Source organism: Hyperolius riggenbachi, chromosome 2 (assembly GCF_040937935.1).
Source record: "Hyperolius riggenbachi isolate aHypRig1 chromosome 2, aHypRig1.pri, whole genome shotgun sequence".
Taxonomy (NCBI): domain Eukaryota; kingdom Metazoa; phylum Chordata; class Amphibia; order Anura; family Hyperoliidae; genus Hyperolius; species Hyperolius riggenbachi.
The window spans coordinates 27,959,141-28,103,319 of NC_090647.1; positions in this window are offsets into that span (position 1 = coordinate 27,959,141).

The window sequence follows — 144,179 nt, forward strand, 5'->3', positions numbered from 1 at the left end:
CTGGGAGCCACAAAAATCAAAATTCACAACCATCAATCTCCCAGGAATGATGACAGCATGTGACAAAACCTTTATGCTAGGATTATTAAACAGCATGCCAATGCCCTCATTCCTACTCTGGCAGGCAGGGGACCAGATGGCATTGCCCCCTGCCCATTCCCCAGAGCCTGGTACCGTCTTCAATTTACACTCCTGCAGACAAAAAATATCCGCCCTAAAATTTGCAAGGTCCTGCAGGACTGCAGCCCGGCGGTATGAGGAGCCGATCCCCCTCACATTTACTGACAGCAGGGACAGGACCATCACCAAAAGACACCACGTGTTATGCACCCTACACTCAGCCATCATCACTTCTTGGATGCCCTGGGACTCTTCCTTAAGCCCACTGTAGCGGGCTCCTGCTTTCCTTCTCTATTTCTCTTCCTTTTTTGTTTCTTTGACTCCGCCATATTCCAGTCCTCTGGACCAGAATCTCCAGCAGTACTCGGCCCAGGCACCTCTGGGTTAATCCTCCTAGCTGGTTTGGTGTTTTTCCAGCTAGGGGGTACAGGAGACTGCGTCATGTCAACTTTTAACTCTCCCTCAGAAATGTCACTGACAATACGCATTTTTGACACATGGGTGTCATCACTCTCTGATTCCGTCACAGGCTCTTTTCTTTCCTGATAAGGTGGTGGATAATCGCTGTCACTCTCTTCTATCACCACCTCTTTCTCCCCTTCCACTTTCCCAGGGTCAGTTATGTCCATCTCACTCTCCTCCTCCTCATTTGCATAACCTCCTCCCACCTCCTCTGACATCATGCTGGCCGATTTCCCTCCTTTATTTGAATTTGGGGAGCCGTTTTTTTTGGAGGGAAAAGAGGGAGTCCCCTGCTGGGATCTCCCCACAGCAGTGTCAGCCTTTATCTTTTTCCCTGCGCTTTTCACAGGGCTGGAATGTGCTGGCAGAGTCTTCTGCGAAAGAGCAGAAGAAGGGGTGGAGTCAGGATTGTGCAGGGGATCAGCTGACTGTACAGCTGTTTCCCCACCTGCATTCCTCTCGTTCTCGCCGGCTGAGCCGGCTCCAGGGACTGTGGCACTACTGCTCCCAGCGGACCTGCGGCTACTAGCGTCCATGGCAGGCCGCTGGGAGTCTGTGCAGACATCAGGCACCTCTGCCTGGCTGATGAGAAGCACGGGGGAGGCTTCGGTACTGGTGGCAGGGGTCAGGGAAGCCTCAGCATGCTCTCCAGGCTCACGCTGCGGGTCCCGCTCAGCAACAGCTGAGCTGGTGACGTCACTGGCATCGGGGGAATCCCGCTCTGCTTGAGAGCCGGGCACATCTTCGGGGAGCTGCTCTGGGGGGGTTTCCTCCACAAAATCTCTCTGCACAGCTCCAGCCTGACTCTCCACAGCGGGGGGACTCGGGGCAACCTCAGTCACAGCACATAAATCAGCTTCTCCAGTCCTACTCGCTGCAGACACGGCAGCCGCAGCCTTCTTGCAGGCAGGACCGGCAACATTCTGCACATCACAGGGAAACTCTGCAGACAGAGGCACGGCGTCCTCTTCACCCCCACTCCCCACAGCATCATCATTTTCATTCACATCCTCGGCAAGTTTCCTTTTTTTTTACTCGCTGCGGCTTTTGCACCTCCTCTGCCTGCAGCATCTGGGAATCAGTCACATCATCCACAGGGGGGACAGGGGGGGTCTCTGCAGCGGTTGGGCCCGAATGACACACACTGGTGCCCTCTCCAGCTGCATCAGCAAAGGGAGGCTCAGTAACAGCCTCAGGGTCCCGGGGCTCCACATGGGGAGCCAGTGACCTCCTCCTTCCCCTGCTGTATGAACCAGCTGCAGCAGCATACGTGTAAATCCTTGTTTTGCCACGCTTTTCACAATCTTTGGCCAAGTGGCCACTTATCCCACAGAGGTCACAAACTTTCACCTTCTTACAGCTGGAGCCAGGGTGCACTGGCTCCTTGCAATGTCTGCACCGCTCCTCAGAAACACAACTTCCGGCTCCATGCCCGAACATATAGCACCTCCGGCAGTAGAGAGGCTGCCCAGGATACGTGACATAACCTCTCTCCCCAGCAATAGAGAAAACAGGGGGCGGGTGAACTACATCATGCCAGCAACCCTCCTGTCTCTTGAACTTCACAAAAAACTTCATTTTGCTTCTGTAAACACCAATATGGTTATATATTTTTTCAGCATAACTTACATCCTCAAAATATCTGAGCATAAACAGCCTGACCACATCTGGCTCCACGAATGGATTGTACATATGTACATAAATCTGTCTCGCCTTTTCGTTAAATAATGGCGTGACCGACTCCAACCAATTAACATAATCTTCCCTGCTCTCTCTATAATCTGCCAGCACTTTTAGCGCATCTTCCTCATTATGCATAGTAACATCATAGGCCCCTTGTCCTGGAAAATCTTGTATTGCGAACATCTTGCTCTTATTCAGCTTCAACCCCTCCACCAGTACCTTATCGATGAACGCCTTTGGTCCATGCTTCCTCCAATCCGTCTTTACTACAAAGCGAACTGAGTTCCGAAGTTTTGGCATGCCTCCTCCACCTCCTCCACTCGACGCAGCTGCCATCTTCCCCTCGTTTATCCAGGGCCCCCACAAGGAGGACCCTTAGAATACCTCTCGTACCAAGACCAAGTATACTGTTTCGGATTGTTTGATCCTCATCAGTGCATGGCATGGATTAATTTGGCTCTATGGAGTAGGGCTTGTAAACCGAGAGGTACAGACTAACCAGCAAGCTCATGGTGACCCAGAACTCATTGGAGTGTGTAAGGGACTACAATGGTCCTAAAAGCCCCCTTACTAAGATGTTAAGAAAAACAAAAAATTGCTTTCCTAAAACAGAAAAAATTTGCGATAATTCAGGTTGGAGTGAGCTCGAGATGTCTCCCAGAACACCACTGCTGAATTAACCCTCTCGGTTTACAAGCCCTACTCCATAGAGCCAAATTAATCCATGCCATGCACTGATGAGGATCAAACAATCCGAAACAGTCTGTATGCATGTTGGATTATTATGGCTCTGTACAATTTAAAACAAGCTGACACATCATTGCATTCCAGCGGTTCTGGAGGTGTGTTTAGCTTCTAAGGGTACAATGGTTAATTTGCATATATTCAGCAGTGTTGCTCTGGGAGACATCTCAACCTCACTCCAACCTGAATTATCGCAAATTCTTTCTGTTTTAGGAAAGCAATTTTTTGTTTTTCTTAACATCTTAGTAAGGGGGCTTTTAGGACCATTGTAGTCCCTTACACACTCCAATGAGTTCTGGGTCACCATGAGCTTGCTGGTTAGTCTGTACCTCTCGGTTTACAAGCCCTACTCCATTGGGCTCTATTCTCAAAGAGCCAAATTTTCCGCAAAATGTTACCGCTATATTCCCGCCGGCGGTAAACTCCGCATTTTTTCCACATTCACTAATATTTTCCGCATGTTTTCCTCATGCGGTAAAAAGGTCGCATGAAAAAGTGTTTAAAAAAAAAAGTTAAAGTCCACCAAGCACAGCCCTTAAGCCTCCACACTTCATTAAAGTCAATGGGATGCGGAATATATCACCTACTACTTGTAGGTGATAAAAATTCGGTAATTAACGAAGAAATGATGCGCCTGAACATCTTTGAGAATTGATCTTTTATTGCGGAAAATACCGACTTTTGCGGAAATTTTCCCGCATGAATCCCGCACTTTTATCACACTTTTTCCGCATGCGGAAAAAACATGCGGAACATTTTGAGAATCCCAACTTGCCGGTATTTTGGGTGCAAACTTCCCGCATGTACTTTACCGCATGCGGGAAGTCTTTGAGAATAGAGCCCATAGAGCCAAATTAATCCATGCCATGCACTGATGAGGATCAAACAATCCGAAACAGTCTGTATGCATGTTGGATTATTATGGCTCTGTACAATTTAAAACAAGCTGACACATCATTGCATTCCAGCGGTTCTGGAGGTGTGTTTAGCTTCTAAGGGTACAATGGTTAATTTGCATATATTCAGCAGTGGTGCTCTGGGAGACATCGCAAGCTCACTCCAACCTGAATTATCGCAAATTCTTTCTGTTTTAGGAAAGCAATTTTTTGTTTTTCTTAACATCTTAGTAAGGGGGCTTTTAGGACCATTGTAGTCCCTTACACACTCCAATGAGTTCTGGGTCACCATGAGCTAGCTGGTTAGTCTGTACCTCTCGGTTTACAAGCCCTACTCCATAGAGCCAAATTAATCCATGCCATGCACTGATGAGGAGCAAACAATCCGAATCAGGCTGTGCATCACCGCTCAGCCTTTTGACTTAGACCAAGTGTCTCTGTATTTGGTTCTAAGTCAGGAGGTTTAGTGGGGGGTCTCCTTTTGGGGGCCCCGGGAACATCAGAGGGGCGAAGATCGTCTAGCTGGTTGCTGCGATGACGGAGCCCAGGAGAACGCCACTGTGCAATTCTGTTATTATTAAGTATTTATATAGCGCCGACATATTACGCAGCGCTGTACAGTGTATATATATATATATATATTGTCTTGTTATATATTGTCTTGTCACTAACTGTCCCTCAAAGGAGCTCACAATCTAATCCCTACCATTGCCATATGTCTATATTATGTAGTGTAAGTACCGTGGTCTAGGGCCAATTTTTAGGGGGCAGCCAATTAACTTATCCGTATGTTTTTGGAATGTGGGAGGAAACCGGAGTGCCCGGAGGAAACCCACGCAGACACAGAGAGAACATACAAACTCTTTGCAGATAGTGCCCTGGCTGGGATTCGAACCAGGGTCCCAGCGCTGCAAGGCGAGAGCGCTAACCACTATGCCACCGTGCTGCCCATTCAGGTGGATAAGGAGGCGGTGAAGGAAATCGGTCTGAAGACGGTCTGTGTCGATGTGCTGCTGGATATCCTAGACCTACAGGTAACAGAGATCTATGCCATTCAGGAGTTTGTGGAATTGGGCACTTATGATCTTTCTCTTTATACCGAGGATAAATGTCTTGCACTGTGTGAAAATTGGAAGAAGCTGGTTCTGGAGGGGACTTATCCTGTGCTCCAGAAGATCCAGATCACTCTCATGTTTGACCCTGGGGTGAAGTATTTGACTGTCCATTGTTTGAACCCGTTTATGGAAGTGCACACAGTGAGGACCTTTTTGAAGCAATATTGTGAGGATATTGGTAATGCTGAGAAACTGTATAACCCTTATAAGATGTATCGGAGTAAGATCAAGTTTAAGGTGGTTTTGAAGAAAGACTCTGATGGGTACGGTGGCACTGTGCACCCTCCGGCTGCCTTTACCGTGGCAGGTGAGAGATGCACGGTGTACTACCAGGGGCAGCCGAAGTATTGCCGATATTGTTTCCTATATGGCCATTTCAGGGACCAGTGCCCCAATAAGGCAGCCTGCCGCATTTGTAGGCTGAAGGGACACATGGCCTCTGCGTGCCCGGCCCCCCGTGTGTGTGATCTCTGCGGGTCGGCCGAGCACATGGCACGAGACTGTAAGATGACCAGGGGGAGGAGCTTATTCTCCTACGCTGAGGTGGCTCGGGAGAGCCGTAATATGTTTGCTGGCTGGGGTGCTAATACCACCGGGCGCTCTGTGCTGGCTGCTGCTGCTGATGTGTTACGTGCTACTGATACTGTACCTGATACTGTACCTGATGCTGAGGAGCGGAGGGAGGCGTCCGGGACGGTGGCAGAGGAGGGCGGAGGTTCTGCCGGCTTGGCGTCTCACGTGACTGCTGCAGAGAGTGGTGGGCGTGGTCAGGAGAGCGGGGCTGCAGCGAATGGGGAGGTGTCTGTGGAGCGTGGGGAGGTGACTGGTGTGGGTGCTGAGAGTGGTGACGTCAGTGAGGTGGTCCCGCTCTCGGCGTCTCTGGATACTGTTGCCGATGTGATTGGGGAGTTGGAGGAGTTGCTGGATGATGCGGCTGTGATGGATGTGACGCTGGGTGGTGAGGAGGCGGATGTTGGGCTGCTGGATGTGGAGAGTGAGGAGGGTGATGAGTACAGTGAGGAGGATGGCCGCCAGGAGACTGGGGTGAGTGACGAGCGTGCGGCGGAGGTGACAGCGGCTGTGATTGCGGAGGTGACTGGTGTGGGAGTGGCTGGAGTGATTGTGGGAGTGGCTGGTGAGAGTCCGTGCAGCCAGGCGGATCTGTTTGCGGAAGATGGGAATGTGACGGCTGAGGAGTCCGTGGGTGATGATTCTTGTGTTCAGGCTGTGGAGCGAATGGAGGAGGAGACTCGTGGAGAGAGAGTGAGCGGAGCTGCACCGGCAGATGGTGACGTGTCTGGGGAGGAGGAGCCGGTGGGTGACGCTACTTGTGTGCAAGCCGTGCTGCGGGAGGAGGAGGAGGAGGCCCTGGCACGGAAAGTGGCTGTGCAGAGTGGGTCCGGTGTTGGGAAGACTGCGGAGGTGATTGCGGGGGTGAGTGAGGGGCAGGGGGTCACCCAGGAGCGGGGGAGACGGCGGGAGGAGGCGGGTCAGCCAGAGAGGAGGGAGGAGTCAGTATGCAAAGGTAAGGTGAGCAGTGGGATGGGCAGCGGGAAGGTGCAGAGTAGCCGAGCTGGGAGTAGTAGTTCCTCAGGAGTGGGGTGTGTGGCCAAGGTGCAGAAGAAGCAGAGTGCGGTGTTGCTGCCGAAGGTAGTAGGTTCTGGTGAGGTAAAGGAGGCACGGGGGGGAGAGGAGCCCATAGATTGGGGTGCAGAGATGGATAAAAAGGAGGAGCAGGATAAGATGGAGTGGGAGAAGCAGAAGTCAAGGATGAGGCATGGAGGGAGGGGGAGGCTGAGGAAGGAGGAGGAAAGCAGAGTAGGAGGGGGTAAGAAGCTGAAGTTGGGGGTAGGGAGTGCTCCAGAGGTGCCCCTGTCACCTAATCCGTATGTTGTACTGGAAGATTCGGATGATGAGATGGAAGTTCAGGTGGAAGATGCTGGGCAGCCGGACAGCCCTGCTCCGCAGCCCAGGAGATGCGTTGCAGCGTCTGGGAGAGAAGGAGGTGATCAGACTGTGTTATTGGAACATAGTATACCCAGTGTGCGGCTGGATAGGCAGTATTATGAGCCACTTGAGAGGGACTGTGTGATACAAACTAGAAGTTGTGTTAAAGAGATTGTGAAGGTGGTGGAAGAGACGAATAAGTTGTGGAATAGTATGTCGGATAATGTTACTTTACGCATAAAGATTGTAATAAGAGAGATGCTTGGAGAAGATACCGCTATAACAGCGAGGAGGTATGGGTTTCCATTGTGGCTTGTAAGAAGGATGCAGGTGTATTATTATAACATGTCAGATTATCATCAGGATGATATGACTGTGAGGATAATGGGGTATTATGTGTCTAAACAGGAAAGAGTGTGGGGAAAATTAATTTCTGGAGAATATTGATTTTTTATGACCTAAGAAAAAAGTTTAAAAAAATAAACGCCATATGATGATTGGACTGATTCCTCTTTTAAGGGGCATTTATGTCTCTATGGAGAGATTAAGACTAATCTGAGGTAAAAAAAAAAAAAAAAAAATCCGAAACAGTCTGTATGCATGTTGGATTATTATGGCTCTGTACAATTTAAAACAAGCTGACACATCATTGCATTCCAGCGGTTCTGGAGGTGTGTTTAGCTTCTAAGGGTACAATGGTTAATTTGCATATATTCAGCAGTGGTGCTCTGGGAGACATCTCAAGCTCACTCCAACCTGAATTATTGCAAATTCTTTCTGTTTTAGGAAAGCAATTTTTTGTTTTTCTTAACATCTTAGTAAGGGGGCTTTTAGGACCATTGTAGTCCCTTACACACTCCAATGAGAGGAGGAGGAGGAGGAGGAGGAGGAGGAGGAGGAGGAGGAGGAGGAGGAGGAGGAGGAGGAGGAGGAGGAGGAGGAGGAGGAGGAGGAGGAGGAGGAGGAGGAGGAGGAGGAGGAGGAGGAGGAGGAGGAGGAGGAGGAGGAGGAGGAGGAGGAGGAGGAGGAGGAGGAGGAGGAGGAGGAGGAGGAGGAGGAGGAGGAGGAGGAGGAGGAGGAGGAGGAGGAGGAGGAGGAGGAGGAGGAGGAGGAGGAGGAGGAGGAGGAGGAGGAGGAGGAGGAGGAGGAGGAGGAGGAGGAGGAGGAGGAGGAGGAGGAGGAGGAGGAGGAGGAGGAGGAGGAGGAGGAGGAGGAGGAGGAGGAGGAGGAGGAGGAGGAGGAGGAGGAGGAGGAGGAGGAGGAGGAGGAGGAGGAGGAGGAGGAGGAGGAGGAGGAGGAGGAGGAGGAGGAGGAGGAGGAGGAGGAGGAGGAGGAGGAGGAGGAGGAGGAGGAGGAGGAGGAGGAGGAGGAGGAGGAGGAGGACGACGACGACGACGTGATGTGACGTGTGGCAGCATACAATGTAGTAGGCCTTGGCACTTAGCGGTGGTACCACGGCTGTAATAAACACCATACAGCAGGAGGTTCCAGATAGCAGTCATGAAGCCCACATTGTGTCCAATACACAACTGGGACAGCACAGTTTTCAAACCGGACACCTCAGAATTTTTTTATTTTTTATACAACAATATATAGCTATTGTAGTGGCGTAATAGCTAGTGGTGCATAACTCTGTGGACCTTGGTGGTGGGAGCACAGACAGACAGCAGGAGGTTAAAGTAGCAGCAGCAGCAGGAGGAGAGTAACGTGTGGCAGCAGGCAATGTAGTAGGCCATGGCACCTAGCGGTGGTACCACAGCACCTAAAGAAAAACCAGGCCAAATTTTCAGGGGACTGAAGGTTGATGTTGTCACAATAATTCCCAGGCACCTCATGTCCTCCTGTCGCCGACAACAGGGGCCTGGAACATGCCTTCAATTCAGGCCAGGTTGACCTTCAGGAATGTCAGTCTGTCCCCGGACTCTGTGGACAGTCGAGAGTGCTTTTCGGTGACCACACCACCGGCCGCACTGAAGCACCTCTCGGACAGCACGCTGGAAGGGGGGCAAGACAGGACTTCCAGGGTGTACTGCGCCAGCTCACTCCAGATCTGCAAGCGCTCGACCCAGTACTCCAAGGGATCCACAGGCTCCTCGCTGGTGTCAAGCCCGCTGAGGAACCCCATGTCAGTCTGTCCCCGGACTCTGTGGACAGTCGAGAGTGCTTTTCGGTGACCACGCCACCGGCCGCACTGAAGCACCTCTCAGACAGCACGCTGGAAGGGGGGCAAGACAGGACTTCCAGGGTGTACTGCGCCAGCTCACTCCAGATCTGCAAGCGCTCGACCCAGTACTCCAAGGGATCCACAGGCTCCTCGCTGGTGTCAAGCCCGCTGAGGGACCCCATGTAGTCGGCCACCATCCGGGTCAGGCGCTGCCTGTGATTTTAAGAGGAGGATGCTGCATGCACCTCCTCTCTTGGCTGCTCTACCGTCATGTAGAGTGCCTTAGTCAATGACAGCAGGTCTCCTGGGTGCCTGATGCTGTTGCTGGTCACAGGCACCGGCTGCTGTGCTGGCTGGACAGGGACAAAGGGGGTGGAAGGCTGGGAGAAGGCTTCCTCCAATCGCCGAATAAGGATATGCTGCAACTCCCTTGTTAGCTGCTCAGGGTCTCCAGCAGGCAGGAACTGACCCACCTTCCCCTTCAGCCGTGGGTCCAGGATCATGCTGATGCAGGCGTCCTCCCGAGCACGCATCTGCTTAACCCTGGGGTCTGAGCTCAGGCACCGCGGCATGTGCACTGCCATGGGGAACAGGGTGGACTGTCCAGCAGAGACATAAGGGTCAGCGGCCGCAATGCTGTCCTCCTCCTCCTCTGGCCCCTGAGCCTCTTCCTCCTCTCTCCACCCTCGCACCACTGCAGCTGCGCTACGCTGTTCCCCCTCAGCAGTAACATCCAGGACCTGCAATTCCTCCTCTTCCTCCAACACCTCAAAATCCTGCGCAGAAATGGACTGCGCAGGCAGCTGCTGTTCCCGCTGGATCAGGGCCTCCTCTCCCACATCCAACAGATCACAAAGTGCCCTGTCCAGCAGACAAACAAAGGGCACCCATTGGCAGAGGGATGCCCATTCCTTGCTCACCAGATGGGTTCCCTGCAGGAAGGGAGCCAACACCAAGCAGACCTGCTGCACCTGCCCCCACTGTGCATTGGAAAGGAGCTGGAGTTTGGTGGTGCCGGCAAGAGTGGCCTCCAGAATGTAGCGGTTGACAGCCCTCCTCTGCTCAATCAACCACTCCAACATCGCCAGGGTGGAGTTCCAACGAGTTGGCACATCAATCACAAGCTGGTGTTGTGGCAGGCCCTCGCGCTGCTGCAGGTCGGTCAGGTTTGCTGCGCCAGTGGCTTAGCAGCGGAAACTCAGAACAATTTTCCTTGCTGCTTCCAAAAGATTGTCCTTCCCCTGGTAGGAGTGCAGGAACTTCTGCACCACCAGGTTTAAGACGTGGGCCAAGCAGGGGACGTGGGTCAAGTGTCCCCTGTTGATGGCAAACAGCAGGTTGGCCACATTTTTGGACGCCACCATCCCGACTCTGAGGCCTCTGGGGGTCAGCCACCTCTTCTCCTGCTCCCTGAGTTTGAGAAGGACATTGCCTGCCATCAGTTGGGTCTTCCCAAGGCTTCTCATCTCAAGCAACGGTTGGCAGTGGTGGGCCTTCATGCTGCTGCTGAGGCGGGGTCGCTTGGCGGCGGGAGCTGCTGCTTCTCCACTGCCTCCGCGTGGTGGCACCATATAGTGGGCGACTGGTGCTGCTGCTGCTGCTGATGCACTCGAGGATGGACCTGCTGCTTCCTCGCTGGCGCATTCCACTAGGCTGACCCAGTGGCTCGTGAAGGACAGGTAGCGGACTGTCCCGAAATGGCTGCTCCATAAATCCATGGTGACATGGATCCGCTCACTCATGGCGTGATCGAGCGTGTGGCCCACGTTCGCCATTGCAAAGCGGTGCAGTGCTGGGATCGCCATTAGTGTTGGGCGAACATCTAGATGTTCGGGTTCGGGCCGAACAGGCCGAACATGGCCGCGATGTTCGGGTGTTCGAGCCGAACTCCGAACATAATGGAAGTCAATGGGGACCCGAACTTTCGTGCTTTGTAAAGCCTCCTTACATGCTACATACCCCAAATTTACAGGGTATGTGCACCTTGGGAGTGGGTACAAGAGGAAAAAAAATTAGCAAAAAGAGCTTATAGTTTTTGAGAAAATCGATTTTAAAGTTTCAAAGGGAAAACTGTCTTTTAAATGCGGGAAATGTCTGTTTTCTTTGCACAGGTAACATGCTTTTTGTCGGCATGCAGTCATAAATGTAATACATATAAGAGGTTCCAGGAAAAGGGACCGGTAACGCTAACTCAGCAGCAGCACACGTGATGGAACAGGAGGAGGGTGGCGCAGGAGGAGAAGGCCACGCTTTGAGACACAACAACCCAGGCCTTGCATGAGGACAAAAAGCGTGCGGATAGCAATTTGCATTTTGTCGCCATGCAGTCATAAATGTAATACAGATGAGAGGTTCAATAAACAGGGACCGGAAACGCGAACCCATCACAGATGTTCATTGTTCATGTTACTTGGTTGGGGTCCGGGAGTGTTGCGTAGTCGTTTCCAATCCAGGATTGATTCATTTTAATTTGAGTCAGACGGTCTGCATTTTCTGTGGAGAGGCGGATACGCCGATCTGTGACGATGCCTCCGGCAGCACTGAAACAGCGTTCCAACATAACGCTGGCTGCCGGGCAAGCCAGCACCTCTATTGCGTACATTGCCAGTTTGTGCCAGGTGTCTAGCTTCGATACCCAATAGTTGAAGGGTGCAGATGGATTGTTCAACACAGCTATGCCATCTGACATGTAGTCCTTGACCATCTTCTCCAGGCGATCGGTGTTGGAGGTGGATCTGCACGCTTGCTGTTCTGTGTGCTGCTGCATGGGTGTCAGAAAATTTTCCCACTCCAAGGACACTGCCGATACCATTCCCTTTTGGGCACTAGCCTAGGGTCACAAAAACCTGTTTTTGTGACCCTAGGCTATGACCTCTTCGGCCTAGGGGCCCGAAACTCACCAGTCATGTTCCCCCTAAGGGTCCCTACAATGCTAGAAAATTTGGTACTGCTGAGCCATTGCCCTTTGAAAAGATGTGAGATTTTGGAAAGTGAAATAGGGAGCCAATAAAATCCTATGGGGGATTTTACCAATTTTGGAGCCCTGTAACTCTGGTTTGCAGAGATGTAGGGACCCCATCTTTGGAATCCAAGTCTAACAATATGTCTTCTACCTGCATGAGACATTTCGTGAAATTCAGACGTTGCTAACGGCCATGGCTGAGATTTATGTACGTCACCATCACTACCATTGAAATAGCCTAAATAAACAGGTTTTTGTGACCCTAGGCTATGACCTCTTTGGCCTAGGGGCCCGAAACTCACCAGTCATGTTCCCCCTAAGGGTCCCTACAATGCTAGAAAATTTGCCACTGCTGAGCAATTGCCCTTTGAAAAGATGTGAGATTTTGGAAAGTGAAATAGGGAGGCAATGAAAGCCTATGGGGGATTTTACCAATTTTGCACCCCTGTAACTCTGGTTTGCAGAGATGTAGGGACCCCATCTTTGGAATCCAAGTCTAACAATATGTCTTCTACCTGCATGAGACATTTCGTGAAATTCAGACGTTGCTAACGGCCATGGCTGAGATTTATGTACGTCAGCATCACTACCATTGAAATAGCCCAAATAAACAGGTTTTTGTGACCCTAGGCTATGACCTCTTCGGCCTAGGGGCCCGAAACTCACCAGTCATGTTCCCCCTAAGGGTCCCTACAATGCTAGAAAATTTGCCACTGCTGAGCAATTGCCCTTTGAAAAGATGTGAGATTTTGGAAAGTGAAATAGGGAGGCAATGAAAGCCTATGGGGGATTTTACCAATTTTGGAGCCCTGTAACTCTGGTTTGCAGAGATGTAGGGACCCCATCTTTGGAATCTAAGTCTAACAATATGTCTTCTACCTGCATGAGACATTTCGTGAAATTCAGACGTTGCTAACGGCCATGGCTGAGATTTATGTACGTCGTCAGCATCACTACCATTGAAATTGCCCAAATAAACAGGTTTTTGTGACCCTAGGCTATGACCTCTTTGGCCTAGGACTGCATTGAACGCGACCAGCGCATTGTGCGCATTCTGGACAACACCAATTACTGGGTTTATACCCTTCTGGATCCACGGTACAAACACAATGTTCCAAAACTGCTTGAAGAAAGAATCAGACAGGTCAAAATGGAAGAATACCAGCAGGCCCTTGTGGAGACTTTAGAGAGGAGATTGACATCCTCCCCCTCCTCTAGCCAGTTGTACGCCGACAGACTGACTTCCGCAAACCCAGGAGGACCAGGAGGGCAGCAAACAACACAAGCCGCAGCTAGTGCCCAAAAGGGAATGGTATCGGCAGTGTCCTTGGAGTGGGAAAATTTTCTGACACCCATGCAGCAGCACACAGAACAGCAAGCGTGCAGATCCACCTCCAACACCGATCGCCCGGAGAAGATGGTCAAGGACTACATGTCAGATGGCATAGCTGTGTTGAACAATCCATCTGCACCCTTCAACTATTGGGTATCGAATAGAGATGAGCGTAATGGAGTAATTACGATTTCGCGAAATTTCGCGTAATTAGTGTAATTACGTTTATGGCCGTAAGTACATAATCGTAATGAAGAAGGATTTCGCGAAATTTCGCGTAAGCGTAATTTTCGCGTAATTTTCGCATTGCAACGGGTATTACGAAATTAATGCGTATGGTCATGCTCCCGAAGCGGAAAAGTTGACGCATGTATCAATGTTAGGTAGCCGCCGACTTTAAGGGTTAATAGCAAAGCCCCCTTAAATGCTAAGAGCCTCAAATTTGGAGAATATATTAAGGAGATCAGGAGGAATAAGAGGAAACATTTTTTTTTCAAAAAGACCTTATAGTTTTTGAGAAAAACGATGTTAAAGTTTCAAAGGAAAAATGTAAACATTTAAAAACCCGCCGACTTTAACGGTTAATAGCAAAGCCTGCTTAAAGTTTAGGAACACCAAATTCCCAGGGTATATTAAGGGGATCAGTGGGAATAAGAGGAAAATTTTTTTTTTTCAAAAAGACCTTATAGTTTTTGAGAAAATCGATTTTTAAGTTTCAAGGGCAAAAATGTCTTTTAAATGCAGAAAATGTCAGTTTTTTTTGCACAGGTAACAATAGTGTATTATTTTCATAGATTCCCCCAAGTGGGAAGAGTTTTACTTACTTCGTTCTGAGTGTGGGAAATATAAAAAAAAAACGACGTGGGGTCCCCCCTCCCAGACCTCTTTAACCCCTTGTCCCCCATGCAGGCTGGGATAGCCAGAATGCGGAGCACCGGCCGCGTGGGGCTCCGCACCCTGACTATACCAGCCCGCATGGTCCATGGATTGGGGGGTCTCGGAAGGGGAGGGGCAGCCAAGCTTTCCCCTCCCCCTCCGAGCCCTTGTCCAATCCAAGGACAAGGGGCTCTTCTCCACCTCCGATGGGCGGTGGAGGTGGAGGCCGCGATTTCCTGGGGGGGAGGTTCATGGTGGAATCTGGGAGTCCCCTTTAAAAAGGGGTCCCCCAGATGCCCACCCCCCCTCCCAGGAGAAACGAGTATAGAGGTACTTGTACCCCTTACCCATTTCCTTTAAGAGTTAAAAGTAAATAAACACACAAACACATAGAAAAAGTATTTTAATTGAACAAAAAACATAACCACGAAAAAAGTCCTTTAATATTCTTAATTAACCATTAAACATTTCCCGCATTTAAAAGACAGTTTTCCCTTTGAAACTTTAAAATCGATTTTCTCAAAAACTATAAGCTCTTTTTGCTAATTTTTTTTCCCTCTTGTACCCACTCCCATGGTGCACATACCCTGTAAATTTGGGGTATGTAGCATGTAAGGAGGCTTTACAAAGCACGAAAGTTCGGGTCCCTATTGACTTCCATTATGTTCGGAGTTCGGCTCGAACACCCGAACATTGCGGCCATGTTCGGCCCGAACCCGAACATCTAGATGTTGGCCCAACACTACACGTGACCCGTTCGGCCAATCACAGTGCTAGCCGAACGTTCGGCCATGCGCTCTTAGTTCGGCCATATGGCCGAACAGTTTGGCCGAACACCATCAGGTGTTCGGCCGAACTCGAACATCACCCGAACAGGGTGATGTTCTGCAGAACCCGAACAGTGGCGAACACTGTTCGCCCAACACTAATCGCCATGTGGGAGAAGTAGTGGTGGCTGGGGATTTGCCGTACTGTCACTCCCCTCCTGCACAAAGGAGTATGGCAGGAGCGGGGAGCATATGGCCCGGGCAAGCAACCCGTTCAGCACCCGGATGCGCCTGTTGGTGGGAGGCAGAACTTTTGTGACACCGGGGAATGACTCGCTGAGCAGGGTCTGGCATCGTTTGCCTGCACGGGAGGAAGAGGAGGCCACTGTGCAGGGTGCAGATGTGGCCACTGAGGACTGGCTGCCCAGGGGGAACACTGACTTTCTGCGCTCCTGCTGCTGATGCTGGATGAGCAGGAGGGTGGGATGCTGCTGCTGATGCTGCCTAAGGCTGTGCAGTGGCTGTCTGGCTCTGACCACTGCCTGCGCCACTGTCCCTCAGCCTCATAAAGTCAGTATAGTGCTCAAAGTGCTTGGCCTGTAAGTGGGTCTGCAGGCAGGAGGTACCCAACTTGTTGAGATCGCGACCTCTACTCGGGCTGGCACTGCAACTGTGGCAAATGGCACCGGTCTTATTGTCATTGCACACAGTAAAGTACCGCCAGACTGGGGATTTTAACTTGCCCTTCATGCTTGAGGGCTGAGCAGGTTTTTTTCCTTTGGAGGGCTGGGTTTTTCCTTTTGCTTGGAGCTGGAGGTTTGGTGCGGGTGGTGTTAGCGGCTGAAGCAGCAGGCTGTGACTCCTGCCTTCCACGCCCTGTGCCACCCAACATGCTGCTGCCACCCCTCTGCACCAGCGACGCCTCCTCCTCCAATGATGAGCTGCCTTCAACCAACTGTGCTGGTGGTGGCACATAGAGACGGTCTAGCACCTCATCATCATCATCATCATCCACAAACATCTCCTCTGAGCCCCCAGCCAACAAACTCCTCCACCTCAAACTCCTCCTCCTCCTTGCATGTCTCCATGATCTCATCCTCAAACTGGGCAACCACTTCCCTCAAAACACTCGCGGTCCCTGGGGTAAAGAGCCCGATCATTGAGGGCAGGCTGGCCGCTGGGGTCGACGTGACCTCAAGTAGTGGTGGAGGGTGGCTGTTGCTGCGGACCGGAGTGCTGGTGGTGGCACTGGTCTCGCTGGCACTGGAGGTCTGGCTGGAAACAGTGGCTTGCTGCTCCGCCATCATTTCCACCACAGCCTGGGCCTGACTCTCCGCATTGGGCCGGGGACGACGACCCATGGCAAAGATGGGCGCAACACACTGCTGCTGCGCCTCTGCTCCCTCCTCCACAACTCTGCAGTCAGTGGCTGGCGGCGGACCAGTCACAGACCTGCCTGCAGTGGCTGTAGCAATGGCGCTGCCTCACCTGGTGGTGCCTCTACCTCTGCCAGTCAACGTACATTTATACAAATACAATAAGAAAAACAACAAAAAAATATATATGTGGAAAGGGCGGGAAAGGGTGTAAACTTTAATATAGAGTCTGGGTTGGTGACAATTTTTTTTTTTTTTAAATAGTAGTAGTACTATTAAGAGTAGTGTAGTAGTCTCTACAGTAGTCGATAACGAACTAGTGTGACAGACAGTGATGAGTCTGTCACACACAATCAATAGAGTCAGGCATATGCCAGTCACAAATCACAACAACAGATCCTGGCCTGTAAAGTAACTAACAGTGCACTACTGCAGCTGCAGGCGGCACTAAATCAACTGACAGACTAGCAGACAGTATCAGTACAAATTAACTAAACTAGTACACAACACAACTACTAACTATAATCCCTAGTACTTAGTGGTGTAGTCTACAGTAGTCGATAACTAGTGTGACAGAGAGTGACAGTAAAAGCTGGCTGTCACAGACAAACACAATCAATACAGTCAGGCAGAATCAGATGCTGGCCTGCCTGCTATACACAGTACTGAAGCTGCATCACTAAATCAACTCACAGACTAACAGTAAAAATTAACTAAACTAGTACACCAGTACAACTACTAGTAATAATAACTATAATCCCTAACCTACCTACAGCTAGTAGGCTAAGGCTACCTAGGCTAGCAGACCCTAGCCTGCACACAGACCTAACACTAGCCTAGCACAGTATACAGTATACACTAGCAACTGACTGAAAACTACAACAATCAAATGACTATCAATAAATCAATATAATATGGGCTTGATTCACTAACCGGCGCTAAGCCTTATCACTTAGTGGGCACAAACTACAGCGCTAACCTTATCTGAGGTTAGTGTGCCTTATCTGAGGTCAGTGTGCCTTATCTGAGTTAGTGTGCCTTATCTGAGGTTAGTGTGCCTTATCTGAGGTTAGTGTGCCTTATCTGAGTTAGTGTGCCTTATCTGAGTTAGTGTGCCTTATCTGAGGTTAGTGTGCCTTATCTGAGGTTAGTGTGCCTTATCTGAGGTTAGTGTGCCTTATCTGAACTTAGTGCCCCTTAAGTAGCTTTGTGCACACTAAAAGATGCACAAAGCTACATCGCGCACTGCACCGATCGCGCACTGCGACAAGCACATCGCACCCGCTATACTGTACATAATGCGACCTTAACCACTTGAGGACCTAGGGCTTTCTACCCCTTAAGGACCGGCCACTTTTTTTCCATTCAGACCACTGCAGCTTTCACGGTTTATTGCTCGCTCATACAACCTACCACCTAAATGAATTTTGGCTCCTTTTCTTGTCACTAATAAAGCTTTCTTTTGGTGCTATTTAATTGCTCCTGCGATTTTTACTTTTTATTATATTCAGCAAAAAAGACATGAATTTTGGCAAAAAAATGATTTTTTTAACTTTCTGTGCTGACAGTTTTCAAATAAAGTAAAATTTCTGTATACATGCAGCGCGAAAAATGTGGACAAACATGTTTTTGATAAAAAAAACCCCATTCAGCGTATATTTATTGGTTTGGGTAAAAGTTATAGCGTTTACAAACTATGGTGCAAAAAGTGAATTTTCCCATTTTCAAGCATCTATGACTTTTCTGACCCCCTGTCATGTTTCATGAGGGGCTAGAATTCCAGGATAGTATAAATACCCCCCAAATGACCCCATTTTGGAAAGAAGACATCCCAAAGTATTCACTGAGAGGCATAGTGAGTTCATAGAAGATATTATTTTTTGTCACAAGTAAGCGGAAAATGACACTTTGTGAGGAGAAAAAAAAAAAAAAAAAAAAAGTTTCCATTTCTTCTAACTTGCACCAAAAAAAAATGAAATCTGCCACAGACTCACCATACCCCTCTCTGAATACCTTGAAGGGTCTACTTTCCAAAATGGGGTCATTTGTGGGGTGTGTTTACTGTCCTGACATTTTGGGGGGTGCTAAATTGTAAGCACCCCTGTAAAGCCTAAAGGTGCTCATTGGACTTTGGACCCCTTAGCGCAGTTAGGCTGCAAAAAAGTGCCACACATGTGGTATTGCCGTACTCAGGAGAAGTAGTGTAATGTGTTTTGGGGTGTATTTTTACACATACCCATGCTGGGTGGGAGAAATATCTCTGTAAATGACAATTTGTTAATTTTTTTTACACACAATTGTCCATTTACAGAGATATTTCTCCCACTCAGCATGGGTATGTGTAAAAATACACCACAAAACACATTATACTACTTCTCCTGAGTACGGCGATACCACATGTGTGGCACTTTTTTGCACCCTAACTGCGCTAAAGGGCCCAAAGTCCAATGAGTACCTTTAGGATTTCACAGGTCATTTTGAGAAATTTCGTTTCAAGACTACTCCTCACGGTTTAGGGCCCCTAAAATGCCAGGGCAGTATAGGAACCCCACAAATGACCCCATTTTAGAAAGAAGACACCCCAAGGTATTCCGTTAGGAGTATGGCGAGTTCATAGAAGATTTTATTTTTTGTCACAAGTTAGCGGAAAATGACACTTTGTGAAAAAACACAATTAAAATCAATTTCCGCTAACTTTTGACAAAAAATAAAATCTTCTATGAACTCACCATACTCCTAACGGAATACCTTGGGGTGTCTTCTTTCTAAAATGGGGTCATTTGTGGGGTTCCTATACTGCCCTGGCATTTTAGGGGCCCTAAACCGTGAGGAGTAGTCTTGAAACGAAATTTCTCAAAATGACCTGTGAAATCCTAAAGGTACTCATTGGACTTTGGGCCCTTTAGCGCAGTTAGGGTGCAAAAAAGTGCCACACATGTGGTATCGCCATACTCGGGAGAAGTAGTACAATGTGTTTTGGGGTGTATTTTTACACATACACATGCTGGGTGGGAGAAATACCTCTGTAAATGGACAATTGTGTGTAAAAAAATCAAAAGATTGTCATTTACAGAGGTATTTCTCCCACCCAGCATGGGTATGTGTAAAAATACACCCCAAAACACATTGTACTACTTCTCCCGAGTACGGCGATACCACATGTGTGGCACTTTTTTGCACCCTAACTGCACTAAGGGGCCCAAAGTCCAATGAGTACCTTTAGGATTTCACAGGTCATTTTTGTTTCAAGACTACTCCTCACGGTTTAGGGCCCCTAAAATGCCAGGGCAGTATAGGAACCCCACTAATGACCCCATTTTAGAAAGAAGACACCCCAAGGTATTCCGTTAGGAGTATGGTGAGTTCATAGAAGTTTTTATTTTTTTGTCACAAGTTAGCGGAAATTGATTTTAATAGTTTTTTTTCACAAAGTGTCATTTTCCGCTAACTTGTGACAAAAAATAAAATATTCTATGAACTCACCATACTCCGTACGGAATACCTTTGGGTGTCTTCTTTCTAGAATGGGGTCATTTGTGGGGTTCCTATACTGCCCTGGCATTTTAGGGGCCCTAAACCGTGAGGAGTAGTCTTGAAACCAAATGTCGCAAAATGACCTGTGAAATCCTAAAGGTACTCATTGGACTTTGGGCCCCTTAGCGTACTTAGGGTGTAAAAAAGTGCCACACATGTGGTACCGCTGTACTCAGGAGAAGTAGTATAATGCGTTTTGGGGTGTATTTTTACACATACCCATGCTAAGTGGGAGAAATATCTCTGTAAATGACAATTGTTTGATTTTTTTACACACAATTGTCCATTTACATAGAAATTTCTCCCACCCAGCATGGGTATGTGTAAAAATACACCCCAAAACACATTATACTACTTTTCCTGAGTACGGCGGAACCACATGTGTGACACTTTTTTGCAGCCTAGGTGCGCTAAGGGGCCCAACGTCCTATTCACAGGTCATTTTGAAGCATTTGTTTTCTAGACTACTCCTCGCGGTTTAGGGCCCCTAAAATGCCAGGGCAGTATAGGAACCCCACAAGTGACCCCATTTTAGAAAGAAGACACCCCAAGGTATTCCGTTAGGTATATGGCGAGTTCATAGAAGATTTTATTTTTTGTCACAAGTTAGTGAAAAATGACACTTTGTGAAAAAAAAACAATAAAAATTAATTTCCGCTAACTTTTGACAAAAAATAAAATCTTCTATGAACTCGTCATACACCTAACATAATACCTTGGGGTGTCTTTTTTTTCTAAAATGGGGTCACTTGTGGGGTTCCTATACCGCCCTGGCATTTTACAGGCCCAAAACCGTGAGTAGTCTGGAAACCAAATGTCTCAAAATGACTGTTCAGGGGTATAAGCATCTGCAAATTTTGATGACAGGTGGTCTATGAGGGGGCGAATTTTGTGGAACCGGTCATAAGCAGGGTGGCCTTTTAGATGACAGGTTGTATTGGGCCTGATCTGATGGATAGGAGTGCTAGGGGGGTGACAGGAGGTGATTGATGGGTGTCTCAGGGGGTGGTTAGAGGGGAAAATAGATGCAATCCATGCACTGGGGAGGTGATCGGAAGGGGGTCTGAGGGTTTGGCCGAGTGATCAGGAGCCCACACGGGGCAAATTGGGGCCTGATCTGATGGGTAGGTGTGCTAGGGGGTGACAGGAGGTGATTGATGGGTGTCTCAAGGTGTGATTAGAGGGGGTAATAGATGCAAGCAATGCACTGGCGAGGTGATCAGGGCTGGGGTCTGAGGGCATTCTGAGGGTGTGGGCGGGTGATTGAGTGCCCTAGGGGCAGATAGGGGTCTAATCTGATAGGTAGCAGTGACAGGGGGTGATTGATGGGTAATTAGTGGGTGTTTAGGGTAGAGAATAGATGGAAACACTGCGCTTGGGTGGTGATCTGATGTCGGATCTGCGGGCGATCTATTGGTGTGGGTGGGTGATCAGTTTGCCCGCAAGGGGCAGGTTAGGGGCTGATTGATGGGTGGCAGTGACAGCGGGTGATTGATGGGTGGCAGTGACAGGGGGTGATTGATGGGTGGCAGTGACAGGGGGTGATTGATGGGTGATTGATAGGTGATTGACAGGTAATCAGTGGGTTATTACAGGGGAGAACAGATGTAAATATTGCACTGGCGAATTGATAAGGGGGGGTCTGAGGGCAATCTGAGCGTGTAGGCGGGCGATTGGGTGCCCGCAAGGGGCAGATTAGGGTCTGATCTGATAGGTAACAGTGACAGGTGGTGATAGGGAGTGATTGATGGGTGATTGATGGGTAATTAGTGGGTGTTTAGAGGAGAGAATAGATGGAAACACTGCGCTTGGGTGGTGATTTGATGTCGGATCTGCGGGCGATCTATTGGTGTGGGTGGGTGATCAGATTGCCCGCAAGGGGCAGGTTAGGGGCTGATTGATGGGTGGCAGTGACAGGGGGTGACAGGGGGTGATTGATGGGTGATAGGTGATTGGCAGGTGATTGACAGGTGATCAGTGGGTTATTACAGGGAAGGACAGATGTAATTAATGCACTGGCGAATTGATAAGGGGGGGGGGGGTCTGAGGGCAATCTGAGCGTGTGGGCGGGTGATTGGGTGCCCGCAAGGGGCAGATTAGGGTCTGATCTGATAGGTAACAGTGACAGGTGGTGATAGGGGGTGATTGATGGGTGATTGATGGGTAATTAGTGGGTGTTTAGAGAAGATAACAGATGTAAACGATACATTTGGGAGGTAATCTGTGGGCGGGTTTGCGGGCGATCTAATGGTGTGGGTGGGTGATCAGATTGCCCGCAAGGGGCAGGTTAGGGGCTGATTGATGGGTGGCAGTGACAGGGGGTGACAGGGGGTGATTGATGGGTGATAGGTGATTGGCAGGTGATTGACAGGTGATCAGTGGGTTATTACAGGGAAGGACAGATGTAATTAATGCACTGGCGAATTGATAAGGGGGGGGGGGGGTCTGAGGGCAATCTGAGCGTGTGGGCGGGTGATTGGGTGCCCGCAAGGGGCAGATTAGGGTCTGATCTGATAGGTAACAGTGACAGGTGGTGATAGGGGGTGATTGATGGGTGATTGATGGGTAATTAGTGGGTGTTTAGAGAAGATAACAGATGTAAACGATACATTTGGGAGGTAATCTGACGGCGGGTTTGCGGGCGATCTAATGGTGTGGGTGGGTGATCAAATTGCCCGCAAGGGGCAGGTTAGGGGCTGATTGATGGGTGGCAGTGACAGGGGGTGATTGATGGGTGATAGGTGATTGGCAGGTGATTGACAGGTGATCAGTGGGTTATTACAGGGAAGAACAGATGTAATTAATGCACTGGTGAATTGATAAGGGGGGGTCAGAGGGCAATCTGAGCGTGTGGGCGGGTGATTGGGTGCCCGCAAGGGGCAGATTAGGGTCTGATCTGATAGGTAAAAGTGACAGGTGGTGATAGGGGGTGATTGATGGGTGATTGATGGGTAATTAGTGGGTGTTTAGAGGAGAGAATAGATGTAAACAATGGATTTGGGAGGTGATCTGATGTCGGATCTGTGGGCGATCAATTGGTGTGGGGGGGTGATCAGATTGCCCGCAAGGGGCAGGTTAGGGGCTGATTGATGGGTGGCAGTGACAGGGGGTGATTGACGGGTGATTGACGGGTGATTGACGGGTGATTGACAGGTGATTGACAGGTGATCAGGGGGATAGATGCATACAGTAAACAGGGGGGGGGTGGTCTGGGGGGGGTCTGGGGAGAATCTGAGGGGTGGGGGTGATCAGGAGGGGGCAGGGAGCAGGGGGGGGATAAAAAAAAAAATAGCGTTGACAGATAGTGACAGGGAGTGATTGATGGGTGATTAGGGGGGTGATTGGGTGCAAACAGGGGTCTGGGGGGTGGGCAGGGGGGGGTCTGATGGGTGCTGTGGGCGATCTGGGGCAGGGGGGGGAGAAATCAGTGTGCTTGGGTGCAGACTAGGGTGGCTGCAGCCTGCCCTGGTGGTCCCTCGGACACTGGGACCACCAGGGCAGGAGGCAGCCTGTATAATACACTTTGTAAACATTACAAAGTGTATTATACACTTTGTATGCGGCGATCGCGGGGTTAACATCCCGCCGGCGCTTCCGTATAGCCGGCGGGATGTTGCGGCGAGCGAGCGGTGACAGGCGCCGGCGGAGGATCGCGTCACGGATGACGCGATCGCTCCGCCCATGCCCTTAAATGGACCGCCGCCTCTGTGGGTGAGGCCGTCCTGAAGGGCTCCACTTCCCCGCCGCCCCTGTGTAGTGGGCGGTCGGGAAGTGGTTAAGGTCGCTGTGCGCGGTGCAGTGCGCAATGTAGCTTTGTGCATCTTTTAGTGTGCACAAAGCTACTTAAGGGGCACTAAGTTCAGATAAGGCACACTAACCTCAGATAAGGCACACTAACTCAGATAAGGCACACTAACTCAGATAAGGCACACTAACCTCTGATAAGGCACTCTAACTCAGATAAGGCACACTAACCTCTGATAAGGCACACTAACCTCAAATAAGGCACACAAACCGGCTTAGCGGAGGAAAACTCTTTTTTACTCCGGCGCTAACACTTTGCGCCGGTTAGTGAATCAAGCCCTATATGTGTTTATGAAGTGAATATAAAGCAAAATGCTGTGTTAAACAGTTGAAAAGCACTTGCTCAGATGGACAGTAGCACTGGAGATGTGCAGCTGCAGGCGGCACTAAATCAACTGACAGACTAGCAGACACTACAAACTATAATCCATAGTACTTTGTACTAGTGTAGTCAACAGTAGTCAATAACTAGTGTGACAGAGAGTGACAGTAAAAGCTGGCTGTCACACACAAACAGCAGCAATCAGATGCCACCAACAGAACTTAGAAAATGGGACAAGATTCATTTGTGTGCTCAGTTGTATGGCCCTGCAGCAAGCTATTAAAGCTGCAGTGGCCTGAATTGTAAAAAATGGCCTAGTCACTAGGGGGGTGTAAGCCTGTGGTCCTCAACTGGTTAATTGATAATGATGTTGCCCTTGTATCTCCTCGATTGCTGGTCTTTGGGCTCGATTCACAAAAGGGTGCTAACTCAGTTAGCACGGCAAAGAGCTTTGGGCATGCTAACTAGGGTGCTAAGCAGTTAGCACGGCCAAAGCTTTCATTGATTGCACGCAAAGTTTAGCGCTGTGCAGTGCATGCGAAACGTCGTACCGGGTGCGACTAAAACGCTGCACTGGGTGCCCCTAACACATTGCACCGGCGCCCAAAATGTTGCACCGTGCGACATTTTGGGCGCACCCAGTGTGACGTTTTAGTCGCACCCGGTGTGACGTTTCGCACGCAGCTTGCCCTTCTCTCACTATAGCAGCCACATGAGTGAGTGTAATGGCCAACGGAGCCTGTCTTATATAAGGGGGGGAGTGGCTCCAGGAGTGAGTGTAGCCTGATTGTCTACAATTTTTAGATGTAGAGGGTCAAAGTTGACCCTAATGGTGCACTATGGGGGTGAACCGAACTTCCGGGAAAGTTCACGATCGCATGCGAATGCGAACCACCCAAAGTTCGCCTTGAACCGTTCACCAGCAAACCGTTCGGGCCATCTCTATGCACTTTAAAATATTGTACAGTGCACCAGTGAAGCCCCTGAAAAGCACAGGAAGATATAATATGCGTAATATGTTGGCGCTTTATAAATACAATAAATAATAATAATAACAAAAAGGGATTATTTTGTCTCAGAAACAATTCCACAGATGTCAAATTTATACATGTTATGAATTATTTTTACTTTTAGAGATTCCGTCCTCATGCCATACACTATGGGGTTCACAAAAACTGATGTGAGAAGGCCCATGATAGAAAGTAACACGTGGATTGTAACTGGAAGGTTTAACCCATCTAAGCGGTATCTTAGAATGACAAATAAAATAGCGGTCACAGAAAAAGAAAATGAGATCATGTGGCTCGCCAAAGTACGGATGGCTTTCAGGCGAGCCGCTCTGGGTACTCTGAGGCAGACTAGCAGTGTCTTTATGTAGCAATATACAATAATCAGAAGGATACCAACAAAGAAAACCAGTAATTGAATAAGTCCGAAAAGTTTATTGACCATGGCAGAGTTCCCACAAGCCAGTGTGACAAGGGACATGTTGTCACAATAAATACCATTGATACCGAACCCACAAAACTGGAGGTTCGCTGTCATGATCACCGGAACTAATACAAGTAGAGAGTCTAAAATCCAGATGCCTGTGATATATTTTACAGCCCTCGTATTTGTCATTATGGTGGGGTACCTCAATGGGTGGCCTACGGCCAAATACCGGTCATACGCCATGGCAGTAAAGGTGAATACCTCCACAGCAGTAAAAGTGTGAACACAGAATACTTGAGTAAGACATTCAGAAAAGGATATGGTTGAGGTCGCAGTCAGTAAGCTAATTATATATCGAGGGAAAACTGCTGTGCTTCCAAAAATCCCATTAATCATCAAGTTGCATATAAATATATACATAGGCTCATGAAGGCCCTCCTCAACCTGTATGACATAAACTATTACACAGCATAATGTCATAGTGATCACATAGAGGCTAAAAGCTAAAACAAAATAAGCATAACGGTAGCTTTCCACTTCTACGAGTCCAAGGAAAACAAAAGATGCACCAAGTTTCGTTGTATTTTCCATCTTAAAATTCACTGACGGCCATGATGGATCTTTTCTTTTAGAAATGAAGCAGCATGTTATAGAAATAAACATGCTGATTCTTTATAAAGGCAGCCTACAGCACATCATTGATACTGTAAACACAGTATGTGTGGAACAAGCTGTCCTGATGCTTTTATAAACATATTTTGTGAATTGTCCCTAAGAGGTTTAATCTCTAAAGAACTTTATCATCATCAACATTATCGTCATTAACACTTTCTGCACAGATGCAAACTTGTTCTTTATTTTTTACAAACTGCTTTGAAGGAAAATAGAAATAGAAATGATGTTAGCTTAATACTAACAATACTGCTTCTGCAACCCCTATCAACTGAAATAATAATACACAAATAGGTTGTTGGCCAATGTTTTCAGTATTTTTGTAATTATTTTTTATGCTACTTTTCATTGTAACCTATTAGCAGCTTCTAAAGGCATTATCTCGTTTGACATAAGTGCTCTGCTTTTACCCTCAGCCGACAGAACGCGTTGTGCTGTAAAGTCTTGGAATGCTTTGATGTCTCTCTGCTCACAGAGGATAGAGAAACTGAAAACAGAAGTCCTCTGTTATTGTCTCACATTGCCCCCTAGTGACAAGTGGCCATAAATACACATTACAGCAGCACTGATTAGTAGCGAGGAAATGCGACAAATAAGAAAGGGCTAAAATAAATTGGCCTGGAGCACTTGCAAGCCTCAAAATAGTCTCTGTTGCAAAAAGTTACAGGCCTTAATCCAGCCTTGGCATAAAGATGTTATATCCAACAGCTGCTCAGGTAACCACATCCATAGATGGTATCAAAAGAAGAATACAGGGAAGTCCTCAGCACTTGGTAGAAAGGTGAGTAGAGGTCACTTAAAGAGGAACTCCAGTGAAAATAATGAATAAAAAAGTGCTTAATTTTTACAATAATAATGTATAAATGATTCAGTCAGTTTTGCCCATTGTAAAATCTTTCCTCTCCCTGATTTACTGACATTTATCATATGGTGATATTTTTACTGCTGGCAGGTGATGTCACTGGAAGCAGATGCTGCTTGCATTTTTGGCAGTTGGACACAGCTGTTACTTCAAATGTTGTATTACTCCAGTTCTGTTGTATTACTCTTGTTTTTGTTGTATTACTCTTGTCTGTTGTATTGCTCTTTCTGCGCCAATCAATGTGCCAAATCCAATTCTAGGCATGGCCCCAACCGTGCTTGGCGAAATAAAACTGATTCTGATTCTGAATTCTGATTCTTATTCTATAATCCCTAAAGGGCAGAAATCAAATTGCATTTCTATATTGGAGCCATAAAGTGCTTTAAAACATCTTGGGTGTGTTTACATGGATCAGGTAGTGTAATTAGTGTACTGCTTCATACTGACAGACCAAACTCACTGTTTAACGCACCACCGGAAAAAAGCTGCAAAGGGTTGTCAGTTGACACTCCCAGCCCAGGACATAAACTGTCAGTCCTTTCGGTGGCAATGTTTGTGTAGTGATGGCTGTGCTCGTGTGCACGTTGGTGAGAATGCAGGCCATGATGATGAAAATTGAAAAATATGTTTGTTGATTTGTTTTTTTAATAATTGAAAATTGAAGTTACTTATAAAATTCTACAATTTTTTTTCCTGATACACAGTATGTTACTTTGATAACTGTGGTAATTCCAGAGCTAATACCTGCCGACGAGAGCTGACTAGATAACCTTGGGCCGATCACACGTCCCCGTGATGGCGACAACACAATTGAATGTCTGAATGCCTTATCAATGATGGTTCTCTACCATTGTTAAAGCTTACATCTATGTTTTTTAAATTACTTTTTCTGCTGTCTGGGGAGTTCCTTCAATGAGAATCTGTTATGGAAAGCAAGTCTGCCATTCAACTGTGTGATAAACTTTTCAAGGTACTTTCTCGGTACCATGGTGACTACGGATAACAGGACGAGAATCAGGGTTCGATTCCGGTCCGGAGTGGGAGCCTGAGAAACGGCTACCACCACCACACATCCAAGGAAGGCAGCAGGCACGGGATGCCAAGTCCCAACTCAGGGAGGTAGTGACGAAAAATAACATTACTGGAGGACTCTTTCGAGGCCCTGCTGTATAATGTCGAGACAAATACACTTGAAATCCTTTAACCAGAATATGTTATGGAGTGCAAGTCTGCCATTCATTCAACTGTGTGATAAACTTTCCATGGTACTTTCTCAGTACCATGGTTACCACGGGTAACGGCCGGTAATCAGGGTTCGATTCCGGTTTGGAGAGGGAGCCACAAACGCAGTGAAAGGTATGCAGGTAAAACAGTGTGCAGTCACACAGGTGCAGTGAAAGGTATGCAGTGACTGGTATAATACAGTGTGCAGTCACACAGATGCAGTGAAAGGTATGCAGTGACTGGTATAATACAGCATGCAGTCACACAGATGCAGTGAAAGGTATTCACTGACTGGTATAATACAGTGTGCAGTCACACAGATGCAGTGAAAGGTATGCAGTGACTGGTATAATACAGTGTGAAGTCACACAGATGTCGTGTAAGGTATACAGTGACTGATATAATACAGCATGCAGTCACACAGATGCAGTAAAAGGTACGCAGTGACTGGTATAATACAGTGTGCAGTCACACAGATGCAGTGAAAGGTATGCACTGACTGTTAAAATGCAGTGTGCAGTCACACAGATGCAGTGAAAGGTATGCAGTGACTGGTATAATACAGTGGGCAGTCACACAGATGCCATGAAAGGTATGCAATGACTGATATAATACAGCATGCAGTCACACAGATGCCGTGAAAGTATGCAGTGACTAGTATAATACAGCGTGCAGTCACACAGATGCAGTGAATGGTATACAGTGACTGGTATAATACAGTGTGCAGTCACACAGATGCCGTTCACTTTTGAACAGCAGGTACCAGTAGACCGTCAGAGAAAAGGGCAGAGCAAGAAAAGGGACTGCTCTGGCCTATGCCCCATGCCCCTTCATCAGTTGCAGAGCTTGTCCCCCAAGACTTACGTTACCAATCTTGAACTCAAAGATACTTGAACGCACATTAACCCTTAGGCACCATGGGCGTTAAAGGGTAAAGGTGCGGTGCTCCCCAGCATTAGTAATAGTAAAATTGCTGCGCACTCTCTGTGCATGGCAACTTTACTGCAATGTAACACATCAGGCCCTGTGGTCCTTATTCATTTCAACTTTTTTCTCGTAGGTGAAATTTTCACACCTAATCAATAAAATAATAAAATGTTTTTTAATCCACCAGCAAGGAAAAACATACTTAGAATATCAACAACAGTACTTTTTTGGTACTTTTGTAATTTCAGACACACAAAACATAAACAAAACACACACACACACTCACTCACACTGCACACACACACCACACACACACACACACTAGCACGCATGCACACACACACACATACACACTGCACATACACAAACACACACACACACACACACACACACGCACACGCACACGCATCACTTACAAATTAAAGTTGCTCAGATGGCTTTAGGAAATACATAACCCTTAAAGAGAACCCAAGGTGGGTTTTAAGAATCCTATTAGCACACAGGACTGCTCGGATACCCCTTTTCAAAATCCAGATTGGATTCGGATCCGGATACCCAGTGTAACAATTGTGGAATTCTCTCCGTGGTCAGCGCACATGACGTGCGCTGACACTGCGGAAATCCTCCACAAGCGTATAATCTGAGAGACCCCAACAAAAGGTGCAACGCACCTGTAGAGGGAAATTCCTGTCGGCAGATGGAGCTGTAGAGTGCAGAGGAACAGATCCTCTGCCCTGCCACAGATGCCAGATAGGAATTGTACGAAGGGAAACAACGCAGGGCAAGATAGCCCTTAAAGAGAGAGTAAAGCGACAGAGTGTATGTGTGTCCACCAATCTAGTCGCCACCCAGCGACGATGAACACACAACCATGAAGATCAGGTGAGAAGGCAATCGCAAGAGATGGCAATTGCTAACAGCGACACAAGACAGAATAAGCACAGAGGAGGAATGTATGTATGTCCACCAATCTCGTCGCCAACCTGCGACGGTGAACACACAACAGTGGAAACCAAGTGAGAACGCAATCGCAAAAGAAGCGATTGCGAATGACAATAAGCACAGGGACAGAATGTATGTGTGTGCACCAATTTAGTCGCCAACCCGCGACGGTGCACACACAACAGCGGAAACAAAGTAGGAGCGCAATCGCGAGAGAGGCGATTGCCAGAGGTGACACAAGACTTAAGCAAGACAGAGCACGAGAGAAGCAAAGGCACAGCAAACTACACTGAGAAGATAAGGAAAATAACAAATGCTAACTAAACGCGAACACCGCACTCATTTGCAACAGCGAACGCGTTTCCGGCGCTGTCTCCGCACGTTAAGCGCAACAGAGACAAGCATGCCACCCTAACTAACCAACGCCACACAAACACGAAACAGAGAACGCGAACGCCTGTTTAACGGTTGCCCCCCCAAGCCTACAACAAGCGTTCGTATCAGACAAGACAGAGAGAGGGAGCAGCCAGCAGCAACCGCGGCTGTGGCCTACACTCCCAGACAGACAAATGAACAGGAACAGGAATAGGTCAGATAAGATCCACCGCTCTTCCGCCAGAGCGAGTGCAATCTAGGTTCAGGGACAGGATAGGAAAGATCCACTGCTCTTTCCGCCAGAGCGAATGCGATGCGGGTTCAGGAACAGGATAGGAAAGATCCACTGCTCTTTCTGCCAGAGCGAGTGCGATCCGGGTACAGGGACAGGAATACAGATCAGAAGAATCCACAGCCGCTACCGCTAGGGGCTAGTGCGATCCAAGCAAGACAGGCAGATGAGATAGCCGGTAGCAACCGCTGCTCCAGCTATACTCCAAGAAAGCAGATCAGAAGGATCCACAGCCGCTACTGCTAGAGGCTAGTGCGATCCAAGTAAGACAGATGAAACAGAAGGGGCTACCAGTAGCAACCGCTGCTCTGGTTAGCACCCCCAGACAGTTAGGACGATTTCCTATCGACCGCCGTTGGCAACAGGACAATCACAGCAGAGAGGCAACATAGACAAAACAGATAAGCAAGCTAACTGCACTAGAGGAGCTGCCTAGTGCAGTCCCCAGAATTACTCTAAGATAACTATAACAATCCAACAGGGAAGGCTGACACTCCAGGAGTGTATTAACAAACCGTTATGACCAGCAAAGCCTTCTGGGAGCAGAAGGCTTTTATACTGCCAGCCCTCAAAGGAGACAGCTGTGCAATTTTTTTTATGTATGCAAATCCCTCAGCAAAGCAACTCTGAAAGTTGCAAGATGAAGCCAGGTCTCTTTTCCAGAGACCTGCATCTCTCAGACATAAGGAATGGTCAAACAGCTGTCTGCCTGTGCAGTCAGCTGAGCGGATCATTACACCCAGATATCCGATCCGGGTCAGATATCCAAGCTGTTTACATCTACACTGTCACTCTCGCTGCTGCTCCCCGCCTGCGTCCCTTCCCTCCTCGCTGATTGGAGGGAAGGGACGCAGGCGGGGAGCAGAGAAATAAAGGAGGTGCAGGAGCAGTGAGAGTGACAGTGTAGATAAAAACAGCTGGCTATCGACACGCTGCGAGGATAGCAGAGCACAGGGGGGGGCTGGGGGGGAAACAGTATAGCAACAGAGGCTGGTTATTATTTGCAGACCCAGCCTATGTGTGCTAATAGGATTCTTAGAACCAACCTCAGGTTCTCTTGAATGCTTGCTGAGAAAGTTGTTCAACATAGCAGAGCACCCTTGTCCTGTACTAGGGATTAGTGAAGATCGCAATCAGTTAATTTCAATTACGCAAAACTTCATGTACATTTTTGCAATTACACCCATATGTAATTGTGATTTGTAGATTCAAATGATTTTGTGTAATCATTAGTAATTTTGCACAATTTTCACCTAATCTTTGTGTAATTTGTGTCGACTTTAGCGGTGAATTGAAAAGTCCCCCATACATGCTATTGTCATCAAAAGTGCTACATATGTTAACCTCCTGGGCGATAATCTCGAGCTGAGCGCGGGGTATGTGGCGCAGGAGGATTTCTCAGGCCCCGGTGGGCCGATTTGCATAATTTTTTTTTGTTACACGCAGCTAGCACTTTGCTAGCTGCGTGTAACTTCCAATCGCCGCCGCTCGCCACCGATCCACCGCTACCCGCCGTGCCGCCAATCAGTGCCAGGCAGCGCTGAGGGGTGGATCGGGACTCCCTCTGACGTCACGGCGTCGATGACGTCGGTGACGTCATCGCGAGCGTCGCCATGGCGATGGGGGAAGCCAAGCAGGAGATCCCATTCTGAACGGAATCTCCTGCTTGCGCTGATCGTCTGAGGCGATCGGAGGGGGTGGGGGGATGCCGCTGCACAGCGGCTATCATGTAGCTAGCACTAGGCTAGCTACATGATTTGAACAAAAAAATTAAAAAAAAAGTGCTGCACCCTGTCCTAGGCGATGTCATTGTATTGCCCAAAGGGTTAAGAAGAATAGTGGGTGCAGGGCAAATTCCAACAAGACCTTGTCGTTTTTGAGAAAATTAATTAAAAATGTAAGGGAAAAATGTTTTAAACTCAGTAAAATGACAATTTTAAAATCATTTTCCTTCTGCATTTTTAAAGTGTATTTCCTCAAAAATTACAAAGGGCCTGATTCACAAAGTGGTGCTAACAGTTAGCACGCTGGTAAAAAGCCCTTTATCATGCCTAAACTCAGTTTAGGTGTGATAAGTTTAGGCATGATAAGTTTAAGCGCCAAACTTATCATGCCTAAACTGAGTTTAGGCATGATAAAGAGCTTTTTACCAGCGTGCTAACTGTTAGCACCGCTTTGTGAATCGAGCCCAAAGTCTTTTTGAAAAATTCTTTTTTTTGACTTGTACTCACTATTTTCACTATGGTGGCAATAGCATGTAGATGCACTATGGGGGTGAATCAAACTTCTGGTAAAGTTTGCGGTTTTCCGCGACCGCGAACCCCAGAAGTTCACCGCAAACCGTTCACCGGCGAACCGTTTGGGCTATCTCTACATATACTAGGGACATCTATACACCTGGCCAGTGGTGCTCATCTGAGCTAGGATATCCGAGGTACTCGGATATCCTAGCTCTTTTTTCACTATTCGAGCTCGAATACCGAGCTCGAATAGTATTAGCTATCCGGGCTATGCTATCCGAGCGCATTCGGATAGCAAGCAGATATCCGGAGATATCCTAGCTATCCGAGCTCGGATAGCGTCACCAGCTCGGATAGCGTCACGTCTGACGTCACCTCGAGTCCTCACAAGCGAATCAGAGGGCTCCCAGCCCTCTGACTGCAGCCAATCACAGAGGAGGAGCCTGGCCAAGCCCCCTCTATAAATAGCGGACGCCATCTTGCCTCACTCATCCTGCTTGCGACTTACTGACTAACTGTACTGAGAGACTGCTCCAGTGCGTTTTGTCTGTGTGCAAGTGCATTTATATTGTTCTAAACCAAGCATTTTTACACTCCAACACTTGATCTTCAACTGTATTGCTTTGTATTGTAGATAGATTGTATTTTAGGCAGTTTAGTTTGTGTGATTAGGGACTAGGGAGGGAGACTGTCACTGCTGCAGCTGCAGCTGCAGCCAGCAGCTAGACCCTGTGCCTAGGCAAGGCAGCCTGCCCTGCTCTGTGCTCTAGTCTCTAGTTACCTGTGCTCTCACCTGTCCTACTCTACTTTACTACTACTTCTGTGTTAGATAGATTTGTACTATTTTGTAGTTAGCAAGGCCCAGCTTTACTGCTATACCTGTCCTGTATCTGCTCTCTGTAATCTAGTCACACCTGTTCTATTATTTAGCTAGATTCTTCTATTGTTTAGTTAGTAGTACTGTAGTGTACTATAGTCTGTGTATAGGGACCGTCCGTCACCGTGTTACCTAGGGTCTTTGTGTGCCCAGTGCACGTCTGCGCTGTCCGCACCCTCTCGTTAGTGCTACACCCGTTCTATTTTTTTCTATTACTTCTGTTGTGTATTTGCTGACTTGTAATGTACTGTAGTCTGTGTATAGGGACACCGTCAGTCAGCGTCAGCTAGGGTCTTTGTGTGCGCAGTGCACGTCTGCGCTGTCCGCACCCTCTCGTTAGTGCTACACCCGTCCTATTGTTTCTATTACTTCTATTGTGTATTTGCTGACTTGTACTGTAGTCTATGTATAGGGACACCGTCAGTCAGCGTCAGCTAGGGTCGTGGTGTGCGCACTGCGCACTCTCTTGTTAGCGCTACACCGATCTCTGCTGTAGAGTACACCTGTCCGTCACCTCACACACCCACCACCACCAGTCCCACCCGATTAAAGTACCCCACTTGTCCCACCCGCCTTTACATACATACGTTTTTTTTTTCATTTGTATAATATTAAACATAAGAAATTGTATAAACGATTCATCCAACACCAATCCACTCCCAACCATACAAACATACATTGGAAAAATCTATATGACTCAGAGTGACTTGGGTTGAAATTTGGCAAGAAAAAGAAGCAGAACCTATCTGCACCCAGGTCAAAACTCAATGAGTCAAGAAGTATTATGAAAATATAAAAATAATTTCATTTATTGATATGCATTAAAACATGTATATAAAAAGCATACAGGTAAGGGTCTGAGTATCTGGACAGCTGAGGGAAAGACAATTAATGTTATAATATTCTAGCAATATAACTTCTTTACACATGCTGGCAGCATGTGAGTCACCATTAGTTCAACAAGTAACATTCATGGAGGCTATGGAAGAAAGGAGAATCCTTAATGGCCATGCCAGAGTGCAGAGTGGTATGCAGCTAGCTTGTAGTTCCTGTCCATAAGCAGGCAGCTGTAAATACATAAAGGTGTAGAGATGCAAAAGATGATGCTTGGCTGAATTATAGTTCCTGTCTTCAAGCAGGCAACCATAAGTATGCGGGATGCATGTAAAAAGAACAATGATGCAGCTTGATGTAATACTGGCCTGCAAAGTTCCTGTTTGCAGGCTGAACAGAATGAGCAGATAAAGCCAAATAATCAGCGCTCTAGGTTCCTGTCCAAAAGCAGGCAACCACTGTATAATAGAAAGTTCAAGCCTGATGATATCAAATGGCAAGAGAGGATATATTTGTATGCACAATCCTGAGTATAGTTGACACCGTCAGTGGCAGGCTGACCTCTTTATTCCTGTCCAGAAGCAGGCAATAATGTAGTAATGATGGTAAATTGCTCTAACAAGGAAATGACATGGCATGGCAGTATCCGCATAGTGTACCACAGCATATACCATAGAGAGTTCTCCTTGCATCATGAAGACATAGTAGCATCCATAAGATCTGTGCAATCAGCAGGGCTCAATATGAGTGAGAAATATATGCAGTCCCAATATGAGGCAAAGCAAGGCCTCAATATGCATTAGATGGTATGCTTACGTTTCCTCTCTTCAATATGAATGTCCTCCGAAGATATGTGCAAAAACGTGCAAGATGGTGAATGACTCTAGAAGGTAGCAAAGCATCCTCTCAGCTGCCCAGACCTTGTCTACCGGTTTCGCCGAATTGTTCGGCTCATCAGGACACAGACCGCCAGGTAGGTATGCCAGAGACTGTCTCCATGCGCCTTAAATGGCGTCTACGCCGAGGCCCAGCCCGCATCACTTCCGTAGACGCGGCTTCTGCGTCTCAGCGTGGTCCGTCCTCCCGGAACTGACGCCCGTGCGCATGCCCAGTGCGCTCCGCGTCGTTCCGGGCGGTAGCCTGGCAACAGGGGGGAGAAGGACAAAAGAGCCGGATAGTCTGTCCGGCTCTGCCCGTCCCCCTGCCAGGCTAAGCGCCAGACCTGAGCGCACCATGGGGCAAGTAGGGAAAAGGAGGGAAGATTAAGACAAAGGGAAATGGGGAACATACAAGGACATGCCACCAAGCTGCATCCACGTCCGGCGCAACGGACTCTTAAAGGGGACAGCTCTGTTAAAGAGATCACAGAATTTCAAAACAAACAATCACATTATACCACATATATTTAAATAGCCTCAAAGTTATAATTAACCTGAAACTATAACCGGAATATCAGAGTGAGACCTATTATCTTTAGAAAAAAAGAAACTTCTTGATTTCGAGCAATAGTTGAAAGTTACTAAAAAATGCAAATAATAATGAATAATGATGGGGAATGGCGGCACCAACAAAAAGCAGGCGCCGTCACCCCATCCAGGAAGCTGCCAGTGGCCCCTGCGCCCCCCCCAAAGAAAACATGCAGGGGGGGAAAGAAAGTCCCATCCAACCACCCCGTATCCCCCCTCACACCACATATCCACTGAATCACATACTGTTCAAATGAAATATAGCCCTCATAAAAATGGGGCATATTTTAGATTGTCATTAAGTCCTGGAGCCTGAGTGGCCTTCAGATTATAAATCCAACGACACTCACGTTGTGTTAAAATTTTGTCAAAATCGCCTCCTCTCAGGGGTGGATGTATCCTATCCACCGCACTGAAGGATATGCGATTAGTGGGGTTAAGTTCACATGCTATGACATGTCTTGCGACCGGTGAGCCTAAGTTATGGCTCTCCACATCGTTTACATGTTCATAAATGCGACGACGTAAGTTTCTGGTTGTCTTGCCTATATAGAAGGCGTCGCACCTGCACCAAAGTACATATACGACGCCCTCTGTGGCACAATTAATAAAATGTTTGATTTGGACAGTTCTGTTGACATGTCGGAAAAAATTCGATCGGCCCACTTTGATGTAAGGACACTGGTTGCAGGAACCACACCTGTAGACTCCCCAATCAGTGCAAGAGTCCCCACGTTGACTACCCTGGTAATGGCTTCTAACCAATTTGTTTGCGATAGTAGGAGCTTTCCGATAAGTCACTTTTGGTTTGTCTGTTACACACTGGCGTATCCTCACATCATCAGTTAGGACATGCCAGTGTCTCTTTAAGATTTTATAAAATTGATCTTGTTGTTTATTGTATTTAGTGATAAGAGGAACAGTATCAAGAAAACTATTTCCCCTCTTCGATTTTTTCTGGGCTATAAGAGTATCTCGGTCTGAATTGACCGCTCTCCTATATGCCCTTTTGATGCTGGATCTAGAATAGCCTCTGGTTTCAAATCTTGAGTTTAACTCTGATGCCTCCGACTTGAAATCCTCCAAGTTTGAGCAATTTCTCCTGGCTCTCAGGTATTGGCCTACAGGTATACTGCTGATGAGATGCGCAGGATGAAAGCTTCCCGCATGCAATATTGTATTGGATGCGGTCGGCTTTCGGTAGAGTTTTGTAGTGATGGTGCCATCATCCTCCACTCCTATAAGAAGATCCAGGAAAGGCAATGATGAGGCATCATAGGTGCATGTTAATTTCAAATTCAGACTGTTGGAGTTCAGTATCTGCACGAACTCCAGCAGTAATTCCTCACCTCCTGTCCACAACATAAATATGTCGTCAATGTACCTGTGCCACACATCAATGTGGCACAGGTACTCGACAATGTCATCATTAGAAAAAATGTCCGCCTCCCAGCCCCCCAGGTACAGGTTAGCGTACGACGGGGCACACGTGGTCCCCATCGCAGTCCCCTGCACCTGGAGGTAGTGGGAGGTACCGAACACAAAGTGGTTATGCGTAAGCAAAAACTCCAAAAGCTGGAGCAAGAAAAAGGAATGTTCCCTTTCCGTGCAGGGCAGGGTGTCCAGATATTTGGCCACAGTGCGTAGTCCCCCAACATGTGGGATACTGGAATACAGGGCCTCAACGTCCAGTGCAACCAGGAGGGCCCAGGCGGCGCACACACCCCATCAAGGACCCGCAGCATATGTGAGGTGTCCTGTACATAAGAGGACAAAGTTTGTACGTGTTTCTGCAAATGAGAGTCCAGATATTTGCTAATATTTTCGGTCAGAGAGCCACAGGCCGATATAATCGGTCTGCCTGGAGGGTGAACAAGAGACTTGTGCACCTTAGGCAGTGCATAAAATGTAGGTATTACTGGATCTTTCACTTTAAGAAAAGCTGCTGTTTGGGACGAAATTGTCCCTTGATATGCTGCACAGTCAATGATGGAAAACAGCGCCGCCTGGTCCCTCAGTACACTGGACGCAGAGGCCCTAGAGTACCATTCTTTGTTTCTTAAAATCCGTAAACACATTTCCTCATACTGTGTGTTATCCATGACCACGATGTTGCCCCCCTTATCGGAGGGCTTCACCGTGATCTCGGTCATTTGGGACAATTCCTGTAACGCTCTCAGCTGAGTGGCTGTAAGGTTGTCACCTCCTTTTTGAATATGTATGGAGTCCAGGTCCTTCAGTACCATTTCCACAAACACACTAACTCTGGGACTAGCAGATAAAGAAGGAAAATATCGTGATTTATTTTTAAATTTGTTTTTGTCTCTATCATAATCAAGTTGGATAGGGTCAAGTTGTTCCTCAGGGATATAGCCCTCTTCCCATAGGGCCGTAAGGTCTCGAAGGGCCCTATAGTCTTTTTTAGTGAAGTCAGACCAGTCACGGATGGCACCCCCTAGGGGTGCCTCTTCCCTTTGCATATGTTGTAATCTCAGTATTATTTTTCGGGCAAATAGATTCAAGTCCTTTGCACATTCAAATTTGTCAATATTAGTAGACAGGGAAAACCCCAAACCTAAAGATAATACATCAATTTGTTCACTGGTAAGGGGAACATGACTCAGGTTTATCACTGTGTTAGGGTGATCATCTGGATCACTAACTATTTTTTGGGGTGTAGATATTGATCCATGTTCATTTTCTTGGAGGCCTGACTGGAATGTGGAGGAGTAGTGTTCTGTCGTGTAGGTGTCTGTGATTTTAATTTTGTTTTTTTGGGGTCCCTTCCTTTTCCTTTTTCTTTTTCTATGTCTTCCGGATCTCCTAAAAAAACATCAGGACGACCGGAAGAATCCATTATTCCTGCTGAGGGCGGTGATGTCATTTCTTTTCTTTTAGTGGATCGGTTAGGGGTGTGGTTGGGATTGTGCAAAGTGCTAGGTGTCACTTGAGAAATATTTGGTAGTTCATCCTCACTAGAGGTAACGTCCGTGGGAAGATCTGAGATGTCAGAGGCATCAGTCGGTTTAAGTGGTTCTTTAGGATTAGGTGGTTTGGGGTGTGGTTTTTTTGGGAGTTTTTTAACATCCCAGTGATAGGCCTGGCCCATTTTATATGCCAGTCTATCTCTCTCCAACTTGGATTCTTTCTTATCAATGATCTCTAAATTATATTTGCGCATGTGTTTAGTCAAGACCTCATTTCTTGAACTAAAGATTGGATTATTTTCATGACCTTTTAATCTCGAGTTTAGTGCCTCAATCTGAATGTCCAAGGAATCTAAGTCCATCTGTAAGAGTTCTTTGTTATATGACAATGCTATCTGTGAGCTATTTTCAAAATTTTCCTCCCATTTTTTTCTGAATTCCCCAGTAATGTGTCGTGAATGTGGAAAGATCTGGACTCTCATATGATAAGGACTAATTTTATCGATCATATATTTGTCGATATAGTTACAGTCCCAATGTTTCCTGGATTTAGCTTCCAGAAGCCTCTGGAGTCTATTAAATCCATGTATGATCTCCTTGTCTATTAAAGGACCCGAGGATACCACTTTATGGTCCCTCTGTAATTGTGAGATAAAATTATCCCACTGGAACATTGTGAAGGTTTAGTATGTGATTCAAATATGCGTGGAAGGCGGGGAGGTGGACAGAAACCTCTCCCCACGTACACGTCAGATGAAGGATAACCCAGACCAGGGGACCACCGGCAGCCACTCCGGAGTATAATCAGAGAAAAATCTCTTTCTTTCCAACAAAAACATATATTTTATACGTGGAATATGGTGGGTGAATCGTTTGAATAGGCATAGGTCAAAAAGACCTGAAGGATAAGAAATTGTATAAACGATTCATCCAACACCAATCCACTCCCAACCATACAAACATACATTGGAAAAATCTATATGACTCAGAGTGACTTGGGTTGAAATTTGGCAAGAAAAAGAAGCAGAACCTATCTGCACCCAGGTCAAAACTCAATGAGTCAAGAAGTATTATGAAAATATAAAAATAATTTCATTTATTGATATGCATTAAAACATGTATATAAAAAGCATACAGGTAAGGGTCTGAGTATCTGGACAGCTGAGGGAAAGACAATTAATGTTATAATATTCTAGCAATATAACTTCTTTACACATGCTGGCAGCATGTGAGTCACCATTAGTTCAACAAGTAACATTCATGGAGGCTATGGAAGAAAGGAGAATCCTTAATGGCCATGCCAGAGTGCAGAGTGGTATGCAGCTAGCTTGTAGTTCCTGTCCATAAGCAGGCAGCTGTAAATACATAAAGGTGTAGAGATGCAAAAGATGATGCTTGGCTGAATTATAGTTCCTGTCTTCAAGCAGGCAACCATAAGTATGCGGGATGCATGTAAAAAGAACAATGATGCAGCTTGATGTAATACTGGCCTGCAAAGTTCCTGTTTGCAGGCTGAACAGAATGAGCAGATAAAGCCAAATAATCAGCGCTCTAGGTTCCTGTCCAAAAGCAGGCAACCACTGTATAATAGAAAGTTCAAGCCTGATGATATCAAATGGCAAGAGAGGATATATTTGTATGCACAATCCTGAGTATAGTTGACACCGTCAGTGGCAGGCTGACCTCTTTATTCCTGTCCAGAAGCAGGCAATAATGTAGTAATGATGGTAAATTGCTCTAACAAGGAAATGACATGGCATGGCAGTATCCGCATAGTGTACCACAGCATATACCATAGAGAGTTCTCCTTGCATCATGAAGACATAGTAGCATCCATAAGATCTGTGCAATCAGCAGGGCTCAATATGAGTGAGAAATATATGCAGTCCCAATATGAGGCAAAGCAAGGCCTCAATATGCATTAGATGGTATGCTTACGTTTCCTCTCTTCAATATGAATGTCCTCCGAAGATATGTGCAAAAACGTGCAAGATGGTGAATGACTCTAGAAGGTAGCAAAGCATCCTCTCAGCTGCCCAGACCTTGTCTACCGGTTTCGCCGAATTGTTCGGCTCATCAGGACACAGACCGCCAGGTAGGTATGCCAGAGACTGTCTCCATGCGCCTTAAATGGCGTCTACGCCGAGGCCCAGCCCGCATCACTTCCGTAGACGCGGCTTCTGCGTCTCAGCGTGGTCCGTCCTCCCGGAACTGACGCCCGTGCGCATGCCCAGTGCGCTCCGCGTCGTTCCGGGCGGTAGCCTGGCAACAGGGGGGAGAAGGACAAAAGAGCCGGATAGTCTGTCCGGCTCTGCCCGTCCCCCTGCCAGGCTAAGCGCCAGACCTGAGCGCACCATGGGGCAAGTAGGGAAAAGGAGGGAAGATTAAGACAAAGGGAAATGGGGAACATACAAGGACATGCCACCAAGCTGCATCCACGTCCGGCGCAACGGACTCTTAAAGGGGACAGCTCTGTTAAAGAGATCACAGAATTTCAAAACAAACAATCACATTATACCACATATATTTAAATAGCCTCAAAGTTATAATTAACCTGAAACTATAACCGGAATATCAGAGTGAGACCTATTATCTTTAGAAAAAAAGAAACTTCTTGATTTCGAGCAATAGTTGAAAGTTACTAAAAAATGCAAATAATAATGAATAATGATGGGGAATGGCGGCACCAACAAAAAGCAGGCGCCGTCACCCCATCCAGGAAGCTGCCAGTGGCCCCTGCGCCCCCCCCAAAGAAAACATGCAGGGGGGGAAAGAAAGTCCCATCCAACCACCCCGTATCCCCCCTCACACCACATATCCACTGAATCACATACTGTTCAAATGAAATATAGCCCTCATAAAAATGGGGCATATTTTAGATTGTCATTAAGTCCTGGAGCCTGAGTGGCCTTCAGATTATAAATCCAACGACACTCACGTTGTGTTAAAATTTTGTCAAAATCGCCTCCTCTCAGGGGTGGATGTATCCTATCCACCGCACTGAAGGATATGCGATTAGTGGGGTTAAGTTCACATGCTATGACATGTCTTGCGACCGGTGAGCCTAAGTTATGGCTCTCCACATCGTTTACATGTTCATAAATGCGACGACGTAAGTTTCTGGTTGTCTTGCCTATATAGAAGGCGTCGCACCTGCACCAAAGTACATATACGACGCCCTCTGTGGCACAATTAATAAAATGTTTGATTTGGACAGTTCTGTTGACATGTCGGAAAAAATTCGATCGGCCCACTTTGATGTAAGGACACTGGTTGCAGGAACCACACCTGTAGACTCCCCAATCAGTGCAAGAGTCCCCACGTTGACTACCCTGGTAATGGCTTCTAACCAATTTGTTTGCGATAGTAGGAGCTTTCCGATAAGTCACTTTTGGTTTGTCTGTTACACACTGGCGTATCCTCACATCATCAGTTAGGACATGCCAGTGTCTCTTTAAGATTTTATAAAATTGATCTTGTTGTTTATTGTATTTAGTGATAAGAGGAACAGTATCAAGAAAACTATTTCCCCTCTTCGATTTTTTCTGGGCTATAAGAGTATCTCGGTCTGAATTGACCGCTCTCCTATATGCCCTTTTGATGCTGGATCTAGAATAGCCTCTGGTTTCAAATCTTGAGTTTAACTCTGATGCCTCCGACTTGAAATCCTCCAAGTTTGAGCAATTTCTCCTGGCTCTCAGGTATTGGCCTACAGGTATACTGCTGATGAGATGCGCAGGATGAAAGCTTCCCGCATGCAATATTGTATTGGATGCGGTCGGCTTTCGGTAGAGTTTTGTAGTGATGGTGCCATCATCCTCCACTCCTATAAGAAGATCCAGGAAAGGCAATGATGAGGCATCATAGGTGCATGTTAATTTCAAATTCAGACTGTTGGAGTTCAGTATCTGCACGAACTCCAGCAGTAATTCCTCACCTCCTGTCCACAACATAAATATGTCGTCAATGTACCTGTGCCACACATCAATGTGGCACAGGTACTCGACAATGTCATCATTAGAAAAAATGTCCGCCTCCCAGCCCCCCAGGTACAGGTTAGCGTACGACGGGGCACACGTGGTCCCCATCGCAGTCCCCTGCACCTGGAGGTAGTGGGAGGTACCGAACACAAAGTGGTTATGCGTAAGCAAAAACTCCAAAAGCTGGAGCAAGAAAAAGGAATGTTCCCTTTCCGTGCAGGGCAGGGTGTCCAGATATTTGGCCACAGTGCGTAGTCCCCCAACATGTGGGATACTGGAATACAGGGCCTCAACGTCCAGTGCAACCAGGAGGGCCCAGGCGGCGCACACACCCCATCAAGGACCCGCAGCATATGTGAGGTGTCCTGTACATAAGAGGACAAAGTTTGTACGTGTTTCTGCAAATGAGAGTCCAGATATTTGCTAATATTTTCGGTCAGAGAGCCACAGGCCGATATAATCGGTCTGCCTGGAGGGTGAACAAGAGACTTGTGCACCTTAGGCAGTGCATAAAATGTAGGTATTACTGGATCTTTCACTTTAAGAAAAGCTGCTGTTTGGGACGAAATTGTCCCTTGATATGCTGCACAGTCAATGATGGAAAACAGCGCCGCCTGGTCCCTCAGTACACTGGACGCAGAGGCCCTAGAGTACCATTCTTTGTTTCTTAAAATCCGTAAACACATTTCCTCATACTGTGTGTTATCCATGACCACGATGTTGCCCCCCTTATCGGAGGGCTTCACCGTGATCTCGGTCATTTGGGACAATTCCTGTAACGCTCTCAGCTGAGTGGCTGTAAGGTTGTCACCTCCTTTTTGAATATGTATGGAGTCCAGGTCCTTCAGTACCATTTCCACAAACACACTAACTCTGGGACTAGCAGATAAAGAAGGAAAATATCGTGATTTATTTTTAAATTTGTTTTTGTCTCTATCATAATCAAGTTGGATAGGGTCAAGTTGTTCCTCAGGGATATAGCCCTCTTCCCATAGGGCCGTAAGGTCTCGAAGGGCCCTATAGTCTTTTTTAGTGAAGTCAGACCAGTCACGGATGGCACCCCCTAGGGGTGCCTCTTCCCTTTGCATATGTTGTAATCTCAGTATTATTTTTCGGGCAAATAGATTCAAGTCCTTTGCACATTCAAATTTGTCAATATTAGTAGACAGGGAAAACCCCAAACCTAAAGATAATACATCAATTTGTTCACTGGTAAGGGGAACATGACTCAGGTTTATCACTGTGTTAGGGTGATCATCTGGATCACTAACTATTTTTTGGGGTGTAGATATTGATCCATGTTCATTTTCTTGGAGGCCTGACTGGAATGTGGAGGAGTAGTGTTCTGTCGTGTAGGTGTCTGTGATTTTAATTTTGTTTTTTTGGGGTCCCTTCCTTTTCCTTTTTCTTTTTCTATGTCTTCCGGATCTCCTAAAAAAACATCAGGACGACCGGAAGAATCCATTATTCCTGCTGAGGGCGGTGATGTCATTTCTTTTCTTTTAGTGGATGGGTTAGGGGTGTGGTTGGGATTGTGCAAAGTGCTAGGTGTCACTTGAGAAATATTTGGTAGTTCATCCTCACTAGAGGTAACGTCCGTGGGAAGATCTGAGATGTCAGAGGCATCAGTCGGTTTAAGTGGTTCTTTAGGATTAGGTGGTTTGGGGTGTGGTTTTTTTGGGAGTTTTTTAACATCCCAGTGATAGGCCTGGCCCATTTTATATGCCAGTCTATCTCTCTCCAACTTGGATTCTTTCTTATCAATGATCTCTAAATTATATTTGCGCATGTGTTTAGTCAAGACCTCATTTCTTGAACTAAAGATTGGATTATTTTCATGACCTTTTAATCTCGAGTTTAGTGCCTCAATCTGAATGTCCAAGGAATCAAAGTCCATCTGTAAGAGTTCTTTGTTATATGACAATGCTATCTGTGAGCTATTTTCAAAATTTTCCTCCCATTTTTTTCTGAATTCCCCAGTAATGTGTCGTGAATGTGGAAAGATCTGGACTCTCATATGATAAGGACTAATTTTATCGATCATATATTTGTCGATATAGTTACAGTCCCAATGTTTCCTGGATTTAGCTTCCAGAAGCCTCTGGAGTCTATTAAATCCATGTATGATCTCCTTGTCTATTAAAGGACCCGAGGATACCACTTTATGGTCCCTCTGTAATTGTGAGATAAAATTATCCCACTGGAACATTGTGAAGGTTTAGTATGTGATTCAAATATGCGTGGAAGGCGGGGAGGTGGACAGAAACCTCTCCCCACGTACACGTCAGATGAAGGATAACCCAGACCAGGGGACCACCGGCAGCCACTCCGGAGTATAATCAGAGAAAAATCTCTTTCTTTCCAACAAAAACATATATTTTATACGTGGAATATGGTGGGTGAATCGTTTGAATAGGCATAGGTCAAAAAGACCTGAAGGATAAGAAATTGTATAAACGATTCATCCAACACCAATCCACTCCCAACCATACAAACATACATTGGAAAAATCTATATGACTCAGAGTGACTTGGGTTGAAATTTGGCAAGAAAAAGAAGCAGAACCTATCTGCACCCAGGTCAAAACTCAATGAGTCAAGAAGTATTATGAAAATATAAAAATAATTTCATTTATTGATATGCATTAAAACATGTATATAAAAAGCATACAGGTAAGGGTCTGAGTATCTGGACAGCTGAGGGAAAGACAATTAATGTTATAATATTCTAGCAATATAACTTCTTTACACATGCTGGCAGCATGTGAGTCACCATTAGTTCAACAAGTAACATTCATGGAGGCTATGGAAGAAAGGAGAATCCTTAATGGCCATGCCAGAGTGCAGAGTGGTATGCAGCTAGCTTGTAGTTCCTGTCCATAAGCAGGCAGCTGTAAATACATAAAGGTGTAGAGATGCAAAAGATGATGCTTGGCTGAATTATAGTTCCTGTCTTCAAGCAGGCAACCATAAGTATGCGGGATGCATGTAAAAAGAACAATGATGCAGCTTGATGTAATACTGGCCTGCAAAGTTCCTGTTTGCAGGCTGAACAGAATGAGCAGATAAAGCCAAATAATCAGCGCTCTAGGTTCCTGTCCAAAAGCAGGCAACCACTGTATAATAGAAAGTTCAAGCCTGATGATATCAAATGGCAAGAGAGGATATATTTGTATGCACAATCCTGAGTATAGTTGACACCGTCAGTGGCAGGCTGACCTCTTTATTCCTGTCCAGAAGCAGGCAATAATGTAGTAATGATGGTAAATTGCTCTAACAAGGAAATGACATGGCATGGCAGTATCCGCATAGTGTACCACAGCATATACCATAGAGAGTTCTCCTTGCATCATGAAGACATAGTAGCATCCATAAGATCTGTGCAATCAGCAGGGCTCAATATGAGTGAGAAATATATGCAGTCCCAATATGAGGCAAAGCAAGGCCTCAATATGCATTAGATGGTATGCTTACGTTTCCTCTCTTCAATATGAATGTCCTCCGAAGATATGTGCAAAAACGTGCAAGATGGTGAATGACTCTAGAAGGTAGCAAAGCATCCTCTCAGCTGCCCAGACCTTGTCTACCGGTTTCGCCGAATTGTTCGGCTCATCAGGACACAGACCGCCAGGTAGGTATGCCAGAGACTGTCTCCATGCGCCTTAAATGGCGTCTACGCCGAGGCCTAGCCCGCATCACTTCCGTAGACGCGGCTTCTGCGTCTCAGCGTGGTCCGTCCTCCCGGAACTGACGCCCGTGCGCATGCCCAGTGCGCTCCGCGTCGTTCCGGGCGGTAGCCTGGCAACAGGGGGGAGAAGGACAAAAGAGCCGGATAGTCTGTCCGGCTCTGCCCGTCCCCCTGCCAGGCTAAGCGCCAGACCTGAGCGCACCATGGGGCAAGTAGGGAAAAGGAGGGAAGATTAAGACAAAGGGAAATGGGGAACATACAAGGACATGCCACCAAGCTGCATCCACGTCCGGCGCAACGGACTCTTAAAGGGGACAGCTCTGTTAAAGAGATCACAGAATTTCAAAACAAACAATCACATTATACCACATATATTTAAATAGCCTCAAAGTTATAATTAACCTGAAACTATAACCGGAATATCAGAGTGAGACCTATTATCTTTAGAAAAAAAGAAACTTCTTGATTTCGAGCAATAGTTGAAAGTTACTAAAAAATGCAAATAATAATGAATAATGATGGGGAATGGCGGCACCAACAAAAAGCAGGCGCCGTCACCCCATCCAGGAAGCTGCCAGTGGCCCCTGCGCCCCCCCCCAAAGAAAACATGCAGGGGGGGAAAGAAAGTCCCATCCAACCACCCCGTATCCCCCCTCACACCACATATCCACTGAATCACATACTGTTCAAATGAAATATAGCCCTCATAAAAATGGGGCATATTTTAGATTGTCATTAAGTCCTGGAGCCTGAGTGGCCTTCAGATTATAAATCCAACGACACTCACGTTGTGTTAAAATTTTGTCAAAATCGCCTCCTCTCAGGGGTGGATGTATCCTATCCACCGCACTGAAGGATATGCGATTAGTGGGGTTAAGTTCACATGCTATGACATGTCTTGCGACCGGTGAGCCTAAGTTATGGCTCTCCACATCGTTTACATGTTCATAAATGCGACGACGTAAGTTTCTGGTTGTCTTGCCTATATAGAAGGCGTCGCACCTGCACCAAAGTACATATACAACGCCCTCTGTGGCACAATTAATAAAATGTTTGATTTGGACAGTTCTGTTGACATGTCGGAAAAAATTCGATCGGCCCACTTTGATGTAAGGACACTGGTTGCAGGAACCACACCTGTAGACTCCCCAATCAGTGCAAGAGTCCCCACGTTGACTACCCTGGTAATGGCTTCTAACCAATTTGTTTGCGATAGTAGGAGCTTTCCGATAAGTCACTTTTGGTTTGTCTGTTACACACTGGCGTATCCTCACATCATCAGTTAGGACATGCCAGTGTCTCTTTAAGATTTTATAAATTGATCTTGTTGTTTATTGTATTTAGTGATAAGAGGAACAGTATCAAGAAAACTATTTCCCCTCTTCGATTTTTTCTGGGCTATAAGAGTATCTCGGTCTGAATTGACCGCTCTCCTATATGCCCTTTTGATGCTGGATCTAGAATAGCCTCTGGTTTCAAATCTTGAGTTTAACTCTGATGCCTCCGACTTGAAATCCTCCAAGTTTGAGCAATTTCTCCTGGCTCTCAGGTATTGGCCTACAGGTATACTGCTGATGAGATGCGCAGGATGAAAGCTTCCCGCATGCAATATTGTATTGGATGCGGTCGGCTTTCGGTAGAGTTTTGTAGTGATGGTGCCATCATCCTCCACTCCTATAAGAAGATCCAGGAAAGGCAATGATGAGGCATCATAGGTGCATGTTAATTTCAAATTCAGACTGTTGGAGTTCAGTATCTGCACGAACTCCAGCAGTAATTCCTCACCTCCTGTCCACAACATAAATATGTCGTCAATGTACCTGTGCCACACATCAATGTGGCACAGGTACTCGACAATGTCATCATTAGAAAAAATGTCCGCCTCCCAGCCCCCCAGGTACAGGTTAGCGTACGACGGGGCACACGTGGTCCCCATCGCAGTCCCCTGCACCTGGAGGTAGTGGGAGGTACCGAACACAAAGTGGTTATGCGTAAGCAAAAACTCCAAAAGCTGGAGCAAGAAAAAGGAATGTTCCCTTTCCGTGCAGGGCAGGGTGTCCAGATATTTGGCCACAGTGCGTAGTCCCCCAACATGTGGGATACTGGAATACAGGGCCTCAACGTCCAGTGCAACCAGGAGGGCCCCAGGCGGCGCACACACCCCATCAAGGACCCGCAGCATATGTGAGGTGTCCTGTACATAAGAGGACAAAGTTTGTACGTGTTTCTGCAAATGAGAGTCCAGATATTTGCTAATATTTTCGGTCAGAGAGCCACAGGCCGATATAATCGGTCTGCCTGGAGGGTGAACAAGAGACTTGTGCACCTTAGGCAGTGCATAAAATGTAGGTATTACTGGATCTTTCACTTTAAGAAAAGCTGCTGTTTGGGACGAAATTGTCCCTTGATATGCTGCACAGTCAATGATGGAAAACAGCGCCGCCTGGTCCCTCAGTACACTGGACGCAGAGGCCCTAGAGTACCATTCTTTGTTTCTTAAAATCCGTAAACACATTTCCTCATACTGTGTGTTATCCATGACCACGATGTTGCCCCCCTTATCGGAGGGCTTCACCGTGATCTCGGTCATTTGGGACAATTCCTGTAACGCTCTCAGCTGAGTGGCTGTAAGGTTGTCACCTCCTTTTTGAATATGTATGGAGTCCAGGTCCTTCAGTACCATTTCCACAAACACACTAACTCTGGGACTAGCAGATAAAGAAGGAAAATATCGTGATTTATTTTTAAATTTGTTTTTGTCTCTATCATAATCAAGTTGGATAGGGTCAAGTTGTTCCTCAGGGATATAGCCCTCTTCCCATAGGGCCGTAAGGTCTCGAAGGGCCCTATAGTCTTTTTTAGTGAAGTCAGACCAGTCACGGATGGCACCCCCTAGGGGTGCCTCTTCCCTTTGCATATGTTGTAATCTCAGTATTATTTTTCGGGCAAATAGATTCAAGTCCTTTGCACATTCAAATTTGTCAATATTAGTAGACAGGGAAAACCCCAAACCTAAAGATAATACATCAATTTGTTCACTGGTAAGGGGAACATGACTCAGGTTTATCACTGTGTTAGGGTGATCATCTGGATCACTAACTATTTTTTGGGGTGTAGATATTGATCCATGTTCATTTTCTTGGAGGCCTGACTGGAATGTGGAGGAGTAGTGTTCTGTCGTGTAGGTGTCTGTGATTTTAATTTTGTTTTTTTGGGGTCCCTTCCTTTTCCTTTTTCTTTTTCTATGTCTTCCGGATCTCCTAAAAAAACATCAGGACGACCGGAAGAATCCATTATTCCTGCTGAGGGCGGTGATGTCATTTCTTTTCTTTTAGTGGATGGGTTAGGGGTGTGGTTGGGATTGTGCAAAGTGCTAGGTGTCACTTGAGAAATATTTGGTAGTTCATCCTCACTAGAGGTAACGTCCGTGGGAAGATCTGAGATGTCAGAGGCATCAGTCGGTTTAAGTGGTTCTTTAGGATTAGGTGGTTTGGGGTGTGGTTTTTTTGGGAGTTTTTTAACATCCCAGTGATAGGCCTGGCCCATTTTATATGCCAGTCTATCTCTCTCCAACTTGGATTCTTTCTTATCAATGATCTCTAAATTATATTTGCGCATGTGTTTAGTCAAGACCTCATTTCTTGAACTAAAGATTGGATTATTTTCATGACCTTTTAATCTCGAGTTTAGTGCCTCAATCTGAATGTCCAAGGAATCTAAGTCCATCTGTAAGAGTTCTTTGTTATATGACAATGCTATCTGTGAGCTATTTTCAAAATTTTCCTCCCATTTTTTTCTGAATTCCCCAGTAATGTGTCGTGAATGTGGAAAGATCTGGACTCTCATATGATAAGGACTAATTTTATCGATCATATATTTGTCGATATAGTTACAGTCCCAATGTTTCCTGGATTTAGCTTCCAGAAGCCTCTGGAGTCTATTAAATCCATGTATGATCTCCTTGTCTATTAAAGGACCCGAGGATACCACTTTATGGTCCCTCTGTAATTGTGAGATAAAATTATCCCACTGGAACATTGTGAAGGTTTAGTATGTGATTCAAATATGCGTGGAAGGCGGGGAGGTGGACAGAAACCTCTCCCCACGTACACGTCAGATGAAGGATAACCCAGACCAGGGGACCACCGGCAGCCACTCCGGAGTATAATCAGAGAAAAATCTCTTTCTTTCCAACAAAAACATATATTTTATACGTGGAATATGGTGGGTGAATCGTTTGAATAGGCATAGGTCAAAAAGACCTGAAGGATAAGAAATTGTATAAACGATTCATCCAACACCAATCCACTCCCAACCATACAAACATACATTGGAAAAATCTATATGACTCAGAGTGACTTGGGTTGAAATTTGGCAAGAAAAAGAAGCAGAACCTATCTGCACCCAGGTCAAAACTCAATGAGTCAAGAAGTATTATGAAAATATAAAAATAATTTCATTTATTGATATGCATTAAAACATGTATATAAAAAGCATACAGGTAAGGGTCTGAGTATCTGGACAGCTGAGGGAAAGACAATTAATGTTATAATATTCTAGCAATATAACTTCTTTACACATGCTGGCAGCATGTGAGTCACCATTAGTTCAACAAGTAACATTCATGGAGGCTATGGAAGAAAGGAGAATCCTTAATGGCCATGCCAGAGTGCAGAGTGGTATGCAGCTAGCTTGTAGTTCCTGTCCATAAGCAGGCAGCTGTAAATACATAAAGGTGTAGAGATGCAAAAGATGATGCTTGGCTGAATTATAGTTCCTGTCTTCAAGCAGGCAACCATAAGTATGCGGGATGCATGTAAAAAGAACAATGATGCAGCTTGATGTAATACTGGCCTGCAAAGTTCCTGTTTGCAGGCTGAACAGAATGAGCAGATAAAGCCAAATAATCAGCGCTCTAGGTTCCTGTCCAAAAGCAGGCAACCACTGTATAATAGAAAGTTCAAGCCTGATGATATCAAATGGCAAGAGAGGATATATTTGTATGCACAATCCTGAGTATAGTTGACACCGTCAGTGGCAGGCTGACCTCTTTATTCCTGTCCAGAAGCAGGCAATAATGTAGTAATGATGGTAAATTGCTCTAACAAGGAAATGACATGGCATGGCAGTATCCGCATAGTGTACCACAGCATATACCATAGAGAGTTCTCCTTGCATCATGAAGACATAGTAGCATCCATAAGATCTGTGCAATCAGCAGGGCTCAATATGAGTGAGAAATATATGCAGTCCCAATATGAGGCAAAGCAAGGCCTCAATATGCATTAGATGGTATGCTTACGTTTCCTCTCTTCAATATGAATGTCCTCCGAAGATATGTGCAAAAACGTGCAAGATGGTGAATGACTCTAGAAGGTAGCAAAGCATCCTCTCAGCTGCCCAGACCTTGTCTACCGGTTTCGCCGAATTGTTCGGCTCATCAGGACACAGACCGCCAGGTAGGTATGCCAGAGACTGTCTCCATGCGCCTTAAATGGCGTCTACGCCGAGGCCCAGCCCGCATCACTTCCGTAGACGCGGCTTCTGCGTCTCAGCGTGGTCCGTCCTCCCGGAACTGACGCCCGTGCGCATGCCCAGTGCGCTCCGCGTCGTTCCGGGCGGTAGCCTGGCAACAGGGGGGAGAAGGACAAAAGAGCCGGATAGTCTGTCCGGCTCTGCCCGTCCCCCTGCCAGGCTAAGCGCCAGACCTGAGCGCACCATGGGGCAAGTAGGGAAAAGGAGGGAAGATTAAGACAAAGGGAAATGGGGAACATACAAGGACATGCCACCAAGCTGCATCCACGTCCGGCACAACGGACTCTTAAAGGGGACAGCTCTGTTAAAGAGATCACAGAATTTCAAAACAAACAATCACATTATACCACATATATTTAAATAGCCTCAAAGTTATAATTAACCTGAAACTATAACCGGAATATCAGAGTGAGACCTATTATCTTTAGAAAAAAAGAAACTTCTTGATTTCGAGCAATAGTTGAAAGTTACTAAAAAATGCAAATAATAATGAATAATGATGGGGAATGGCGGCACCAACAAAAAGCAGGCGCCGTCACCCCATCCAGGAAGCTGCCAGTGGCCCCTGCGCCCCCCCCCAAAGAAAACATGCAGGGGGGAAAGAAAGTCCCATCCAACCACCCCGTATCCCCCCTCACACCACATATCCACTGAATCACATACTGTTCAAATGAAATATAGCCCTCATAAAAATGGGGCATATTTTAGATTGTCATTAAGTCCTGGAGCCTGAGTGGCCTTCAGATTATAAATCCAACGACATTCACGTTGTGTTAAAATTTTGTCAAAATCGCCTCCTCTCAGGGGTGGATGTATCCTATCCACCGCACTGAAGGATATGCGATTAGTGGGGTTAAGTTCACATGCTATGACATGTCTTGCGACCGGTGAGCCTAAGTTATGGCTCTCCACATCGTTTACATGTTCATAAATGCGACGACGTAAGTTTCTGGTTGTCTTGCCTATATAGAAGGCGTCGCACCTGCACCAAAGTACATATACAACGCCCTCTGTGGCACAATTAATAAAATGTTTGATTTGGACAGTTCTGTTGACATGTCGGAAAAAATTCGATCGGCCCACTTTGATGTAAGGACACTGGTTGCAGGAACCACACCTGTAGACTCCCCAATCAGTGCAAGAGTCCCCACGTTGACTACCCTGGTAATGGCTTCTAACCAATTTGTTTGCGATAGTAGGAGCTTTCCGATAAGTCACTTTTGGTTTGTCTGTTACACACTGGCGTATCCTCACATCATCAGTTAGGACATGCCAGTGTCTCTTTAAGATTTTATAAATTGATCTTGTTGTTTATTGTATTTAGTGATAAGAGGAACAGTATCAAGAAAACTATTTCCCCTCTTCGATTTTTTCTGGGCTATAAGAGTATCTCGGTCTGAATTGACCGCTCTCCTATATGCCCTTTTGATGCTGGATCTAGAATAGCCTCTGGTTTCAAATCTTGAGTTTAACTCTGATGCCTCCGACTTGAAATCCTCCAAGTTTGAGCAATTTCTCCTGGCTCTCAGGTATTGGCCTACAGGTATACTGCTGATGAGATGCGCAGGATGAAAGCTTCCCGCATGCAATATTGTATTGGATGCGGTCGGCTTTCGGTAGAGTTTTGTAGTGATGGTGCCATCATCCTCCACTCCTATAAGAAGATCCAGGAAAGGCAATGATGAGGCATCATAGGTGCATGTTAATTTCAAATTCAGACTGTTGGAGTTCAGTATCTGCACGAACTCCAGCAGTAATTCCTCACCTCCTGTCCACAACATAAATATGTCGTCAATGTACCTGTGCCACACATCAATGTGGCACAGGTACTCGACAATGTCATCATTAGAAAAAATGTCCGCCTCCCAGCCCCCCAGGTACAGGTTAGCGTACGACGGGGCACACGTGGTCCCCATCGCAGTCCCCTGCACCTGGAGGTAGTGGGAGGTACCGAACACAAAGTGGTTATGCGTAAGCAAAAACTCCAAAAGCTGGAGCAAGAAAAAGGAATGTTCCCTTTCCGTGCAGGGCAGGGTGTCCAGATATTTGGCCACAGTGCGTAGTCCCCCAACATGTGGGATACTGGAATACAGGGCCTCAACGTCCAGTGCAACCAGGAGGGCCCCAGGCGGCGCACACACCCCATCAAGGACCCGCAGCATATGTGAGGTGTCCTGTACATAAGAGGACAAAGTTTGTACGTGTTTCTGCAAATGAGAGTCCAGATATTTGCTAATATTTTCGGTCAGAGAGCCACAGGCCGATATAATCGGTCTGCCTGGAGGGTGAACAAGAGACTTGTGCACCTTAGGCAGTGCATAAAATGTAGGTATTACTGGATCTTTCACTTTAAGAAAAGCTGCTGTTTGGGACGAAATTGTCCCTTGATATGCTGCACAGTCAATGATGGAAAACAGCGCCGCCTGGTCCCTCAGTACACTGGACGCAGAGGCCCTAGAGTACCATTCTTTGTTTCTTAAAATCCGTAAACACATTTCCTCATACTGTGTGTTATCCATGACCACGATGTTGCCCCCCTTATCGGAGGGCTTCACCGTGATCTCGGTCATTTGGGACAATTCCTGTAACGCTCTCAGCTGAGTGGCTGTAAGGTTGTCACCTCCTTTTTGAATATGTATGGAGTCCAGGTCCTTCAGTACCATTTCCACAAACACACTAACTCTGGGACTAGCAGATAAAGAAGGAAAATATCGTGATTTATTTTTAAATTTGTTTTTGTCTCTATCATAATCAAGTTGGATAGGGTCAAGTTGTTCCTCAGGGATATAGCCCTCTTCCCATAGGGCCGTAAGGTCTCGAAGGGCCCTATAGTCTTTTTTAGTGAAGTCAGACCAGTCACGGATGGCACCCCCTAGGGGTGCCTCTTCCCTTTGCATATGTTGTAATCTCAGTATTATTTTTCGGGCAAATAGATTCAAGTCCTTTGCACATTCAAATTTGTCAATATTAGTAGACAGGGAAAACCCCAAACCTAAAGATAATACATCAATTTGTTCACTGGTAAGGGGAACATGACTCAGGTTTATCACTGTGTTAGGGTGATCATCTGGATCACTAACTATTTTTTGGGGTGTAGATATTGATCCATGTTCATTTTCTTGGAGGCCTGACTGGAATGTGGAGGAGTAGTGTTCTGTCGTGTAGGTGTCTGTGATTTTAATTTTGTTTTTTTGGGGTCCCTTCCTTTTCCTTTTTCTTTTTCTATGTAATATTAAACATGTACGATGTCTGGCACTGGCAGCCGCGGTTTGGGCAGGGGCAGCAAGGGCATCGCCAAGAGAGGAGGTCGTGGGCGTGGCAGCCGCGCCACCACCACCATGCGCAGTTCTGCATCTGCACCAGTGGCTATTCCGCCATTAGCCACTGGCCGTGGACGCCTTGCCCGCCCAACAGCTGGGAGTCACGCAGCAGAGACACAGCAGCAGCAGCAGCAGCGTGTGGCGCAGATGTTCCTCCCACCGCCAGGTCGTAGCCGTCCTATTGAGGAGAAGGATGCAGACTCTGTGGTGGAACTGATGGTGGATGAGCAGGCCACCATTAGCTCTGGAACCGAGTCCTCCACCCCCGCCACCACTCCTGTTCGCAAGAGCAGCAGCAGCCAACCAGCACTGCCTGGGGAGGAGGAGGAGGAGTGCAGTTCTCCAGCCCCAGCGGGCGACACCAGCACCCTGTCACTCAGCACCTTCCTATCCCCAAGCGTGGGGTTATGGAATGCTGTTGCGGCACAATTGGAGGAGGAAGGAATGCTCATGGGCACTTTGGGGGATGATGCTTTGGACAGTCAGACAGTGGTGACTGTCCATCCGCCCATGAATGCAGAAGGGGAGTTTGTGGGATCCCAGCAGGACATGTTTGCGGAGGGGGAGGATGATGATGACAGGGTGAAGGACAGAGACTGGGTGCCAGGTCCTGGGAGTGGGGATGTCATCAGCTCTGTGGAGGAGGAGGAGGATGCGTCTGTGGGCCTTGCTAGAAGGATCAGCATCGCAGGCATGGGCAGGATCACAAGTGGGCGTGGTATGCAGGCCACACAACGTGCTGATCCGGAGACGAGTTCTGCCAGTGCCACCACCAGCCGCACCAAGAAACACAGGGAGACCAGTGGCAGCAGTACCTTCCAGCCGAAGGGGCAACTTCACCTCCCCAATATGGAATTTTTTCACCCTGCCATATGTGGAGTGCAAGTATGCCACCTGCAACCAGTGCCGCAAGCAGCTCAGCAGAGGGAAGGAGCCCTCTGCGTTTGGCACCACCTCTCTGGTCAACCATCTTGCAGGGAAACACTTTCATGAGCATGAGGAGTTCGTGAAGTTGAAGGAAGCTGGCAGTGGCAGACCCACCACCACTGCGAAGCCGTCGGCAGCAGCCACCCGCCCTCCTCCACCTCCTCCAGCAGCACCAGCAGGAGTGCGTCAGCAACGCACTGCTCCTCCTCCCTCTGCAACTCCTGCCGCCGACACTGAGGCCTGTTCTGGCAGCCAGTCCTCAGTGGCCTCCTCTGCTCCCTCCAGTGATTCCCGTGCCAGCAAAAGGCGTTGCCAGACCCTGCTCAGCGACACCTTCCAGGGGGTGGTCAGGGTTCTGCCTCCCAGCGGCCGTCGCGTGCGTCAGCTGAACGGCTTGCTGGCACGAGCCATGTGCTCCCAACTCCTGCCTTATTCCCTTGTGCAGGAGGGAGTGACATGCGTGCGCTCCTGATGTGTGCAGCCCCCGATTGGCCAATCCCCAGCCAACATTTTTTTGCACGCACGGCCATCCCTGCACTTCACCGCTCTGTGATGGCCATAGAGATGAGCGTAATGACCTAATTACGATTTCGCGAAATTTCGCGTAATTACTGTAATACAGATTATGGCCGTAAGTACATAATCGTAATGAAGAAGGATTTCGTGAAATTTCGCGTAACCGTAATTTTCGCTTAATTTTCGCGTTACGGTGGGTATCGCGAAATTACGTCTGCCTTGCATGCAACCGTTTGTAAGCTTAGTTACATAACGTAATTTCGCGATAGTTCATGTTACTGTAAGCGTTAATTTTCGCTTAGTTTTCGCGTTACGGTGGGTATCGCGAAATTACGTTTGCCTTGCATGCAACCGTTTGTAAACGTAGTTAAATAACGTAATTTCGCGATAGTTCTTTTTACTCTCATTGATCACAGTGTAATGTAAGCGTTCGTATGCGAAAATTTGTTTGCGTTCGTCTGACTACTGTTGATTCGCTTCTGATTGGCTGATGCGAACAATAACAGGAAGTTGAGCCAACTCATAGAGGAAGAGGCTGCCTGCACGTGTTACAGCACAAACGAGGACAGGAGACAGAGCTGAGCAGTGTGTTTGTCACTAGAGGAGACTGAGACAGAGATGCCTCCCAGAATCCCTCCAGGAATGAAGGAGATGCTTATTACGGTAATGAATCAAACACATTGTATATCATTTTTTAAACTGTTTTTGTGAATGTCTTTACCATCTAAAAGGCTCACAGGTTTTACAGAGGGTTTGTATTGTAGCATTGTTACCTTCAGGCTAGCTTCACATCTAATATAACATAGCGCTTTCCGCAGGTGCGTTTGTGTTAGGGTAATGTGTTTTTACTGTTTTTTTTGGTGTGTTTGGGTGTTGCGTTTTTTTATATGCAGGTGCCTTTTTCATGCTTACTGCGTGTGTTAGTATGCATTTGCGGTTCGCGTATGTGTTTGCATTTTTTTTTTAGTATATGAAAAATGGTTGGGAAAACAGCAGAAAGCGGAAAAACATCATAGATCTTTAACCGGTTCAGCACCGCAGTGCCGAAAATCTCATACATTCGAGCAACGTTCACCTCCCATTCATTCGCCTATAACTTTATTGCTACTTATCACAATGAATTGATCTATATCTTGTTTTTTCCGCCACCAATTAGGCTTTCTTTGGGGGGTACATTTTGCTAAGAGCCACTTTACTGTAAATGCATTTTAACAGGAAGAATAATAGAAAAACGGAAAAAATTCATTGTTTCTCATTTTTTGGCCATTATAGTTTGAAATTAATATACGCTACCGTAATTAAAACGCATGTATTTTATTTGCCCATCTGTCCCGGTTATTACACCATTTAAACGATGTCCCTATCACAATTTATGGTGCCGATATTTCATTTAGAAGTAAAGGTGCATTTTTTCAATTTGTGTCCATCACTATTTATAAGCTTATAACTTTAAATAATATAATAACATATTCTCTTGACATGCATAATTAAAAAGTTCAGACCCTTGGGTAACTATTTTTTTTTTTTTTTTTTTTAAACGCATAAGCGTTGTTTACATGCATTTTTCCCTGCAAGCGTTTTTGCCATGTGACGCGACCTCAGTGGTGTATCAATAGGGGTGCAGAGGTTGCGACTGTCCGATTGCATCGCGGCCCTTGGTCCATATGAGCCCCGAGCGGCCCTCCATCAAGCATAATATTAGCTCTATTTTGGTCCTGTGCTGTTAATTATCACTTCTATAGATCCTTTATAGTAGTAATTATTAACAAATCATCCCCTACTTGCTCCTCTGACACTGCGGTTATATTTGTTATGTATATAGTGCTTGGGGGGGCCCCCGTATAAAATTTGCCCCGGAGCCCATAGCTCCTTAGGCTTAGCTAAGCCACTGGTTACCTTGATTGATATACAGTTTTGTTAACCACCCTGGCGTTTAATATTGCGGCAATTTTTTATTTTTGAACAAAAAAATTTTTTTTCTACTAACAGAATAATTCAGGGGGGTGGGGGGAAAATGAGTTGAACTTACGCGGGGCTTCTAGTGGTCAGCCGCAAACATCCTGTGCCCGCGCAGCCACTCACCGATGCTCCGGCCCCGCCTCCGGTTCACTTCTGGAATTTCCGACTGAAAACCACTGACCATACTGGTCCTGTGCAGTACGCTCCTAGTGACATCAGCTGTAGTGAGGACATTGGCAGCGCAGAGACAGTGCTTTTCAGTCTGAAATGCCAGAAGTGAACCAGAGGCGGGGCCGGAGCATCGGTGAGTGGCTGCACTGGCACAGGATGTCTGCAGGGGACCATTAGAAGCCCCGGGTAAGTTCAACTCATATTCCCCCGACCCCATACAGTATGCCTTTAAGCGTTTCTTTATCTTGCAAGCATTTTTGTAGACCACTTGCAAGTTGCAGGCAGCCCTGAAAACTGTCCATCACCAGCATGCGTACAGTATAAAAAAATGTAAGCAATTTCCATACATTTTGTTGTTATTGTGGACTATGAGCCCTGCATGAAAATGAAATTTGGACTAACTTGGGGATTCCTCCTGCCCCCCCCCCCCCCCCCCCAGCCAGCGAGGTTCCCCAGAATCCTCATGGTCCCCCTTCAGTGTTCCTGTCCCCGGTAACTTTGACCATGCAAGTGCAGTTCTCTATGTTGCGCATGCGCAGTTCTGTGAGACTGAACCATGCATGTGTGGGACTCTTACGTTGCACAGTATAAAGAAACACAGCATGTGTGATGGGAGCGCACGCGGGCGGCTTCAGCTAAAGTTGCCGGGAACAGGACCACAGAGTGTACCAGGATGGTGCATGAGGACCTCGCGGGCTAGAGGGGGCTGGAGGAAACTGCTCATGGTCCCTTTAACTGCGATCAGGGCGTTCAGCCATCAGGGGACAGTGGTGGTGGAGGAGGGGCTGCCTGACTGCAGAAGGTAAAGGAGTGGCGGACAGGAAAGGAGGGGGACAGGATGCTTACTAGGGGCCTGCCTGAGCCCACTAACGCAGTTTGGCTCAGTTGTACGCAGTTGTGTCCGCTTTTCAGCATCTGTAACATTGATGTTTCTGAAAAGCGGACACAACTGCGCACAACTGTTAGTGGGCTCAGTCCCAGTCTGGGTACACCTCTCTGGCTAACTTATATGGGGGGCAACTGTACGTGGGTACTATATCAATGTCAACTCTGTACCTGGTTAACCAATCCTGGGGGCACCTACCTGGTTAACTTATACTTGGAGCAACTATACCTGGCTTCTATAGTCGGACCACCTTTACCTGTCTTACTTTACTGCGGGCAGCTATACCTAGCTACCTGTACTGGCGGCACCTTTAGCTGGCCACCTATACTGGGGCATCTATACCTGGCTAGCTGCCTACTTATACTGAGGGTGTTTTCTTTTTTGTTGTCATGCATGGTATTTATAACATTATGTGGAAATTGTTGGCTGTTTTGTGATTATTCCAAATTGAGGGGTGGGGGTCTATTCTCACAAGTTTGCCTCAGGCAGTAAAAAGTGTACAACCGGCCCTGTCTGCCATGCAACTGGCGATTACATTTTCTCAGACAGAGTGTGAAAATCTACTATACAGTTAAATATATAGTATAATAGCACACATTGTACAAACAGTGTACTTTGCGTTATGTAAGTGCCAAGAGAAATTACTATGCAGTACCAGAACGGTATCATCCACAGGGCAAACCTAGGCAGTTGCATAACTTGCATAAGACCTGGAGACAGCCTAGGGGCCCAGTGGCTGATAGCCCCCACTTAATCCTGATAAAAGAAATCCCGATGCTCATCAACGCTGATATCTTGTCTAGGGCATTATGCCATCTTAATCCTTTTCGGCACATTACTGAGTGTAAACAGCCCCCTAGATTTATAAGGGCACTTGGGCCATGCAGAATTATGGATGTAATAGACAGTTATGTACTGTATGTGTAGCAGAGCAGTGACAGAGTGGCTGTTTTCAAAATACCTTTTGTTGTTATCAGAAATTGAAGCAAAATTGTTGCAAAATGCACAGCAAGCCAACATGATTTTGCATGCAGGAGTAGTTGTTGGCCACGGAGGCAGCGCTCGAGATCAACAAAAGGTGGTACTGGATGGGTTTAGGGATGAATGCAGCTCTCAAAGGTGTGTTGCAATGTGATTACCGCTGGTATGCAAAATGATGTAAGACTAGAGCTAGTAGGGTGATAGCAGTAGCAATTCGTGGCCCCTCAACTTTCAGCAGGGAGAACACTTTTGCTATTATAACTGGCATGTTGAATTTGATGTAATGCCTCATCTGTGCCACTAGACACATTTTGGTTCATTTAGGCATGAGAAAGGCAGTAGCAATTGGAGATGGATTTGGCTTGCCCTGTGATACAGTGGACCCCATACTGGCATCTACTGATGAGAGCAGTGTATGTTTATGCCACCCAGTGTAGGGGTGCAGATGGTTTTTATAGTCACTCATATCTTGTGCATAATCTCTCCCAATAGCCATCAACTCTATGTATAGAAAGCAATAATCGGTTTCTGTTATAGCCATTGGTGGTTCTTAAAATCTGTCCCTATCCAAAGGTAGGCCCCAACATCGTGTCCCCTTATATCTTCTAATACTCATTGTTAATCTCAAATTACTAGCAGCAGTCATAGTTGGCTACCACAATTTTTAACCCCGGTAATTATTAATAATATCATATTCTACATGTGTATTTCATCTAGTTGTATGTAAGAAAAACACTAATTAACTATTGTGTAATACATATATTTGGTATTAATACTTTTTTTTAATTTATTTTACAGACCTTCAGCCAAGGTCAATATGACCGAGTGTCACGGCGGGACCAGCATGTCCTGATTGAGAGGGTCCAGAGGGTGCTGAGGACACAATACAACCGTGTCCTCAGCACAAAAAAGGTCCAGATCCTCTGGTCGGACCTAAAGCGGAGGAACAGGGATCTGGTGGCCAGGGTGACCGCTGAAACCCGATGTAAGTCATCATAGTATTACTATATGTAGGTCTATTTTGGGTGTTATGCACTGTATCTATTGATCCTATACAAAATGCCATTGGGACTGAGATACGCGTGGTGCGACTAGGCGCAGGTCATTGGAGGATCGGAGGGGGCGGGCCGGTATGTGCCTGTGGACCAGATCAGAGATGTAAGTCGGGCAGGTCTTATGCACTGATTTACAGGCCAACCACAGGATTTTGAAATTGATCCTAAAGCTGATGTGGAGCCAGTGTACACTGTAGGGCTTTACAGAGCGGAGTTGTATAGGCAATGAGACTATGTTTGTTTAGGATGGAGTTCCTCTTAAACTCTAAACCCCCCACCCCCCTCCCCCCCCCCAAAAAAAGTCACTTAACTGGTGCTTCTACCAATCTCTTGAAGACGTCCTGTACTTAATGATCATTTGGTCCACTGCTATGGCTGAGTTTTGTTTTTCGAGCCACCGTGCATCCTTGCTCCCGTCTCTGTCCTGCACAGACACAGGATGTTTTAAGGGGGCTGGTAAAAGCCCCAGGTATGTGACTCTTTATTTGGGGGGGGGGGGGGTTTCACATTTGAAGAGACTCTGAAGGGATGAAAAAATCTCACTTTTTCTTATATATAGCAGGGGCATGTGTGCCCCTGCTAAACCGCCGCTGAACGGGGGTCCCTCATCCCCCAAAACCTGCAAAACCCACTACTTTCTTGGTCGTGGATTTTGCTGCTGCTGGAGGCAGGGCTAATGGCCGCAGCCCTGCCTTTCAGCGCGTCTACAAGGCGGCTGATCTCCGCCTCTCCCCGCCCCTCTCAGTGAAGGCACAGTGAGAGGGGTGGGCAGAGGCGGTGGTCAGCGCTGATAGATGCACTGAGAGGCAGGGCTATAGCCGTTAGCCCTGCCTCACCAGTAAGTGATCCCCGGGCAGAACGGAGGGGATTTGGGAGGTAAGCGACCCCTGTTCAGCGGCGGGATAACGGCGGTTTAGCAAGGGCACACATGCCCCTGCTATATATAAGACAAAAAGTGAGATTTTTTTTCTTGCTTCAGACTCTGTTTAATGTTCACTTTAAATGAAGTAGAGTCTTTTCTAATCATTTTTTAAAATAATAAAAATATTTGTATTTAGACTAAAAAGTTAATCCTTTGTATCCATTTTATGACATACTGTATATGTTTCACAATATATTATGTATTAGTTTCAATTACAGCTGGACATGCTGGCCCCCCCCCTGCACAGCCCCAGCGCCAGCAGCGCCGAAGAGTGGCCAGGCCCAGCTCCTCCCGGGGTTCCTCTCCAGGGCCTTCTCACCACAGCCAGCGGCGAGTGAGACGGACATCAGGCCGATATGGTAAAAATCTTAAACTTTATAATTAATATCCCATATTAGGTTAACTGAAGTCAGGTCCTGTTTCCATTACGTGTGATGCGGCTACATAGCCGCATACCACCGCGGCTGTCCGGAAACCAATGCACGTTAATGGAACAGTTTCCATTGCATGTGGGTTTATGCAGAGCGGCGCAGACGCGCAGTGATCCAAGAATGTGCAGCATGCTACAGATTCTCGCACAACTGCATCCACCTGTACACGTGTCCACTCTCCTCTATCAGGAGATGCAGAAGTGATGCCAAGGCAAGCAGAAGTGATTTCATAAGACGAGGTAGCTGCATCAGCATCACTACGATAGTGGCAATGGGCACTAAATGTTATTGTGTAAGCTGGGCATTATAGGTTCTTTTTTATTCCCTAAAGAAACCAAACCAAACACATAATATCAATTACATGATTAACTACATTTATTAGTGTAATGGTGGCATTGTTTCATATAAAAAGTATAATCATTGTATACCAACTGGTTACACTATTTTCCCCATTTTTTTCTACAGTTTCTCTAGCCACTTACCAGAGGGTGACATCGGAGCTCAGGAGTCTCAGGAGAAAGGTCCGGGCGATCCCCATCCTCCAGAATCAGGTCCTGGAGCTGCGTGAAAGGTCCGCCCGGCACGAAGAGCTAATTGCACGGCTGATGGGTGTTGGGGGGAGACCTGACGCCTAATTTTTATTTACATTTTTTTTGTTTTATTGTAAATAGTTTTGTTTGTTTTTTTTGAAGAATTGAACTTCATCCCAATCAGTAGTTGCTAACCCCTTTTACAAAAAAAAAAAAAAAACATCAGTGGGTGCTGTATGGCTGATATTGTGGTGATACCCCTCCCACAAGAAACCCCTCCCACAAAAAAATAAATGTTTTTTGTGTAAAGGTTACTATACTCTTGTGTATCTTTTAGAGCACAATAGGACGATCTCACTTCTCACTATACATTTAACTAAAGGATTATTAGGAGCACCATAGTAATACAGTGTTTGACCCCCTTTCGCCTTCAAAACTGATTTCATTCTACGTGGCATTGATTCAACAAGGTGCTGAAAGCATTCTTTAGAAATGTCGGCCCATATTGATAGGAAAACAAAACCTGTCGCCTGGCAGCCCTGCTGGTCTATTTGGCTGCAGTAGTATCAGAATCAAAACTGAATCAAGCATGCAGCTAATCTTGTAAAAAAAATCTGACACGAATATCAGAAACCCCTGATCTGCTGCATGCTTTTTCAGGGGCTATGGCTAAAAGTATTAGAGGCAGAGGATCAACAGGGCTGCCAGGCAACTGGTATTGCTTAAAAGGAAATAAATATGACAGCCTCCATATACCTCTCACTACCGTTGTCCTTTAACCCTCTGGGGATAACACAAGATAGTTTTATGATAATTTCAAGGTTTCAAATATATATTACTGTGTAATGTGCAAAGGCTGATAGGTTGAAGGACAAGGAAAACCACAGAATCCGGGGATAAATTGTCAGGAAAGGTCACAAACATGGCCAGGGGCATACACAGTACATCAGGTAATTTAGGTACAAAATCGTAAGACTGGGCCAAACCAACAAGAATTCAGGGTCATACACAGGTGAGGTATTGAAGTACACAAGGGGTCATTCACAGGATAGGTAAAGGAAATTCTGAGATCAATACATGAACCCTCAAAGGTAATAAAAGTACAGGCAAGGTTCAGCAACAAGAAAAGATAATGACACACATCATCTCAACCAATAAGCAGCAGTTTTTTGGATAACATTCTTTAAAACACAGCACACTGATGGTGGTGAAATCGATGTGAAGAAATATCGGAGTACAAAATGTACAGCGTGGGCGGCTCTAGGGTCGTGGAGGTTGACCTGGGCAGAGAAATATTTGTTGTCCCCTTCAGCCGTCTACGGCGATATGGTATGTTATCTATATATATAATTCAGTAAAAGCCTCAACCGCCCAGCAAGAAGAAGAAGTACTTTGCATGAGAAAATGTATGCGTGCTCAAAGACCAAGTTTGATGCCTCCTTTCCACGGACTGTTGAGCTGTGTGCTCAGCAAGCAGTTACCAGGCACAAGTAAGAAGTTATCAGGCAGCAACAAGCAGTTATCAGGCAGCAACAAGCAGTTACTAGGCAGCAGTGAGCAGTTGAGAGAGTTTGAGAGGCATTTCACTGCCTATCAACAGTCTGTGGAAAGGAGGCTTAACCCTAGCAAGTCTGGCTTTGCAAATCTGGCCTAATTGACTATTCATGAGGCAATGCTCATGCAAATATGCATTTGCTTTCGCATGTCAAACTATGCAGGGTGAAAAAACCAATACTGCAAAGCGGTCGTGGAGCAGTGCTTTTCAGCACTGCTAGATTTGGGCGCAGCGAGTGCCGCCATAGACTGTAATGGGAATCAGTCTATAGCGGCGCTCAGTGAGTAACGTCGGCGCCGTCAGAAGACGGAGCCGAAGTTGCTTAAAAAACACAATAATTCGACCTCCAGCAATCGCTGGAAGCCGAATTATATCATTCCCCCACTATCCATGGCGGCCTGGAGGGGGAATAGTAATTATATAATAGAGTAAGTGCCTCAACCTTCAAACAAGAAGAAGAAGTAGCGCCCTGCCCCCAGGGCTGGTCCAAGCAAGAAGAAGGGGCTGGTCCAAGCAAGAAGTAGTGTCATATTAAACCAAGGGCAAATAGGGATAATTTGCATATTCAGTAGCAGTGCATTGTGGGTAACCACAAATGTTCACTTATAGCTGAATTATTGCAGATTTGCTTCTGTTTTAAGAAGGAAAATTACACCAAGCTTTGCTTTTTTTAGTAGGAGGGCTTTTTGGTCTCTTTTATCAGCCTATACATTCTTAGTAGTTTGGGTCACCCTGAGCTGCTTGGTTACTCTGTTGTACTGGTCCAAGCCCTATCTCATACAGCCGTATCAATCCCTGCCATGTACTGATGAGGACCAAAAGTCTGAAACAGGGTGTCTACATGTGGGTTTGATATGACTGTGTAAAATTTAAAGCGATATGCTTGCTATACACCAGTGGCTCTGGGTGCTTGCTTGGCTTACTAAGCAATGTACTGATGAGGACCAAAAGTCTGAAACAGGCTGTCACATGTGGGTTTGATATGATTGTGTAAAACTTAAAGCTATAGGCTTGCTTGACTTATCAAGGGTTAAAAAAGGAATTATTTGCATATTTAGTAACAGTGCATTGTGGGTAACCACAAATGTTCACTTATAGCTGAATTATTGCACATTTCCTTCTGTTTTAGGAAGGCAAATTACATCAAGCTTTGCTTTTTTTAGTAGGAGGTCTTTTTGGTCCCTTTTATCCCCCTATACATTCCGAGTGGTTTGGGTCACCCTGAGCTGCTTTGTTACTCTGTTGTACTGGTCCAAGCCCTATCTCATACAGCCGTATCAATCCCTGCCATGTACTGATGAGGACCAAAAGTCTGAAACAGGGTGTCTACATGTGGGTTTGATATGACTGTGTAAAATTTAAAGCGATATGCTTGCTATACACCAGTGGCTCTGGGTGCTTGCTTGGCTTACTAAGCAATGTACTGATGAGGACCAAAAGTCTGAAACAGGCTGTCACATGTGGGTTTGATATGATTGTGTAAAACTTAAAGCTATAGGCTTGCTTGACTTATCAAGGGTTAAAAAAGGAATTATTTGCATATTTAGTAACAGTGCATTGTGGGTAACCACAAATGTTCACTTATAGCTGAATTATTGCACATTTCCTTCTGTTTTAGGAAGGCAAATTACATCAAGCTTTGCTTTTTTTAGTAGGAGGTCTTTTTGGTCCCTTTTATCCCCCTATACATTCCGAGTGGTTTGGGTCACCCTGAGCTGCTTGGTTACTCTGTTGTACTGGTCCAAGCCCTATCTCATACAGGTGTATCAATCCCTGCCATGTACTAATGAGGGCCAAAAGTCTGAAACAGGCTGTCTACATGTGGGTTTGATATGACTGTGTAAAATTTAAAGCTATATGCTTGCTATACACCAGTGGCTCTGGATGCTTGCTTGGCTTACCAAGGGGGAAAAGGGGTAATTTGCATATTTAGTAGCAGTGCATTGTGGGTAACCACAAATGTTCACTTAAAGCTGAATTATTGCAGATTTCCTTCTGTTTTAAAAAGGCAAATTACACCAATACAGTGTGCGGCATTGCAGGAAGTGACGACAGTGGAACGCACGATGGAACACGGAAGAGGTGAGTCATCCCCGCCCGCTGCCTCTTACTAATAGTGGCGGCTGCTACTGTGCTTAAGCAGGAGGGGGAGTGCACATGGGGGACCCAGGTGAGGGGGAGGGGGTTCCTGCTGAGCTTAGGCTGGAGGTAGAGCACACATGGGGGACCCAGTTGAGGGGGGGTCCAACCCCCCTCCCTACCGCTGTGCCCAATACCCCCTTCCTGCCCTCTACCCTCTTATGCGGCGTATGGTAAGCCGCGGGTCGGCTAGTACATGATAAATGACTGCATACGTTACAGACATTGTATAGACACATTTTTCTCCGGACACAATTGGTAAATTTTGCTGTATTTTGAGACTGCATTTTGCCAGCTTTCGCCGTTTCCACCAGGCACCACGTGGAAATAGCAGCTATGCCCAGTTTTTTTTTTTTTTTTATAAGTTTTTTTTTTTAATAACTTTATTTTTTTGATTCTATGTGCTTAATAAACAACTTCAAACCGGATCTATGGGGGAAAAAAAACAGTCAGAAACAACAGTGGGATGCAGCGGCTCAGCCTACACCATCACCCTCATTCTAATGACATTTCTGGGCTCATTTAACAAACTAATTATCTTAGCAAAAAAAGGGGAGCAGCGGCTCAGCCTAGACATAGACCATCACCCTCATTGCTGCGGCTGTGGAAATGCGTGGGTAATGTATTTCAATGGGGTGGATCACAGAGCGGGAGGCATTTTGCTGAAACGCATACTCCCGGGGTGAGCAATTTTTTGGATTGCGGAGGCGTTGCTGCCTCCAATGTTAAGTATAGAAAACACGCAAACCGCTTTGAAAAACGCCAGTTCAGAGCGGTTTTGCAGGCTTTTTTGTTACAGAAGCTGTTCAGTAACAGCTTTACTGTAACAATATATGAAATCTACTACACCAAAAACGCTACCCAAAAACGCAAAACACTAGGTGAAACGCTTCCTAAAAATAAGAAAAAGCGTTTCAAAAACCGCTAGCGTTTTGCGGATCTGCTATCGGTTTTTGGTGTGCACCAGGCCTTAATATCAAACCTGGCTGTTCCTGCCTGACAGGAAAGTCATTGGAACTTCCACAAATGCCTATCTCCTGCAGCCCTCAGACCTGCCAATACATATGGTAATTGATGACATTTTTCATTGTTTGATGCATCCACTGTAAACAGGCACCCAATTTGTACATCACAGGGTCCTGCTTGCAGACTTCCTAACCTTTTTTTGTGCCCTGTTGTATCAACTGTTATCCCCTGTTACCACCTGTTCTTTAACAGCTAATTTAATTAGAGTTTTTGTATACCTGTGGTTAGGTGCTGGCAGTTAGCTAATTTGTTTAATTTATGTATGTCTCTACCTACTGTATAGAGCCTTTAGAGTAAATTCATGGGCCAAAAGGCCATTACCCCATAACAGCTTCCTGGTCAGCACACTATTAAACTGTAATATTGCCCACTTGAGCCATAGAGAAACATGGACATTACCTTGCACATTCAGTTGTAACTGACAGCAGCTGATATATAACTGATATATAACTGACAGCAACTGGTATATTTCAGTCCTGACAATCTTGTTAGAACTGGAAGGGATCACTATAAGAAGAAACCGGTGAGCTTCTGAGAGGAAAAGTAAGGATGTAATATTCATTTGCAGCTACGTCATGTGCTTATTTTAAATAATTGTACTCAGTACAGGTTCCTGTTAAATACACCGACAGCAGAAACATAAATAACGACAGGGCAGTGCAGGCGATACTGCACTTGGAATTTACCGCCCTGACATGCCCCCTTTCTGCTTCTTGAATACTAGTTTCGGAAAACTTACCGCACAATTACCGCACGCACGATATTGACCTGCGATGTCATTCATGAATACTAACTTCCGCTACATGCTTGCGCTAAATTACCGAACGCTGGATAAAGCATTCGGAAAGCGTTCGGTAACACTTGATGAATCGAGGCCATAGTCTGGATCCAGTGGTTTTTTTTATATGATACTCATTTTTTGTATTAAATTGATAATAAAAATTAATTTTTTTCTTTATTATACTGTTGTTATTGTGCATATACATAAACTTATGTGGGTCTTTATAAACTGTAAAGTAAAAAATAACTTAATTGTTCCTTACATGTGTTCAGAGTGTGAGTGATACTATTGAACTTCTGCTACTCTAAAAGCCCAGCGTTGCAATTTTACAACATCCTCCCAAAAAGTTACTAAAATGTCAAAATAAAAAAAAACACTGATTTAGGCATCACAAGCCTCCTATAACAACATGTGAAAGGTTGAAACATTTTTTTGAAGTTTTTTTCTATATTTGGGTCTCTGGGGGTTAATCTGTGACACAAAGAGGGGAGCAGCGGCTCAGCCTAGACATAGACCATCACCCTCATTCCCAGGACACTTATAGTGTAAGTTAACAGACTATTAATCTGTGACACAAAGAGGGGAGCAGCGGCTCAGCCTAGACATAGACCATCACCCTCATTCCCAGGACACTTATAGTGTAAGTTAACAGACTATTAATCTGTGACACAAAGAGGGGAGCAGCGGCTCAGCCTAGACATAGACCATCACCCTCATTCCCAGGACACTTATAGTGTAAGTTAACAGACTATTAATCTGTGACACAAAGAGGGGAGCAGCGGCTCAGCCTAGACATAGACCATCACCCTCATTCCCAGGACACTTATAGTGTAAGTTAACAGACTATTAATCTGTGACACAAAGAGGGGAGCAGCGGCTCAGCCTAGACATAGACCATCACCCTCATTCCCAGGACACTTATAGTGTAAGTTAACAGACTATTAATCTGTGACACAAAGAGGGGAGCAGCGGCTCAGCCTAGACATAGACCATCACCCTCATTCCCAGGACACTTATAGTGTAAGTTAACAGACTATTAATCTGTGACACAAAGAGGGGAGCAGCGGCTCAGCCTAGACATAGACCATCACCCTCATTCCCAGGACATTTCTCTCAGAAGTGTGAAAAAAAAATTAATCTTAGCAATGAGAGGGGAGTAGCAACAAAACACTACTATGAAAGACAGCAGCAGGTTTTTGTATAAAATTGTATTCAGCAGAGCACCCTGATGGTGGTAACACTGAGATGAATGACAGCAACAGGCCATAGTTATGGTTTATGTGGTGGTGGTGGTGGGTGGGCAGTGAATCCTGATGGTGGGAACACCGCTGTGACGAACCAACGCTGCTTTTTGGTATATGTATATGGTGATGACAACACCATTATTAAGATCAACAGTTTTTTGGGAAAAATTTTTTTTCCCACGAGCTTCCTAATGGTGGGAACACTGCTAAGAATAAAAACAGGACTAGCGATGGAGAGGGAACTTAATGTGCACCCATTCTGTCCCTTGATATGACAGGAGGACCCAAGTAGTCACTGGCAATCCAGGACTGGTTCATTTTTAGAAATGTTAGTCTGTTCACCGAATCCGTGGACAAACGGGATCGCTTATTCGTGACCACACCGCCTGCCGCACTGAATGTCCGCTCTGATATGACACTGGAAGGTGGGCATGAAAGGAGTTCAAGGGCATACTGAGCCAGCTCACGAGAGGTATCAAGTCTGGCGGCCCAATACTCCATGGGGTCCTCTGTGCGCATGCTGTCTGGTGCACTGAGTGACCCCATATAGTCAGCAACCATACGATGAAGCCGCTGCTCTTGACTTCCTGGTACTGCTGCTGCTGCAGCAGGCTGATCTGAACCATAAAATTGCCTCATGGCACCAAACAGGTCTCCTGGTCTACTGGCTCTGCTTGGCACAGACACCTGTTGCGTAGGATGAGTGAGGATAGCTGGGCTTTGAGGCATTGGAAAAGCCGCTAACAGACGCTGGACGAGGGCCTGCTGTAGCTCACCCATCCTCTCCTCCTGCCGGCTGGAAGGAATGAATTGAACAAGCTTACCCTTGCAGCGCGGGTCTAAGAGGGTGGCCAACCAATACTCTTCCCTCTCCTTAATATTGCGTATCCGGGGGTCCCTTTGGAAGCATCTTATCATGTGACCAGCCATTGGGAAGACCAGAGCCTGCTCCTCCACATCCTCCTCCCCACGTGTACTTAAAACTGTAAAATCATCCTGATGTTCATCTTGCATTACAGTTTCACCCCAACCATGAACCAGAGATGACGCACTACTCTGCTCTCCCTCCTCATCATGCTCAGGCACCTCCAGGAAATCCTCCACAACATCTACATCCTCATCCTCCACCTGTGGCTGAGACTGGCTGCTTTGGAGTGAGTGTTGTTGCTCCATCGCAGCAAGGGCATCCTCTCCAGCTGTCAACAGGCTAGTGAGTGACTCATCCAGAATGAACACAAGAGGGAGCACATTACTAATACTGACTTGCTCACTGCTCACTATCAGAGTAGCCTGATGGAATGGAGCCAAAACATAGCAGAACTGATGGATCATGTGCCACTCTTCCCTAGTGATGTATCTGAGTGTTGCACTTGCACCTGATCTCTGGGTGCTTTGCTCCAGGATATACTCAGTTACTACTTTTTTCTGCTCCCATAACCTCTCCAGCATGTGGAGGGTGGAGTTCCACCTTGTTGGACTATCTACCATGAGCCTGTGGGGGGGCAGGCCATGGCGCCGCTGCAATTGAGTGAACAATGTGTTGGCAACTGAGGAATTTTTGAAATGAAGAGCGATACTCCTTGCAGTCTTTACCAAATCACTCAGGCCTGGGTAGGATCGCAAAAATCGCTGAACCACTAGGTTAAGTACATGTGCAAAACAAGGCACATGAGTGATATTGCCATTTCTAAGGGCAGCCTGCAGGTTTGCAGCATTGTCACAAACGACGTGACCAATCTGCAGTCTTCGTGGGGTTAGCCACTTCTGCACCTGTTGCTGTAGCATGGAAAGGATGTTGACTGCAGTAAGTCTGTGTTCCCCAACACTCACAAGCTGGAGCACCGCCTGACAGCGTCGGTGAGCCACATTGGTGTAACAGCGTGCTCGCTTAGTGGGGGTGGGGGTTACAGTACCAGTAGAGACATTGGCACAGGGAAATGCACAACTGTTCCCCTTGACACCACGAGGTGGTGAAACCAGATTACTGACAGGCCCAGGACCGGAACCCTCCTCCTGATTATGGAGGGTGACCCAATGCGCAGTGAATGAGAGGTAATGTCCCTGCCCGTGGCTGCTGCTCCATCCATCCATGGTGAAATGTACCCTGTCACCTATTGAATGATCAAGTGACAGGGTAACATTCTCCAGCGTGTGTTGATACAGAGCAGGGACCCCGGTCTTAGAAAAATAATGGCGACTTGGGATCCGCCATTCTGGTATTCCATACTCAAGTAATTGGCGAATAGCGGACCCCTCCTCCACAATAGAGTAGGGCAGCAGCTGCTGGGCCATAGCCTGTGCCAATAGGCCATTTAGCCTACGGATTCTACGATTGGATGGAAGTGGTGGCCTTGTCGGTCGCATTACCTCGCTGATCAAGGGCTGGGTGCTGCGAGATGATGAGGATCTTGCAATGGAGGAGGATGAGGTCTGGCCTCTGTTACCTGACTGTGTTGCAGAGGGAAACCTAGTTGGAAGAGGCGGGACAATGTCAGACGCTGGAGAAGAAAGGGAAGGCGTCGGCGAATGGGACTGTACAGTATTACTCTCTTTGCTTTTTCTGCCCTCTAGAACTTCTTGGATAAGGTTATACTGCCTCTTGTGGTAGTTTTTTAGGTGGGAGTGTTGTGCACCTGTTCCCACGTTTGACAATTTTTTCCCTCTGCGCATCCTGACACCGCACCCTGGAATAGTACAAATTACAATCAGAGGATCAACGTTTGAGACGGTAAAATATTTCCAAATTGGTGATTTCTTCTGTGAAGGTTTGTTTAATGAGGTTACAGTCCCAGGCCCTCCAGTATGGGAGAGGGTGCCTTCAGATGAAGGCTCTGTCTGCGGCTGCTGCCTACTGTTTGCTGCACCTACACTACCAGAGGAGACCGTGTGGGCACTAGGCTGAGACGCCATTATACGCCGATGCACCCTCTTCCTCCTCTGCCGATTGGATTCATCAGAACTGGCATCACAGTCAGGGTTATAATTTTCATCCAAGAGCTCATCATCACTGTCTCCCTCTTCAGAACCCACCCCCTCATCATGAACACCAAAGGCAGGCACTTGTTGCGGGGAGACTTCCACCGGGTTTAAATTTTGCTCCCTTGACAGCTGCAATGGATTATTGGGTTTGCACGCTATGCTCTCATTATCACCTGCTACGACTGCATGCGTGATGTCAAGGTTAGCATTCTCCTCAACATCAACCTCCAGTAAACTCTGGCCATCAGGCAGATTTATGTCTGCCTGCTGAAGAGCTTCATCCACAAGGTTGGAAATATGGTCATCAAATAACAGTGCAGACTCCTCAGGTACAGGAGTTTTGGGGCCGGCATGGGTGTGCTACTCATGGTACTGCAGCTGCTAGGTACATCGTCATTAGGGGACTGGCTACTAGTGTCCCTTGTCACCCAGGCCACAATTTCATCAGCCTGTCTTTCACCAATGCGCTGTGGTGCCTTTGAAGATAAAAAGGACCACATTAGGTTTAAGCCTCTTTTTGGTGGTTCATCACAACTGCCTGATGCTGAGTGGCCAGCACCTGCTGCAGCTGAGCCGACTCTACCTGCTGATGATGTAACCCTGCCTGCTGTGGACTGTCCCCTGGCTCGTGCAGATTGTACCTTGCCTGTATCAGACCCTCCCCTGCCTGTCACTGATTGTCCCACATTTGATGTGGAGTGTCCCCTGCCTGAGGCTGGCTGATCCCTGCCTGACAAATCACCGAACAGAAATCTTCTAGCAGTACTTCCCCTGCTTATGCCACGATCACCACGTCTTCCAGACATGTTACTAAAGTTTTGGGGAGTAGTAACACAGATAGAACTTTATTGTAGGGGATGGGCAACAGTACAATAGAAATTGTTGGAAAAAAATAAAACTAGCAAAATTAAATTAAATAAAACAATTTGAAAAGTACAAAACACGAAAATTAGAAAAAAAGAAAAAGGAAAATAAATCCAAATAACTTCCACTGGCTCAGTGGAAAAAACAGAACTTACATACAGGGGTTATGTCGTGTCTGCCTGTTACTGACACTTAAAACAAGTACTTAAAGATAAAAACAGACAGATATATATATCACTGGCTGTTGATGAACACAGACAGAGCCTACCACTGGGTCTCTATCTGTCTGAAATAGCTGATAAACACTGAAACAAACAAATCCCAGTCTGAATAATGCCCTAAAATGGTTAAATAAACAAATGAACTTCCTCACAGTCTATAGCAATGACTAAAATAAAGCAAAATGCTAGAAAAGGCAAAGAAATTGTGTATATGAGTTCTGCAATGTGCTCTCTCTCACTCCTTCTCCTACAGAAACAACAACCCACAAAGTGAAACTGACATGGCTGCCAGATTATATGCTAGGAGGGTGGGTCAAACTACAATTGGTTGTTTAGGATGTATCTCAAAAGAAGCCTGTAATATGATTGGACAATCTCCAATACCCAGACACTTTCCTGTGTATAGTAATTACTATTGTAAACGAAATTACTTTCATTTTCAAAATTACAATCTATTTCTATTTATAGCTAACAAGTAATTACGAAATTCGCGAAATTACGAAGAAATGCGAAATTACGGTATGGTTTAACGCGAAATTACGGTATCGTTTAACGCGAAATTACGTTATGGTTTAACGCGAAATTACGTTATGAACGAAATGCGAAATTTCGCGTTAAAAATTACGCTTACGGTATTTTCAATTACGATTTCAATGGCAATTACGTTACCATAATTTCGCATCGTAATCGCTAATTTCGCATGCGTAATTATAGTAACGCGAAATTTCGAAAATTTCAGCTCAACTCTAGATGGCCAATGTCGGGAGAGGGCTGGAGCACGCGGTGGGTCAACGGGTCCACGTCACCATGGACTCATGGAGCAGCCAGTTTGGGACAAGCCGCTATCTGTCCTTCACCGCGCATTGGGTCAGCTTGGTGGAAGGGGGTGAGGATGGGGGAGCAGCATCGGGCACTGTCAGAGCAGCAGCAGCACCAACAACGCAGTGGGTGGTGCCACCATGCAGGGTCAGCGGAATTTCAGCAGGTTCCTCTGATCCGCTTCCATCCTCCGGCACACCAGCCCAAACCCCCCGCCTCAGCAGCACTGCCAAGCACTGCTGGAATTGGTCAGCCTGGGGAAGACCAAACTGACGGCGAACCATGTCCTGGCCAAACTCCGAGAGCAGGAGAGGAATTGGCTGACCCCCAGAGGCCTCAGAGTCGGAAAGGTGGTGTCCGACAATGGGGCAAACCTGGTTGCTGCGATCAGCAGGGGAGACCTGACCCACATCCCCTGCCTGGCGCACGTCCTGAACCTGGTAGTCCAAAAGTTCCTGCGGACCTACCAGGGGATGGACCGACTCCTCGAGGCGGTAAGGAAGGTTGTGCGTCATTTCCGACACTCGCCTGCAGCCGTAGCGAGCCTGGAAGAGGTGCAGAAGGAGCTGCACCTGCCACAGCACCGGCTCATGGTCGATGTTCCAATTTGCTGGAACTCCACCCTGGCGATGTTGGAGCATCTGGTTGAACAGAGGCAGGCTGTCAGCCAGTACCTTGCACGAGCAACAGTTGCCTCCATCACTGCAACTGGGCGTGCCGCCACCAACCTCCCGTCCATCATCTCCATGGAGGACTGGGGGCACATGCAGAAGGTGTGCTCAGTCCTGGCACCCTTCCTGCAGGCCACCAACATGGTAAGCAGGGACCATGCAATGGTGTGCGAGTGGGTACCCTTTATGTGTGTGCTGGACAGGGCCCTGTATGCACTGCTGGAAGAGGGAGCGGCAGCCTTGGACCAGCAGGAGCTGCAGGAAGCTTCACAGGCCACCTCTGAGGAGGAGGGCTTGGAGTTGGTGGAGGTCCCTGACCTTGCTGCTGATGAGGGGGAGCAGCAGAGCGCAGCTGGAGTGGTGCGGGGGTGGAGAGAGGATGAGGTGGAGGAGGCAGAGGAAAAGGACAGCACTGTCGGCTCTGGAGCTGCCGATGATGTGCCAACAGGGGTGGCCAGACTCTTCCCAATGGCAGCGCACATGCTGAGGTGCCTGCGCAAGGACCCAAGGGTGATCCAGATGAAGCAGAGGGAGGACATCTGGATCTGCATGATGCTGGACCCACGTCTGAAGGGGAAGCTCAGCCAGTTCCTGCCTGCAGGAGGAGACCGTGCACAACAAATGAGGGATTTGCAGCTGTCCCTTGTTGAGCGCTTGGAGGAAGCCTTCCCTCAGACATCCACCCCCACTGTCCAGCCAGCACCGAGGCAGCAGCAGGTGCCTTCATCCACCAGCAGCAAGCGCACGCGCACCACAGACCTGCTGTCTCTGACCCAAGAGCTCTACATGAGTGTAGAGCTGCCAAGGACTAGAGAGGAGGTGTCTGCAGCAGCATCCTTCTCCAGTCACAGGCAGCGCTTGACCCGCATGGTGGCTGACTACATGGGGTCCTTCAGCGGGCTTGACATCGTGGCCCCTGTTGATCCCATGGAGTATTGGGTCAAGCACCTGCCGATCTGGAGCGAGCTTGCACAGTACGCCCTGGAAGTGCTCTCCTGCCCCCCTTCCAGCGTACTGTCAGAGCGTTGCTTCAGTGCAGCTGGTGGAGTCGTCACTGAGAAGCGATCTCGTCTGTCTCACAAGTCTGTGGACAGACTGACGTTTCTCAAAATGAACCAGGCTTGGGTGGAAGGCGAATTCCTGGCCCCTGTTGTCGGCGAGAGTGGGACATGAAGTGGCGCACACACATTACACCTGCTGCTGCTGCTGTATTTCTTCCTGCTGTCTGTGTCTCCACTGCCAGGGAACACATTACAAGGTGCTGCTGCCCATGCGCCACCAGCTATTACGCTCAAAAATAGCTGCTTGCCCTGCATTATTTATTTTGGAAAAAAATATTGTAATTAATTTATAGGTGTCTGGGTTGAAAACTGTGCTGTCCCAATTGTGTATTGGACACAATGTGGGCTTCACGACCGCTGTCTGGAACCTCATGCTGTGTATTTACGGCCCTGGAACCAATGCTAGGAACCAGGGCCTATTATGTCTCGCTGCCTGCCCTCCTGCTGCCTGCTGCCAAATGCCAGTCTGCCACACACACTCATCCTCCTCACGCTGCCTGCTGTTGTATTTCCTCCTGCTGTCTGTGTCTCCACTGCCAGGGAACACATTACAAGGTGCTGCTGCCCATGCGCCAACAGCTATTACGCTCAAAAATAGCTGCCTGCATTAATTTGAAATAAAAAAAAATGTAATTATTTTAGAGGTGTCCGGGTTGAAAACTGTGCTGTCCCAATTGTGTATTGGACACAATGTGGGCTTCACGACCGCTGTCTGGAACCACATGCTGTTTATTTACGGCCCTGGAACCACCGCTAGGAACCAGGGCCTATTATGTCTCGCTGCCTGCCCTCCTGCCTGCTGCCAGTCTGCCACACACTCAACCTCCTCACGCTGCCTGCTGCTGTATTTCCTCCTGCTGTCTGTGTCTCCACTGCCAGGGAACACATTACAAGGTGCTGCTGCCCATGCGCCACTAGCTATTAAGCTCAAAAAAAAAATTGTAATTAACTTAGAGGTGTCCGGGTTGAAAACTGTGCTGTCCCAATTGTGTATTGGACACAATGTGGACTTCACGACCGCTGTCTAGAACCTCATGCTGTGTATTTACGGCCCTGGAACCACCGCTAGGAACCAGGGCCTATTATGTCTCGCTGCCTGCCCTCCTGTCTGCTGCCAGTCTGCCACACACTCAACCTTCTCACGCTGCCTGCTGCTGTATTTCCTCCTGCTTTCTGTCTCTCCACTGCCAGGGAACACATTACAAGGTGCTGCTGCCCATGCGCCACCAGCTATTACGAAGATATAGAAGAAGAAAAAGATAATTGAAGAAGATACAAGAAGTAGAAGATGAAGAAGATTCGAGTAAAAGAAGATATAGAAGAAGAAGAAAAAGAAGAAGATGTAGAAGAAGAAGATATAGAAGAAGAAGATGAAGACGACGTAAATGAAGACTTCCAACAACCATTTTGGACGCACCTTCTCATGCAAACACTTTTTATGAAGTTAATTTACTATTTTTGATACCTTTTTTATAACTACTACATCACCACATAATCACTTGATGTTTTTCTTCATAAAAAATGTGGTTTCATGCATCATTGACCTCCAATACAAGTTTTAAAAGCTATTTACGGAACATACACAAACCGAAAAAGGATACCAGGGAATAAAAGTTCAAACACATATGTCAATATGACATGCCCTATAGGTATTACATCAATTGTGGAGGTGATTTACAATATCACAATATGCGACCACACTCAGGTCCTTACCACCCGTAGCAGTGATCTTTTGTGTCGACATGTGGGATAGCTACACCCCACTCATACATTACAATTGAGTGGAGAGGGATCAGCCAGGACCCCCACAGTGTATGACCCTATACACCAAATTTTGGTTGACCACTGCATGATTAACATTTATACTGTGTTACAGTTTTTAGTAATACTACTTAAGATAATCAACAGGTATATAACACCTGATGTAATACCTATAGGGCATGTCATATTGACATATGTGTTTGAAAAGCTATTTAAGGCCAGCTCAAATATTTTACTCGAATACAGAATCGGATAGTGACGTCGGATATCCAAGGTCGAATCGGATATTCGATTAACTCAAATATTGAACTTCGAGTGAATTCGGATAGTTTACTATCCGAATTCGACCAAACTCGAATAGGATAATGAGGTATCCGAGCAACACTGCACCTGGCTACATATACTGGGGACAGCTATACACCTGGCTACATATACTGGGGACATCTATACACCTGGCTACATATACTGGGGACACCTATACACCTGACTACATATACTGGTGACACCTACAGACTTGGCTACATATACTGGGGACATCTATACACCTGGCTACATATACTGGGACACCTATATGCCTGGCTACATATACTGTGGACAGCTATATGCCTGGCTACATATACTGGGGGCACTGGCTGTTTGTCATTATGTGTATTTAGATTGTAAGCCTCTGGCAGGGCCCTCTCCCCTTGTGTATCATACTTGACTGTGTGCACTTTACCCAGAATTTGAAACTTGTTACCACTACCACTCCAGTTTATGATCTGGCATTGTACTACTGTCTGCATTGTGTTGTGTATCTTTTTGCTATTACCTGTATTGTTGTATCTATTGTCTATTACCTGTATTGTTCTGTCACCCCTGTTATCATTGTCTGTAACCTTATTTATTGTACAGCGCTGCGTAATATGTTGGAGCTATATAAATTGAATAAATAATAATAATAATATTTACTGGTGAAAGGCTGTCTGTCATTACGTGCATTTACTGGTGAAATGCTGTCTCTTATGTGCATTTACTGGTGAAACGCTGTCTCTCATTATGTGCATTTACTGGTGAGACGCTGTCTGTTATTACGTGCATTTACTGGTGAAACGCTGTGTCTTATGTACATTTATTGGTAAAACGCTATCTCTCATTATGTGCATTTACTGGTGAAACACTGTCTCTTAAGTGCATTTAGTGGTGAAACGCTGTCTCTCATTATGTGCATTTACTGATAAAATGCTGTCTCTTATGTGCATTTACTGGGGAAACGCTGTATCTCATTACGTGGATTTATTGGGGAAATGCTGTCTGTCATTACGTGCATTTACTGGAAAAATGCTGTCTGTCATTACGTGCATTTACTGGGGAAAGGCTGTCTGTCATTACGTGCATTTACTTGGTGAAACGCTGTCTCTTATGTGCATTTACTGATGAAACGCTGTCTCTCATTACGTGCATTTACTGGGGAAACGATGTCTTATATGTGCATTTAGTTGTGAAACGCTGTCTCTCATTACATGCATTTACTGGTGAAACGCTGTCTCTTATGTACATTTAGTGGTGAAACGCTGTCTCTCATTACATGCATTTACTGGTGAAACGCAGTCTGATATTACGTGCATTTACTGGTGAAACACTGTCTCTCATTACGTGCATTTACTGGGAAAATGCTGTCTGTCATTATGTGCATTTACTGGGGAAATGCTGTCTGTCATTACATGCATTTACTGGGGAAAGGCTGTCTGTCATTACGTGCATTTACTTGGTGAAACGCTGTCTGTTATATGCATTTAGTGGTGAAACGCTGTCTCTCATTACATGCATTTACTGGTGAAACGCTGTCTCTTATGTACATTTAGTGGTGAAACGCTGTCTCTCATTACATGCATTTACTGGTGAAACACTGTCTCTCATTACGTGCATTTACTGGGGAAATGCTGTCTGTCATTATGTGCATTTACTGGGGAAATGCTGTCTCTCATTACATGCATTTACTGGGGAAAGGCTGTCAGTCATTACATGCATTTACAGGTCAAACGCTGTCTGTCATTATGTGCATTTACTGGGGAAACACTGTCTCTCATTACGTGCATTTACTGGGGAAACGCTGTCTGTCATTATATGCATTTACTTCATATTTTTTTTAATGCAACTACATTGGTTGGTATAACTACATTACAGTTAGCCCCACCCACATGATGTCATGACCACGCCCATTTTTTAGCTGCTGTGCATCTGATTGGCTGTTTGTGGCTCCACCCCTTTTATGAATTTGAGCCCCAATCACCCAATGACCAACTGTACCAGGTTTGAGGCTTGTGCCATTAACAGTGTAAGAATGGCAGCAATGTAAATATTCCCCTTGAAAATCAATAGGTGACCCACTTTTCTGAATATCAATCCCAATCACCCAATGACCAACTGTGCAAAGTTTGAGAACCCTGCCATTAAAAGTGTAAGAATGGCAGTGAAATTTGTATATGTTATTCCAGGTAATGTACTATGTGAGTGACAAATGTCATTCACATCCCTTCAGCCATTGTTGTGTGACATCCAAACTTTCACATTTATAATATTAGTAGGATTTATTTATTTCATCAATCAGTGTTTTCTTTTTTTTATATCTGTTTCTTCCAATAAAACCTTCCAAAGAAACATACTGTAAATGGCCTACATGTTTAATCTGTCATTATTAAAAAATAAGCACAAATGAGAAAGCCATTTCTTTTCATCACTTAACTCATTAGCATTATAGTTAGTTGCACATTAGTTCCCAAGTGACAGCTTTAAGTAACAGTCAGATAAAAAAAACACAAACCTAATTTCACATAATAATGAGGTGTTGAATAATGGTTTTATCCTCGGGGAGCAATTATTCCAAACATACAGTAACTGCAGTTCATAGCGGAAGATGAAGGTGATCTAGAGACTCTCAAGACTGCTAAATTCTTTATAATTATCTTTGAGTACATCTGTAAACAAATGAGCATTACCTCTTTGGGACTGTAACACTGCTAATTAATGTCGCAATAGTTCAGACACCTTTCTTGTACTATAGGTAAAAAAATAAATAAATAAAAAACACAGTCACAATCATTTTAAAACAGTAACTTTTTATTAAGACTTTGAATTATAAAGAACAATAAAATACATAATTACAGGTAGCATTCACAAGCTTTGGGTTTTAACAAAATAAACTGAAATAAATAAAAAAGGAAATGAAATAACAGAAAAAAAATGACAGTCAGTGTGTAATGAACTACAATAAACCCAACAGTGACATAAGACAAACATGTAAAACATAAAGATAGACATAATATAGATAACAGGTGATATTTGAAAGAATGCTATATGTCATTATGATAAAATATGGATTGCATATGGACAGCAAGTTTTGGCTTTATTTACATTCTTAGTTTAGCATTGTGTGATAAAACGCGGAAAAGCAAGGCGGCTGATTCCGTGTCTAGTGCGGCGGTTTGCACGCAGCAGCGTGCGTCTGGTGTGGCTGGGCCTGTTAGTTCACATAGGCTGAGGAATACGCGCGCGCGCGCTGAGAGGCAGAACCTTTATGACAAACAAGGAGGGATCAGCTGACCAGGTTGGTCAGCTGACCTCAAAGCAAGTGGCTATTGGTTGATCGCTGATGGGTGGTGCCCGAGAGCGCCGCGCTATATATAGTCACTGCTGGTCAGTCTCAAGTTGTCTGCCATTGCGAACACTTACGTGGAAGCACTCAGACCTTAGTCAGATCCTACAGTGTGTTAGAACCAGGAGGACCTGGGAATTCACACTGAGCCAGATTACTTCTGTGTATTATTCTGTTATACTTCAGACTAGTTCCAGGGTGTTGAGACCACAGACCTCACACCCAAGACTAGGGACTCTGTGTTATCATTATGTTATGCTCCAGACTAGTTCCAGGGTGTCGAGACCACGGACCTCACACCCAAGACTAGGGACTCTGTGTTATCATTCTGTTATACTCCAGACTAGTTCCGGGGTGTCGAGACCACGGACCTCACACTCAAGACTAGGGACTCTGTGTTAGCATTCTGTTATACTCCAGACTAGTTCCAGGGTGTCGAGACCACGGACCTCACACCCAAGTCTAGGAATACGCTGTACCATCATATTATACTTCAGACTAGTTACAGGGTGTAGAGACCACGGACCACACACCCAAGACTAGACATTGTTGATATCTGTTATGACCTATTGCATTCCTGACTATCCCTCTGCTTTCTGATTCGGTACCTACGCAAATCTGATTATCTGTTGCCAAACCCTGCCTGCCTTTGGATACCGAATCAGCCTTCTGTCTATGTACTTTGTCTGTCTGTGTGTTGCCGACCTGGCTTGCCCGACCTTGAGAGCTATCTCTCTCCTTAAGAGATAGTCTCCAGACCTGCTAGTGACATCCACCTTTCAGGTGTCACTCACTCACAGGTCCTTCCTACTTTCAGCCCTGGAACTCCACCCCTTTGGAGGTCTCAGGCTGCTGGAAGGTTTTTGCACTTCCCAAAAGGCAGTATTGTCCATACTGCCAAAGACCACCTGCTCCTCGGGTGGTCTTACTCAAAGTCATTACTGTTGCCCCAAACACTCACACTATAAAGGTGTCCGAGGTTAGGTATACTTGGATTATCGGTGATTCTGCAGATCATCAATAATCAGGTATAATCTGTATTCTTGGTGATACTGCACATCACCAATAATCAGATTCTCTCTGTGTGCTGACACCGATCGCTACACATTGTTAATACAACACATCCTACTTCTTTCCAGTGTCCATTAACATCTTGCATGCAGTGAGTTTGAATTTTAACAAAAAAGAAGAAAAAGCTTCCAGAGGCCTCAGTGATCCATGTGCAAGTACAAAACTTTATTTGGATGATAACAAACACAGCAACTAATACTAAAAGCAATTAAAATTCAGAGTCCCCGGAGCTCCCCACAACACCCTCACACACAACCCTCCATTCACACAGACCAATCATTGCACTAGTGAATAAACCAAACTTAAATGATGATCAAATACCTATAACCAGTTTGAGGAAAAAGTCACGGTTTATGCCCCCTGTTAGCTCAAACAAATATCTTTCAGTTTTCTTAGAAACCTTTGGTAAAGAGGTGGGGGCCCTGGAGCTAGACCCCAAAACAATGTATAACATGTCTAAGGAAGAATGGTTGGCGCTAAAAGAATTAAAGGAAGCAAAAGGAGTGGTGGTCAAGCACAGTGACAAGGGCGGGAATGTGGTCCTATGGAAGGAGGAGGTTTATCTTAATGGGGCGTATCGCCACCTATTGGATAGCATCACTTATAAATGCCTTGATGAGGACCCATTCCCGCCTTTGGTGGATAAAATCAATGACTGCCTGGAAAAGGCTTTCATGAATGGCTTGATCTTTAAATCCGAATTTGAATACTTGAAAATTTATGAATATGTAAGACCAACCTTCTACCTTATCCCAAAACTGCACAAAAATAAGGAACGCCCACCTGGAGGTCCTATTATGTCAGGAGTGGGGGGTCCCACAGAGAAGTTGGGACAGTTCGTAGATAAAAAATTAAGGGGGTCTGGTCCAGGGTCTCCCCTCTTATGTGCAGGAAGCGCTGGCAGGTCTACAGCAAAGGGACTGTCCGCTAAAGTGGCAAATGTTGCTGGGTCAGCAACATCCACTTCGGAACCTGGCCCTGAGGGCTCAGGAGCCTCTCCGTCTGCAGCCTTCCTGGCGTGTGTGACAGGCAGCACTGAGCTCTTTGGGGCTGTTCGATTTGACAGCAGCCTGGAAGAGCTCAGGGGTCTGGCCAGCAGGTCACCAGCTGGAGGGGGCGGCTGAGAGGGTTCTGGGAAGTTATTCCCTCGGAGCTGTTCGAAGTGGAGGAGGCAGACCGGCAGATAATTGTTCCCCAAAGGTACAGAGAGATAGCTCCTGCCACTATAGAGAAAGTGTGTGTAGTGACGGTCAGAACCCTTCCCCAGCTGCAGCTCTGTCTCTATGGTCGCAAATTCACGGTCGTCATGGACCATCATCCCCATAGTTGGCTACGTCCGGTTGCCAGAGGCAACGACGTATTGCAGCCACTTTGCCTAGTTTCCAGCCGTGTAGCTTGGAGCTAACTGCCAGGTGGGGAACCCTCATGAGAATGCTAAGGAGTTACCCCCCCGGGCCCGGCCGTCAGTGTAGGCTTTGGCAGGACAATTCGTTAGATTGTTAAAGATAATATAGGAAATTTTTTATTTAATTGTTCAGTCTACTGGGTACTACCTCAGATGTGTATGTATGTTAAGAGGCCAGTCGGGCAGCTGGCTTGTGAAGGTATTGTCACCTGGCTCAAGGAAGCTGTTAAGGATTGTCCATATGTCAATGAACCTACAAAAGTTTGCTTTCCTAAAACAGAAAGAATTTGCGATAATTCAGGTTGGAGTGAGCTCGAGATGTCTCCCAGGCACCCCTGCTGAATATATGCAAATTAACTATTGTACCTTTAGAAGCTAAACACACCTCCAGAACCGCTGGAATGCAATGATGTGTCAGCTTGTTAATATGTACAGAGCCATAATAATCCAACATGCATACAGACTGTTTCGGATTGTTTGATCCTCATCAGTGCATGGCATGGATTAATTTGGCTCTATGGAGTAGGGCTTGTGAACCTACGTTTGCATTAAGTTCCTGGGGTAGCAGGGAATTGTTAATTAGCAGCCACTTGAGGAAGAATAGGCTGGTCTACATGACTTTTGATCTTTGTATTCATGTAAACAGCTGCCTGTTGGCCAAAATACAATCTGACTAATTGAGTCTGCCAAGTTCAAAGTGGACAGGAAAAGCCTTGGAATTTACATATGCCAGGAGGAAGCCTCACTCCACAATCTTTTGATGTATGTACTACACTATAGTTTTACCCCAAACTTCACAAGCTAAAACAGGAACGCTTTGAAGTTGCACGCGTTAAACAGTAAATTGGAGTGGACCTGGACATTGTTGTGGCCCCCGGGGCACACATTTTCCTATATAAATCAGCTAGGACAGTCACAGATCATCTTCTCTTGGAGGTAGCGCATAGCTAGGGATGATCCCGAGCGAATCGGAAAAAGGCATTCTCCCACCAACCACGTTCTAACCTATGCTGGTAACGTTATTTCCCTAATATTTTTGCAAACTTGTCTTGTGTATCCTTGTAACTTTTATTTTGTAACTCTTTACTTTGTTTTTATAAATCTTTTGTATACATTATTTTCTGCATTGTTCCACTTTTTTCCTGGAATATTAAATCGTTATTTAATAAGTTTTCTGTTGTACTAAACTAACACTCATAGCCTAGAAGGAGAGACTGCAGTGTAGCTTGCATTACAAATCAGTGCCTGATTGTGCCGTGCTACTGTACGATTGTACTGTGTGTGTGTGTGAGTGGCATTCCCGTATTCGGCATACAGCGCAAAGCTGACCCGAATACGAAAACGAGAATTGCGTGCAGATTACTCGACAGCAGAGTGGAAGTGTCTTGCGGCAGCTAGTGGTGGCAGTGAGAAGTGTTCTGAGGGGTCACAGCCTTGTGTTAGCTTGAATAAGGCTGCTCCCCACTTGATCTGGTCAAACCCGCAGTCGGGAACCGTATACGCAGGCGTGCTGCGGGGCCGGTTCCTGACATAATTGGTGGCAGCGGTGGGATCGTTTAGTACATTAGTACGCAGTTTAGCTCTCCAGTCTGAGTACTAAAGGCTGGAAGCTGTTAGAAGATGTTACCTGTTAACTGCACCTGTGTGACTGACTGCACGTTGTATTAGTCAAGGCAGTGCATACCTTTCACTTCATCCCCCCCCAATATGGACAAATTAAAAGGCAGATGCAGGCCACCTGGTAGGTTTGTTCGAGGTCACGCTGTCATGATTTTGTGCGGCCCGCAACCAAAGTACAGTGTTCAGAAGAAGGCACATGCCATCAACCCCAGGACGTAGTTGACTATTTAACTCAGAACACCTCATCTTTCTCAGCTTCCGCATGGAAGCGTGACATATCTTCCTCCTCCTGCTCTGATTCTGGCACCCCGCTTAACACTCAGTTGGCCGCCACCACCAAAGTGCCATCACCCCAGGGCTCGACGGTGTGGAATTTTTTTGTTGTCTGCCTCAGATGAGAGCAATGCCATCTGTACTCTCTGCCACCAAAAATTGAGCTGTGGAAGGACCAAGACCCGCGTAGGGACAACTACCTTACGAAGGCACATGATTACAAAGCACACACTGCAATGGGATGACCACCTGAGGGAAAACAGCACAGAAAAGCAAATCCACACACCGCAGTGGAAGATATGCAATTATTTCTCAAAAAAGGCACTACCCAAACTGTACCGTGATGTTGAAAGGCAAGTGGTGTCATCTCTGACACACAGCGTTGGGTCAAGGGACCATCTGACCACTTGGTCTGCAAAGCACGGTCAGGCCTGCCCGAAGACTAAGTCAGTCTCCACACACAGCATCTCTGCCTGCATGCCGTGTGACTGCCTGCCCCAAGACTAAGTCGCTCCCCACACAGCATCTCTGCCTGCAGGCTGCTTGACTGCCTTCTCTGCCACCACCAACAGGGTCCAGGACTCCAGGCGGATTCCTGAATTTTTAAGGCTACTGCTAGCATCGGCCGCTATACTAATTTTTCTGGTGCGTGTACATGCCTGCCTAATGTTTCTGGCTGCACTGCGGCTGCAACAACAAAACAAAAGGCATGCACATGTGCCAATTAACCTTCGTGATCATTACCTTGCCGCGGTGAAGGGGCTTACGTATCACAATGAAGCAATGACCGCCGGCTATATGAGTGTCTCGGGGGGTCACACCCAAGATAATAAGGTCGTTGCTTCATTGTGGACAGACCAAATTCGATCAGCTGGACAATCACCTCAGCCTGACAACCATATGGGCTTGAAAACTGCCACGGCCTGCAATCTCGCCATGGTGCACACCAGTCCAGCACGGCCATCACTACACAAACAGCTGTTTGCGTTGCGTTACACAGTAAGTTTGGTGTGTCAGTGTGAAGCAGAACTCTAATTACACTCCCTGATTGATATATACACATGCAAGATGTTTGAAAAGGACTTTAGGCCTGTAATTTAGCATTCAATGGGATTTCTTCCCTTAAAATGCTGCTTTGCGTTCAATCCGGATTTTTCACAAAGACTTTTGGCGTGTATCCCACTCCGCCATGCCCCCCTCCAGGTCTTAGACCCCTAAAACAGGAACACAATGCATGTAAAAAAGGATGGCTACTTTATGGGTCACATCTTACATAGAATTGTACAAGTCTGGCCCCAACCTCTCTATCATCTTATCTAAGCAAGGTATGGGGGAAATGTTAAACTTGAAGACATCATTCAGCTATCTGAAATCAATGCCGTACCACAGGTCTCAGTGAGGCTCTGTTGCTAACATGATTGGGTTCAACTATTAGTTCTGCAATCCATCAGTGATGCCAAGTGCTTACATCTGTTTAGTCTGACTGGTTATTGTCTCTCTAGGGGCCTTTGAGACCATTGTTTTATTATTTATTTATAAAGTGCCAACATCTTTTGCAGAGCTGGCCAATACATAGGGAAACATACAATGTCGACAAGGGTGTCAGGCACATGGTAATACAACATACAACATAGCACAAGGTTATACATGCAAACATGGTATAAAATGCATCATCATGAAATTTTACAGAGACGCAACGGTTCAAGTCCGAGTCCATGGTTAGGGTGTCATTGGTGGGATGGCAAGATCAAGAAGGAAAAGGGAGCGGGGGTGTATACCCCCAAAAGGCTTATAATCTAAAGGGGAGGGTGGAGAAACACTAGGTAGGGCTGTGGAATAGGTACTCAGCTGAGAGAGTTAACACATTGACAAAATGCACACGCGTGAAACCAGTCGTGGGCAGAGCTTTGATCCCCAGACAATTCTGAACAGCTGATGCTATGTGGATATTGGGGTTTGTAGTGCTACCTAATATGCTGTATCCCGCAAACTGTATGTGTTCCTCCTGACTTGTAGGGGGCAGTAGTGGATACTAGATGATGACAGTAGTAGTAGTGAAGGTTTATTGGGATATGTAGTCGGTGCACTACTAGGGCCAGCAGACTGGTCTCCAACAGCTAATGTGTGCACTGGACACAGAGGACTGCAATATAACAATAGCAAGAAAAACAATAAAACAGCACTTATGAGGGCTATTATGCAAGGTACTGTACCACTAGCTGCAGTGTGCACACCTGTGTCCAACAGCTAACTTCAGTGCATTGGACAGTCAGTAGACACACAGAACTGCAATATAACATAACAATAGCAAAAAAAAAACAATGTACCAGCCCTTATAAGGGCTCTTGGGTGTTCAGTACGCTTTACTAGCAGCAAGAAACTTGACTGGGGACACAGAACAGAGGCCTAATTACCCCTATTCCCAACACAGCTCTCTCCCTCCACTCCTTCACAGCAGCCACAGACAGAGTGCAAAATGACTGCCATGCTGGCGTTTGTATAGGTGGGAGGTGGTCCAGGAGGGAGCGTTATCTGATTGGCTGCCATGTGCTTGCTGACTCTGGGGTGCCTGTTGTTCGTCTGTTGACGGGAACGCAAACACACATTCTTTGCTAGGAATTGTCCGCCGGCAAATAGTTTGAGCCATCTTTAATAGTGGTGAAAACTGAAAATAAAAATCCCTGTGAAATGCATAGGAAATAAAATCACATTTAGAGAAAGTTTACCCCCCAAAATAATAATAATGATAATAATTAAAAATAAAATGTTGTATTTATCACTAAGGTGTCATAAGTAGGGATAAAGTCATTGGGCCCGACCCAATTCACTTTTTCTTCAAAGTTTCTGTTTAACCACTTCCCTTCCCCCGGGACAAAAAAATACGTCCCTGCAAAATGCCTGTGCAGGGTCATAGCTATTACATCCCTCCCCGCTGTGCATTCCTGGTACCGCCGCCGATTGGTAGCTGCTAGATCAATGAATAGGAACACAATTCCCATTCATTGATCTAAATCCCTGTGTGAATGGAAGCAGCTGTGCATGAGACGGCGCCTCCATTCACAAAAGAACGTCCACGCATCACTTCCTCTATGCGTAGTAGGCATAAGAAAGTGAGCGGCGAGGACATCTTGTGGCCGAAAAGTAAAATTACATCTACTTTTTTAATTGTCTTCAATACAGGACCTATTTAGAACTTATTTTTACATTTTAAATTAACCCTGACCTCTCACACTCCCCAATAGTTACCCCAAAACATGTTTTCAAAAAAAATTACAAATAAAAAAACAGATACATGAATAGTTACCTCTTGATAAAGCGGCGCTGCCGCGATACGCGTGGAGGGGACACTCGGGGACGTTTACACTGATACATTCACAGACAGGTAACTATTTTGTCCATCTTGTGCACTACCTTACTATCAGCGCTGGTTGGCATTTGCTATCTCCAATGTGATAGGGACATTGCTTATCTTGTGCAAGAGGTCTTTGTGCTATTTTTTTATTGTACCTTGCCATCTTTTGCTGTATAGTTTGTCTTTCAGTTATACATCTTGCTGAGTTTGTAATTTACTAGACTCAGGCTTTAGTGCTGTCAGTTACCCAAGTTTTGTGGCTGTTCATACCTGTATGCAGGTTTTATTTCTATCTTGTGCCATACTATAAATTCCCTTATTGATGGATGATGTTACACTATGATATTTGACTACTGTATCAGAGTCCCCCAGTGTCTATTACCCATTTTTAAGTGTTTTTATTAAATGTTTTGGTCTTGGTGTTCCTAATAAAGATATTGCTGATGAAGCTTCATCTGGTTCTGTGCATATTGATTCATTCCTCATGCAGATGACCTTTTCTTTTTGGCTTCACATGAATAGTTATGCATGAAAAGTAATACATGAAAAGTTCAATAGTTATTGAACTTTTTTAATATGTATGTTAAGAGGGTATATTACTATTACTTTATGAATTATGGGCTTGTAATTAGGGATGGATGCAAAACTGAAATAATGCACCTTTATTTCCAAATAAAATATTGGCGCCATACATTGTACTAGGGAAACATTTTAAATGTTGCAATAACCGGGATAAATGGGCAAATAAAATGTGTGGGATTTAATTACATTATGATGTATTATTTTAAAACTACAATGGGCGAAAACTGAGAAATAATGGACTTCTGTCACAGCAACATCCCATAGGGCTTGCTGTAGTGATTGTCTGTTGGGAAAGACCCAAGTACGAGTATGGCTTTCCTGCATCTATAAAAACAAGCTAGATGAGATGGTATACAGAATTCAAGAGAACAGAAATGTGTGAAGAACAGTTACATGGAATTTGTGATGGATGATAGTCCATACACCACGAGAAGAGAAGACCAACATTTGGCTATCAACTCATTTATTCCATCTCAAGCAGTAGAAAAAGTCAATCTCATGCAGGAGTAAAACTCCATTGAAGAAAATACAGCAGATCAGCTCACTAGTCACTAACAACTCCAGGACAATTCTTTCTCTTTCAGCTCACCTTCCTCTTATTATAGACCTCACACAGATGTTTCCAGAGAAGCCTACATCTCCCTTGACTTATAAGAGGCTATTGTTTAGCTACAGAGTTTTCCAGCACTACCTACCTCAACCCGGTCTTATCTGAGGCCATTGTTTGAATAAGTAAAGGCTACACAATAAAGGATAGTACACACATCCACACAATCTGTCTAGCTATCATCTAAACTTGGTCTGTTTGAAGACAGCTGGTCGTTTTTATGGCTGGCAACAAACAAGACAACCAACTGATAACAGGTAGTTTGCCAGATCCATCCGGTTCTGAATGTGGACATGTTGTGCAGTTTATTGTTTTGCTTGCGTGTGCGGTATTTGAGTTGGTTATTTAGTTAATTGGTTGGTTCTTTAATTGTTTGGCGTGTGTGTATGTACACGACTTGTCAGTTGTCATGTGAACAACTTGTATGGTTCGTCATGTTGCACGTTTGGCTGTGGATTATTATGTTTGACGTGTGTATGAACCTTATTACAATAATTGTATATCTAAAGCAAAATCAATAACTGATCTTAATTACAATATCTGACATTCAAACAAAACACCAAACATGCATGATATATTTCAGAAGCATCAAACTACACAGCATAATAATATTATCGTGTTGCCATTGGATTGATATAAGCAAATTTACATATAAATTGATGAATGACAGCGCTCCTCTTCTATGATTCTTTAAATCTGCAAGATGTAAACATACTGCACATAGTGCATTACTGCAGTTTAAACAAGTAACCACACTTCCCCAGTGACAAAAATTGATGCACACGTGAACTGAAAACAGTTTTTAAAAAAAAAACAGTGTATGAAAACACCCCCGGTTCTCAAGCAATACTGTCCGCTCACCGGATTCTAACCACCTCACATCCAGGTGGATCTAGCGTTTGTTGTCACCCAATGACTCTACAGCATTCGTTTCCATCAAATAGTAAAAATTTATTCCAGACCATGTAAAAACAAACAAATACAATTCCTCATAGCGCAACTTGTTATTTTCAATAATATTCAGCCTGCGCTTATCCAGCCCACTTACGTAGTTCCAATGAATATGGCTCTTCCAAGTCCCGGCCGGCCGGCGAACACTTCCGCAACCTGGTGACGTCAGTCGCACCTGACTTCACCCTACGTGTTACATCCTATGGACTCATCAGGGGCTCCTGATGAGTCCATAGGATGAAACGCGTCATGATAGGCCCCTGATGAGTCCATAGGACAAAACACGTAGGGCAGAGTCAGGTGCGACTTACGTCACCAGGTTGCGGAAGTGTTTGCCGGACGGCCGGGACTTGGAAGCGCAATAGCGGAAACGCCGTGGTGGAGGAACGGGATGCCGACGCCACCAGAGGGGGTGATTACCGCTGGGCTCATCAGCCCGATAAGCGCCATATTCATTGGAATATTTTGGAGGAATCGATTATATATAGGGCTTAGGGCAGGAGCAGTTTGTATGTTCAAGATATAAGTAAATTACTGGAAAATGTTTACAGTTGCACACGACCTTTTCATATCTAACTGGAAGCTTACAAAAGTTCCATATCTAACTGGAAGCTTACCTTTTAGCATGGAATAACATAAGACCATGGTGGAATCTATGCAAAATGTCTCAGGGATAAGTACTCAATTTGTTCTGGTATGGATTGCTGAGGCAGGGACACTAAGGTATTTATATGCTTTCCTTTCATTTGTGCTGTAAGTTCAATGATTGTCTATGTAACCAGGACAGAAGAAACCTCACATGAACCAATGTACATCTTCATCTGCAGCTTGATTATGAATGTCATGTTTGGATGTTCATCAGGCTTTTCAAAGCTTATTATTGACTTTTTATGTAAAAATTCAACCATCTCACTCCTTGGATCAGGGATGAGCAGAAACTACGCCAGTGCGAATTTACGCATCGTAGTTCGCATCTACGCTTCGTAGTTTGTAGGTGAAGTTTCAAAACTATGCTTACGAATTTACACGTAGCAAAGTACTGCTATGCGTAGCTTGCGCCCACTATGCGTAGTTAACATGTGTATTGCGTAGTAAACTATGAATGCGTTACTCGCGTCTAATTTTCCGTGTGCGATTGTATGCTTACAAATGTACGCATTGGAAAAGGGAGTGTACCCATACAAGAGTACCCGGTAAAAACATTTAAGTAGGAATTAATGCTTAAAATTTCCTGCATACGGGCATAAGCATCCGCAAACAATACGCTTCGCACTACGCGTAATTGTGTATTTTAACATGTATTCTACGAAGCGAATATTTGATTTCGAAGCCGTAGTTTGGCAAAGCATAATTGCGTAAAAATACGCGCAGTTCCAGCATAGCGAAGTTGGCTGACTACGACCATCCCTGCCTTGGATGTCTCATTCAGGCCTTTTGCCTCCAGAGTTATGCTTTCACTGAAATCTGCATCTTCAGTGCTATGGCATTTGACCGATATTTGGCTGTAGGACATCCACTTAGATACCCTACTTTGATGATGAACCTAACACGTATAAAATTATCAACCCTGTTGTTTTTTGTTTTAGTGTCTATGGCATTGTTTGTATTGTTAACATCAAGACAAACTTTTTGTGGAGTGGATATTGACAATTTTTGTTGTGAGACCCTGTCTCTCCTACGACTGGCTTGTGGTGATACAACCAGTATCTCCATCTTTGGAACAGTTTGGACTTTTTCCATGGTGATTGGCTGTGTACTTGTTATAATTTACTCTTATGTAACAATTGTCAATTATATAACAATTGTCATCTGCCTAAAACTTTCAAGACAAGCCTCTCAGAAAGCCACCCATACTCTGGTGACTCACATGGTGGCCTTTTCCACATTCATTGTTGGCTATATGTTTATTACTTTTAGGTACTGGCTAAGCATTGGCTACTCCTCTCCTGCTCTTCATGTTAGCATCATTGTGATTGGTATCACCATGTCTATTATTCTTAACCCTCTGATCTACGGGCTAAGGATGGAGGCTCTAAGGGTCAAGATTATTCTTAACCCTCTGATCTACGGGCTAAGGATGGAGGCTCTAAGGGTCAAGATTATTCTTAACCCTCTGATCTACGGGCTAAGGATGGAGGCTCTAAGGGTCAAGATTGGATGTAATCTGCAAAAAATGTTGGTCAGGTTAACTTCCTTGCCGGTTATCCCGAGCTCAGCTCGGGGTAACCTGCGCAGGAGGATTTCTCAGGCCCCGCTGGGCCGAATTGCATAATTTTTTTTTCATTGCACGCAGCTAGCACTTTGCTAGCTGCGTGCATATTCCCGCCGCGCCGCCCCCCCCTCCCCCCTTCAGTCCCCTTGCGCAGCCTGGCCAATCAGTGCCAGGCAGCGCTGAGGGGTGGATCGGGATTCCTTCTGATGTCCCGATGTCCATGACGTCGGTGACGTCATCCCGCCCCGTCGCCATGGCGACCGGGGAAGCCCAGCAGGAAATCCCGTTCTGAATGGGATTTCCTGCTTACTCTGATCGCCGGAGGTGATCGGAGTGGCTGCGTGGATGCTGCTGCTCAGTGGCTATCATGTAGCAAGCCCTGGGCTCGCTACATGATTTAAAAAAAAGTTATAAAAAAAAAGTGCTGTGCTGCCCCCTTGCCGCGGGAATTGGCCCGGCAAGGGGGTTAAAGTGACACTGAAGATTTTATAAGATAGAATATGATTATGAATTGTATGTTTAATATGGATAATTAATAGAACATAGGCAAAGAAAAGAGTCTCATATTTTTATTTTCACTTATATAGTTTTGTTTTCGTTTTTTTTGTTTTTATAACATGGCATCATTCTGTCATATTTTTATTTTAAACTATGAAACAGAGCTCTGTATTTTAAACTATGAAACAAAGCAAAGCTAATACTTCTTTGAACTTTCCAGAAGTAAAACCTTATCTGAAGCTGTCTTTCACTGTTTCTTGATGTAGAAGTGCTTCAGAAAACAGCACAGTCTTCCACCGAAGTTTGGTTGGAGAGCTCAGAGAAGCTCTTTTGCATAGATAACAACTGAAGTTTCTTAACTCTTCCTGTACTGGAAACAATATGAGACTCATATCTGTGCTACTAATTGTTCTATTTCTTAGCTGAAGTACTCATACAATTCATTATCTCAAGTTTATTTTCACTTCAAATTCCCTTTAAAACTACTTATTCAGCACTAGACTTCCCTGGTTAGGCTTAATCTATAGATAATTAAAAATAATCCTGGATTGTATTGCTGTTTTCATTTCACCAATGTTTTTCAAGACAGGTTTTGAGAAAATCTACTGACAATAAGAATCATCACTGATTCACCTACTATTAACCTCCCTGGTACTAAGATTTTATTTGCAGATTTTAGGGTCTAAAAGCAGTGCAATTTTTTAGCACGCTTCAGACCCTAAAATATGCAAATAATCATACGACAGAGAGATCTGCGGCAGCCGCTGGACTTACTCACCTCCCTGGGATCAAGTGCTGCAGTTCTCCCTCTATACTCCGGGTGGCGCTATAACCCTTTAGTGAGATTACTGCCTGTCTCACCAGGGGTATGCAGTGCCTCAGAGGACAGAAAGAACAAACAAACAAACACAGAACATTCATATCGCGCTTTTCTCCTGGCGGAATCAAAGCGCCAGAGCTGCAGCCACTAGGACGCGCTCTATAGGCAGTAGCAGTGTTAGGGAGACTTGCCCAATGTCTCCTACTGAATAGGTGCTGGCTTACTGAACAGGCAGAGCCGAGATTCGAACCCAGGTCTCCCGTGTCAGAGGCAGAGCCCTTAACCATTACACTTTCCAGCCAGAAAGAAGAATGGCTGCTTACTTCTGGATCCCCGGGAAGGTGAGTGAAAATGCCCACTGTTGGCCATTTATTTGCATAGACCTTGCGGCGGTCACCACGAGTCTGGCTTGGGGTTACAGCTCTAAGCTGCGAATTTCCAACCCGAGCCTGACTCGGGGTTACCTCCAGGGCGTTTAAGAATATTCCAAAAGAAACTAACAGTTCAAGGTGACGCAGTTTATAGTAGAGTGAGGAAATATGAGCTCAGCTATGCTTTAGTGTAAATTTACAAATCACACAGTATTGTGTAAAATTAGGGTTTATAGATATAATTTAATGGTCATATACCATAATGGTTTCATAGACCATTACAATGATACTGGCAGCCACAATACTTTAATGATTCAAGGCAGGTTGGTGTTAGGTATATATGGAGGGAGGTAAGTGCTTGTAAGGATTCCTCCTGTGGCGTGTTCTGTCCGTTGCGGTGGAGCCGCAAACGGACAGTTCTGGCTTGTCAGCCTGCATTCGGTTGTGCATTCACAATGAGTCACAGTGCCATTTGCAATTGCTCTGCAGTTCTGGAAAGCTCAGGATGCTGTCATCATTCCACCAATTGCTTGCTACAGCTAAGCTGCAGCCAGATAGCCCTGGATTTCCTGCATGCATGTTGTTACATAATTCTGCATGTATTTCTTATGGGAGTCCTTTGCATTCACAACCAGCTAGCAAATGGGAATCAAGCCAGCTCAAGATTGAATGATTACCATTCAGCTGTGTGTAAATTTGCATGCTTGCATCCATTGGTCGATGCCGGCATAAAAATCTGTCTCCCCTTTTAGACCTCACCCATCATAGCGATCAGTACGCTGTTCTGCTAGGCTTCTTGACACTCTGTTATAGATCTGTTATTGTAGTTCAATGTGACCCTATTATTTGTGCTTTAGCTAGTTTCTTGATAAATATACAGTGGTGTGAAAAACTATTTGCCCCCTTCCTGATTTCTTATTCTTTTGCATGTTTGTCACACTTAAATGTTTCTGCTCATCAAAAACCATTAACTATTAGTCAAAGATAACATAATTGAACACAAAATGCATTTTTAAATAATGGTATTTATTATTTAGTGAGAAAACAAACCTCCAAATCTACATGGCCCTGTGTGAAAAAGTGATTGCCCCCCTTGTTAAAAAATAACTAAACTATGGTTTATCACACGTGAGTTCAATTTCTGTAGTCACCCCCAGGCCTGATTACTGCCACACCTGTTTCAATCAAGAAATCACTTAAATAGGAGCTATCTGACACAGAGAAGTAGACCAAAAGCACCTCAAAAGCTAGACATCATGCCAAGATCCAAAGAAATTCAGGAACAAATGAGAACAAAAGTACTGTAATTGAAATCTATCAGTCTGGTATTGGTTATAAAGCCATTTCTAAAACTTTGGGACTACAGCGACCCACAGTGAGAGCCATTATCCACAAATGGCAAAAACATGGAACAGTGATGGACCTTCCCAGGAGTGGCTGGCAGACCAAAATTACCCCAAGAGCGCAGAGAAAACTCATCCGAGAAGCCACAAAAGACCCCAGGACAACATCTAAAGAACTGCAGGCCTCACTTGCCTCAATTAAGGTCAATGTTCACGACTCCACCATAAGAAAGAGACTGGGCAAAAACGGTCTGCATGGCAGATATCAAAGGCGCAAACCACTTTTAAGCAAAAAGAACATTAAGGCTCGTCTCAATTTTGCAAAAAAAAAATCTCAATGATTGGCAAGGCTTTTGGGAAAATACCTTGTGGACCGACGAGACAAAAGTTGAACTTTTTGGAAGGTGCGTGTCCCGTTACATCGGGCGTAGAAGTAACACAGCATTTCAGCAAAAGAACATCATACCAACAGTAAAATATGGTGGTGGTAGTGTGATGGTTTGGGGTTGTTTTGCTGCTTCAGGACCTGGAAGGCATGCTGTGATAGATGGAACCATGAATTCTACTGTCTGCCAAAAAATCCTGAAGGAGAATGTCCGGCCATCTGTTTGTCAACTCAAACTGAAGCGATCTTGGGTGCTGCAGCAGGACAATGACCCAAAACACACCAGCAAATCAAGCTCTGAATGGCTGAAGAAAAACAAAATGAAGACTTTGAAGTGGCCTAGTCAAAGTCCTGACCTGAATCCTATTGAGATGTTGTGGCATTACCTTAAAAAGGTGGTTCATGCTAGAAAACCCTCAAATAAAGCTGAATTACAACAATTCTGCAAAGATGAGTGGGCCAAAATTCCTCCAGAGCGCTGTAAAAGACTCATTGCAAGTTATCGCAAACGCTTGACTGCAGTTATTGCTGCTAAGGGTGGCCCAACCAGTTATTAGGTTCAGGGGGCAATTTCTTTTTCACACAGGGCCATGTAGGTTTTGAGTTATTTTTCTCACTAAATAATAAAAACCATCATTTAAAACTGCATTTTGTGTTCAATTATGTTATCTTTGACTAATAGTTAACGGTTTTTGATGAGCAGAAACATTTAAGTGTGACAAACATGCAAAAGAATAAGAAATCAGGAAGGGGGCAAATAGTTTTTCACACCACTGTATATGCAGACTTGCTAATATATATTTATCCGTTAGTTGAGGCGTTTGTTATTTTTCTCATTATTGTGTATTGCCTAGTTCCATGCTTGATGGACGTTCGCTGCATCTGCGGTGGGTCAGTGAAATCCATTATCCAGACAGCTTGGATTTTGCCATCACCACATTGGTGACTGGTAGTATTCCTGCTACTCTAGTTACTGGGACCGTAACTATAGGCTGCAGTTGCTATTAGTTACGTTTTATCCTGTAGTCTTGCCTAGGTGGATGCTTGCTGGTGACTGTTGTTAGCCTGCTTGCTCTGCTTCTGTGGACGTGACTGTGAGCGGTGGTTGCTACTAGTTACGCTCCAATCTATAGTCCTGTCTTGTACCTGTCTGAATACTTGCTATCGCTAAGGCAGCACAGTGCGAACTAAGGCGGCGCACATCGCACTGCGCTGCAATTGTGTCTTATTTGTAGCAATATCGGAAGCCCAGAGCTGCAGTTGCGCTGGGCAACCTGTGTAGCCTCTTCCATTATTCAGCTACTAGCCTTGTTGCTCTGGGTGGGCAAAGTATAACCCCCAAGCATTACAGTGCTTTAATTTAATGGTTATATATCAAAATGGTTATGTATATGGAAACTCGTCATGATGTTCACTGTTCTTTCTTTTGATATATGTACATTTACACAACCTTTAGCTTGATACATTATTTGTCATTTACCGCTTTTAAATATATACTTTTTTTCCTATCTTAAATTGAAAAATGATTTTCTCCAAAACTATAAGTTATTTTTGATTCCCCCCCCCCCCCCTCTTGCTCCTACCACCCTCCTTAACATACCCTGCAAATGTTGATGATTCTAGCACACACAGGGTCTTTGACAGTAACTGCTAAAGTTGGCCATTGATTTTAATTTTAAATGCGAACGCAATTTTTTTTTTTTTTAAGTGTGTTAAATGCCAACAACGAACAGCTCAAGTTCGCCAGGAACTGTCCACCTGCAAACTGTCAATATTCCAAAAGAGAAGAAGTTTCAGATCGGCACTGGATGCTAAACTAGCAAGCCCAATGGGGGTAGGAGGATACCTGCTGTGCCTCCAGACCAGAGACAATTGTAGTGCAGCAAGAAGAAAAGGATATCCGGGCACCAACAAGTTTGCAAAGCAATCCACCACTTTCATTTCATCCCCATCACCTGCAGATACATGCACAAAGAAAATGGCCTAACAGCCATTTTGCAAACACAAGTTGCTTCCTCAGAGGAAGTTGCTTCCAAAGTCTCTTCAAATGGTCAAAATACCTTTCGGAGGTCTCTCTCTCTCTCTCTCTCCCTCTCTCTCTCTCTCTCTCACCTGACACGTGACACGTGCCAAGTGCCACCTGCCACGTGCCAAGTGCCACGTGCCAAGTGACAGCCAGACAGCAGAGGAGAAGACACTAGTGCACACTAATGCTAGGTACACACCATACAATTTTTCTGTTAGATTTTCTCTTAGATTTACCTGCCAGATAGCTTTTTTCCATGTTGTAGGTAAATCCAACAGAAGAATCTAACAGAAAATGGTATGGTGTGTACCTAGCATAACTGTCACACTGGCACTGCTCAGCAGCACAGCAGTGCCACGTCCGGCATGCTCCTGGCAGACGTTACACCTGCTGCTGCTGCTGCATTGCCCTGCTCCTGCTGCCTGTGCTGCTCCCACCACCAGGGTGCCACAGGCCACTGCTGCTGTGCTGATACCACCTATATTTAACCCAAAACACAATTGCTGTGTAATTTTTTTGGAGGTGTCTGAGCTGAAAACTGTCATGTCCCAGATGTGCAGTTGGACTAGGGACGCAATGTGGGCACGACCGCTGTCTGGAACCTAGTCCTGATGTTAATTGACAGCCATTTTTTTTTTTGGGGGGGGGGGATTTTAAGTCCCCACATCATCAATTAGTGTTTCCCTTTAAAAAAACATGATCCTACATGCCTCATTTACCCTAAAACACATTTTAAAAGCAATTTAAAGCTCACTTCCAGTTTTTCTATCCAGATATATGAATCCGTCCGGATATCCCAGATACTGGGTCCGGATATCCGATTCGGATTCGGATTCCAAAAGTTCAAACTCGGATATCCGATTTGGATCGGATATCTGGGTATCCAGATCCGAATCAATTCGGATTTTGAAAAGGGGCATTCAAACAGCACTAGACACACATACACTTGGGTGGGAAGCAGCAGAGCTAGGATGATTTCCAATAGTTTTCATTCTGAAATCGATTGACTGTGTATTGCGTGGACAGGCAATAAACCCTTTTCTGATCAGGTTGATAAGAGACAGATCTATATAATGGTGTGATGATTTGCTCAGCTGCCTGTGCAGGCAGGCAGCCTTTTGACCATTGTGTAGGTTTGCATGCTGCAGGACTTTGGAAAGAAGAGCTTCTGTCAGTTTTGCAGCTTGTGCTTGCAGAGGAATTTGCATACGTTGTCATGCAAATTGCCTGGCCACATTCATTGGAGGCGTGTACTATAAGTACTATGTCTTTCCCACAATGCTTCGCTGGTCATAAGGATTTCGTCCTATGTAACACTACTGGTGGTGTGTCAGCCTTACTCTCTGTTTGAAGTTCAGCTTAGAGTAATTCCTGGAAACTGTGCTAGGCAGATTTCCCTAGTGCAGTTAGGATTGTTTATCTGTTTTGTTTGTCTGTTGCGATTGTCCTGTCCCAGCGGTGGTCGATAGGAAGTCGTTCTGATCTCTGTTCTTGGAGCATAGCTGGTGCAGCGGTTGCTACCAGCTATCTCTTCTGTTCTGCCTCTCTGGATCGCGCTAGCCACTTTTCACTAGCGCTGTGGATCCTTCTGTTCTGTCTCCTGGGATCGCGCTAGCCACTTTCCGCTAGTGCTGTGGATCCTTCTGTTCTGCTACTCTGTACCTGGATCGCGCTAGCCACTTTTCGCTAGTGCTGTGGATCCTATCTCTCGCTTGTCCCTGTTTTCGTGTGTCTGTCTTGTCTGCTACGACCGCTTGCTGGATCCTCGGTGAGGTAACCGTTAAGCAAGCGTTCGCGTCCTCTGTTTCATGTTTGTCTGTCGATGGTTAGTTAGGCGTGCTTGTCTCTATTGTGCTTATCACATGGAGACCGCGCATAACCGCGTGCACAGTTGCGAATGAGTGCGGTGTTCGCGGTTAGCTAGCGTTTGTTATTTTCCGCATCTTCTCATTGTATTATTTGCTGTGCCTTTGCTACCCTCAAAAACAAGAAGAGAATTACAGAGCCCAATATTTTGCAGTATTGTCAGGTAAAATGAAGAGTTCAATACAATTTTATGTATATATATACTCACAAACACGGGTTACCAATAGGCAACCACTTTAAATGCAGGTGGGGAGCATTAGGACCTGACCCCACTCAGGTTAAGAAGTCGCTCTCTGTAGACAGTAGATGGGGATGCACCCCTCCACCCAGGGTGGACTAGAAGATCAGCAAAAACTCGGTATACAGAGGCGCCAGAGTAGAGTCAAACGTTTTAAAAACCGCTTAAAAGGAGTGGGGGATGTTAAGGTGGACTCACCTCCCTCTTACAAAAAAAGAAAACTCACTTGAGTCTCAATAAAATAGAATTGTCAAGTAATTTATTCAACTCCACAAATGCAACCCGTTTCGCGGGCATGACCCCGCTTCCTCAGGCAAAAATGGGAGCACAAATCAGTGGGTCAAGCAATAAGTTTGAGCGCCCTCTCCTTTTAAGCGGTTTTTAAAACGTTTTACTCTACTCTGGCGCCTCTGTATACCGAGTTTTTGCTACCCTCGTATTCTATTCTGATCTGCCTTGTGTCATGTCTGGCGACCGCACCTCTCGCGATCGCGTTCCTATTTCATATCTGCTGTTGTGTGTGCGCGGTCGCGGGGTGGCGACTGGATTGGCGCACACACATACAACCTATCCCTTTGCTCGTTCTCATTCGCAATCGCCTCTCTTGCGATTGCGTTCTGCGCTTCGTACAATTCCTGTCTGGCATTTGTGGAGGTACAGAGGATTAGTTCCTCTGCACTCCCCAGCGCCATCTGCCGACAGGAATTTCCCTCTACAGGTGCGTAGCACCTTTTGCTGGGTGCCTGCAATTACACGCTTGTGGAGGATTTCCGCCATGTCAGCGCACGCGTTGTGCGCTGATCACAGAGAAAGTTCCACAATCGTTACAGTATGAACAGCCTAACCCAAAACCCCAGTGTAGACGGAATTTCCGATTTGTACGATTTTGTCGAATATGGCTCTTGTACCTTTAAGAGATTTAAAAAAACTTGAACCTGAATCAGCAGACAAATTTTTGTCTGAGTGTACGAAACTGTTAGCGAACCCTGAATTCCAATGCACCCCAGTGTTTACCTGGGCCCCCCAAATGGTCTACATTCTGTTGGGGGCGAAATGTCAATGTGGGCTTATGATGTGTTAGATCATACCACCCTGAGTCAAAGACCCCTGGAATTCTTGGTCTTTTTAATTCACAATTGGCTGAGATTACCTCAATTACCATACCCCCTTAATGAGTTGTTGTCAGCAGCTCAATCAACTGTTCCATCTACTCTTTCATCCATAAAGCAGCCATCCAAAGCCTCTAAAGGCTCATACACACATCAGACTATAGTCTTTGGAAAATGAAAGATCACAGACCAATCTTACCACCCTTCATGTAGTATGAGAGCCATACTCTACACAGTCTTTTCTATGGAGCTGAACTCCACATCAGAAAGAAATCTTTGCAAGATGCTGCACACACAGATGCTGTACAGACACAAAAGATCAGTATCTGCAAAAGATCTGTTCCTGCCAAAAATCCATTCCTGCAAATTGCAATGATAGTGTATGAGATCTGCAGATCATCATACACACATGATTTAACTGACATTCATCTGCAGATCAAGCAATCATCTGCAGATCTGAAAATCCATCCTGGTGGATCTGATCTGCAGATGAATGTCAGTTAAATCATGTGTGTATGATGATCTGCAGATCTCATAGACTATCATTGCAATTTGCAGGAATGGATTTTTGGCAGGAACAGATCTTTTGCAGATACTGATCTGTTGCATGTGTACAGCCGTCTTTGTGTGCAGCATCTTGCAAAGATTTTTTCTGATGTAGAGTTCAGCTCCATAGAAAAGACTGTGTAGAGTATGGCTCTCATACTACATGAAGGGTGGTAAGATTGGTCTGTGATCTTTCATTTTCAAAAGACTATGGTCTGATGTGTGTATGTGGCCTAAGTCTAAACGTAAAACATCTAGGAAGGCTTCCCAGCGGAAAGATCCGTTGCCCATAGCAACCACAAATAAAGAGGTTATTTCTGTCAAGTCTGAAATGGGCAAAACCATGCAGTATGATAATGATGTTTATAATGCATCTGCTGATCAGTTTCCCTGTTTTTTGCCCCAATCCAAAGCTTATGTGGATCTTGCTATAGGTAGGATCACACACTACATTAAAGCAGTTAAAAAATCTGTTCTTGTTCCTGAACTCCACCCCTATGGAGATTATCTGGATACTGGCCTGTTTGAACCCCCATTTGCTTCCTGGGATGTTGGGGCCTTGCTGGAGGAATTCGATTTTGATTGGAAAGCCTTTTGTGATTTTTACATCGCAAAAAGCGAAGATGTCTTGAATGCTTGTCTTGATTCTATGTACCTTCTGATTGATTCCTATGAATGTGACAAGGATGATGTGGATCTGGTGATCTATGTATGGCAAACGATTTTGGATGAGGTACACACACACCAACCAATTGATTCCAATAAAGAGACATCGTTGTCGGATGATTGTGCCTGCCTTTCTGGGGTAAAGCATGAGAGTCTTGACTTTGTGCAATCTGAAATGAATTAGTATGCCGCTGTGGTTGATTCCTGTGCGAATCCTGAAGGATTCTCTCCTGACAGTGTGCAGTTTGAATCTGTGCGATCTGATGCCTGTTTCTCGGATGTTCCTGCAGATTGTGATCGGCATGAGTCTGCCGGTTTCCTCAAAGATGTGTGGGATCCTTTGTCATTTAGAAACAGATCTTTGAGATCTTCTATCTGTGACCCTGCTATGGGGAAAGTTTCTCGACTGTGCAGCGTCAAAAGTAAAATTAATATGCCTAATAAAGTTTATCCTGTTGATGTCGCTATTTCTTCTGCAAATGATTCCCTGTCTCACCCTTTTCTCACCTGTAAGGGCCCGTTGCCTGGAGACAGTTGCTACAGTGTTTTGGTCCTAGATGCCTTGCAGTCTGCTCCGCAGATCGCGGAGGTTTGCGCTATGGAAGCATCAGTTTCACAACCTAAAGTGAATTTTGATTCGCAGGTTTTGCGTTCTGATTCCTCGGATTCGACATTGTTAGCCGAATCTAAGAGTGAGACAGCGCTTCGGTTTTGCGAATCTGATGCTGAACCTTCTTTGCCTTATTCAGAGAAGCTTTCTCTGAGCCTGCCCTGTACCATGAATAACAAAACGATGTCCAATCACACTGACATTTGGGAGTCCCTTTCTTGCTTTGAAGAAAGTTCTGACTCTCCACCCTGTACTCTGGATGAGTCAATATTGCCTTGTACAATATCTCCTGCCCTGCCCCTAGAGGCTCGTCTAGGTATTGCTGCTATTTTTACTGTCTTTCTGCAGTTTTGGAGTTGCAAGATAGTGTGACTGCTACGCAGAATTCTGGGTGCAGTGAGATTAAAGTTAGGGAGTCAGTGTGTGGTCCAGTGAATATTCCTGTACGTTCCACTCATGATGATGAAATTCAGTCTCAGTTTTTGGTGGAACCTTCCCTGGGACATCTGCCCTGTTCTCAAAATAAAGTTCCAGTTTTGCCCTGTAACATGGATAGTACAGAATTCTTCTTAGAAAACTTGAAAAATGATGTTCCTGAGGTCTTGTTTGATGTTCTGGAGGTCTCCGAGTTCCTCCCAAAGGGTGCAGAACTTGTAGGAGATTTCTCCTGCCCCCCAAGTCCTTCTGAGGTGTTACCCTCTTCCGTAGGCATTGCTGCCTTGCTGGCTACCTTTTCAGCTCTGATGGAGCTTCACTCATATGTAGTCAATGATGATATTATTGTCACAGAAATTTCTGAATTTGTATCCGAGTCTTCTTTTGAAAGTCCAGTGCCTGTGACCTCCACTCATGATGATTCTCTGCCCGGTACTGGTTTTGGTCTTGTCGTGCCGGACTCTGAGGTTGGCAGTTCCCCGACATGTTCTGAGGTTTCTCCTGTGCTGGTGTACCCCAGTGTGCTCTGTGACCCAGAAAGTCCAAGTGTGCCTCGGTTGCCAGCGTACTCAGATGCTTCCTCGGTGGAGACATGCTCTGATATGGCCTGCCTGCTTGCATGCCCAGAAGTGGTCCCTGAAAGTCTTGATCTTGATGGGTGTCCTCGTAATTCTGAATCCGGAATTGTCATTGGTTCCATGGGGGTTCTTGGTAATTCTCCATGTGAGCCTGGTGATTGTTCTGCCCTCTTGGGATCTCTGTGGAGCTTCAAAAGGTTCTGGGAGATTCCGGGAGAAATTTTGCTTGGTACCCTGGATAAGATCAACGGTGGCTTTTTTGTTGTAAGGTACCCTTTGAACAGGTATTGTGGCAGGTTTGGTATTTTCGGACGCTCCTTGGAAGGTGGTGGGTATTGTCTGGAGGGTGTCGATGGCTTCTTCTCTGGCGTTCACAGTCCTGATGGGTGTTATACTGAGACTGGTAGAACTGATGGGCAAGTTTCGGTGGCTTCTGTTTCCGATGAGGTCGGTTTCGGGTGGACTGACTCTGGAATTGGACCTTGTCGGGCTGCCCCGACCTTCATGAGTCTTCAGTTTGAGTCTGTTGCTAATAGCAGTTTTGAGGGTCGTCTGGAATTCGACCCTGGAGGGGGGGGGGGTACTGTGATGATTTGCTCAGCTGCCTGTGCAGGCAGGCAGCCTTTTGACCATTGTGTAGGTTTGCATGCTGCAGGACTCTGGAAAGAAAAGCTTCTGTCAGTTTTGCAGCTTGTGCTTGCAGAGGAATTTGCATACGTTGTCATGCAAATTGCCTGGCCACATTCATTGGAGGCGTGTACTATAAGTACTATGTCTTTCCCACAATGCTTCGCTGGTCATAAGGATTTCGTCCTATGTAACACTCCTGGTGGTGTGTCAGCCTTACTCTCTGTTTGAAGTTCAGCTTAGAGTAATTCCTGGAAACTGTGCTAGGCAGATTTCCCTAGTGCAGTTAGGATTGTTTATCTGTTTTGTTGTCTGTTGCGATTGTCCTGTCCCAGCGGTGGTCGATAGGAAGTCGTTCTGATCTCTGTTCTTGGAGCATAGCTGGTGCAGCGGTTGCTACCAGCTATCTCTTCTGTTCTGCCTCTCTGGATCGCGCTAGCCACTTTTCACTAGCGCTGTGGATCCTTCTGTTCTGTCTCCTGGGATCGCGCTAGCCACTTTTCGCTAGCGCTGTGGATCCTTCTGTTCTGTTTCCTGGGATCGCGCTAGCCACTTTTCGCTAGTGCTGTGGATCCTTCTGTTCTGCTACTCTGTACCTGGATCGCGCTAGCCACTTTTCACTAGTGCTGTGCATCCTATCTCTCGCTTGTCCCTGTTTTCGTGTGTCTGTCTTGTCTGCTACGACCGCTTGCTGGAGGCTCGGTGAGGTAACCGTTAAGCAAGCGTTCACGCCCTCTGTTTCATGTTTGTCTGTCGATGGTTAGTTAGGCATGCTTGTCTCTATTGTGCTTATCATGTGGAGACCGCGCATAACCGCGTGCACTGTTGCGAATGAGTGCGGTGTTCACGGTTATCTAGCGTTTGTTATTTTCCGCATCTTCTCATTGTATTATTTGCTGTGCCTTTGCTACCCTCGTATTCTATTCTGATCTGCCTTGTGTCACGTCTGGCGATCGCACCTCTCGCGATCGCGTTCCTATTTCATATCTGCTGTTGTGTGTGCGCGGTCGCGGGGTGGTGACTGGATTGTCGCACACACATACAACCTGTCCCTTTGCTCGTTCTCATTCGCAATCGCCTCTCTTGCGATTGCGTTCTGCGCTTCGTACAATTCCTGTCTGGCATTTGTGGAGGTACAGAGGATTGGTTCCTCTGCACTCCCCAGCGCCATCTGCCGACAGGAATTTCCCTCTACAGGTGCGTAGCACCTTTTGCTGGGTGCCTGCAATTACATGCTTGTGGAGGATTTCCGCCGTGTCAGCGCACGCGTTGTGCGCTGATCACGGAGAAAGTTCCACAATCGTTACAAATGGTCAATCAGTGGCAGATCAACTAAAGTATGGCCACCTTAACTACTTGCCGACTGCTCCACGCCGAGTGGCGTGGACGCGGCGGCAGCCCTAGGACCGCTGAACATCAATTGGTGTGAAGTCCTGGGGCGGGGTTTTGCAAGAGATGCCCACTTGAATGATGGGGCTCCACTCCGTCATGAGTCATCCAGCGGCGATCGCTGCTAGGAGATTGTTAGATGGCAAAACCACCATCTATTTACAAGGTACAGTGCTGCGAACTAAGGCAGCGCTGTACTGGGGACAGCCGTGTGACACGGCTGTCCCCCTGGGAGGCACAGGAGCGATTGGCTGTCATAGGCTGATGCCTATGGCACGTGGCACTTGCCATAGGCGATTGGCTGTCGTAGACTGATGCCTATGACAGACGATCGCAGTGATTGGCTGGTGGGAGGAGTGGGAAAAAAATAAATAGAAAATTGTTTTATTTGTTTAAAAAAGACAAATAAATAAATAAAAAATAAACAAAGCCCCGCAGCAGCGATCAGAGCCCACCAACAGAAAGCTCTGTTGGTGGGTAGAAAAGGGGAGGGGGAATCACTTGTGTGCTGAGTTGTGTGGCCCTGCAGTGAGCCCTTAAAGCTGCAGTAGCCTAAATTGTAAAAATTAGCCTGGTCACTAAGGGGATGTAAGCATACGGTCCTGAAGTGGTTAAATCAGTGTTTGCAGAATTAATTGCAATGTAAAGACCATACTGTGCACAAGGGCACTAATAAGTGATTGTTATTGTGTTCTCGGAAATTTCTGTCTGAGCAGATCACCCAACCCTATCCATTTTCTGTACTGCAAGCAGTCCAGACTTGCTCCCTTTCCCCCTCGCCAACCCCAGCCCTGTTTCCAGTGCATGCCAAAAAGGATGGCTATCTAATATCTGAGTCAAATAAGATGGTAAGAATGGGGGAACAGGCATTTGAAGGGAACATTCCTCTGTCTCCCTCTGTTCTCTCCTAAAAGCTTGCAGAAGCCTGCTTACAAGTCGGCCAGGTTGGCAGCAGTGTGCAGGGCTGCAGGCATTAGGCATTGTGGTACGCAGGGGTGTAACAATAGACCCTGCAAGGGATGCAGCCATAGGGGGGCCCAAAAGCCACAGGGGGGCCTATCCTGAGAGACTGAAAACCATGGGCAAGGAAAGAAGAAGCTTTCTGCTCTCTGCATAATTGTTCTAATGACTGCATCTGCTCAGCCACTGATAAGGAATCATACAAATGTTTTGCAGACAAAGATTTTTAGTCAGTCCCTATTTACTGTGCATCAGGCTCTTGTGTACAGCGCCCAGCCCCCTTGGTGGGAGGGGGCCCCATCCAAAGTTTTGCAGGGGGGGCTCAGTGATTTCTAGTTACGCCCCTGGTGGCATGCATCATTGCTCCCATAGCTGGCAGCTCACTGCGCATGGACACTATGAGTCAATTTATAGTGCACATGCGCAGAGCACTGCCAGCCATGGAAGAGCGATCAATTAGGCATGCCACTGGACCTAGCACTTATGGACTGTTTCGAACCCAGAAACAGCTTCTGCTGGCTTTCAGGAGAGAACAGAGGGGGACAGAGGTGAACAGGGGGAGCGGTGGACACGGGTCCTGCTACCGGCACATGCCTGCTCCCCACATTCTTACAAACTTATTCTCCTTGGATATCTTTAACCACTTGCCGACTGCCCACAGCCGATGGGCGGCGGCAAAGTGGACGCCGAAAGGACCGCAATACGCCCATGGGCGTTGCGTCCTTTCGGCATGCCGGGGGAGCGATCGCGTCATTGATGATGCGCGCTTCCCCCGGCAACTGGCTCCGCCACCACTCTTTGCACCCAATCACCCCCCTAATAACCCATCAATCACTCCCTGTCACTATCTGTCAACGCTATTTTTTTAAAAATTCCCTAAACTGCCCCCTGGGGACTCCTGATCACCCCCCCCCACCCCTCATATTCTCCCCAGACTCCCCCCCCAGACCCCCCCCCCCCGTGTACTGTATACATTTATCCCCCCTGATCACCTGATCACCTGTCAATCACCTGTCAATAACCCACCAATCACCCATCAATCACCCCCTGTCACTGCCACCCATCAATCAGCCCCTAATCTGCCCCTTGCGGGCAATTTGATCACCCACCCACACCATTAGATCGCCCGCAAACCCGCCGTCAAATCACCTCCCAAGTGTATTGTTTACATCTCTTCTCTTCTCTAAACACCCACTAATTACCCATCAATCACCCCCTATCACCCCCTATCACCACCTGTCACTGTTACCTATCAGATCAGACCCTAATCTGCCCCTTGCGGGCACCCAATCACCCGCCCACACGCTCAGATTGCCCTCAGACCCCCCCTTATCAATTCGCCAGTGCATTAATTACATCTGTTCTTCCCTGTAATAACCCACTGATCACCTGTCAATCACCTGCCAATCACCTATCACCCATCAATCACCCCCTGTCACTGCCACCCATCAATCAGCCCCTAACCTGCCCTTGCGGGCAATCTGATCACCCACCCACACCATTAGATCGCCCGCAAACCCGCCGTCAAATCACCTCCCAAGTGTATTGTTTACATCTCTTCTCTTCTCTAAACACCCATCAATCACCCATCAATCACCCTCTATCACCCCCTATCACCACCTGTCACTGTTACCTATCAGATCAGACCCTAATCTGCCCCTTGCGGGCACCCAATCACCCGCCCACACGCTCAGATTGCCCTCAGACCCCCCTTATCAATTCGCCAGTGCATTATTTACATCTGTTCTTCCCTGTAATAACCCACTGATCACCTGTCAATCACCCATCAATCACCCCCTGTCACTGCCACCCATCAATCACCCCCTGTCACTGCCACCCATCAATCAGCCCCTAACCTGCCCCTTGCAGGCAATCTGATCACCCACCCACACCAATAGATCGCCCGCAGATCCGACGTCAGATCACCTCCCAAGTGCATTGCATCTGTTCTCTCCTCTAAACACCCACTAATTACCCATCAATCACCCCCTGTCACCACCTGTCACTGCTACCCATCAGATTAGACCCCTATGTGCCCCTAGGGCACCCAATCACCCGCCCACACCCTCAGACCCCAGCCCTGATCACCTCGCCAGTGCATTGCTTGCATCTATTCCTCCCACTAATCACACCTTGAGACACCCATCAATCACCTCCTGTCACCACCTGTCACCCCCTAGCACACCTACCCATCAGATCAGGCCCTAATTTGCCCCGTGTGGGCTCCTGATCACTCGTCCAATCCCTCAGACCCCCTTCCGATCACCTCCCCAGTGCATTGTTTGCATATATTTTCCCCTCTATCCACCCCCTGAGACACCCATCAATCACCTCCTGTCACCCCCCTAGCACTCCTATCCATCAGATCAGGCCCAATACAACCTGTCATCTAAAAGGCCATCCTGCTTATGACCGGTTCCACAAAATTTGCCCCCCTCATAGACCACCTGTCGTCAAAATTTGCAGATGCTTATACCCCTGAACAGTCATTTTGAGACATTTGGTTTCCAGACTACTCATGGTTTTGGGCCCGTAAAATGCCAGGGCAGTATAGGAACCCCACAAGTGACCCCTTTTTAGAAAAGAGACACCCCAAGGTATTCTGTTAGATGTATGACGAGTTCATAGAAGATTTTATTTTTTGTCAAAAGTTAGCGGAAATTGATTTTTATAGTTTTTTCACAAAGTGTCATTTTTCACTAACTTGTGACAAACAATAAAATCTTCTATGAACTCACCATACACCTAACAGAATACCTTTGGGTGTCTTCTTTCTAAAATGGGGTCACTTGTGGGGTTCCTATTTTGCCCTGGCATTTTAGAGGCCATAAACCGTGAGGAGTAGTCTAGAAAACAAATGCCTCAAAATGACCTGTGAATAGAATGTTGGGCCCCTTAGCGCACCTAGGCTGCAAAAAAGTGTCACACATGTCATATTGCCGTACTCAGGAGAAGTAGTATAATGTGTTTTGGGGTATATTTTTACACATACCCATGCTGGGTGGGAGAAATCTCTCTGTAAATAGACAATTGTGTGTAAAAAAAAAAAAAAAAAATTGTCATTTACAGAGATATTTCTCCCACCCAGCATGGGTATGTGTAAAAATACACCACAAAACACATTATACTACTTCTCCTGAGTACAGTGGTACCACATGTGTGGCACTTTTTTGCACCCTAAGTGCGCTATGAGGCCCAAAGTCCAATGAGTACCTTTAGGATTTCACAGGTCATTTTGCGACATTTGGTTTCAAGACTACTCCTGACGGTTTAGGGCCCCTAAAATGCCAGGGCAGTATAGGAACCCCACAAATGACCACATTTTAGAAAGAAGACACCCAAAGGTATTCCGTTAGGAGTATGGTGAGTTCATAGAAGATTTTATTTTTTGTCACAAGTTAGCGGAAAATGCCACTTTGTGAAAAAAAAAACAATTAAAACCAATTTCCGCTTACTTGTGACAAAAAATAAAATCTTCTATGAACTCACCATACTCCTAACGGAATACCTTGGGGTATCTTCTTTCTAAAATGGGGTCACTTGTGGGGTTCCTATACTTCCCTGGCATTTTAGGAGCCCTAAACCGCGAGGAGTAGTCTAGAAAACAAATGCCTCAACATGACCTGTGAATAGGACGTTGGGCCCCTTAGCGCACCTAGGCTGCAAAAAAGTGTCACACATGTGGTATCGCCGTACTCAGGAGAAGTATTATAATGTATTTTGGGGTGTATTTTTACATAATATTTTTACACATACCCATGCTGAGTGGGAGAAATATCTCTGTAAAATTTCTCAAAATGACCTGTGAAATCCTAAAGGTACTCATTGGACTTTGGGCCCCTTAGCGCAGTTAGGGTGCAAAAAAGTGCCACACATGTGGTATCGCCGTACTCGGGAGAAGTGGTACAATGTGTTTTGGGGTGTATTTTTACATAATATTTTTACACATACCCATGCTGAGTGGGAGAAATATCTCTGTAAATGGACAATTGTGTGTAAAAAAAATCAAAAATTGTCATTTACAGAGATATTTCTCCCACCCAGCATGGGTATGTGTAAAAATACACCCCAAAACACATTATACTACTTCTCCTGAGTACGGCAATATCACGTGTGGCACTTTTTTGCAGCCTAACTGCGCTAAGGGGCCCAAAGTCCAATGAGCACCTTTAGGCTTTATAGGGATGCTTACAATTTAGCACCCCCCAAAATGTCAGGACAGTAAACACACCCCACAAATGACCCCATTTTGGAAAGTAGAACCTTCAAGGTATTCAGAGAGGAGCATAGTGAGTCCGTGGCAGATTTCATTTTTTTTTGTCGCAAGTTAGAAAAGATGGAAACTTTTTTCCATTTTTTTTTTTGGTCACAAAGTGTCATTTTCCGCTAACTTGTGACAAAAAATAAAATCTTCTATGAACTCACTATGCCTCTCAGTGAATACTTTGGGATGTCTTCTTTCCAAAAGGGGGTCATTTGGGGGGTATTTATACTATTCTGGAATTTTAGCACCTCATGAAACCTGACAGGGGGTCAGAAAAGTCAGAGATGCTTGAAAATGGGAAAATTCACTTTTTGCACCATAGTTTGTAAACGCTATAACTTTTACCCAATCCAATAAATATACACTGAATGGTTTTTTTTTATCAAAGACATGTAGCAGAATAACTTTCGCGCTCAAATGTATAGGAAATTTTACTTTATTTGAAAAATGTTAGCACAGCAAGTTAAAAAAGTCATTTTTTTTGACAAAATTCATGTCTTTATTGATGAATATAATAAAAACTAAAACTCGCAGCAGCAATCAAATAGCACCAAAAGAAAGCTGTATTAGTGAGAAGAAAAGGAGGTAAAATTCATTTAGGTGGTAGGTTGTATGACTGAGCAATAAACCGTGAAAGCTGCAGTGGTCTGAATGGAGAAAAAGGCTCTGGTCCTTAAGGGGTAGAAAGACTGTGGTCCTCAAGTGGTTAAGCAGTGGCTGGTCAAGGGCAGCTCTTAGTGGCTACAGCTCTGGTGCTTTGAGTCCGCCAGGAGAAGAGTGCAATACAAATGTTCTGTGTCTTGTCTTAATGGGTCCCATCTTACATAGAATTGTATAAGGCTGTCCCCAACCTATCTATCAGCTTATCTAAACAAGTTATGGGAAAAAATGTCACACTTGAAGACATCATTCAGTCATCTGCAATCAATGCAGCAGGGGCGTAGCAATAGGGGGTGCAGAGGTGGCAACCGCATCGGGGCCCTTGGGCCCTCCCTCAACTGCAGTATTAGCTCTCTATTGGTCCTGTGCTCATAATAATCACTTCTATAGATTCCTTGAATATTAATAATCATTAACAAACTGTTCCCCGTCCCCTTCTTGCACCTCTGACACTGTAGTTGCCATTGGCAGGACTGCTATGTATAGAGTGCTTGGGGGTAATCATTAACAAGCTGCTCCCCATCCCCTTCTTGCACCTCTGACACTGTAGTTGCCATTGGCAGGTTTTGGTGCCCCGTATCAATTGTTATGTATAGAGTGCTTGGCAGGCCCCATTGTAAAACTTGCATCAGGGCCCACAGCTCCTTAGCTACAGCACTGCAATACAGTACCACAGGTCTCAGTGAGGCTCTGTTACTAACATGATTGGGCTAAACTATTTGTTGTGCAATCCATCAGTGATGCCAAGTGCTTACATCTGTTTAGTCTGACTGGTCTCTTTGTGCCTTTGATATTATTATTATTTTATTATTTATTGTATTTATAAAGCACCAAAAAATGATGCAATGCTGAACAATAAATAGGGATACATACAATGTTAACAAAGGGTGTCAGACAGAGAGGCAGCAAACAGTTATACAACACAGCAGAAGGTTATACATGCAAACGGGGTAGAAGATACATGATCATGAGATTTTAGACCCAGCAATTCAAGTCCAAATTAGTCTATGGGAAGGGTGTCATTGGTTTGGTCAAAAGAGTAAGAACGAAATACTGAGGGGGAAGGGGAGTACAGACCCTCCCAAAAGCTTACAATCTAAAGGGGAGTGGGGGAGAGAGACCCTAGGTAGGGCTGTGGCATAGCTGAGAGAATTAACAGCCTGATGAAGTGTATGTGTGCGAAACCAGCCGTTGGGCGGAGCTTTGATATCCTGACACTTCCAATCAGCTGATGCTGTATGGAGGCCTACCTAATGCGCTGTATCCAGAAAACAGCATGTGTGCCTGAGCTTAGCACTGCGGTGCCCTTGGACAGTTCGGAGCTATAAACTGGGGAGCAGGTATCCACTGAGCCATACTTTGGGTACTGGACTTGCAGGAGTCATGCACTGAAAAACTGAGAAGGCAATACCAGTGCCAATGCAATGCAAATGCCTGAGCTCACACACATGCTGCTTTACCCTGCCGGAACTATCCATCTGCCTCTGCCACTGCTCTTTGAACTGTGCTGCTTTGCTTTGGTCACTGCTGGCTTCATGCATCTGTGCCACATCGATATAAGAGGTCAGTGATTGGGATTTCTGCGACTTAAAGTTGATATACCATAACGCATAGAGTCATTTATGCGCGCTTGAAATGCCTAATGCAATACCATTGGAACTCTTTGCTGGGATGCCTAAAGCGCAAACCCACTGATGCCTGCCTACATTCAAAGAGGGTGATGTGCTCATTTGTGCTTCAAAAAGAGAGGATTGGTTCATATTTGTTGCATTTATCTAATCAGCTAATTTGGTTACAATAATTATGCGTCAGGTGGGATCAGATGTTTTTAATGATTATTTTATCATTGCGGATTGTGTAATTATCTGACAATAATCATCGTTATTTTTGATACTAATACAATTGAGTTCATTATACCTTTTGTATTGTCTTTTTCTTGAAAGCTATGCCTGGTACACGTAGATGGGTTGAATCGATTATTTCCAACAGGATTTCTGATCGTTCTTCTGATTGGTTTTGTATAGAAGTGATCAGAAAATCAATGAGAAAAACGAAATCGAAAATCGGATCTGGCCTGTCAGAAATAATTGATTTGACCCATCTATCTGGAAGATATGGAGATGTGCAGAGAGGAGATCACAGGCTTACTGCTCCTGATCTACACACATCTCTGTAGCCTCCTTTCACACATACCAGTTTGGTTTGTGTATCCTTAAACAATAGACCTACCCAGCTGTATAAGTCAGCTGCCGGAATATATTTGGTACAGCCATATACAAAATTGAATATTACCACCATACATTATAGCAGCTACACAATTTAAGTTTAATAATAAATGGTAGATGAAGAGGTGAAAACTGAGAAACTGTATTTTTCAATTTCTTTCTTCTTTTTCCCTTCAAAATCCATAGAAAATAAAATAATTCCTGGGGCAGAATGGTCAGCTTTCTCGTTCTAACGCTGAGTGGAACGTCACAAGCAAGACAAAACAATATGACTAGTTCTCACCGGGTGAGACCAGTACAGAGATGACAAGAAAATAATAAAAGGAGGCTTCCTAGACCTAAGAACTGTTTCGCAAGTACTAATTAATTGCGAATACAGGAGAAGAGTAGGGATGCTCATTCGGATTCCGCGGAAATGCAATTTCCGAAATTCCGATCGGAAATTGCATTTCCGCATCGGAATGTGGAAATCGGTAATGCAAGTGCGTTAGGTGGATTTCCGCCGGAAATCACGGAAATTTCCGCCGGAAATCGCGGAAATTCCGCCCGACTTTAACATTGATTTTCTCAGAAACTATAAGGTCTTTTTGAAAACGTTTTTTGCATCTTGTTCACAAGATTCAGTTTAATAAACCCTGAAAATTTGGTGTTTCTAGGACTTACGGGGGCTTTGCTATTAACCGCTAAAGTCGGCAGATTTTTACTGTAATGTAAAATGCAGAAAATCTGCATCTGCCTATTTTCTGCATTTACATTGCAGTAAAAATGGGCCGACTTTGGCGGTTAGTAGCAAATCCCCAGTAAGTCCTAGAAACACCAAATTTTCAGGGTTTATTAAACAGAATCTTCTGAACAAGATGCAAAAAAAGTTTTCAAAAAGACCTTATACTTTTTAAGAAAATCGATGTTAAAGTTGGGCGGAATTTCCGCGATTTCCAGCGGAAATTCCGCATTGGAATGCGGAAATTGGTAACGGTAAGCGGAATCGGTATTTGGCAATGGCGGAATGCGGATTTACCGTGGAATCGGAAATTGGCATTTCCGACCATCCCTAGAGAAGAGTAGTCAGAGACAGGCCGAGATCAAACCAGGAATCAGATGACTGAGGTACAAAAGAAATTAACAATAAACAAAGTCAGAAATGAGCAAAGGTCACAACGAGAATCAGATAGGCAAAAGTACAGGATGATAAGGCAAGAGGAGGAGCCAAGAACAAGCAAAGATCATACACAATAAATCACGATAAATAATACTAGTATATGTATATATTGGCAATGAACCAATATAGAACGTAACACTAGCAAAATAAAAAACAGCTGACTAAGATACGTATATATGGGCAATTAACCAATATATCACGTAACACAAGAAGCGAGCTAGGCCCATAGCACACAGATGAACTGTTAGCAACTGACAAGCCAGGGTTTATATACAGGAAATAGATCACAGGCCAAGCATCCAGGAAATTCAGGCCAATCAGGAACGTCCCTGCAGCAAGTGTCAGCAGTCAGCTGACACATCTCAAACACGCCTCCTGAGCCTATAAAGTCAGCTCTGAGCTGCACGAGTCCTCCTGTGGACACTGCCAGGATCAGCATGCCGACTCACATCTGCAGCGAAGCCGGGGATGCCGCTGGGTAAAGAGAAAGAGAAAGCCTGCTGCAGCTGCTCAGCACTGTCAGAACACTCGCTGGAGCCAACAACAGATAAATTCGTTACACTTGTTTTGCAGCACTGGGTCCCCAGTTTGAATTCCAGCCAGTGCACTATCTGCATAGTGTTTGTATGTTCTCCCCGTGTCTGCGTGGGTTTCCTCTGGGCACTCTGGTTTATGCCCACATACCAAAAATAGATAAGTGAGTCAGCTTCCCTTAAATTGTCCCTAGACTATGATACATAAACTACACAATAGAAAAATATGACTATGATAGGGATTAGATTGAGTGAGCCCCTCTGAGGGACAGATAAGTGACAAGACAATAAACTTTGTACAGCTCTGTGGGAGATGTTGGTGCTAAATAAACACTAAATAATAATAATAAATAGGGAAACAGTTATTGCTGCAATTAAATTGGGACATAGCTAAAACATCCACACTGCTCTGGTCCATAAAGGGACAACAGGTCTAGGTGTGAAGTGGTTAATGATGCCATCAGCAGGGCGTACGTTAAAAAGGGGCGATGGGAAAAAAGGGCGCCGGGTTTTTAACGATAAACATGGATTACGTTTAAAAATGTATTTCGTTTAAAAGTAATGTTTTTAAACGTTATAAATCATTAAATAATGTGTATTAAATCGGCAATTGTAAAAACGTTAATCTTTCGTTTAAATAATGAAACGCATAATAACGTTTAAAAAAAAAATTACTAAGTAACCCTCCCTGTACCTACCCCTAACCCCTAGACCCCCCTGTTAGTGCCTAAACCTAAGACCCCCCTGTTGGTGCCTAAACCTAAGACCCCCCTGTTAGTGCCTAAACCTAAGACCCCCCTGTTGGTGCCTAAACCTAAGACCCCCCTGTTGGTGCCTAAACCTAAGACCCCCTGTTGGTGCCTAAACCTAAGACCCCCCTGTTGGTGCCTAAACCTAAGACCCCCCTTTTGGTGCCTAAACCTAAGACCCCCTGTTGGTGCCTAAACCTAAGACCCCCCTGTTGGTGCCTAAACCTAAGACCCCCCTGTTGGTGCCTAAACCTAAGACCCCCCGGTTATTTTTTTCGTTTAAAAGTAATGTAAAAAAAAAAAAAAAAAAAAAAAAAAAAAAAAAAGTAATGTTTTTCGTTTAAAAATAATGTTTGGGAAAAATATTGTACTGGTTTTCGTTTAAAAATAATATTTAAACATGTATAAATCATTAAATAATGTGTAATCATGAGAAACAGTAATAAAACATTAAGTCTCCGGGCGCCGCTTTTAAAACGTTAGTTTTCTCCGGCGCCCTTTTTTCCTACCGGGCGCCCATTAAACGATATTTATTATAGAAGTGAATGGCGGCGCCCGATTTGTCCACTAGCCTCAGGCGCCCGAATTTACTGTTTCCATCAGCAGGTATAACGGCGTATGAATTGTCCCACTGGACTTCTGTCACAGCAACATCCCATAGGGCTTGCTGTAGTGATTGTCTGTTGGGAAAGACCCAAGCTCGAGTATGGCTTTATTGCATCTATAAAAACAAGCTAGATGAGAATGTATACAGAATTCAAGAGAACAGAAATGTGTGAAGAACAATTACATGGGATTTGTGATGGATGAGTTCCATACACCACGAGAAGACTAACAATTGGCTAACAACTCATTTCTTCCATCTCAAGCAGTAGAAAAACTCCATCTCACGCTGGAGTAAAACTTCAAAACTCCATCATATAAAATGCAGCAGATCTGCTCAATAACAACTCCAGGACAAATCTCTCTCTTTCAGCTTGCCTTCCTCTTATTATAGTCCTCACGCAGAGGTTTCCAGAGAAGCCTACATCTCCCTGGTCTTATTAGAGGCAGTGATAGACAAAAATGCTGATAGTCTTTTCGCAGTAATTTTTGTAAAAAAAAATTGTAATAAGTTTGTGATTTTTTTTTTGCATTTTTTGCAAACTTCCATGCTAAAAATAAATGATTTTTTTTTGCATTCTACAGTAAAAATACAATTTTCACAGTTTTGCGGTAAAAATAAAGTTTTCCCAAATTTTTGCTATACTGCAAAAAATACAATGAATTTTCGCGAAAAATTTATCAAAATGTAAAATGCCATTTTTAATCCGAAAAAGACTTTGGCGACAATTTATGAGCATCATTGATCAGAGTCTATTGTTTAGCTACAAACGTTTCCAGAACTACCTAGCTCAGCCTGGTCTTATCCGAGGCCATTGTTTCAATAAGTGAAGACTGCAGACACCATACCATGCATTCCTACAGTTATTGTTTATCTCAGGGGTCCCCAAACATTTTGGGTCGAGAGCCGGGTCAACATACTTCAGACTGCTAGGGGGCCGAAGCATACATAAAATGATGTAGAAGTCTTTGTGGGCCAGACAGTGAAGCATACCCAGGTGACAACCTGCAGTCCAATTGGACAACAGTGTCACCTGATGTGGAATTTGATTGGAAAACAGCAAATTACTGCTTTCTGACTTCATTCTATATGTGGACCACCAATATTTAAAGATGTAGCTGACCGCATCTATAAAACATGTGGTGTGTGGGGGGCCGGTAAAAAAGCCTCAGGGGGCCACATTCGGCCCACGGTCCTTAGTTTGAGGACCACTGGTTTATCTGACGCAAAACCAATAAATGATCTTAATTACAATATCGGCCATGCAAACAAAACACAAAACAAACATGATAAATTTCAGAAGCATCAAACTGCACAAGACACAACATAATAATATTACAGATTTGCCATAGGATTCATACAAGCAAGTTGCTGGAAACTGTTTACAGGTGCAGACAAATGTTCCATATCTAACTGGAAACTTACAAAAGTTCCATATCTAACTGGAAGCTTACATATCTGGTCTTTTTTAGCATGGAGTTATTCCATGGTTGGCTATAATAGTCCTCACGCAGAAGTTTCCAGAGAAGCCTAGATCTCCCTGGTCTCATTAGAGGCAGTGATAAGCAAACATGCTGATAGTCTTTTTGCAGTAATTTTTGTAAAAAAAAAAAATGTAATACGTTGGTGATTTGTTTGCATTTTTCGCAAATTTCCGTGTTAAAAATAATTATTTTTTTTTTTTGCATTTTACAGTAAAAATACGATTTTCACGGTTTTCCTGTAAAAAGAAAGTTTTCTCAAATTTTTGCTATATTGCAAAAAATACAATGAATTTTCATGAAAAATTTCTCAAAATTTAAAATGCCATTTTTGATCCGAAAATGACGTTGGCGACAATTCACGAGCATCATTGATCAGAGTCTATTGTTTAGCTACAAAAGTTTCCAGAACTACCTAGCTCAGCCTGGTCTTATCCGAGGCTATTGTTTCAATAAGTGAAGACTGCAGACACCATACCATGCATTCCTACAGTTATTGTTTATCTGAAGCAAAACCAATAAATGATCTTAATTACAATATCTGTTATGCAAACAAAACACAAAACAAACATGATACATTTCAGAAGCATCAAACTGCACAAGACACAACACAATAATATTACAGATTTGCCGTAGGATTCATACAAGCAAGTTACTGGAAACTGTTTACAGGTGCAGACAAATATTCCATATCTAACTGGAAGCTTACATATCTGGTCTTTTTAGCATGGAGTTATTCCGTTGTTGACTATAGGACCATGGTGGAATCTATGCAAAATATCTCAGGGATAAGTACTCAGTTTGTTCTGGTGTGGATTGCTGAGGCAGGGACACTACGCTACGTATATGCTTTCATTTCATTTGTGCTGTATGCATTCACTATGTTTGTAAGTTCAATGATTGTCTATGTAACCAGGACAGAAGAAACCTTACACGAACCAATGTACATCTTCATTTGTGGCTTGGTTATGAATATAATGTTTGGTTGCTCATCGGGCTTCCCAAAGATTTTTATAGACTTTTTATGTAAAAATTCAACCATCTCGCTCTTCAGATGTCTCATTCAGGCCCTTTGCCTCCAGAGTTATGCTTCCAGTGAAATCTGCATTTTTGGTGCAATGGCATTTGACCGATATTTGGCTGTAGGGCATGCACTTAGATACCCTACTTTGATGATGAACCGTACAAGTATAAAATTGATATTGTCCCTGTGGATTTTTGTCTCAGTGTCTATGGGATTGTTTGTATTATTAACATCAAGACTAACATTTTGTGAAGTGAATATTGACAATCTCTTTTGTGAGACCCTGTCTCTCCAACGGCTGGCTTGTGGTGATACAGCCAGTATCTCCATCTTTGGAGGAGTTTGGACTGTTTTCATAGTGATTGGCTGTGTGTTTTTGATAGTTTACTGTTATGTTAAGACAATTGTCATCTGCCTAAAACTTTCAAGAAAGGCCTCTCAGAAAGCCACCCACACTCTGGTGACTCACATGTTGGCCTTTTCCACATTCATGGTTGGCTATATGTTTATTACTTTTAGGTACAGGTTAAGCATTGGTGTATTCTCTTCTACTCTTCATGTTATTATCATTGTGATTGGTATTGCCATACCTATTATTCTTAACCCTCTGATCTACGGACTGAGGATGGAGGCTCTAAGGGTCAAAATTATATTTAATCTGCAAAAATGTTGGCCGGGTCAAAACTACTGACTACTTATTCAGCATTGGACCTCATTGCTTAGCCTTTTATTTCTTTAGTAATATATGGATAATTAAAAATAACCCTGGATGGGATTGCTGTTTTATTTGAACCAGCTTTGTTTTTCGGGAAAATCTACTGACTATAAGAAGCCTCACTGATTCACCTACTATTGTGACTATTCCAAAAGAAACTAGGGTTCGGGGTGATGCAGTTTATAGTAGAGCGAGGAACTTTAGGCTATACTTTCAATGTAAATTTACCACGCACACAGTATCGTGTAAAATTAGGGTTTAACAATATAATGTAATGGTCATATAGCATAATGGTTATATAGACCATTACAACGATATTGGCAGCCACAACAGTTTAACGGTTCAAGGCAGGTTAGTGTTAGGCAGAGATGGTGGGAGGTAAGTGTAAGGCGTAGGTAGAGTGTAGGTAAGTGGTAGGCATAGAAGCAGGAAAGGTAAGTGTGAGGGTAGGATTGGTAAGGTGAAGGCAGAGTATTGGCAAAATTACCAACATAGTACTACCCAGAATAGCCGCTAGTAGAACAGCGGTAAAATTACTGATATACTATAATCGGTAATACTCGCACCCAAATTTCCTTGCTGCTTATTACTTGTACGTGTTCAAGGGTAATTTACAGGTAAAACTCAAAAATTTGAATATTGTCCTTTTGTTTCAGTAATTCAACTTAAAGGCACACTCTGGCAAAAATTAGGCTACTGGGATAACTGCAATAAGGAAGCAGCGGGCTGAACGCGGACGTTTGTCCGCGTCCGCATCAGCAGCGCAACCGCCCGCATGGTCGCATGCGGAACGTGGAGAAACGTCCGCGTCTGCAGCGGTAGCACTATCCGCTGTTCAGTCGCAGACCTCTCGGCGTACTCCACGTCGAGGCTGCACTCCTGGAACACCTTCACAGGCCTCATGGCATGCTGCTCGCCGAGACACCTCTCATGACAGTCTGGACCCTGTAGGGGCCGCGCGCGTGTGCAGTAGAGCCTTTTATACTCTTAGAAAGAGAGTCAGCTGACCAGCTGGTCAGCTGACCTCAGCAAGGTCCTTGAGCTGTGCTGCAAGGTCCTTGAGCCAGGTTGTGATTGGTTGAATGGCTGGGCGGGCTGTTTGAGTCCAGCACAGTATAAAAGCAGGCATTCTGTCAGTTGCAAGTTGTCTGCAGTCAGCGAATACTTGTGTGTTAGCACTCAGACCCTAGTCAGATCCCAAAGTGTGCTAGAACCAGCTGGAGCTGGGGATCCACACTTAGCCAGATTCTGTTGATAGCCTAAAGTACTAATTGCATTGTATATTGTGTATGATCTTTTGCCTGTTACCTCTTTATTCTCTTGTCTCCTGATTTTGTACTTCGCCAGCCCGTACCGTTACCGACTATTGGCTTGGCTTCTGACTTCCCTTGTGTTTCTCGATTCTGTACCTCTGCTCATCTGATTTCCCGTTGCTGACCTTGGCTTGACCTCTGATCTTGATTTCTGTCTGTTGATTCGGTACTTCCTTGCTAGTTCTGATACCGAACCATTTTTCGTTGACATCGCCCCCTTTAGTGGTTCTCCACTAAAGGGTTAACTTTGCTGAGTTCTTCTTGCGGGGAACTTAGTAACTCCTCAGCATATCATTACTGCTGAGGAACGCTATTCTGCGTTCTTTTCCTAGTCGCAGAATCGCACACACTGCCCTTCCTTCCAGAGGTTACCATCCCTCTGAGTTAACGTCAGTGTGGTGGGTTTTCCACAAGTTATTATATCTGAACCTTGTGTTTTCCAGAGTACGCATAAATATTTGTATTATTGGTGATGCCGCAGATCACCATATAATCAAATATATCTGTATTACTAGTGATACTGCGGATCACTAATAATCAGAAAACTCTGAAGTGTGTGCACCTAACACCACATCACTACAGTACTGCAGACCAGTAAAAGTAACATGGAGGGAGTTGCCGAGCAGTTGCAGACTTTAACTACAGCAGTCGATGAGCTTAGAAACACCGTTGCTGCTCAGCAGGTCCAGATCAACCAGCTGACTGAGGCCTTTCAGAAACTGCCGGCACCACTTAATGTTCTACCCTCCCCAGCCAGTAGCGAGCCTAAGATGGCTCTTCCTGAAAGATTTTCTGGTTCTCGCTCCGACTTCAGTAATTTCAAAAATCGTTGTCTAGCCTATTTTCAGATGAGGCCCATGTCATCTGGTTCTGAGGTACAGAGAGTAACTTTAATTAAAACTTTGTTACAAGGGGATTCTCAGACATGGGCTTTCAGCTTACCTGAGGGTCACTCTGCCTTATCTTCAGTGTCCGAGTTTTTCAAGAGCATGGCCATCATATATGAGGATCCTGATTTAGCCGGTACTGCCGAGCGTAAACTCCGATGCCTAAAGCAAGGCAATCGTATGGTTGAGGAGTACGCTGCCGAGTTTAGAAGGTGGGCGGTTTCAGTGAGGTGGGATCAGTTCACTCTTCTAGACACATACATGACCGGTCTCTCCGAGTCCATTATTGACGTCATGATAGGCCACCCTGAGCCCAAAGATGTAGATGCAGCTATTGCCTTATCGGTTAAAATCGATAGACGCATCCGTTATCATAAAAAGGGCAGGTCATCTGTGCTAGTTAGAGCGCCCTCTACTGTTGGTTCCCCTGGGGTTCCAGAGGAGGAGCCAATGCAGTTGGGGCACGGACGACTCTCAGTCGCTGAGAAAGCTAGGAGAAGGAAGGAGGGTCTGTGTCTATATTGTGGGGAAAAGGGTCATCGAGTGCAGAACTGCAGTAAGAAGGCGGAAAACTTGTCCGCTTAGGGATGGTTGGAGGTACCACCCTAAGCGAGCCAGTTCTACCTCCATGTCAGAATAAAATCTTGCTGCCCTGTTCTCTTCATTGGGAGAGCAGCGACTTCCTAACCTCTGCATTTGTTGACTCTGGGTCAGCTGCCAACTTCATTGACAGAGACCTTGCTTTGAATTTTAACATTCCCATTCTTCCCATACAAAGACACATCTATGTTACAGCAATCGATGACTCTCCTTTACAGAACAAGACACCTCTTTGTCAAACTCCGCCGCTCACACTTCAGGTTGGAGTATTGCACACTGAGGTCATCCAGTTCTATGTTTTAAAGATGGCCACCTCATCTGTCATATTGGGGCTACCATGGTTGAAGAAGCATTCCCCCCAAATAGACTGGAAAGAGGGCCAATTATCTGCCTGGTCCTCCTATTGTCAGGAAAATTGTCTTAAATCTATCTCTGTGTGTGCTTCAGAGGTCCGGGTCCACGGGGTCCCACCTCAGTACACTGATTTTTCCGATGTATTTTGTCCTCAATCTGCTGACAGGTTGCCTCCACATAGACCCTATGACTGCCCCGTTGAATTGAGACCGGGTACACTGCCTCCTAGGGGTCGTTTGTACAACCTTTCCGGCCCTGAAAAGGTGGCAATGAAAGATTACATCAAGGAGAACTTGGAGAAGGGATTTATCCGTGCCTCCAAGTCTCCTGCGGGGGCAGGTTTCTTTTTTGTTAAAAAGAAGGATGGTGGTCTTCGCCCCTGCATAGACTACAGGCAGCTAAACAAAATCACCATCAAAAATCGATACCCTCTTCCACTCATTGATGATCTGTTTACTCAGATTACTGAGGCCTGTGTTTTTTCAAAGTTAGACTTGAGGGGGGCATATAATCTTATTCGGATTAGAGAGGGCGACGAGTGAAAGACCGCATTTAACACTCCTGACGGTCACTATGAGTATTTAGTTATGCCCTTTGGATTGTGCAATGCCCCAGCTGTCTTTCAGTAGTTTGTAAACGATATTTTCAGAGATGTGTCTGGCAGGTTCACAGTGGTCTATCTTGATGATATTTTAATTTTTTCTAAAAATTTACAGGAACACAGGCAGCATGTAAGATTTGTGTTACAGAAGCTCAGGGAGAACCAGTTATATGCTAAACTGGAGAAATGCCTCTTCGAGGTGAAAGAGGTGGCATTTTTAGGGTATATTATATCCACCTCTGGACTGGCAATGGATCCAAGCAAAGTCTCAGCAGTTTTGGATTGGCCGCAGCCTTCAGGCCTCAAAGCCCTGCAGAGATTTCTAGGCTTTGCTAACTATTATAGGCGGTTTATTAGGGGGTACTCTTCTGTTGTTGCCCCCATGACCCAGTTGACCAAGAAAGGCGCTGATGCGACTAACTGGTCACCAGAAGCCATTGAGGCCTTTCAATCATTAAAAAGATCTTTTTGCTCCGCCCCCATATTGCGTCATGTTGACGTCACCCGCCCCTTCATAGTAGAGGTAGATGCATCGGAGGTTGGGGTTGGGGCAGTCCTCTCGCAAGCTTTTGGACCCGATAATAAGGTTCATCCTTGTGCATTTTTTTCAAGAAAGTTTGCACCGGCAGAGAGGAATTATGATGTGGGGAACCGGGAATTGTTGGCTGTTAAGCTAGCTCTAGAGGAGTGGCGTCATTGGTTAGAGGGGGCAGAATTTCCCTTTACTGTTTATACTGACCATAAGAACCTCGAATACATTGAGAAGGCCAAGAGGTTAACACCCAGACAGGCGAGATGGGCACTTTTTTTTTCCCGGTTTGATTTTATCATAACCTATAAGCCCGGGGATAAGAATGTTAAGGCTGACGCCTTATCCAGGTGTTTTGAGTCTGAATCTGCCCCACCAGCCACTCCTGTCAATATTCTACCTGAGAAATATTTTTTGGCAGCCACTGAGATCTCTGAAGACTTGTCAGAATCGCTTATTGCATGCCAATCCAATGTTCCCAATGGAAAACCTGAGGGACTTCTGTACGTCCCTATTCGTTTTCGGGAACGGGTGCTCCAGATGTTTCATGAACATAAGAATGTGGGACATCCAGGTATTGCCAGAACCCAGGAACTCTTGAATAGGGCAGTCTGGTGGCCTTCCTACATGTCTGATTGTGAGGAATTTGTTAAGTCCTGCTCTGTCTGTGCCAGGAGTAAGTCCTCCAGAAAAGCTCCAGCAGGCTCTCTTCAGCCCCTGCCTTCTCCACAGGTTCCATGGTCCCACATTTCCATGGATTTTGTGGGTGAGCTGCCTGAATCTGAAGGTAACACTGTCATCTGGGTTGTTACGGACAGATTTAGTAAAATGGCACATTTCGTTGCTCTGTCTGGGTTTCCATCTGCCCAAAAATTGGCAGATTTGTTTATTAATAACATCTTTAAATTACATGGAATTCCGGTGGATATTGTTTCTGATAGGGGGGTACAATTTGTGTCAAAGTTCTGGAGGGCCTTTTGTAAGGATCTGGGGATTTCTTTATCATTTTCTTCAGGTTATCATCCCCAGACTAATGGACAGAGGGAGAGGATCAATCAGTCCATGGAGCAGTTTCTTAGATGTTACATAGCAGATGCACAACATCTCTGGACAAGATTCCTCCCATTTGCTGAATTTGCTCACAATAACCTGAAAAACGCATCCTCTGGTTATTCTCCCTTTCAGATTGTCAATGGGAAGTGTCCCAAGTTTACGTCACTTCCAGTCAAGGAGTCACCTCTTCCAGCTCTCCAGGAATGGCAGGGGACTTTCAGAGTGATCTGGGGGAAGGTCAGAGATAATTTGGACAAAGCTTTTTCTGTTCAAAAGAAATTTGCTGATAGAAGACGTTCCACTGAGTGGAACTTTATTCCAGGAGATTATGTTTGGGTCTCTACTAGACACATTCCTCTCAGACAACCATCAGCAAAATTAGGTCCTCGCTTTATCGGGCCTTTCCCTATAGAGAGTAGGATCAATGAGGTCACTTACAAGGTAAAATTACCAACTAATATGAGATGTGGCAGGACTTATCATGTTTCTTTATTGAAGCCTGCGGTAAGGGTAGATTCTACTCCCCCTGCTCCTGTGGTAGTGGATGGGGAATTGGAATATGAAGTCCAGGACATTTTGGATTCCCGTTTTTTACGCAACAAACTCCAGTATCTGGTGCACTGGAAGGGGCCAGAGGAGATGTCATGGGTTCCCCTTCGAGATCTTCATGCTGAGGAGAAAAGGAGGAGATTTCATGAGTTGTATCCTGGGAAACCGGGTGAGGCATGCCCGGAGGTCATGCCTGAAAGAGGGGGTACTGTAATAAGGCAGCAGCGGGCTGAACGCGGACGTTTGTCCGCGTCCGCATCAGCAGCGCAACCGCCCGCATGGTCGCATGTGGAACGTGGAGAAACGTCCGCGTCTGCAGCGGTAGCACTATCCGCCGTTCAGTCGCAGACCTCTCGGCGTACTCCACGTCGAGGCTGCACTCCTGGAACACCTTCACAGGCCTCATGGCATGCTGCTCGCCGAGACACCTCTCATGACAGTCTGGACCCCGTAGGGGCCGCGCGCGTGTGCAGTAGAGCCTTTTATACTCTTAGAAAGAGAGTCAGCTGACCAGCTGGTCAGCTGACCTCAGCAAGGTCCTTGAGCTGTGCTGCAAGGTCCTTGAGCCAGGTTGTGATTGGTTGAATGGCTGGGCGGGCTGTTTGAGTCCAGCACAGTATAAAAGCAGGCATTCTGTCAGTTGCAAGTTGTCTGCAGTCAGCGAATACTTGTGTGTTAGCACTCAGACCCTAGTCAGATCCCAAAGTGTGCTAGAACCAGCTGGAGCTGGGGATCCACACTTAGCCAGATTCTGTTGATAGCCTAAAGTACTAATTGCATTGTATATTGTGTATGATCTTTTGCCTGTTACCTCTTTATTCTCTTGTCTCCTGATTTTGTACTTCGCCAGCCCGTACCGTTACCGACTATTGGCTTGGCTTCTGACTTCCCTTGTGTTTCTCGATTCTGTACCTCTGCTCATCTGATTTCCCGTTGCTGACCTTGGCTTGACCTCTGATCTTGATTTCTGTCTGTTGATTCGGTACTTCCTTGCTAGTTCTGATACCGAACCATTTTTCGTTGACATCGCCCCCTTTAGTGGTTCTCCACTAAAGGGTTAACTTTGCTGAGTTCTTCTTGCGGGGAACTTAGTAACTCCTCAGCATATCATTACTGCTGAGGAACGCTATTCTGCGTTCTTTTCCTAGTCGCAGAATCGCACACACTGCCCTTCCTTCCAGAGGTTACCATCCCTCTGAGTTAACGTCAGTGTGGTGGGTTTTCCACAAGTTATTATATCTGAACCTTGTGTTTTCCAGAGTACGTATAAATATTTGTATTATTGGTGATGCCGCAGATCACCATATAATCAAATATATCTGTATTACTAGTGATACTGCGGATCACTAATAATCAGAAAACTCTGAAGTGTGTGCACCTAACACCACATCACTACAATAACCCTGGTAGCACATACCTAATGTTAGGAGGATCAGATATTAAGCATTTTTTTATATCTGCTTGAAAGGTTTCAGCATATGCATAAATGTTGCAGGTCATCCCCCTCTGCTGTGCTCTAACACCTCTCCCTGCTAAATCTGTACAGGACATTGGAATGCAGGCTGAGGCTGCTCAGCGAGTGCTGGGGAAGATCATAAATTGAGAAATAAGCAAGATAAATTACTAGTTTACACTGGACTTGGCTCTGTCTGCTCCCAGTGCTATGATCTTCCCCAGCACTCACTAAACAGCCTGCATCTCCCATACAGCATCAGCAGAGAGAAATACTGTTACACAGTATAGCCTGAGACAGCACCGGGAGGAGGACACATCGCATAGTTTGAAATGTGACTGGCAAGATCTCTGCATAAGCTCTCTGATCTTTCAAGCAGACATTAAAAAAAACAAAACTGCTTAGTATCTGATGATCCTTATATTAGGCACATGCTACCAGGGTTATCCCAGTAGTCTAGTTTTCATCATAACGCCTCTTTAAAAGGTGAATTTAATGTATGAAATAGACTCATTACATGCAAAGCGAGACATTTCATGCCTTTATTTGTTATAATTTTGATGATTATGCATTTGTTTTAAAACCCCAAAATCAAAATTGCAGCTCATTAGAATATTGTGAAAGTATTCAATATTCTAGACTCAGAGTGTCAGACTCTAATGAGCTGATTAAGCCAAAACACCTGCAAAGGTTCCCTATTTCATCTATTAGTTTCACCTTTTAAGATGAATTACTAAAATAAATGTACTTTAGTACAATATGATAATTTTTTGATTTTCACCTGTATAATGCTATGTTAGTGTCAGTTTTGTTAGATTTTGCTAATAATCGTTACTGAAAAATAATCTGCTCATGGCAATGTGCAGCCGCTTATGTATTTTTACTTTTCAAAGTTGACAGGAAGCTCAAAACAACACATATTTGAAAAAAATACTACTGTACAATCTATGGCATAGAATCAAACTTCCCCCCCCCCCCCACACACACACACCATACTCACTACCACCACCACCACAAGCCGTTATCCACCTGATAAGTAATTATGAAAGATGTGCCGGTCGGGCATAGTTCAGTGAACATTAATCCAAATATGTAAGAAGGGTGGAATCTTTCTAATCATTCTGATTAAGTATCAACGCCATTGTTGCATTTGAAGGGAACAATGAATTTTGCTCCTTTAAGTGGTGCCATGTTGCAGTTCCTCTTTGCTTTCCATACAGTATTCTATCATTGTTTTATGCCCTGCTCTTCAACATGCATCATAGTTGTAGCCAAGGCACAGTTCTTAGCCTCTTACACACTATGGCACCATTTTTGGATTTCATGAGGCCTTTTGATTCACCCCCCTGTCACCACTTCTAATCATGTGGAGAATATAAACAAAGCTACAACAATGTGCTCCTTAACCAGTTTAGCTTGTTGGATGTAGCTCCTATTGTCAGAATTCTAGCGGTTTTATTTATGCAGGAAAAGCTGTCATATGTATAGGTTTTAAGTTTTAATGTTCTATGCAAATTTCATTGTAAACTGTAAAGTTAGAGTACTTTATATTGCTCTGTGACATCTCAGCATATTCCAGGCTGTAAAGCTTATAAGATTATTTTAACTTGCAAGATGGAAGATTGTTGACGTACTGGTTACAAGAAGCCAAAATATTCTTTGTTTATGTTAGACTGCGCAGTATGTGTAAGACAGAATGCTAGTTTAAAAGTCACATTACTGCAGGTATATATATATATATATATATATACATATACACATATATTCATATTTGTTCAATTATTACATATAAATATTATTAATCTAAATATTAGTAATCAATGCAGTCCTTCTAAAGAAATAAATAATTATTGTTAAACCCTATATAATATAATTTAATACTTTGAAATATATTTTGAAATGCTGGATTCTTCCAGTGATACTTTGAGACAGTAAAACATTCTCGGATTGTTTTGGTTCTGGAGAATTGCTGACATGTACTACAAGGCCGTTACAGCCAGCAAGAAAAGAAAACTTTTCCCAGCTAGAGAAGTCAAAATATGAAAGATATAAAACAAAGAAGGTGTTTTCCCAATTAGATAAAGATGATTCAATGATGCCACCTGGCGGTTTCATAGTCTTATAAAATTAATATTATTAATACAGATTATTATTACATGATGAAATGGTGACCTCTGTCGGTGGAATTATTACATTTATGTATTCATAAGAAAGGCAAATATATAGAACATGATTTTATATTATTAAGATTTAATATGCAATTATTTCTTATATGATTAATTGTTTTAAGAAGAATTATATAATAAGCTTTATATTTAAATAAGTATTTTAGAAGCGCTGTATGTTTCAATTAGCCCTAAATTGCTGAAGACTCTCACAGGTCTGGTTACAGTGTCAACCTGACCAATCTTATGTCTGGGAAAGTACAGAGCCATTCCAACCTAATTAGCAGAGAACACTTTATCAGAAATGCGTCATGAATGACATTGTTTAGTCTCAATGTCTGGGGCAAAAAAGTCAACCAACAGACAAGATGGCTGGTGACGTCCATTTTTAATAAACTGCGTCAGAAATGACCTAATCAGAATTTATAAACAATAATATTATGATTTAAGTATTCAAACCTGATAAAGCATTGACGCATGGAAGCTTTAGCCAATCAGAACCTGGGATTCAGGGAAATTCCAGATTAGGCAGCCATATTGCATCCAATCCCTATAAAAGTAGGAGCTGAAAGCTCATAGTTTGCAGAAGCCCAACAATCTCCTGAAAAGACACACGAGGCAGAAGCTACCTTCCCACACGTGGTTCTAGATGCTGAAGAGATGACAGAAAAGGGGTGATATGCTTAATGTTCTGGTGATTTACTTTATTAATTTTTCAGCATTAAGTTCTGTTAAGATGTTAGCAAGAAGTTTTTTTAGAAGCTATTATTTATGCTATTTCTTTAAGAAGATTACTACAAGTTTTACACAGCTACTAGATACACAGCTATTGATACAGATGAGACTACTTTTGATCTTATTCTACATAACACAACTGTTATATTCTTTTTTGAATGTACTTAGAAGATTGATGATCACTTGGCTCTAAAGCCTTGATAAGATGGAATACTGTTAGAAGGAAACACTACTTGGAACTGTTCATATTTTGTATATATGCTGTATGATAAGCAAATAATTTTTTTTTATATTAAATCATATACTGAGTGCTCTGATTCATTTCAAGGTACACCATCAATCTATAATTACTGTTATAGAGGGTTCATACCCCAGGCTATGCCGGATTTATATGATAGCAATGCTTTAAAGGGACTCCGAGCAGTGCAGAAACTATGGAAAGATGCATACCATTTTGAAGCTCTCTTTCTCCTCTTTCCAACGATATATAAACCGCCACCCTACGCCTTTTAGTTTTCGCTATTTTCGCAATCGAAATCGCGGCTGCCGCAAATTTGATCGCAAAAATATAGAAAACTAAAAGGCGTAGGGTGGTGGTTTATGTGTCATTGGAAAGAGGAGAAAGAGAGCTTCAAAATTGTATGCATCTTTCCATAGTTGCTTGTATTACACAGGACGACTTTTCCCCAAAGTCGGCAGCTCCATTCAGCTGCTAACTTTGGGGAAAAGTCGTTCTGTGTAATACAAGCAACTATGGAAAGATGCATACCATTTTGAAGCTCTCTTTCTCCTCTTTCCAACGACACATAAACCGCTGCCCTACGCCTTTTAGTTTTCGATATTTCCGCGATCAAAATCGCTGCAGTCGCGATTGTGATTGCAAAAATAGCGAAAACTAAAAGGCGTAGGGTGGCGGTTTATATATCTTTGGAAAGAGGAGAAAGAGAGCTTCAAAGTGGTATGCATATTTCCATAGTTTCTGCACTGCTCGGAGTCTCTTTAAGGGCTGGTCCTTTACTGAGTTAGCAATCATGAAAAAGGCAAGAACTGCTCAGGTTTTTGAAAAATGCATGCTGGATGTAGTAGCTACAGCCATGAAAAACAAAAAAACCAGCCACTGCAGCCGATCGTGTGTTTACCATGGGATACTCCTCACCGCCCATTATCCAGGAGATCAATGAATGGGGGCATAGTTCCCATTCATTGACTAAGTCCCCATGTCAATGAACGCTGGTATCAATGAGATGCCTGCGTCTTTGCAATGTCAGAAGTAACACATCCATGCATTACTTCCTGTTTAGTTTACTATAAGTACGCAATAGTAGGTAAAGCGCGAGGACATCTGGTGACCAAATAGTAAAATTACACATAACAGACCTACATATGATTTAAAATTAATTCCTACTTCCCACACGCTCCCAAAAATATGTATGTGTGTTTAATACTGATAATTAATAGAACATTAGTTGCAAAGAAAAAAGTCTTATATTTTTTTTTTCAGTTATATAGTTTATTTTTTTTTATAACATTGCATCATTCTGTCATATTTGCTCTGTATTTTAAACTATGAAATAGTGCTCTGTATTTTAAACTATGAAACAGAGCAGAGCTGATAACTTTGAACTTTCCAGCAAAAAAACCTTATCTGAAGCTGTCTTTCACTGTTTCTTTGATGCATAAGTGTTTCGGAAAACAGCACTGTCTTCCACCCAAGTTGCGAGAGCTCAGAGAAGATCTTTTGCATAGATAACAACTGGAGTTTCTTAACTTTTCCTGTACTGGAAACAATATGAAACTTTTTTTCATTGCTATTAATGTGCTACTTCTTAGCTGTTCTACTCATGCAATTCATTGGCCCATATTCATATAACTTTTTTCTCCGATGTTTTCTCCTAGGTGATATTTTCAAAACTTGTCAATAAAATACCGAAAAAAATACTCAAAATAATTTTGATATAACTTTTTCATCTACTTTGCAATTTGAAAATATACCAAAAAGGGCTAAGAAATTATTTTTAAAAGAGGTTGAAAAATTATCTCCTAGGTGAAAACAAAGGAGTAAAAGTGAATTGCATATGGGACGTTATCTCATAAGTTTATTTCAGCTTCAACTTCTCTTTAAAACTACTAATTCAGCACTGGTTGGGCTAAAAGAGAGACGGAAGCAAAATTAAAATGCTTGCTTTTACCTTTTATTTATGTTAAGCACTATGGCTAGTGCTAAAACGCCGCATCGCCGCAGCAGAACGAGGGGTTTATACCCCCCAAATCCCCGGGGCTTAAACCGTGGGAGCGCTTCCTCATAGAGGCAAAGCTTTGGGCTGTAGCTCTGCCTCTCCATCAATCCCCGCTGATCGTGCCTCTCCCCTCCCCTCTCAATCTTCCTTCACTGAGAGGGGCGGGGAGAGGCGGAGTTCTGCGGTGGATTGACGCGAATGGAGGCACAGCTGCAGCTCAAAGCTCTGCCTCCCTGGGCAGCAAAATCCACGACCAAGAAAGCCATGGATTTTGCCCTGTAATTAGGGGGGTATAAACCCTTTGTTTTGCCACGGGGATGCAGCGTTTTAGCACTAAATAAAAGTTAAAAGCAAGGATTTTAACTCGCTTCAGAGTCTCTTTAACCACTTAAGCCCAACTGGACGAGATTTCTCGTCCAGTTGGGCTGCGCGCACTCCCGCGGGTCGCGCGCGCTCCCGTGGGCCCCCCCGTGCGCGCCCCCGCTGCTGGCCGCTAGCCCACCGATCAGTGAAAGGGATTATAAATCCCTTTCGCTGATCGGACCCCCCCGGAGAAAAGCCGACAGCGTCTATTCAGACGCTGCTGCTTTTCTGAGCTCTGGGCTCCTTTCTTCTGCCTGGGAGCGAGATCGATCGCTCCCAGGACTTTTTGATTCTGGCCAAATAGCAAATTACACCCAAAAAAAAAAAGAGTTTTAAAAATAAACATATAAATATGTTAAAAAAAACCCTGTTTACCTCCCACACCAAAAAATACCCACATACAAGTTTAAATAAAAAAAAAAAAATTACAATAATAAAAAAAAAAAAACATAAATAGTTACCTAAGGGTCTGAACTTTTTAAATATGCATGTCAAAGGAGTATATCAATATTATTTAATAAATTATGGGCTTCTAAACAGTGATGGACGCAAAACGGAAAAAATGCACCTTTATTTCCAAATAAAATATTGTCGCCATACAGTGTGATAGGGATATAATTTTAACGGTGAAATACCCGGGGCATATGGGCAAATACAATACGTGAGTTTTAATTATGGAGGCATGTATTATTTTAAAACTATAATGGCTGAAAACTGAGAAATAATGAATTTTTTCCATTTTTTTCTTATTCTTCCTGTTAAAATGCATTTACAGTAAAGTGGCTCTTAGCAAAATGTACCACCCACAGAAAGCCTAATTGGTGGCGGAAAAAACAAGATATAGATCAATTAATTGTGATGAGTAGTGATAAAGTTATTGGCAAATGAATGGGGGGTGAAAGTTGCTCGGATGTAAAAAAATTTCAAGTGGTTAATGTATGGATAATTAAAAATAATTCTGGATGGAAATGCTGTTTTATTTGCACCAATGTTGTTTTTTAAGACAGGCATTGAGAAAATCTACTGACGATAAGAAGTATCACTGATTCACCTACTTTTAAGGATATTCCAAAAGAAACAAAGGCCCATATGCAATTGCTTTTTCTCCTGAGTTTTCTCCTAAGAGATCATTTTTATCTTCTATTTAAAATAACTTTCCAGCAGTTTTCAACTGAAAAAGTACTACAAAGAAGGTGAAAATTATTTTGAGTATTTTCTTTCTTTCTGGTGGCTTAAAAGGCATTTTACTGACAACTAGTTTAAACATTTCACCTAGGAGAAAACTCAGGAGAGAAAGTTAATTGCATATGGGCCCTAAGAGTTCGGGGTGAAGTAGTTTATAGTAGAGTGAGAAAATATGGATTCTCTCATGAAGCAAGGTGAAACATTTGCATCAGGCGCAGAGGTTTAAGGGGCAGCATTTTGTCCTGTGTGTACCTTCCTCAGCAGGAATGGAGTGGCTGAGGGGGAGCAGTGTGTTTGTCACAGACTCACAGCCAGCCAGTGTGCTATTGTGTTGAACTGCAGCACGTCATGTGAGAACATTAAATGAAGCAGAGTAAATTGTCGGGTGCTGTGTGATCATTCCAAATCAGGAGGGGGGGGGGGGGGGAGGGGGGGGCATCCTCACAAGTTTGCCTCAGGCAGCAAAAAGTCCCTGGGCTCAACTATACTTTCAATGTAAATTTACCAGTCACACAGCACAGTATCATGTAAAATGAGGGTGTAACAATATAATGTTATGGTCATACTGTATACCATAAGGGTTTCATAGACCATTACAACAATATTGGAAGCCCCAATAGTTTAACGGTTCAAGGCAGGTTAGTGTTAGATATAGCTGGAGGAAAGGTAAGTGCTTTAATTTAATGGTTATCCTATATAATAAACCTTCTGTGTTCCTGCGTCCTCCTCTGTGTCACTTTGCCCATGCTTTTTACTACTGCGCATGTGCGGCACGCGGGCGTCCGTTGGGTCAGGATGAGGATGGGGACAGTTGGCAGGTGTGTGCACGCACGGGCGCTGATATGCGGAGGTGGTGACAGGGGTGGGGGGTTGTGAGGGAGTCCTAGAGCCTGTTATTGTAAAGGGCTTAGGCCTACTAGTATACCATAATGTTTATATATACCATCACAGCGATATTGGCAGCCACAACAGTGTAATGGTTTAAGGAACTTCCAAAGCAAGATGGGTTAAGCATATTTTATTCACCTGGGGCTTTTTCCATGCCCTAGCAACAGTCTCAGTCCCTCGCCCCAGTTCCTGTCCTCCACGTTGTCCTGCTGGCCATCGATAAAGATTGCGACCCCACCGGGGAACTGAGACTGCTGCTAGGGACTAGAAGAAGCCCCAGGTGAGTAAAATCTTCTTAACCCATCTCGCATCGGAAGTCCTTTAAAGCGGTATAAAACCCTGACATAATATTCAATAAAAACATGTTTTCTTACTTTTTATATGCCATACGGTTATCATATTTGTTTTTGTGCATAAGTAGTATTATTCATTTAGAAATTACAAGTTCCCAAAAGTACTTTTTCTTTTGCTCTGAGAGCTGCCATTGCATTTTATACATAACTGGTTTTATTCATTATGTATTGAAGGCAGAAATGCTTTGAGTGTCTGTTTGTGTCCAGGAGCTTCTGCACAGTCAGAGAATGTGTCACATTCCTCACTTGATGCAAATAAGTAAACACAAGATAACATTATCTTCACTTCGGATGCGTCCAGGATTCTCTGCACTGAACTTTCAAGTCCTGTGTGTAACCCTTTCAATGCTGTTCTAGTAAAAAAAAATGCTGGTTGTATATAATATACTGTAAATAATTTTTAGAGCAAAGAAGAAATGCTGGGTTTCATTCTGCTTTAAGGGAGGTTAGTGTTAGGAGAGATGGTGAGAGCGAGGTAAGTGTTAGGAAGAGTGCATGCAAGTGGTAGGCATAGAAGCAGGGAAGATAAGTGTGAGGATAGGATTGTGTAAGGTGAAGGTAGAGTGTTGGCAACATTAGAAAAATTGTTCTATCCTTAAAGAGGAGCTGTTAGGTATAAGGTCTCAGAGAAAAAAAACACATATATCAGTAGCTAAAGATTGGCTGTACTTACATTACATATGCATTTCACTGTCCACGTTTGGATTTCACAGAATTTTTATATAGTATTTGCAGAGAATGATGCTCCTGACAGCTCATGGAAGGTTCCATGTTTGTCTGTCTCCTATGAAGCCAAATGTGTCATCATGTCCTCCCTGCTTTCTGATGATTCCACTCAGAAAAAAGACAACACTACTGTGCAGTGAATATTAATTAGCCATGTGGCTAGGAACAATAGCGGACTCATGCAGTATACTCTGCACGGAGATTTTTCAGTGCTGTGAGTTACACGCTGTTGTAATATGAGCCTGTAACTTCTTACTAGCAGCCGAGGGGAGGACCCAAGCAGCCCCAGAATGCTTTGCAGTATGGTATGCGGCCTCTTGTCCTTTTAAGAGCTTGGGTCTAACATCCTTGCTGTTCAGCACACATCAAAAGTAAGAGAGATTTTAAACTTCAGTATTGCCTTTTTGGCTTCCTTCTAAACTGTTTAACACAGGAGAATAGAGGTTTAAATTAGCTTTTGCAGCCTGACAGTTACTCTTTAATAGCCATTAGTAGAAAAGCTAGTAGTATAGCCGATATACTATGATCGGCACCCACATTTCTTCGCTGATTTATTACTTGTACGTGTTCGGGAGGTAATTTAAAATGCCATGTTAGACTTGTTAGTGCTATACATGTCATTTTGTTATTAAATGTTACTGGAAAATAATCTTTTCATTGCAATGTGCAGCCACTTTTTTATCTTTACTTTATTCAAACGTTGCTCAGAGGAAGCCGGCAATTGCATTTGCCAGTAAAACCTGAGCAATAAGAGAAGCTTGCATGTTTTAAGCTTTCTATCACCTTGTATTGCATATGGCCCTTATTCAATAAAATAAAATTTCTCCTATGGGACACTTTATCATCTGTTTAAATGGACCCTGAGCAGAGACTGTGGTTATCCATTTAAGCAAACCCACACCTATTTGGCATTGAGGTGGATATACTCACCTGCCCCTCATGTAAGCTCTCCTACTCCTGGTCTGGCAGCTATAGAATACATTGGATTGGCACCTGTGAAAGAAAGTCACACTGTGACCCGGAACAGGAAGAGTATGGGTTCTCTTTGCTAATGCCCAGGCTTACAGTCTTCTTCCCCTTCCCCCTGCCATGCGTCATATTGCCATACAAGGCGGAGGAAGAAGCCAGGAAGCCTGTGCATGCGCAAAGAGGACCTGAATCCTTCCTGTTCCGGGTCACAGCGCAAATTTCTTTCCGAGTTGCTGATCCAATGTCATTTATAGTGGCCAGCCTGGGAGCAGGAGCACTTACATAAAGGGCCGGTGAGTGTATCCTCAATACCAAATAGGTTTGGGTATGCTTAACCACTTAATGACAAGCAGACTTATAAAAACGTCCTGCTAGAGCCTCTTAACAGCTCCAGAACGTTTTTATAAGTCAAAAAGTGCTGCAGCCGCTATGCGTGCGCTCCTGCACGTGCGCGCGAGTTACCGCGAGCGTGCACATGACATTAGTGAAAAAAATAAAAATAACATAGTAAAAATACACCTTTATTTCGAAATAATATATTGTCACCATACTTTGTACTAGGGACATCATTAAAATCTTGTGATAACCAGGACAAATAGGCAGCTACAATGTGTGGGTTTTATGCACAGTAACAGTATTTATATTAAAATTATAGGGGATAAAATTGGAGAAATAGTGTATTTTTTCATTTTTTCCCCTTTAAAATGCATAGAAAATAAAGTAATTACTGAAAACAAATATCAACCTCAAAAAGCCTAATCGGTGGTGAAAAAAACAAGATATAGATCATTTCATTGTGATTAGTAGTGGTTAAGCTATTGGCAAATGAATAGAGATGGCTCGAACCTCCGATTTTCGGTTCGCGAACATCGAACACGAACTTCCGCAAAAGTTCGGGTTTGTACGAACTTTTGCGAACCGCTATAGACTTCAATGGGGATGCAAACTTTGAAAACTAGAAACACTTATGCTGGCCTCAAAAGTGATGGAAAAGATGTTTCAAGGGGTCTAACATCTGAGTTTTTGCATGGATGAGTGGGATAGATGCCAAAAATCCCGGGGGAAAATCTGGATTTGACGCAAAGCAGCGTTTTAAGGGCAGAAATCAGATTGCATGCTAAATTGGAGGCCTAAAGTGCTTTAAAACATCTTGCATGTGTATACATCAATCAGGGAGTGTAATTAGAGTACTGCTCCACACTGACACACCAAACTCACTGTGTAACGCACCACAAACAGCTGTTTGTGTAGTGAAGGCCGTGCTGGACTGGTGCGCACCATGGCGAGAGTGCAGGCCGTGGCGGTTTTCAAGCCCATATGGTCGCCGGGCTGTGGTAGCTCAATGATAGAACAACAGCGACTGTCCAGCTGATCGAATTTGATTTTGGGTGTGCCCCCCCCCCCGCCCGAGACACTCATATAGCCGGTGGTCATTGCTTCATTGTGATACACAAGCCCCTTCAACGCGGCAAGGTAACGATCATGGGAATTGACACATGTACACGCCTTTTGTTTTGTTGTTGCAGCTGCAGTGCAGCCAGAAAAATTAGGCAGGCATGTACACGCACCAGAAAAATTATTATATGCTAGCAGCGGCCTTAAAAATTCAGGAATCCGCCTGGTGTCCTGGACCCTGTTGGTTGTGGCAGAGAAGGCAGTCAAGTGGCCTGCAGGCATAGATGCTGTGTGGGGAGCGACTTAGTCTTGGGGAAGGCAGTCAAACGGTGTGCAGGCAGAGATGCTGTGTGTGGGGACTGACTTAGTCTTGGGGTGGGTAATAGGCCTCCGGGATCCATGCCTCATTCATTTTGATAAAGGTGAGGTACTGAACACTTTTGTAACTTAGGCGACTTCTCTTCTCAGTGACAATGCCTCCAGCTGCACTGAAGGTCCTTTCTGACAGGATGCTTGAGGCAGGGCAAAACAGAAGTTGGATGGCAAATTGGGACAGCTCTGGCCACAGGTCAAGCCTGCACACCCAGTAATCCAAGGGTTCATCACTGCTCACAGTATCTAAATCCACACTTAAGGCCAGGTAGTCAGCTACCTGCCGGTTGAGGCATTGGTGGAGGGTGGATCCAGAAGGGCTAAGGCAAGGTGTTGGACTAAAGAATGTCCGCATGTCTGACATCACCATGAGATCGCTGGAGCGTCCTGTCCTTGCCTGCGTGGACATGGGAGAAGGATTACTGGCAGTGGTATCTTTATTGCGTTGTGCTGTGACATCATCCAAAATGCACTGTAAAGCATAGTTGCCAGCTTGTTCTGCAAGTGCTGCATCCTTTCTGCCTTTTGGTGATTTGGAAACATGTCCGCCACTTTGTGCCTATACTGAGGGTCTAGTAGCGTGGCCACCCAGTACAGCTCATTCCCCTTGAGTTTTTTTATACGGGGGTCCCTCAACAGGCTGGACAGCATGAAAGCTGCCATCTGCACAAATTTGGATCCAGACGTACTATCCATCTCCTCTTGCTCTTCCTAAGTGACATCAGGTAAGTTCTCCTCCTCCTCCCCTCAGCCATGAACAATACCAAGGGAACATTGAGCAGCAAAAGCCCCCTGCAACACCTGCTGTGGTTGTTCTTCTGCCGCCTCCTCCTCCACCAAAAAAACACCTTCCTCATCATCCGAGTCTGACTCCTCTTCCCCACACGGCTCTTCCTCCTCCTCCCCCCTCTGTGCTGCTGCAGGTGTTGAGGAAACATCATGTTCTGATGTAAATTGCTCCCACAACTGTTCCTGCCATAACTGTTCCTCTTCACACTCCTCCACAGCTTGATCCACCACTCTACGCACGGCACGCTCCAGGAAGAAAGCGTACGGGATCAAGTCACTGAAGGCGCCCTTCACTGCGACTCACCATGTTTGTCACCTCCTCAAACGGCCGCATGAGCCTGCAGGCATTTCGCATGAGTGTCCAGTTCTTGGGTCATAACATCCCCATCTCCCCAGAACGTGTCCTTCTACTGTAGTTGTAGAGATACTGGGTGACGGCTTTCTCCTGTTGTAGCAGGCGAGAGAACATAAGGAGGGTCAAATTCCAGCGAGTCGGGCAATCGCAAATCAGGCGTCTCACCGGCAACTTGTTTTTCCGCTGAATATCGGCAAAGTGTGCCATGGCGGTGTAATACCGCCTGAAATGCCCACACAACTTCCTGGCCTGCTTTAGGAGATCCTGTAAGCCTGGTTACTTCGACACAAATCTCTGAATTATGAGATTCAGCACATGTGTCATGCAGGGTACATGTGTCATCTTTCCCAAATTCTAAGCAGAAATGAGATTGCTGCCGTTGTCACACACCACGTTGCTGATCTCCAGTTGGTGCGGGGTCAGACACTGATCCACCTGTTTGTTAAGAGCAGCCAGGAGAGCTGCTCCAGTGTGACTCTCCGCTTTGAGGCAAGACATGTCTAAGATGGCGTGGCACCGTCGTACCTGGTAGGCAGCATAGTCCCTGGGGAGCTGGGGCTGTGTAGCTGGAGAGGAGATCACAGCACCAGTAGAGTTGAACTGCAACTCAGCCAAGGAGGAGGAGGATGACGACAGCGAAGAGAATGTAGCAGGAGAAGAGGAGGTGGCAGGAGGCCTGCCTGAAAGCCGTGGAGGTGTCACAAGTTGGTCCGCTGCACAGCCACGTACTCCCTGCTTGCCAGCAGTCACCAGGTTGACCCAATGGGCTGTGTAAGTAATGTACTTGCTCTGACCGTGCTTGGCAGACCAGGCATCAGTCATCAGGTGGACCCTTGACCCAATGCTGTGTGCAAGAGATGACACCACTTGCCTCTCAACTTCAAGGTACAGTTTGGGTATCGCCTTTTTAGAGAAATAATTGCGGTCTGGTATCTTCCACTGCGGTGTCCCAATGGCCACAAATATACGGAAGGCGTCAGAGTCCACCAGCTGGCATGGTAACAGCTGGCAAGCGAACAGTTCCGCCAAGCCAGCTGTCAGACGGGGGTGACTGGCAGAAATTGGGCTCTTCTGCTCAAAGATTTCCCTCACGGACACCTAACTGCTGCTGTGGGCAGAGGAGCAGGAACCGCTCAAGGCGAGAGGCGGAGTGGAGGAGGGTGGCTGTGATTGTGAAGGTGCAAGGGAGAAAGAGGCTGAAAATGATGCACCTGAAGGAGGAAGAGGAGAAGGAGGGTGGCTTTTCTTTTGTGTGCTGCTTTTGCTCAGGTGCTCTTCCCATTGCAGTTTGTGCCTTTTCTCCATGTGCCTTCATAAGGCAGTTGTCCCTACGTGGCTGTTGGCCTTTCCACGGCTCAATTTTTGGAGGTAGAGCAACAGATGGCATTGCTCTGATCTAAGGCAGACACAGTAAAAAAAATGTCCAAACCGCTAAACCCCCTGGGGTGATGGCACTATGGTGGCCTCAGCAGCTGATGTTGAAGGGCATGTTGGCTGGCTGTTCATAGGTGGTGATACATGG